Source organism: Crotalus tigris, unplaced genomic scaffold (genome assembly GCF_016545835.1).
Source record: "Crotalus tigris isolate CLP2741 ecotype Arizona unplaced genomic scaffold, ASM1654583v1 scf7180000023720.1715460, whole genome shotgun sequence".
NCBI lineage: Eukaryota > Metazoa > Chordata > Lepidosauria > Squamata > Viperidae > Crotalus > Crotalus tigris.
In genome coordinates this window covers 249,365-371,947 of record NW_024100139.1, presented here as the reverse complement: position 1 = coordinate 371,947, position 122,583 = coordinate 249,365, and the positions used below count along the sequence as shown (strand labels likewise).

The 122,583-nt window shown below is 48.3% G+C and overlaps 4 protein-coding genes and 1 long non-coding RNA gene across 13 annotated transcripts; all 5 read right to left on the bottom strand.

Annotated features, from left to right (window-relative positions):
* Positions 1-3,331: 3,331 nt before the first annotated feature.
* ACADS (acyl-CoA dehydrogenase short chain) lies at positions 3,332-9,541 on the bottom strand. Its single transcript, XM_039321111.1, has 10 exons — positions 9,451-9,541; positions 9,209-9,339; positions 7,879-8,028; positions 7,667-7,778; positions 6,794-6,945; positions 6,236-6,406; positions 6,011-6,148; positions 4,795-4,890; positions 4,188-4,244; positions 3,332-4,028 (listed from the first exon to the last, which is right to left on the bottom strand). The coding sequence occupies exons 1-10, from the start codon at positions 9,506-9,508 to the stop codon at positions 3,876-3,878; spliced, it is 1,218 nt and encodes a 405-aa protein (XP_039177045.1). The 5' UTR covers positions 9,509-9,541; the 3' UTR covers positions 3,332-3,875.
* Positions 9,542-11,373: 1,832 nt separating this feature from the next.
* Positions 11,374-20,138, bottom strand: UNC119B (unc-119 lipid binding chaperone B). Of its 2 annotated transcripts, XR_005553922.1 has the most exons (6): positions 19,870-20,138; positions 15,583-15,696; positions 14,954-15,062; positions 14,288-14,460; positions 11,940-13,872; positions 11,374-11,807 (listed from the first exon to the last, which is right to left on the bottom strand). XR_005553922.1 is itself a non-coding variant. In XM_039321112.1 (5 exons), the coding sequence occupies exons 1-5, from the start codon at positions 20,072-20,074 to the stop codon at positions 13,760-13,762; spliced, it is 714 nt and encodes a 237-aa protein (XP_039177046.1). In that variant the 5' UTR covers positions 20,075-20,138; the 3' UTR covers positions 11,915-13,759. The 2 variants fall into 2 exon arrangements, 1 of the variants encoding a protein (XP_039177046.1); XM_039321112.1 differs by lacking the exon at positions 11,374-11,807 and having other exon boundaries at positions 11,915-13,872.
* A 2,327-nt stretch (positions 20,139-22,465) lies between these two features.
* Positions 22,466-25,875, bottom strand: LOC120297953. The gene is made up of 2 exons (XR_005553933.1): positions 23,921-25,875; positions 22,466-23,823 (listed from the first exon to the last, which is right to left on the bottom strand). It is a non-coding gene; the product is annotated as an uncharacterized LOC120297953 (long non-coding RNA).
* A 1,088-nt stretch (positions 25,876-26,963) lies between these two features.
* Positions 26,964-47,482, bottom strand: MLEC (malectin). Its single transcript, XM_039321219.1, has 5 exons — positions 47,178-47,482; positions 34,168-34,346; positions 33,340-33,516; positions 29,339-29,396; positions 26,964-27,330 (listed from the first exon to the last, which is right to left on the bottom strand). Exons 1-5 carry the CDS (start codon positions 47,386-47,388, stop codon positions 27,101-27,103), a joined length of 855 nt encoding a protein of 284 aa, XP_039177153.1. The 5' UTR covers positions 47,389-47,482; the 3' UTR covers positions 26,964-27,100.
* Positions 47,483-64,717: 17,235 nt separating this feature from the next.
* Positions 64,718-110,948, bottom strand: CABP1 (calcium binding protein 1). Of its 8 annotated transcripts, none has more exons than XM_039321179.1 (7): positions 110,320-110,948; positions 79,685-79,840; positions 77,339-77,369; positions 73,923-74,066; positions 70,198-70,307; positions 67,981-68,128; positions 64,718-65,305 (listed from the first exon to the last, which is right to left on the bottom strand). In XM_039321179.1, exons 1-7 carry the CDS (start codon positions 110,827-110,829, stop codon positions 65,280-65,282), a joined length of 1,125 nt encoding a protein of 374 aa, XP_039177113.1. In that variant the 5' UTR covers positions 110,830-110,948; the 3' UTR covers positions 64,718-65,279. The 8 variants fall into 8 exon arrangements, with proteins under 8 accessions (XP_039177113.1, XP_039177114.1, XP_039177119.1 ...); XM_039321180.1 differs by having other exon boundaries at positions 79,685-79,837; XM_039321185.1 differs by lacking the exon at positions 110,320-110,948 and adding an exon at positions 106,184-106,484.
* Between the last annotated feature and the right edge of the window lie 11,635 nt (positions 110,949-122,583).

The window sequence follows — 122,583 nt, the reverse complement described above, 5'->3', positions numbered from 1 at the left end:
CCAAGGCCACGTGCAGATGCCAGCTGGGGTGAGCCGCTGGAGATGGCTCTGCTAAGCCCTGCCAGTCGGAGGCATCTTAGTAGCCAGAAACCTCAGTCTGGATTGAGTCTCCGTTTGTTGGCTCTTTCCCAATCCGTCGCCCTGCCCAAGCACGGCTTCAGATGCCCGCTCTGGCAACCTCCGCGGAAGGTTTCTGTGGCGGCTGGACCGATGGCCACCGAGAGGCCCACACGGTCCTCTCCCAGTCTCCCTTTTTCCCCCAGCACGAGTTGTCCCCCAAGACTTTGTGGCATAGCTGGGCCTCCCAAAAACCAGGGAGAGTTTTAAGTTCAGCAGCTCTCCCAACTCTTGGTAACCCCACCCTTGTGTGTTCTAAGACTGGCTGTACAAGGTAAGGTGATATATCTGGGCGCTGATATATCAGGAACCCAGGAAGCAGCTGGCAGAGTCTAAAGAGGATCCAGGCAGCCACACCTGAAAAGCTTCTGAGGAGCAGCAGATGCACCTTCTGTTGACTTGCTTCAGCATTTTAAAATAAAATAGTTTTGTTAAAATAGTTTTGATTCAGAAGCACAAACACTTTTTTTCCCTGTGCCGTAACTGTACGGGTGGCCCTCAACTGAATTTGGGTTGCTAAGCCATGCAGTCATTGAGCAATCATTGTGTGACCAGACCCAGTTTTATGACCATTTTTACCAGTTAAGTGAATCACCGTGGCCATTAAGCAAATCAAGTGGCCGTTAAGTGGATCACATGGTTGTTAAGCGAATCCACCTTCCCCAGTTGACTGCTTCCCAGAAGCCGCCTGGGAAGGTCACAGCCTGAAGTCATCTGACTGCAAGACGCTGCAACTGTCATAATGCGAGCCGACTACCCAGCGCCCAAGCTGTGATCACGAGACCGCAGAGTTGATGTAACAGTTGTAACTTCAAAGTAAGTCACTTTTCTGAGGCGTTGTAACTGTGAATCATTGTTAAGTGAACAGTCATAAGTTGAGGACTAGCTGTAGCTGTACAGTTATGTTCTTGGTGTGAAAGGGCAGACACAGATATGACGAGACCGGAAGAGAGGTGATCCTCAACTGCCTGAGAGACCCTGTAGGACAGTGGTTCTCAACCTTTTTAATGCCGCGACCCCCAACCAGTCGTTAATTGAGGACTACTCAACCGGTTGTAAGTAGAGGACTACTCAACTGGTGCAGCACCGTTTGCAGAATGGGACTTTTGGCGGGCTCAGCAGGGCAGAGACAGCCTGGACAATTCCTATTGGCTTTTGAAAGCCAATAGAACTAGACTCTATACAAGAGAGTCTATTCTATTGGTTTTCAAAAGCCAATAGAATAAGAGGGAGTCGCACAGCTAAGGAAAAGGGGGAAAAAATGGCGGACTGCGTTGTTTGGCGACCCCCGTGAAATGGTCGTTTGACCCCAAATGGGATCCCGACCCACAGGTTGAGAACCACTGCTGTAGGATCACCTCCACCTGCTGTCTTCAACTTGCGGTGGGCAAAAAGGAGATCACACACTTGTTCTACTTCTCTAGTTATTCATCCTGGAACGGTGCATTTTTAAACTTTCTTTTTATCCCTACCTTAAAGACTAATTTTATACCTGGAATATCTTCATCATGTTTTAAACAGTTGTTATGTGAGTTGAATACTGCTTCAGTGGCAACCTTTTCCAAGAAATATATAGTTAACAAAAGTTAAAAGACTAATCTTACTGCACCGAGGAAGCACTCTAAAAACATCCAGACCTATTTAAGCCATTTGCATTCAGAACCGCCTTCAGCTTCTGGATGGCCTTCTAGGGCAGCCCCATATAGGGTGTATTGCAGTAACCCAACCAAGGGAGAATTAAGGCATGATGACAGAGCACCAGGTTTCCTGGTGCAGAAACAGGATGCAGTTGTGCAAGAGCCCTCTTAGCTGCCGTTGGCACCTCTCCCTCGTGCAGCAGAAGCCGTGAGTCCAAGGAGATTCTCCTTCACCAGTTCCGAATGAAGGCATGCGGCCTTTCCATGATCAAGGATGGACTCTCCCTGGACTCAGTCTTGGGATCCAAAGCAATTCCATCTTGCTGGATTCTGACTTCCGGTCACTCCTTTGTGGCTTGATGCAAGCTGAATATTGGCATACTGATAACTAATCCTGGGTCAAGAAATAACCTACCATCTGAATCCAATATTCATATGGACATTAAACAGTAGTGGAAAGGAGTCAAACATTGCAGCCACCCACAACTAAAAGACCTTGCAACCCCACTTCTCCCACTACCGTTTGCTGGAGTCAGCTTAGAGGAAGGACAAGCACACTAAAAATGTACCACCAATTCCCAAACACAGCAGACGGCCCAGACCGAGCCTGTGATTTGATCAACCACTTGAAAATCTATTTCCTCCAGGGCCCTCCAGAGTTACAGACCTACTTGAGAACTTTCACCATGAATGAAGCATTAGAGACTGGTTGGTAATTCTCCAAATCAGACTGAGTGATGTCTAATTAAGGAGAGCACTTCCACTAATCAGAAAAGGCAGGGATCCAACCCACAAGAGGCGGTGGAGTTGGTGTCCCAGAGGATGGAGATCCACTTCCTCAGACCAACAGTTGCAGGCTCATCCCAGGTAGCTTCACAAGAGTCTTTCTTCACCACAACTGGTGTCTCAGATGGCATCTTAATTCTGAATGCCAGATGCACAACAGATGTTCCTCATGACCATCTTTCTCCTTTGGAAAATGAAATGAACTGACCAACTTTAATCAGACTATGATATCAGACTTCTTAACATTCCCCAAATTCAAACCACGCTGCCTCTGCTGCAAGAACACGGGCGGTCAAGGCTCCCGAGTTGGGGGCCTGTGACAAGCCCATGATTATCATGGTGACTATAAAACCTTGAAACTGAATCCAACCCTGGAAAAGGCAAACTGAAGTTGTCCAAGTCACCAGCCTGGGAAGGACCTGTGCTGACTTGGAGATGAGGTAGAGCATGTTTGTCAGCCTTGGCAACTACCCTGTGGACTTCAACTTCCAGAACGTGGTGGGGAAGCAAATTTAAAATTAAAAAAATGAAAGCACTCCAAGCTGGAGACGAGACTGAGTTCTCGTCCTGCCTTAGGCATGAAAGCCAGCTGGGTGAGTCTGGGCCACTTAAATTTCAGTTAAATGTTCAGACAAAAATACCTGACTTTGAGGGGGGCGCCAAGGCCCAGCTAAGTCTCCCCTTTCTCTGGGAAGCTGCAAGGGACCCTCTTCCAGCTCCAGGGTTTTAGCACGCAGAAGGCCGGACCCTTGAACATGTATTCAAAAAAGGACGGCAATTAAACCCAAAGCTGTCAGTGCTCAAATTTAATCGCCGATTCTGATTGCATCAAGGCGGGCATCTGCCTCTGGGGTGGAGGAAACTTGGCTTTGGGGCACAAACAAGGCACTTGGGAGTCTTACGGCTACGGTTTGCTCTCTGCCACCAACACCAGCAGCTTTTCAGGGTTTGTTGATTTGGGTCGCTTCCCAATCCCCGGTTAATGTCTCACTGATCTGTTTCCCGACAACCTGCTTTCTTGCAGCTGTCACTGAAGACAAAGAGAAACTGCACCTGGACAGATCTCGCCCCACTGGAATCCGCGTGGTCCATGATGGAGTAGATCTTAGCTAGAGACTAGAGAACTTTGCCAAGGCTGGGATAGGAGGCACTTGTGCACCCATGTCCAAGGTCCTTGTTCCCGATGATTCAAGGTGCCTCTTCTCTACCTCCATCGGCGACGTGGTCATCAAAGGAGTCGGGTGCCTGGCCTGCCAAGGGGTGGATGCCCGCCATTTAAGCCAGCTCCTGACCTAAGGGGGGCCCCGTGACCCTCATCTTCCATAGCAGTCCTCTTCAGCTTCGATAGGCCTTCAGCAGCTGCCCGGCAATCACCAGCCTCTGGATTTCGCTGGTTCCCTCGTAGATCTCCGTGATGCGGGCATCTCGGTAGTGGCGCTCGGCCGGCATCTCCGTCACATAGCCCATCCCGCCCAGGATCTGGATCGCCTGAAGGAAAAGCAGCGGTTCTGGCACGGGTGGAATGGAGGCAGCCCTCCGCAAACTGGGCCAGCCTCCCGGCCATCTAATCCTCAAGCTTTGCAAGGATCGTCTGTCCTTACAAGACGAAGCGCAACTCACCTGCGGCCTTTCCCTGGTGAAGCTTACCTGGTGGGAGATGAAAGTCGCTGCCTCGGACGCCGAGAGCTTGGCCATGGCTGCCTCCTGGGGGGGGGGGAAGCAGAGAAGCTACCTGGCACGGTCCTCTCTCAGAGGCTCAGGTTACACCTATGGCACGCGTGTCGCCAGTAACATGCCAGGCCCCAGACCCTCTGGAGGTCATGCGAGAGGGCCTTGCTCTCGCAGCACCTCCGGGGCTTCCAAAAATCCTGCAACGTCCTCTTTTTTCCAGGGAGGGGAAATGGGGAAATGTCTGTGTGTGTGTGTGTGAGAGAGATGCCAAGAGATGCCAGAGCCAAGGTAGGCATTTTTCTGAATTTTCAACAAGTCAAGCTCAAAGGATATCAGTAGCCAAGGAGGGTTTGCTGCTTATCCCACTTATTCCTTTGTATATAACCTTGTAAAATGCTGGCATTCTCATGAGATGCTTTTTTTTTTTTTTTTTTAAGAAATGAACTTTAATTCTGAAGTCTGCCCCAGCAAGGATGGCCAGGGAATCCTGGGAATTGAAGTCCACAAGTCTTCAATTCTGCCAAGTTACGGCACTCCTGCTAAAGAGGCTAATTAGGCCCTAGTTGGTAGAGAGGGAGATTACCTTTGTGTAGGGCTTTCCGTGGTCAGTCAACGTGGCTGCTCTCCAGGTGAGCAGGCGAGCCCCCTCCAGCGCCACTGCCATGTCAGCCAGCTTGAACTAGACACAGAACACCCCCAGGGCGGATCGTCAGCACCCCTAAACTACGGGAGGAGTCTAAACCAGCATTATTGCCGGTTAGCAGACGACCCTGGCTTAGCCGAAGGGAAGAGGGTGCCCGAGGGCTGCAGACTGGATGCCACAAAGGAAAGCCAAGCAGCCCTTGCAAGGCCCAGGGGTGGAGCAGGCCATTCCCCATGAAGTGTGTGTGTGGGGGGGGGAAGGTCACATGTGAATGGTACAGGGCAGAGGGGGCAACTATGGCAATTTTATGATCTGTGGACTTCAACTCCCAGAATTCCTGAACTGAGGTCCAGAGGTCATAAGATTGCCATAGTTGCTCCCCAGCCCCATACTTATAAGCTTTGGTTTAGTGACCATCACTGAAAACAGTGACTTGTGACCAGGTTTCACAGTTATGACCGCTGCCGCCTCCCCTTGGCCACTTGGCAGCTGGCCTGCATTTAGGAAGACTGCAGTGTCCTGGGGTCACGTGATCCCTTTTTGCGATCTTTTGGCAAGCCACTTAACTCAGTGGCTCTCAACCTTTCTAATGCCGTGACCCCATAATACAGTTCCCCATGTTGTGGTGACCCCCCAAGTGGGTGTGGCCACCAATAAGAGGGAGTAGGACAGCTAGGGAAAAGGGAAAAAAATGGTGGGCAGCGTGGTTTGGCGACCCCCGTGAAATGGTCATTCGACCCCAAATGGGGTCCCGACCCACAGGTTGAGAACCACTGCCTTAACTGCTGTGTTACTGTGTTCATTTAACAACTGCGGGGACAAAACTCATTTAACAGCTGTCTCGCTTAGCAACAGAAGTTTTGGGGTCAATTGTGGTCACAGATCGAGGACTTACCCATATAAGCGTCTCCTGCTTGAGCAGGGGGTTGGACTAGAGAGCCTCCAAGGTCCCTCCCTCCCTCCTCTGCTGTTCTGCATTCCAGGGGGACCTGGGCTGGAGCACCCAATGGGGCAGGGGGAGGCCTGTCTTTTTGTCATTTGGGCCCCAGAAGTGCTCTTAATGCCCACCCTGACCTGGGCAGTATCTGGGGCTCAGAAAGAGGCCCTTGAAGCAGAGCAGCAGCAGGGAAAGCGGGGGGAGGGCTGCCCCCCCTACCTGAATGGCCTGCAGCTGGGTGAGGGGGTGCCCAAATGCCAGCCTCTTCTCGGCGTAACCCACGGCGCAATCCAGAGCGGCCTGGCCAATCCCCAAGGCCTGGGAAGCAATTCCAATCCGGCCGGAGTCCAAGGTTTGCTGCAGAGAGGACAAGGAGGCACTGGGGGAGGGCCTCGTGGGGGGCAGGGGGTCCAGGCAAGGGGCCCCCTTCCCTCCACCACTCACCATGGCGATCTTGAAGCCCATCCCCTGCGCGCCCAGCAGGTTCTCCTTGGGGATGCGGCAGTCTTCGAAAATGAGGTTGGCGGTGGAGGAAGCCCTGATGCCCAGCTTGTCCTCCTTCTTGCCCAATGAAAGGCCCGGGCACGGCATGGGCACCAGGAAGGCGCTGATGCCCTGCAAGGAACAGCAGCCTTTCCCAGCGGCTCTCCAGAAGCCCCGAAGCCCCAGCTGACTTCTTCTGCCCAGCAGGACTTGGGGAACAGGGGAGGACGCAGCTTCCCCTCCTCCCATGGGAGCCAAGCAGGTGGAGCAGCCCTCAAAGAAGGGCGCCCGCTCGGTTTCTGGAGCCAGGGCCCCCCCGTTCTGGAGGGGGACGCGTCCCAGAGATCAGGATGTGCACCGTCTCTCCTTCCTTTGGATGCCCGATGGCCACTGTGGTCTTCTCTTCAGCTTCTGGGCCAGACTCGGCTGTCCCAGGCCCCCCTGGAGACGGTTCCCAGGACCCTTTCTCCTCCTGCAGAGACCACCCGCTTGCCCGGCACAGCCGAGGTCAGAGCCTACCTTGTGCTTCAGGGCTTTGTCTGTGGTGGCGAAGACCACGGCGGCCGAGGCCTCCCAGGCGTTGGTGATCCAGGCCTTGGTTCCATTCAGCACCCACTCGTCCCCAGCCAGCTGAGCCACGGTGGATGCCGCTCCGGCGTCGCTGCCGTTTCCTTGGCGAGAGAAAGACCGTGCATGCAGCCAAGAGGTGCTGCAGCTGCTGCCGGGGCACGTGCATCAGGTGGCCGGAGGAGAATGTTGCCTTTTGCTCTTTTCCAGCAGCGCTGCCTGGCTGGCTGGCTGCAGCAGGTGTCAGACCTACCCCAATCTGATCCCTTAGGAAAGAAAGACCCTCGACTCCACTTGGTTACAGCAAGGGCTTCTTTTGCTAAAGGTGTTGGCTGCAGTGACGTCAGGCTAGCTCTGATACAAGAGATCTCTTGCTCAAGAGATACAAAAAAGGTTTGCCCCCCCATCCCATCCCCCCCCCCCGGTGTCCAGTCTCTTTCCAAACAACCGGAGCTCACCAAATTGTTTTGAGAATTCTTGAGATGTTTGGGGGTGGCAGCCTCCCCCATGGTTATCTGGTCACCACTGGGATGCTTGGTCAACCGGCAGGTGTTTTTGATGGTTGCCGTGTCCTGGGGGGGGGTCACAAGATCCCCTTTTGTGACCTTCTGACAAGCAATGTCAATGGGGAAGGTAGATTCACTTAACAACTCTGCAGTGATTCGCAATTGCGGCACGAAAAGTTGTAAAAATGGGGCAAAACCCGCTCAACCGTCTCGCTTAGCGATGGAAATTTTGGGCTCAGTCGTGGTCCTAAGTTGAGGACGGCTTGTAGAATCTAAAAGGAATGGACCGCCGGGGGAAAATCCCAAGCGCCCAAGTTACCTGGCTCGCTCAGGGCAAAGCACCCCACTTTCTCCCCACTGGTGAAAGGAGGGATCCACTCCTGTTTCTGCTCTTCAGACCCAAACTTCAAAACTGGTCCTAGATAGAGCGACTGAAGGAGGAAAAAAAAAGGGTCCCTGTAAATCTGCTTTTGGGACTGTGCCACAGGGGGTGAGGTGGGCTGTCGGAGAAGGACCATCCGTGGTACCCACGTTGTTGACGCTCATGATGACGCCGGTGGACGCGCAGCCGCGGCTGATCTCCTCCAGGGCGACGGTGTAGGCCAAGCAATCCAAGCCAGCTCCTGCGTATTTTTCGGGCACAGCCATCGCTAGGAGCCCCAGGGCCCCCATTTTCTTAATCTAGAAACAGGAGAAATGAGGTTACAAAAGGTAAAAGGTCATTAGTCCCCCGTGGTGGAAACCCAGCAAAGCTTTGTTGATCACATTAGTGGCAGTTGCTGGTGGCACCAATCCAGGATCTACCCTCCAGCTAGAACAGTGTTTCTCAACCTTGACCATTTTAAGGCATGTGGACTTCAATGCTGGCTGTGGAATTCTGGGAGTTGAAGTCCACATGCCTTAAAATTGTCAAGGTTGAGAAACACTGAGCTAGAACATTTATGTCAGGGATGGGCAACTATGGCAACTTTAGGACCTGTGGACTACAACTCCCAGAATTCCTGAGCCAGCCATGCTGGGAGTTGAAGTCCACAGGTCGTAAAATTGCCATAGTCGGCCCAGTTCTGATTTATGCCCTTCCTCGCTTCTCAGAAAGGCTTAGCTCAGATCAAGGACATGCCATGCCAACAAAAATCAGTGCAAAGGGGACACACCTACACCAGCTTCAGAGACAGAAAACAGCCAGTGGCGGCTGGAGAGTTGAGTTCTTCTGTGTAGTTGGGTTTTTCACTTTTAGAAATAAAATGCCTACAGCTCTCAAGGTTAATCGATTAGAAATGTGGAGGGGGGGAAGTGGGGGGGGGGCGGCGGAAAGAGCAGTTAGTCCAGGTGGGGCTCCTGTACCGGAGGGGCCAAGATGCCCAAAGTGTGTTGCAAAATGGAAGGAAGTTTGTCCACAGGAAGCAAATAGAGCTGAAACAAGGGGGAGTCCTCAACTTAACAATCCAAAAGGTCCACTGCTGTGTGAGACGGTTGCTGAGTGTTTGGGCCCCGTTTCACCACCTTCCTTGCCACGATCGTTCAGTGCAATCACTGCAGTTGTTAAGTTGGGTCACAGGGCTTGGAAGGTTGGAAGGTCACAAGAGGGGATCGCGTGACCCCCCACACACCACCCCCACCCCCGGGACGCCGCAGCCCTCCTAAATCTGAACGAAGCCCCTGGACTTGGGGACAAACTCCCCATAACTCCCCTTTTTTTTCCAGTGCCCTTCGACTGGTCACTAAACGAACGGTCGTAAGTCGAGGATTCCAGTCCCTCCGGGCCGAATCCGCACCCGCCCTCCGGAAGCCCCTCGGGGGCGCCGAGAGCGGCCCCCGCGGAGGGTCTGCAGCCGCCCCTTCCCCGCCCGCCCCGCCTGACCTGCTGGTCGGGGAAGCGGTGCTCGCGGTCGAGGCGGGCGGCGAGCGGCGCCAGCTCCTTCGCGGCGAAGTCCCGGCAGGTCTCCCGCAGCATCCGGTGCGTCTCCGGCAGCCCCGCGTGCAGCAGCCGCGCTGGAGGGGAGAGAACGGGAGGAGAGGGGCTCAGAGGCCGCCCGCCGCCCCTGCCAGGTGGGCCGCCCCGGAGCGGAGCAGCGGAGGGCCCCTCCCCGAAGCCCCGCCGACCTCCGCGGGCGGCAAGGACGCCCCGCCGCCCCGCCGAAGCCACCGCCGCCGCCGCCATCGCCGCCTCCGTCGCCGCCCACGGGAGGGCGGGGCCACGGGGACGCGGGGCGGGGCGCTTCCCTAGCCCGGGGCAGGAGGGGCGGGGCCACGGGGGGCTCCTCCTCCGCCTCCCGCGGGGGAGGATTTGCTTCTGTTCCCCCTCCCCTCGGCCTTGAGGGCCGGCTGCTTCTCTCGCTCCAGGGACGGCCTGGAAGGGACCTTGGAGGTCTTCTAGTCCAGCCCCTGCCCTGCCCTAGTAGGAGAATCTACCATCTCAGACAGTGATTGTCTAGCCCAGGGGTAGGCAATCTCGGCTCTTTTAGGACTCGTGGACTTCAACTCCCAGAATTCCCAAGTCAGCACAGCTGACTCGGGAATTCTGGGAGTTGAAGTCCATGAGTCCTAAAAGAGCCGAGGTTGCCTATCCCTGGGCTAGCCTCTTGTTAAAAGCCTCCAGTGACGGAGCGCCTGCAACTTCTGTTCCACTGGTTGATTGTCTTCACTGTCAGGAAGTTTCTCCTTAATTCCAGGTTGCTTCTCTCCTTGATTAGTTTCCAACCATTGTTTCTTCTCCTGCCTTCTGGTGCTTTGGAGAATAGCTTGACCCCTCTTCTTTGTGGCAGCCCCTCAAATACTGGAACACTGCTCTCATGTCTCCCCTGTTTCTTCTTTTCTCTAGAGCAGTGTTTCTCAACCTTGACCATTTTAAGGCATGTGGACTTCAACTCCCAGAATTCCACAGCCAGCAATGCTGGCTGTGGAATTCTGGGAGTTGAAGTCCACATGCCTTAAAATGGTCAAGGTTGAGAAACACTGCGTCTAGAGTCTAGGCTAAGCCAAAACTAATTCCTGCAACCGTTCTTCATATAATGTTGTCTCCAGACCCTTAATCATAGTCGCTCTTCTGCACTCTTTCCAGAATTTCCACATCTTGTTTTATATTGTGGTGACCAAACCTAGATGCAGTGTTCCCAGTGTGGTCTTACTCAGGGTTTATAATGCAGTACTAATACTTCACGTGATTTTGATTCGATGCCTCTGTTACTGCAGCCTAGGATTGTGTTGATGTTTTGGGCTGCCGCCACCCACGGCTGACTCATATTTAACTGATTGTCCACTAGGACCAAAGTCCCTCTCACAGTTACTGTTTTTAAGCCAGGCCTCACCCAATCTGTACTTGTACCTTGAACTTTTCCTGCCTAAATGTAAAACTTTGCTTTTCTCCACATTAAAGTTCATTTTGTTGGATAAGGCCCATTGTTCACGTTTGTCAAGATCTTTTTCAATCCTAAACTTGTCTTCTGGGGTGATGACTATTCCTGCCAATTTGGTATCATCTGCAAACTTGATGAGCTCTCCTTCTATTCCATCTAAGTCATTGATGAAGATGTTGAAGAGTCCTGGGCCTAAGACGGAACCTTGTGGTACCCCACTGCTTACTTCTCTCCATGTGGATGTGGTTTCATTGAGGACTACTCGTTGAGTAGTTTGCCAGCCAGCTACAAATCCATCAGGTGGTGATGCTGTCTATCACACATTTTTTCTAGCCAAGGAATAGGTTGTGGTCTACTTTGTCCAATGCCTTGCTGAAGTCTAAGTACACTACGTCCACAGCATTTCACTGGTCTGCTAATTTAGTCACTTGGCCAAAGAATGAAATAGGATTGGTTTGGCACGATCTGTTTTTAACAGCCCTGTGCTGGCTACTAGTTATGACTTAGTTTCTATTTATAGGAGCATTATTAACTGCTTATTGAGAAAGGCTCCTCTCCCAAGTGATGTGGGATGCTGACATCCTTAGGCTGCATTTCAAAACGCCCCCCTTTCTAGGCTGACAATCCGAATTTACTAAATTCACACCCACTTTATGACACAACACCAGAGTGGAATGTAGGTTTCTTTTTTAATTACTATTGCTTGAGACAAAATAACACTTTATACAAACAAGTCGGCTAGATTACTGCAGATCAAGGAGATATAAAAATGATAGCATGATGGAGCCGATAGTTAAGGAAACCACATGGGGGGGGGCGGGGAAGGGGACTTTCGGAACTTCTGCCATTCTCTGTGGAAAAATACCTCGGCAGAAAATTAGAAAAACTAGGAACCGTTTCCTGTGCATTTCACATTTGCCACACCACGATTCTGTGGGACGGAAGAGCCCCTTTCATGGACACTCTCATGAAGTTTCCATGGCCACAAGATAGGGGTGTGTGTGTGTGCATGTGTGCGTGTGGGGCTTTTGGCCACAGTGCTCAATCCTCTTCCTCCCTTGGAAAATTCATTGCACTGTTGCTCTAAAACCAGTGTTTCTCAACCTTGACCATTTTAAGGCATGTGGACTTCAACTCCCAGAATTCCACAGCCAGCATTGCTGGCTGTGGAATTCTGGGAGTTGAAGTCCACATGCCTTAAAATGGTCAAGGTTGAGAAACACTGCGAGTCTAAACACCCATCTCGTAAGATCATTGCATGCAGAATTCCAGACCCTCCGTGCTGTGGGGAATGCAATTCCCAGACCCTGAATCTGAGGATCAGTCCACATAACTGGAAACTGCCAGCTGTGTGTTGGCCACGAAGGTGGCCGAGGCCACTGCTGAGGGCTGAACGCAGGCAGGTCTCCCCAGAGCTGCTCTTCGCTTTCAAGGGCGGGAGGTGTCGAAAGGGGAGGGGGGCCCCCTTTGGCTTTTCTCCTGAGCTGAAAAAGGAGGAAACGGCCCCACCTCAATTTCATGCCCGTTTTTCCAGCCAGGGGGCAGGTTTAGAAGCCACCCGCTTTCCCACGTCTCCAGTCCCTTTGCAGGGCTCCCGCCTGGATTTCTGATCACGTCCTGCTTTCCCCACTCTTTGCACGCCCCCTTAGTCAGCGTGGCAGAAACACCCACACCCACCCACCCACACTGACCCCTGCATGCCCAACGAGAGTGGCAGAAACATGGCCATGGCACAGCAGAACAGCTCGAGAACTGCAGGGAGGCGCAGAGGCAGCTCCTGTAGGAGCCGAGGGCACGAGAGGGTGACTTTGGATCCTGCACTTTGGCGGCTGGCAATTGCCCAGTGAAGCGCCCCATTTTTCCCCCCACGCCGTTTCCCGCTTATTGCTGGGCAGTCAGTGGCAAGGAAGGCACAGCGGAAAAGTTGCTGGGAGGATGGCAGGGGGAACCGGTTATTGCAAACGGCCCCTGCTTCGGGGCCAGCCCTTCCGAGGCTTCCAGGGCAGAGGAGCTGCCTGGGGACTCCGTGCAGCAGAGGGTAGTTCCAAAGGCACCTGGATTTGACCGTGAGGGATCGGGAAAAGAAAGCCCTTGGAGAAAGGCACTTTGCCAGAGACAGCCCGGGAAGCGTCAACCCACCATTCCCACCACCAGCCCTTCCCCAGACGGCCACGAGAATCTACCCTTTCAAAAAAAAAAAAAAACGGAACTGAATCCTGCACCTGAAGCTCCTCCCAACTAGGAGGTTTAAGCATTGCTCTTTTGGGACTATTCCGTTGCCCCCTGGAGCCCCCCCTTTGGAGACGGACTGCCGTGGGGGGACCCAGGTCCCTCCAGAGAGGCTCCAGCCCTTCTGCCAAAGCAGCATCTAGAGCTGCTTGCCAGAGAAGCCAGCCAGATGTAGCGGAGTCAATTCTCACCTGCAGCCTATTAACCAGAAGCAGGCAATGTTGAGAGGTGGGGCAGGGAAGAGAAAGACTAGGATGGCCCCCACTCCCCAGGGAGAGCTGCTAGGAGAAGCCAGGGGGGCCCCCTTCTGCTCCTCTGGCTGGAGGGCACCACTAATTTTCACCCTACAGATCAGACCTTTAGGGGTTGCGGTTGCTCTAACAGGCCCAGAATAAAACACACTGCGAAGTCCTGCCCTCCCCCCTCCCTCCCCCAGGAGCCTTCTGCAGGCACCTCCCACCTCAGAGATAGAGAAGCAACCTCGATGAACAGGAACATCAGCTCAGGTGCAAAGCAGACCCGGAGGCAGCAGAAGGAGCAGCCGGCACTTGCACAGCTCTCTGGGCTGCAGGATGTGTTAGGGAGGGGATGCTAGCCAAGCTTCATCCATTGGAAGGGCCGCTGCTGGGCTCGTCACCAGACCAGGATGCCAATGGAAGCCAATCACGATGGAGCAAGGAATCGGCGGCCCAGAGAATTCCTTTACTGTCCCAGGAGAGACCCCCCCCCTCCCGCTTTGCATGCCGCTTCCTGAGTCTCGTGGGAAGGAGGAGCAGGACTAGGGCTGCCTCTGGCCTGTGCAACGTCCGCAGGCGGTCATGGAATGGCTACTGCCCGCCATTGTAGGCGTAATCGGCCTTGTTGTGCATGATCAGCTTGTTGTCCACAAAGTAGAAGCTGTCTGAGCGAGTCTCGTAGGGGTTCTCGACCATCAAGTGTACTGCATGGGCAAAAGAGGGGGCAGATGGTCAGCCACAGCCCAGAAACAGCCTGCAGAGGCCACTGACGCCGCCTCTGCAGTGCACACAGCGACCACTCCACACAGCAGCCTGAAAAACTCTGGGGGGTGAGAAACAGTGAGAGGATCTGGGGGTTTCAGGGAAATTAAAGTACGACCGTTTATCTCCCTCAAAACACTGACAGTGGGGTCAATAATGACACCGAAGCAGAGTGCTGTGGAAGAACCATCCAAAGGGCAGAATTTTCTAACTGCTGCTGAGGAATCCGGTGCTCACAGGGAGTCTGTTAGGGAAGGCTGAAGATAGCCCTGCCTCCCTGGGCTGTGGGATTCACCACCTGGTTCAAAGCCTCCCATCCGTGGACGGTCCACCCGACCAGGCCCAAGCGGTACTCACTGAGATCCTCTGAAAGCTGAGGGAACTCGTATATGTGCTCACAGGTGTTCCTGCTGCAGGGGATGCAGAAGCCAAAGTCAAAGTCAAAGTTCTTCAGAAGACGGTCTCTGAAGTAATGCCTCTCGATCATACGGAAGTTGGATACGGGCTTGTCTCCCACGGTGAACTCCACCCTGCGGGGAGGGAAAAGGGCAGGATAAATCCAGCTGGCCTCCTCTAACGTGTCCGGGACAGGAAGGGCCGCTCCAGAGGTCTATCCTGAAGCTATTGAGGCAGCACAAGCCCCCTCAAAGGGCCCAGCTGTCAGCTGACAGGAACACGCAGGCATCGTAACTAGGGTTTCTCTCCTGGTTGTAAAGAAATGTTGGCCTAGGGAAGAGAGACCAAGCATTCCGGTGCAGTTCAACTAAGAATTCAAATTAGTGGAATGATTTTAAAAAAAAAAAAGAATAAACACAGCAGACCTGCATCAAGCAACAGATTTTTTGTCTTTTGATTTTTACAAACTGCAAAATTACAGACTTGGATTTTGAAAGTGTCTTTCATTTTTCAAATACTCGTTTAACATGCTTTTCACCGAGCCTGACTGCGCTTCTGTGACTGGTGCTGAGCAGCCACAGCAGCACCGGGGTCCCTCCCGTCCCCCGAGCTTCTGCCCAGACTCACGTTGCCCCAACAGTCCGTAGGCGCAGGAAGGCCGGCGTGAACTGATAGCGCACAAAACGCCCGGCGCTGCTGTCCATCTCCCCAAGGTCACATTCGTAGTCCTCTTGCTCTGCAGGAATTAACAGTTAAAGAATTCAGCAGGTCAGCTGTGTGGGGCCTCTCACTGGCCTGCCCTTCTGGAAGTGGGGCCACTCCAGGAAGCCCTGCAGCCACAGCCTGCACTTCCAGGTCTCAGCTTTTGCGGCTGCGTCTGCAATACGGCCAGAACCCAGGTCAGGAGCAGGAACCGCAGAACGAGCAACCGAGACAGAATTTCTGAGGCAGCCTATCTGGACCGAGCCAACAAACCATACTTGACTTAGCTTAGGTGGGTGAAGTGTTCGGACCGATGCCTTGGTGGCACCTGGAATAACGGATGGAACCCCTGTTGAAACAGAAGGGACTCCCAGAGAAACCCACTCAAGGAAAAAGATCGTCCCAAGAAGGGTGACAGAGTAAGAGGAAGCACAGATTTGGGGGTTCCACCTTCTAAGTGCAGTTGGAAGCAAAACATCCTTCCTGGAGTTTTTAACTGGTCGTTGGGTCCTGCGTTTCAGAACAGACCCCGTCACTTTACTCCAAAAGCTTACCTAACGTTGAAGGTTTGGCGATTTCAAACAGCACCGTCCCAGTTTCCAGGTCCCGGATTTTAAACTTGGTGAAGTCGATATTGTAGATGTTGTCTTCCGGTCGGCAAAGGTAATCTGGAACAGAGGAAGACAGAAGTGATGCTGAAATGCAATCCTAAAGATTCGGCTAGCAATGCGGAGGCAGCCTGGCCCTGCCCACCAAAAGGGCCTTGGCACACAGGGCAAGCAGGCGCGTTCCCAGCCGCAGCAGACAATAGTAGGAAGTCTCTCCCCAAGACGCCTGGCAAACTCCGTGGCCAAGAGAGGCACCCGATTAAAGGAGAAGAATCCGTGGAAGCATGTAAGACACGGAGACACGCAAGCACTGCAGCAGGAATTCCACTTCCCCCCCCCCAAAAAAATGGATTTAGAACTGAGCAATGTAATTATCAAGCTTGTTAATGGCACCAAATGATTTAGCTAAGACGGGAGAAATTACAACCGGTTGCAACTGGTCAAGAGGGAATTAACCCAAGCAGTCTACCTAAATCTAAGTAAGTGAAACCTAGCTCATGTCAGGACAAAAAAGGCCTGATTTTAAGTACAAAGAATTGTAGATCATAATCTACTTTATCTGACTTTTTTTTTTAGCAGCCTTGTAGTGGAAGAAAAAAAGAGGGAAATAGTAAAACAGAGGACATGTAAGCCAAACTCATTACATAAAAGTCAGGACAAGTATTTTTATGCCTTGTGCCTTTGTAAAGATCAGGAGCCCTTTGTACCAGATAAATCTATCTACTATTCAGATTTACGATCCTTGCTTTAAAGACCATTCGACTTGCAATAGATCTGGAAAAAAGTGAGCTACGACTGCTCCTTGCACCTATGACTGAAGTGTCCCCATGATCATAACCACTTAATGACCATGGCAAAGAAAGGTCATACAATCAGGGACAGCCCACTTAGCAACTGACGTCCTAGTTCCAATTGTGGTCTTGAACATGCAGGCTCTGCCTTCACGATACCACAAAAAGCCTAGTCAGCAGCCTCCCGGCGGGTCTTGTCAACTGACATTCATCGGATCCTTCCTAAACAATAACTACTATTTAGGAAGGATCCAATGAATATCTTTCTTTTCCAATTTTATTTTTATTTATTTATTTACAGGGCTTGTATGGCCACCTACCTTATGCAATGTTTTTAGGCAATCCATAAAACCAAACGTAAAAACACAAGTCTCTTCCCACCCCCCTCCAGCATCTGACCAAACAATCCCCCAGCTCAACCCCAATCGTAGCCTAATGCTGGGACAAGAGCCAGGCCTTCAAAAACTAAAAGGCTTAGGGTGTCTCAGATTGGAGACTATTCAAAAGAGCCACAATGATTAACAGTGAAACTGCGTTGTGGCAGTTGTCACAAAGGTGCTTCCAAAGTCTCTCGTGCACTTGAAACGGTTGGAGTGGCTGAGCTCAGCTCTGTAGCTGCTGGATGGGTGACACCCGATACAAATAATCATATCATGGAATTGAATTTAAAACACTGTTCCAGCAGGGGAGGCAAGAGAAATGGCTACTCAGCCAAACTGTCCATTTAATAACATTTCCGTTCTGGGCACAATCCTGTAGGGGTCCCCCTAGTAATTCAACCAGGCTCTTTGCTGGTGACATCACATTGCAAGATGATATTATGATGGTTACCGTAGGAAGTAATATCGGTATGTTAGATATTGCTGGGGTGGTGGTAGTCAGAACCTCGTTGCCATCAACACCAGCAAGACAGAACAACAGAATAAAGGAGTTGGAAGGACTTTGGAGGTCTTCTAGTCCAACCCCCTGCTTAAGCAGGAGACTCTATCCCATTTCAGACAAATGGTTGTCCAGGGTCTTCTTAACAACCTCCAGTGATGGAGTACCCAGAGCTTCTGGAGGCAAGCCGTTCCATTGATTGTTCTCGCTGTTAGGAAATTTCTCTCCTTGATTAGTTTCCACCCATTCCTTCTTGTCTTGCCTTCAGGTGCTCTGGAGAATAGACTGACGTCCTCTTCTTTGTGGTAGCCCTTCCAATGCTGGCAATCCAGACTGACATGCAAAACCAGGAAGTCTTCATGCAGCTGTCTACCTGCTTGTTTTACGTCAACCAGCAACGAAGCATTATGCAGCAGCAACGGTTGCCGGGGCTCATTAAGAACCCCATCCCTTTCGTGTTCAATCTTGTGAATAAAGCTGAGATCAAGAATATTACAAATCTCAAAGAGGCCACAGTGATGAAACACAGACCTATGGCAATGACTTCTTAAAGGTGTAAGGTTTCAACATGTGCCAGAAAAAAGGTACAGTTGCTGTGGCCAGGCTGCACACTTCTTCAAAGCCTGAAGACAGCTGGTTATCACATTGTCTTCCATGGCCTCGTTGAGACACCTTTTCAGCTTCTGCAAACACTACACAAAGGTTGTGTACAGAATCAAGCGGTCCCTCCTGCTAAGTCGAAAGGCTGATGCAGATGCCACTTCCAGTGCACTAGAAGCGGCATCACAGGTGATGAATGGCTGAGTTATGCTCACTCAGCCATCTTGGTTTCAGGGCGCAGGTTATACCACCCCTGGTATACCTCAAGATCCTTCTGATGAAGCAGACTGAAAGCAAGATGGAGATGCCACTAGCATCTCGTGCCATGTAGTGCAACACCTATGCCATACCATTAATTGCCTCTCTCTCATGGAATTTGAAAACCTTTGTTTTGGATGTGCACAAGGAGTCCAAATGTTTCAAGATGATGACTATTGGCAAGGCAGACTTTGATGCCATTGTGTTGGCGAACAGAACTACATATGGCCCCCCAATTAGCGGCAGGTCATGTACCTTGAATCTGATGGGAACAAATGCAACAGTGTATTGACTGAAGGGAGTTTTACCCCCTCCCCCTTTTAGAGCTCAACTATTTTTGGCTCATTATGATTGCCAAAATAGATCCAGGAAACGGAAAGAGCAGCAAAATGAAAAAAAAAAAAATACAATGCCTTTGGTGTAACACTAAGCAATGGGAAAAAAGAGATACTAGCCAAAGCTGCAATGGATGTCCTATGATCAATTCCCTGGAATTGACAAGTTTGTGCTAATGCAACAGCAGATTGCCTATTGAGACCTTGGAAAAAGTTCAGAGAAGAGCAACTAAGATGATCAAAGGCCTGGAAACGGCTGTAGGACTTGGGTTTAGCTAGTTTAAAGAAAATAAGAAATAGGGGTGACATGATAGCAGTGTTCTAGTATTTGAGCGGCTGCCACAAAGAAGAGGGGGTCAAACTATTCTCCAAAGCACCAGAAGGCAGGATAAGAAACAATGATTGGAAACTGATCAAAGAGAGAAGCAACCTGGAATTAAGGAGAAACTTCCTGACAGTGAGGACAATTTACCAGTGGAACAGATTACCCCCAGAAATCGTGGGCGCTCCATCACTGGAGATTTTAAAAAAGAGACTGGACAGCCATCTGTCTGAGATGATATAGGTTCTCCTGCTTGAGCAGGGGGCTGGACTAGAAGACCTCCAAGGTCCCTTCCAGCTCTGCTCTATTCCCATTTACATCAGGAAAAGGCCAGGAGAGCTGGAACAGACCTGAAGTCGAGCAAGATCCAGCTGAAGCGGATGACCATGGCGGGCAGCATCCTTCGGTTACTAGCCTTAGTGCGGTGGCTGCCCTGACTGGTGGGTGCTGCTGGCATTGCCCCCGTTGTGCAGGACTAGCAAGCAAGGAATGCCGCCAAACTCAATCTTAAATGACACCACTGTGAGTCTGAAGCACAACTGTGCGGGACCCTCAGTCTCCGGGCTGTGGCTAGAGCAGGGAGTCTCCAACCTGGGCCCCCTTTAAGGCTTGTGGACTTCCAACTCCCAGAATTCCCAGACCAGGTCAGGGGTCAAAGGGAACTCACCCTGGTCGAAACCACCTTTCCCTGAAAGATGTGGGGCAGAAGTACCCAACCTGGGCCCCCTTTAAGGCTTGTGGACTTCAACTCCCAGAATTCCCCAGCCAGCGTTGCTGGCTGGGGAATTCTGGGAGTTGAAGTCCACAAGCCTTAAAGGGGCCAAGGCCGGGGAGAGCGCTGGGCCTGAGTGCGAGCCTCGGGGCGGCCTCCATCTTTCCCCACAGAGCGCGAAGGGAAGAAGGGACCCTCCCCCCGTTTCTCGGCGGAGACCACCGCCCGAAGGCCCCGCCCGCCTTCAGGCCCGGAGGGCGCCCCGACGGACTCTAACGCCGACCCTTCGTCGCCCCCAGGGCCCCGGGACGCTCCGGGCGGAGGGCGGCTACTCACGCTCCGTGACGCGGCCGAGTCCCAGGACGTGCTCGGGCCGCACCGCCTCCAGCGCCAGCAGCTCCGCCTCCGTCCGCGGCGGGGCGGCCCGGGACAGCGGTGGCGCCGCGGCGGGAGAGGCCGTCCCGGAGCTCCTCTGCCCGCGCAGGCGGCTCAGCGCCCCGCCGGGCCCGGCCGCCGCCAACCTGGGCTTGGAGCCGCTCATCGCCGGCCCGGCCCCGCCGCCGCCGCTAAGATGGCCGCCGCCTCCTCCTCTCGCTCGGCCCCGCCGGTCGCCATGGCAGCCGAGGGGCGGGGCGCGCGGCCTAGCAACGAGAGGGCGCCGCCCCCAGAAACGGGAGGGCGGGCACGTGGACACGCGCTGTCGCGGTTTGCGGCCACGCCCCCTTTCTCGCGCGGAGCCCGGCCGTCCCGCGCCCGTTGCGTCTCCCGCGTGAGGAAGGGGCGTGGCCGAGGAGCGCCTCGGGCGGGCAACATGCCGCTTGGACAGGGGTAGGCAACCTTGGCTCTTTTGTGACTGGTGGACTTCAACTCCCAGAATTCCTGAGCCAGCATGGCTCAGCTTGAAAACCTCTCCCTTTCCCCTCAGCATGGCTGGCTTAGGAATTCTGGGTATTGAAGTCCATAAGTCCTAAAATTGCCAAGGTCGCCTACCCCAGGTCTACACCTAGGCCGCTTTCTAACTCGTGGACTTCAACTCCCAGAATTCCTGAGCCAGCATGGCTCAGCTTGGAAACCTCTTTCCCCTCAACTGTGGCTGGCTCAGGAATTCTGGGAGTTGAAGTCCACAAGTCATAAAAGAGCCAAGGTTGCCTACCCTTGATCTAAACTCATCAAATCATGATCTAGATCAGGGGTAAGCAACCTTGGCTCTTTTGTGACTCGTGAACTTCAACTCCCAGAATTCCTGAGCCAGCTTGGAAACCTCAGCATGGCTGGCTCAGGAATTCTGGGAGTTGAAGTCCATGAGTCATAAAAGAACCAAGGTTGCCTACCCCTGTGCTTGGAGCCATTTTCTTTGGAGCAGAGTTGCTCTGAAGCGCCTCCCGGAGAAACCAGCCCGGCTGCCTCCGGGGACCGCTGCAACTTGGGCGACCGAGAGCCTCCAGGGACCTTCTGAGCGGCCTCCGACTCCCCGGGTTCCCGACCCGCACGGTGGCTGGGGCATTCTGGGAGTTGAAGTCTGCACAGGTTAAAAGTTGACGAGCCCGAGACTGTGCTAAGTGGGTCCGAGAAGAGAATTTCGCAGAAGGCAGAGCTGCGTGAGTTAAAACACGCCTTGCCAGAAGAGTTTTTTTTAATCCAGGGGTCTTTAAACCTGGCCCTTTTATGACTTGTGGACTTCAATTCCCAGAATTCCTCAGCCAGCATGCCTGCTGAGGAATTCTGGGAGTTGAAGTCCACAAGTCATCAAAGGGCCAAGTTCGAAGACCCCAGTTTTAAACCATTCACCCTGATTTTTGCACTTGGAGGCAACACTATAACTGCCCGCGTGGGAAGGATTCTTTGTTGTTTGTTCCAGGATTTTCACTTAGGTATGAGTTAAAGAGTTTCAAACTGGGACCTTCATCTTTCCACTTTAAAAATAAATACACGGGTTCGTTTAAGTGACAATATAATTTTTATTTTTTTTTAACACACTGCTGGTTAAAACTGCCAGGCAGTAGATTTCAGAATATTTCCCTCAACCAGACATCCTGAGAGAAAAAAAAAAAGAAAAACCAACAAAATTTAAAACAAAAAACAAGTAAATGTACCAAAAATGGGGTGGAGGGAATAATTAATGCAGAACTCATTCATACCTATTTCACTTCCCCAGGGGAAAAAAAATCTTTTGCAAAGCCAATGTAGTTAGACGAAAGTCCTATGTGCTTTTTACCCTTTGCCCAAGCTCAATATTAAGTGCACACCTACACACATCCCAATAACAAAAAGAACCAATGCAAAATATTAAAGACACAGAAGTAAAGGACTTGCACACACCACCCTGCTTCAGAATTATGTATTGAGTTTTAAAGTTATGAATGGCAAACCAGCGTTAAGGACAGATTCCACCCAGCCCTGGAAGCTTGTAACCTGGCAGCATAGGCTGTCGTAGGAGGCCACGTCAATGCCTCTCTAGCAAGCAGGGACACAAACAGAAAAGATAAACATACACAACAGTACAATAAAGGGTGGGGCCTCAATCTTCCGATAGCTGAGACTGCAGCCCTCAAAACCTGCATCTGCCTTGTTAAGTAATAACAAGGATTGTCTCCACTTAAACTTTGATCGTGATTGGGTGACTCCTATTTGCTTAGGACAGTGTTTCTCAACCTTGACCATTTTAAGGCAGGTGGACTTCAACTCCCAGAATTCCACAGCCAGCGATGCTGGCTGTGGAATTCTGGGAGTTGAAGTCCACCTGCCTTAAAATGGTCAAGGTTGAGAAACACTGGCTTAGGAAGTGAAGTTTAAGAGAGGGAGGAAAAAAGTCAGGCCCTTTCCCTGGGGGAATTCAAACATCTCTCAAGGCACTCCCAAAGGCACGCCAAATAATTTCCCACATCTTTAACCAGAGAGTGATCTCTTGGTTCAAGAAACCAACCCAGCCCTGGTCAAATAACAACTTGGAAGCTAAGCACCATTCTCAGATCCCCATCGAGCACAGCTTTGGCGGGGGGGAGGGGGGCAGCCCAAAGGAACACTTCCCTCCTACCTTCCTGGGCTCTTCTGCTTGGAAGAAAGAGGCATTAGGGGCTAGCAGGCGTGGGGTGCCACCAGCTAAGCTCCTGAAGGAAGACGGCATTCCAAGGCCCAGCAGAGATTTTTACCGTTGTGTTGTCTTTGGGGCTTTTCAAAAGCAAGCTACAGTCTAGTGGTGGCAGGGGTAGGCAACCTCGGCTCTTTTATGACTCGTGGCTCAGGAATTCTGGGAGTTGAAGTCCACTTTGAGTCATGAAAGAGCCGAGGTTGCCTACGCCTAGTCTGTTCTAGCGACCTGAAGGTGTTTAGGATAAACACAGTTCTGCACAGCAACAGCCCCAACTCAACAGCCCAACCGTATCAGTTTACTTAGGCTTTCTTTTGGGCAAATTCCAACACCTGATCTTTCCAACTTATACGGGACACGTCGTTCGCGGGTCTTGGCTACCATCCAACGGAATTTTCACCCAATTCATTCCAAGCAGAGCTTTTACCTTTGGAATTCATTGATGAGCCCCCGCCCAACTGTCCAGCCAAAGACCTTTCCCAAGGGTGCTCAAATGGCCTTTTCAAGCTCTTCAAGGTATTTAATCGATGATATCTGATTCATGGGCTTCCTCTTCTAAAGGGCTGCAGTGAAATAGGAGCATTTCTCAACACTGTGTATCTGATGGGACCTCAGGAATTATGAAGCAGCCATTTATTCCCCCTACTGGCTAAGGGAGAGGGCATTATATTTGTGCAAGCAAGATGTAAATGTAGTTCAAAAAAAAAAAAAAAAAAAGGCAGCCGGATACCACTGTGCCCAACCACATAACTAAAGCATGCATCAGCATAAATGAACCCAGAACACTGACCCTTCTCACAACAGGCAGTGGTGGGAACCTTCAGCACCTTTTGGCATCTGGCAGGCAAAGCTTAAACTGCCATTCACTTGCAAGAGATCTCCAGCTTAGGCAGAAGAGCCTCAAGGACCACAGTCCCTAAATGAAGTTGCCACGTTGACCCCAACCCTCTGAATCAAACTGGGCAGCTCACAGCAGTCTTAATATTTTTATAGATCCTAAAAGGGGTAGATGCCCCTCACAAACACAACCAGAGAGCTGTAAAAGCAAAATCTGTGGAAGAGGAGGAGGAGGAAGAAGAAGAGAACAGCTTCTGTTCTGATGTCGAGATGTGCTTTGTGGAAGGCAACTCTGCAAGGATCTTGACAGATCACCTGTTTTTGTTTTTTTTTAATTTTCAGAGTATAGAGGAGGGGTAGGCAACCTCGGCTCTTTTATGACTCGTGGACTTCAACTCCCAGAATTCCTGAGCCAGCTGGGAGTTGAAGTCCATGAGTCACAAAAGAGCCGAGGTTGCCTACCCCTGGTATAGAGGAATGAAAGACCGAACCCTGGCACATGCTCATAGTGTTAAGGGTATCTCAGAGCAGGAAGTGAAGTGTAAAGGGTGACCTTTTCCACTTGCTGCAAGGACTCCAAGGGCCTTCCTCGTGCAAGGTTTCCACAAAACAAAGTCACATTAAAAAAAAAAAGACCTCTTGACACACAAAGCCTGCCAACTCATATCTGAAAAAGTTTAAAAGGCAGAAGCAACAAATACAGATTCAAATGCTGACTTGCCTGCAGTTTCCTTTAAGAAAGAAAATACTAAAATGTCTTGTCACACTCAACATATTCAAATTCTAAGGGAAAACTAGGGCCATGTTCTCTCTGTATAAAAAACCAGGGATAAAGCTGCTCTTATTAGTGAATGACTGGAGCCAAACATTCTTATGATAAAGTAAATTGCCCTTTTTACACTCCAAGACCCAGAAATGCAGAATTTCAGTCATGTTAACCCTATCCACCCATAGCAGAAACAAACCATCTCTTCCTTTAGGAATTTTGAGCTTTCTGAATTGGACAAGATAACCGTAGCAAGTACAATTGTTCAGGAAGGTAATCAGTAACCGTTAGCTTCCTCTGGCCCTGGAGAAAAAAGGGGAATGGGAATGAGGTTGCAATAGCTCACTTGGTCTTCCTCCATCTTCAATTTGTTTGTGGAGGAAACAACACAGTTTTACAATCAAGTGGGACAAATTAGGATATGGGTGAGGCAAGCAGCCTATATGCTGTTCACTTGCAAAATATAAATAAACAGCTACAAGGGCTTTCATTTGAAGATTAAGGATTCAAAAAATGAACAAGATAAAAGCAGCCCCTTGCCCTCATGGCTACGTACCTGAGCTCACGACATCTGCCTGCTTTGAAAAACGGATTCATCTGTCTGGACCTGCAACATCAATAGCTTCCGAATCGAATTCTTCCAAGTTGAAATTCGAAGAATATAAAACTTGGTGATATTACTTCTGGGTAATGTGTGTGAGATAACACAGGTGTGAAATTTCCCTAGCTGTTGCCTTTGCCATATTCTGACAGTGTTTCTCAACCTTGACAATTTTAAGGCATGTGGACTTCAACTCCCAGAATTCCACAGCCAGCATTGCTGGCTGTGGAATTCTGGGAGTTGAAGTCCACATGCCTTAAAATTGTCAAGGTTGAGAAACACTGTGCTAGCAGGTATCAACCATCTCACAGGGCATAACTCAGAAGTCACTTCACCAACGGCAGCCGTGAAAATGGGGACTTTCATCAAACAAAGTTTAGAGCCACGATGAGGAAGAGCAAAGGGGAGCTTTCAGACAGGACTCTTGCAAATCCCTGCCAGCGTTTTCAGCCAAATGGGGTTTATTCTTAATAATAAATTGGGGGGGGGGCATATTACTGTCTAGTAGAAATATATATAAATAAATAAAAAGAATTTACTTTGGGGTGAGATGTCCAAAAAGAAGCCAAATCTGGTCAGGAAGACGATTTTCTGAGCCAGCTGGAGAAAGAGAGCAGCTGACTAAGTTTAATATGTTTACTTGCAGTATGAAAAGAAAAAGCAAACAGTCATTTCCCTGTTGAGATTATAGCTGGAAGGAAACTGGGCAAGTGCCTTAAAATTAAGCACACGGACTGGGAAAACGGGACAGATGACAGGAACACAAACATTAAATATGGCGGCACATCCTGGGCGCAGCGGGGCTCAAGCTGAATATATCAACTGACTGGTTGACAAGTGCAGCCATCTTGCTCTGTGTGCAAAGGCCACTGAGGAAAAATGTCTTCGGCTCTGCCTTTGTTTTGCCCTGATTCCACGATGTAATTATAGCAATGGACAACCAGAAAGCCACATCAAAAGAGACAGAGAGAAATATTCCTTAGAAAGCAGTAAATACTTAGGGAAGATAACAACAGCAGTTTCTGAAGGTTATAGAACAGGGGTTCTCAACCTGGGCAACTTTAAGACTTGTGTGGACTTCAACTCCCAGAATTCCTCAGCCAGCTGTGCTGGCTGAGGAATTCTGGGAGTTGAAGTCCACAAGTCTTAAAGTTGCCCAGGTTGAGAACCCCTGTTATAGATACTCAAGCAACCCTCCTGCCTTCGCTGCAATACAATCTGTGCTCCACGGCAGGAAGCACCGTTTGAGGTCCAGACTGTGCCCACAACAAGAACTGAGAAAGGAATGGCCAGCAGGATCCCTTCGCAGGGCACGCGCCTCTTTCAAAAGTGGCCTTGAAGCTGAGCCTGACAGAACGTTAATGACCGAAGAAGCTCAAAGACAAAACCCCTTTTGAGATTTCCTAGCTCTGGACCTCTTAAGCAGAAAAAAGGAGACGCCACCTTGGACTGTGGGAAGTCTCCAGGCACAAGAAAAATGGAAGGCCAACAAGGAAGCTTCCGACATGCCTATTGGGAGTGCCAGCTTCTACCAGTCAGATTTTAGCCACCTAACGTGGAATGGGAAGAGGAGTTAAGAGTGGAATCATAGCATTTGGGAGGATGGGATGGGGGAGAGAAACTAGATTAAAGTTACACCGGGGGTGGGGGGGGGATGAGAGGGAATGCTCCAAAGACAACTCAACACTTGCCAGAATTGTCACGACCAGGGGAAGCACTTGCCTGAAAGTAAAATCTTCTCAGAACGCCTGGCAGAGCAGGTGACCTAGGTTACCTGCTCAACCTGTCCCATAACCAAAAAGCAGGTTGACCAAAGATCAATCCGTAAAGGTGAGTCTCCTCATTCAGGGGAGAAAAGAAGTACCGTGTGTTCAGCTACAAATGTTCTAGCGGATGTCTACCCAACCCCCACCTCCACACCCGTGAATCCTTCCAGCAAGGTTGCTCAGTGGCCGCTTTCCTTTCCAGGCAACCTTTGGATCGCGTGTCTCTCCTCCCGCCCCTTTGGACTCCATCTTGCTCGTCACAGGAATCACTGCCCCCAAGATCCAGGTTCTGCTTCAAGACCTTCTGGACAGGAAAGGTGCCTGTTGCTGGCCCACAGCTGGCCAAGACCCAAAGTTCTGCTGAGGGGGATGCAAACTCTCCCTTAATTGTACCTGCTGCTCCTTAAGAAGCCATTATTTTCCTTAAATACGGAGAAGCCAGGACTGACTCCACATTCGGCCCAACTCCTCGTCCCTGGCTTGCAGGCCACTGTGCTTGCTGTCTTTTTTCACAACCTGCAAAGGCAGAATAGGGTTGGAATGAAGACGCCAAAGGCCACTAAGATTGGGAACATGAGGCTGCTGTTGTCCGAGGCATAGGGGTTTGGTGTGCGGGGGCCTGACTGGACCCGGTTCTTATTGGCCTGCTTTTTAGGGCTGGACCCGTCTTCGTACTCCTCTTCATCTTCCTCCTCCTCTTTCTTCTCCAGGCCTGGGTGAGGCTGAAGCTTTGGAACATCTGTAGAAAGAAGAAAAACAATGTCTACACCATGGTGTAAAGTAGAGAGACTGCAGGGAGGCAAGGAGCATTTTCCTAAATCCTAAAACCAGGAATAGGCATCCTTGGCTCTTTTATGACTCGTGGACTTCAACTCCCAGAATTCCTGAGCCAGCCACGCTGAGGGGAAAGGGAGAGGTTTCCAAGGTGAGCCATGCTGGCTCAGGAATTCTGGGAGTTGAAGTCCACGAGTCATAAAAGAGCCAAGGTTGTCTACCCCTGCCCTAAACCATTACGATTCAAAGCTGTAGGTAAGATGCTTAATGCACATACAAAACCTTATCCAGGCCAATGTAGAATCACACCAAGGCTACACATGAACATGTTGGCCTCTCCATAAGATGCAACAGGTTAGCATTTTCAGCCCATTACAAACTCCCCATTTTTTTTTTTCCCTGGAGGGCAAGACTGGGGCAGCAGCCCAGGGCATAGAGAAACCTGACCCCATGTGGCCCTATTCCCTCCCATTTCCTGTGGATGTTCCCAACAGTCAAGTGGGCTGACACAGGTCAGAACAGTCAGAGTACTGCAGCCAGACCCCTGCCCACGCGATCTCCTCTACAATCCAAAATAGATCAGCCAATTGGGAATGACACCACGACCCCCAGATGGCAACCCCCAACTTCCCTGCTCCAGAAGTTCTCTGGCTCAGCATGGCGACACATTCAGTTTGTCTACAGACTGTTGTCTCCTGCAGCCGGGCTTGACCGCAGCTGGAGAAACTTAGTAAAACTGTTGCAGGTAAGGTAAGAGGAGTTCCTTTCTGCTCAACTGGACTGAGAATACGGGGTTACATCCACCTCTTCAGCCAGAAGGCTTGAGACATTTTCCTTACTCCTGTGGGAAAACCCTTCCTTAGGTTTTCAGCACTGGCTGAGCCTAGTTTACTAAACAGTTACTAAGAAGAAGAAAAAAACCTTTCCACTGGCCGGAAACACAGGCAAAAGGAAGAACAACACGTAGCACCTACAAAGGAAAAGTTAATGTTTAAACCCTTAAAACCTCCTAGAACCATTTCTGATGCTATTTTTTTGTTTAGCAGTGCGGGACTCTGTCAATGCTGCTAACATCGGATGTTCTTGCTTGACAATATCTAAAGATGCAGACATTTCCTATTTAACCTGTGTATTACTTTTAGAGTTAAAAGAGATGGTGTTGGAGGGGAAGAATGTGCTGGGGACTAGTTAGCCATAACAATATCTCAGTAGGGTATTCTTCAAGGTTAGTTGTAATAAGAGGAGGTAACCAGAGGGAAAGTTCACACTTCAAACTAATTGGAGAATGTGATTAATGACTGTTAAATGAAGGAGTGAGTTATGCTTTGGTTCTGTGTGTTAGGGGAGGAGAATTCAGATTTTGGCTTCTCTATGTACGTGCTGAAGCTTCGCTGCAAATTAAAGGTTCTTTGAGGTAAAACAATGCCTCAAGGTTCTTTGAACAGCTTCTTCTTTCGGAACCATGACAGACTAATTCCTACCTTCTGGGGACCCTGAAGGTATTGAAAGATAACTCCAGTTACTGTTATCAGAATTGTATTGTCACTCAGCCCACACTTGGGCCCGCTTTGCTCTCTAGGGGGTGGGGGTGGAGGGGAGAGACCAATAATTACTATTGGTAGCAATATGAAAATAATTCAATCCTTAAGTTTTAATCACCATATGAAGACATTACTTCATCTTTTCTTTTTCAGAACAGAGACTCTCAAAAACAAGTAACAATGACCAACCTGTCTCTTAAAATCAGGTTTTCCATTTAGACAATATTATTTCTCTGCTGCGCTCCAGGCTTGACAGAACTAAAAGCCCTTCCTGAGGTGACAAATCCTACGTTTTAACCAACTGAGTTCAATATCACCTTCAGCTCCTTAAATTATGATAGTGCTGGGTGATCTAAGCTGCCCTTTGGACAGGATCGCTGTCCTTCGCCTGGGTGTTCAAAGAGGAAAAGGGGAGACAAAGGAATTACTCACCATCCGCTGTTCCTGCCAGGACATACAGCGCACAGATTTTTGGATTATCATAGTACCCCTGTGGGAAGCAACAGAGAGTTGAATTCCTTCGTTATCATTTGCTTCTTTGGAAGAGCCCATTTCTAACAACTGTTCAGGTTCGGGGTTGCCCCTTATGGCAGCTCTGGAGAAAAAGTCCCCAGCTTAGGCTCTCAGTGGTTGTTGCCAGCCCACACAGTTGCCCAGAAGTGAGCAACTGTGGAAGAAAGTGAATTGGGATTCCCACCCAGCTGCCTGTTGCACTTTTTTAAGTACATGCTGCTGGACTGCAAGACGATCCAACCGGTCAATCCTGGAGGAGATCAACCCCGACTGCTCTTTAGAAGGCCAGATCCTGAAGTTGAAACTCAAGTCCTTTGGCCACCTAATGAGAAGGAAGGACTCCCTGGAGAAGAGCCTGATGTTGGGAAAGATGGAGGGCAAGAGAAGAAGGGGACGAGAGAGAAGGAGGGGGCTGGATGGAATCACGGAAGCAGTAGGCATGAGCTTCTATGGACTCCAGAAGATGGTAGAGGACAGGAAGGCCTGGAGGAACGTTGTCCATGGGGTCGCGATGGGTCGGACACGACTTCGCAATAAATAACAAGTCCTTGACTTACAACCATTTGTTTAGTGACCATTTGAAGTTACAATGGCACCAATGGTGGGATTCAGCCGGTTCGCACCAGTTTGGCAGAACCGGTAGCTAATTCTTTGGTGCCCAGGCCCAGAATGGACTTCCTGAAGCGGCATCCACACAGAGAACCGGTTGTTCACATATTTGATGGCAGTGAAAAAAGTAACTTATGACCGGTATATGCACGCTGAGAACGTCTGCACCAGAGACAACTTCCTTGTGTGTCCAACCGCTTTTGGCCAACAAAGAACCCTATTCTGTTGTATTCTATTTTCACACTTACCACAACTGCGGCATCCCCGTGGCCAGGTGGTCAAAATCCAGGCGCTTGGCAATTGGCATGCATCCATGGCAGCCACACAGTCCCAGGGTCATATGATCATCACTTCCAACCTTCCCATCCAAGAAAGTCAATGGGGGGGGGGAAGCCTGATTTGCTTAATGACCAAATGATTCACTTAACAACTCTGGCAAAAAGTTTGTAAAATGGGACAAAACACACTTTCTGTTGCTTCGCCACAGAAACTTTGGGCTCAGCTGTGGCCATAAACCGAGGAACACCTGTACTAAACTGACCTCCCAGGCTTCCCTCAGGCCAAGCCCGCAAATATTTCACCCTCCATGGAGTGAGATTCAGGCTGGATGTGCGTTTAGCTGTCCCGTTAGTGCAAAATAAATAAGTAAAATTGATGCACCCAAGCAAACCCCACTGTTTTATTAAAAGAGCTGCAGTCTGCTTTTCAACTGGATGATTATCAAGAAAACTGACAATATATCATGACCTTCATGTGTGCGTGTGCTCGTCCACGTTCATCCACATACCCAGGAGACCATAATGTCTTGGCCATCCCAGGAACAAAGTTAGTCTTAATGCAGCTTTGCCATCTCAGTAGACTTAACAGAGATGGGTGTTCTTTGGGCCAACAGACGAAGGCCAACGGTAGCCTTTGTATGGGACAGAGGGTGCAACTTCTCGTCTGATGTCACTGGCCAAAACATGCTGCCCTTGGCTCGGCAGTTCCAAGGCAAGCCTTGGAAGGTGTAATTCTGTCAGACCTGGTTGAAGGTTCTTTTACTAAAGGATACTGGTTGCAGCAAAGTCAGGCTAGAACCAAGTTTCCCGTGCGTCTCCCCCCCCCCATGACCAGTCCGTCTTCAGCCTGGGTGTTTTGAGAAGTCTGAGATGTTCGGGTTAATCCACATTCTTTCTCAGAGTGCCTGGCCTTGGGTGCCAACACAAACTGGTCTGAGCTTTTCTGTTCTTCGTCAAGCTGTCATCCCCCACTTCCTAATTCCACATACACGTACCTGTTTATTGCCCATTTGTTCCCCCCCCCCCCCATGGCCTGCCTCCTTCCTAGCCTTTGAAGGTAGGATGAATCTGTGAAGACACACATCAGGGCTGCCATTCTGCTTCTAGTTTTGCATCACATCTTGCCAGCCTGACATTAGTGTGTGTGTGTGTGGGGGGAGAGATTGGAATGCGGGTGGACAAAGACAAGGGGGGGTTGGGATGAAGCCACGCCAGCCCTGACAGTGAGTTGCACCCATCCAGCACAAGGTTAGCCAAAAGAATTTGGAGATGGAGAAGGCTGAACACAGGATCCATTTCCTAAACAATCTGAGAACTTCTAATTGGACACGGATTGATAACAGGGAGTGGCCAGGGAAAAATGGAACTTAACTGCATCTTTTTTGTGCCAAGCCTCTGCCTTGCTAGGTCTGTAATCGCAAAGAAATACTCCTGGCTCATTGTTTTTCCAAGAATATACTTTACTAAGAATAAAGTTGGCATGGCTTCATTCAACCCCCCCTTGTCTTGTCCACCCACATTCCAATCTCTCCCCCCCTCCCACCAATGTCAGGCTGGCAAGAGGTGATGCAAAGCTAGAAGCAGAATGGCAGCCCTGATGTGTGTCTTCACAGATTTTGTCAAGTCCGCCATTTTTGGTTGGTGCCTCACTGGCATCCTACCTTCAAAGGCTAGGAGGGAGGTGGGCCATGGGAGGGGGGGAAACAAGTGGGCAATAAACAGGTATGTTTATAGGAATTAACTTAAATGGGATGGATGACAACACCATATTTTGGAAGTGGAGTGCCCAAAATATTTTGGAAGCACAAGTGATGGGTCACCATCAAACCTGCCTAGAGATGATTATATTAGGACCACATATCTTATATTATTTGATTAGGAGAGAGAAGACGCTTGAGACTTTGAATCTGAATTTGGAAGAATCGCTGATAAAACATTCAACCTCCAAAAAGTTTTGAATTATTTTAAAAACCGAGTATGAATGGTCTGAAAAATCCCAGTCCTGACACAGCCGAGGAGCAGGACGACCAGTGACAGCAGACGCGCATCATTAAGGCACCCATGTCTACAAAGACGCTTGTTCCGCCCTTCCCAAAAGGAACAGTAGCAGCTCATGGCTGAAGAAAACCCTGTACAGGTAGTCCTTGACTTACGACCACAATTGAGCCAAAATTTATGTTGCTAAGTGAGAAATTTGTTAAGTGAGTTTCACCCCATTCATTTTACAACTTTTCTTGCCACATTTGTTAAGTGAATCGCTGCAGTTGTTATGTCAGCACCACGGTGGTTAAGCGAACCTGCCTTTGCTTGTCAGAAGGTGATCACGTGACCCCAGGACACTGCAACCATCATAGATAGGAGTCAACTGTGAGGCATCCGAATGTACATCATGTGACCCACGTGGGGTCATAAGTACGAAAAATGGTCCCAAGTTACTTTTTTCGGTGCTTTTAAAATTTCAAGCAGTCACTAAGCCAGTGGTTCTCAACCTGTGGGTTGGGACCCCATTTGTGGTCGAACGACCATTTCACAGGGGTTGCCAAACAACGTAGTCCACCATTTCCCCCCCCCTTTTCCTTAGCTGTGCTACTCTCTTTTGTTCTATTGGCTTTTGAAAGCCAATAGAATAGACTCTCTTGAATTCTTTCAAAAGCCAATAAGAATTGTCCAGGCTGTCTCTGCCCTGTTGAGTCTGCCAAAAGTCCCAGTCTGCAAACGGTGCTGCTGCACCAGTTGAGCAGTCCTTGACTTATGACCGGTTGAGTAGTCCTCGACTTACGACCGGTTGGGGGTCGCGGCATTAAAAAGGTTGAGAACCACTGCACTAAGCGAATCGTAAGTGGAGGACTCCCTGCACCGCTTTCCTGCTCTAAGCACCCCTCCTTCTTGAGGCAAGGCTGGCCCCTGAGTGAAACAGACAGGCAGTTCCTTAGGCTCCTCTGCCTGCCCAGGAGAGTGGCACGGCCCATCTCCCAAAGGGGGAAAAAGCGCTTAGCACATTTTGCTTCACGGCAGCTGGTTTTCTTTTTTTACCTTGACAAACTCAATGTTCAGCTTTCCTGTGAAGGTAGAAACCTCTCCTTGTACACTCAGCTTCCCCTTCTTGATGCTGATGGGGATAATCTCATCGTGGGCAGTGCTGTGTCCCACTCTGTCAAAGATGTCCAAGTCCTTCACCACCATGTGGCCGTTCAAACGCACGTCAAAAACCTGCGAGTTGAAAAGAAGACAGAATTGCTGTCAGCATGTAGGAAAACAGGCCCGGCCCGGCCCAGGCAAGTTTTCAAGCTACTCAAAATTCTCCTTGTGAAGAACAGAACAGCCACCCATCTACACTCCTTGAGGAGGAATCCTGCGTAACTCGGTTGTTTTCAATAAATGTTGCACCAATAGAAATATTATTTTATTAATGCTGTGCCTCATCTTGAGATGATGCCAACATCTGGAGCGGCTTATTGGACAAAACGGTATACCCAATCACTGGTAAAATAAAGCAGACAAATTACCTTTAGATAGACGGTCAAAACTAATGTTTAAGGTTGTTCCCCCTCCACAGTCCTGGGGAAAACGTCAAGGATGGTAGCCCAATTCACACCCCTTGGGATGCACCCTTCAGCTCCACCAACCTTTAGCTCAGGGATGTCAAACTGCTGGCCCGGGGGCCAGATGCGTCATGCTGAAACCACGCCAACCCCAGCTCCGTCAACGGGGGAAAAGTCGCCATACGTCATGACATGTCACGTGACATTGCCAAGTTTGACACCCGTTTTAGCTGATGCCTTTCATGTGGCGCTTTTGTTCATTCACAAAAAGGCCCAACTGCTGCTAGGAACCCCTCCCAGGAGCACTTTTTCTTTTTACCTTCTGCTGCGATTGTGCAAAATAGACTTCAGCAAACTTCAGCACAAGGACGTAGTCGCCCTCTTCCTTGATTGGGACCTCGTAGCCAAAGGTTTCCTCATTGTAGCGTTCCGTTTGGTAGAGAATCTGATCCTCGGGGTTGGATCGCAAGATTGGCAATTTCATGCCATAGTCGGAAGCTGTATTGCAATAAATAAATATTTTTTTCTCAGCATAATGTCGTTTACCTTTGCCCCTGTGGATGCGGCGCCTACATTTAAGGGTTTAGCTTCCCCTTCCCTCCATTTCTTCTTCTCCTAGACCAGGGGTAGGCAACCTTGGCTCTTTTATGACTGGTGGACTTCAACTCCCAGAATTCCTGAGCTAGCCATGCTGAGGGGGAAGGGAGAGGTTTCCAAGCTGAGCCATGCTGGCTCAGGAATTCTGGGAGTTGAAGTCCACGAGTCATAAAAGAGCCAGGGTTGCCTACCCTTGGTCTAGGAGGCTCACAGCTTAGAACAGGAGGATTTAGGTCAGGGGTAGGCAACCTTGGCTCTTTTATGACTTGTGGACTTCAACTCCCAGAATTCCTGAGCCAGCATGGCTCAGCTTGGAAACCTCTCCCTTTCCCCTCAGCATGGCTGGCTCAGGAATTCTGGGACTTGAAGTCCACCAGTCATAAAAGAGCCAAGGTTGCCTACCCCTGTCCTAGACCTCAAGGCATGGATGTTGAACCTTTCGGCTTGCCTGGGCCGCATTAAGCCTCTTAGGCTGCATACAGTGTAAACTATACAGTACAGTTAATGTATATAAACAGCAAACTTCCTTTTTACTTTTTTTATACAATCTCACGGAGCCGCATTACTAGCTGTTCAGGGCTTCATGCGACCTGTAGGCTGCACTCCTCTGCAAAGCTTAAGGAAACGATACACGCACAGAGGCTACCAATACACAGAGCGAACCTGAAAGCCCTCTGCAGGCTCAAACTAAGCGGGCCACAAGGTATCCCGAGAGTTCTGCCAGCGACATTTGGTTTACGTTGGCTCAGAATCTACTGGCCTATTTCCCAGTGCTATGTGGCAGATCAACAACAAGGACTTTTGGTAGCTTAACAAAAACAGAGGAGCCGTTTTCTTCCCCCCTAAATTAAGCTGCTAAATCAAGAACTCTTTGACAAGGCCAGGAAGTGATTGGTGGGGAGGGAGCTTCAGACTCTGGTGCAGTACTGAAAACACAATCCCGTGCTGAGTACATCTTCAGCTGCATCTTTCTCAGGGACGCTATGTCCACGTTTGTGAGCTACCACTTTCCCCCAGAATTCAGCTGGTGAATCTTGGAATGGTAACCAAGAAATAAGAAGCTTTCGGCTTCATCTCTGGATGTAAGGACCCACCCCACTTTGCATCTTAAGAAGACAGAACTCTTGGAATAATTCTTCCAACAGGCATCCTTTATTAAGAGAAAATGGTTGCAGGCGTTCTAGACAGGATTTGGGGTCCAAGCTCTCTCATCCAAGGTTTTAAGGGGTTCCCCAGTAGCCTCACCCAATCACCCCCCTCTTCCAGCGACAGTCTCAGGCATTACACTCCCACCCCCTTTTCCTTACTGCCGGCTGGGTGGAGACTTCAGAGAGAACTACATGAAGGTAATAGCCCCTTTGTTATGGTTAGTCCTTTGGCGATATCCACATCCAGTCCCTTTGAAGTATACTGAAGGAAGTGAGGGCCATAAAGCCCCTTTGTTCACCCCCTTCCCTTCATCGTATGGCAGAATCCAGAGAAGGCAGAAATGGGGTTTTCTATAGTTGATAACTAGAGATGAAATATAATTGGATTCTGACACTGGATAAGAGGCAGCTACACTTCTCTCTGCAATGCAAAGCATTCTGCTTACAAAACTAAGATCCTGAATTAGTAATACAGGCAGTCTTTGAGTTACGACCAATCACTGTTCAAAGTTATGACGGGCATCCCTAGAGATACTTACAAGCCAGATTTGAAGTTCCGACACCTGCAGTCACATAACGCTATTCTGGGTGCTCAGCCACCCCCACCCCCCCGCATTCACAGCCCTCCCGTGGTCACCTCACTGCGATTTAGGTTTTATGCTGATACTCAGCATTATTTCTGGCTTCCGGCAAACAAAGTCCATGGCAGACAATGGATTTGCTTAATGTCCATAGGTCTGCTTAATGAATGCAATGATTCTCTTAATGACCGCTGCAAAAAAGATCGTAAAATCGGGCAGTCACATAGTGACCCACTAATGATTGGCAAGATTTATGACTGTCATTCATATGGTCATTAAGTCAAGTACTACCTGTACATTAGTAGCAGACTATATATTTTCAAACCACTTTGATACTGTAATTCCCTTCATTAGGTTATTTTCATGGTGTTTATGTTATGTTTTCTTATGGTTTATGCCAGTGATGGCGAACCTTTTAGAGACCGAGTGCCCAAAACCCACTTATGCATCGTCGGGTGCTGGGTGGGTGTGGCCCATTGGGTGGGTGTGGCTGCGGTGGTAACGGCAGACTGGGTGGGACTAAAAAGTTCAATCAATCCCAACTTTGCAAGATTTTTTTTTTCCCGCGAGAAGTTGAAATTGATTGATTGAACCTTTTTTTTTTTTGCACACCGCGGCGGAGACCTAAAGTGAAAAGGTTTTATAAAATCCAGCTGAAGGCCTAGGATTGGGGCAATGGCACATGTGCTCACAGAGAGGGCTCTGAGTGCCGCCTCTGGCACCCGCGCCATAGGTTCGCCACCACTGGTTTATGCATTCCATGGTTTAAATTCTAAGATGAGAACTTCTCAAGAGTTCTTTTGGCAGATGGACAGAGCAGATCTGCAAGGAAGCCTAAGTGCCATTTTACACAGCTGATTTCTGCTGTGTCCTTGGGTAGCTCTCCTCCCTCTTTTGTTCTGCATGTGGGAGGGAGGAGAAAGGAGCCACAAAATAAACAAAAGGAACTTCAGCCACCCATAGCCCAGAAGACAATGCTTGAAGAAATAATATTAAGACTGTGTAAAGGTTATGACTTTTATGACAAAATGTCTAACCTCAGCCTTATTACAGCCAAGCAGAAGCCTTCCATTAGCTATTTTTGGCATAAAAACCGTGGCAACTCCTGTGAGAAATGATAAGTACATTCAGTGACTCAATGACAGAAGTTGTGTCTCCTTTCCATGGACTCCTGCTAAAGGCAAATCATTCCATGTAGGCCCCCATTTGGGAATGCTTAGCCCTCCTCCCTGAAAGAGCCCAGAATAAAGTCAAGGCAAAATTCAAGAAGGCACTAAGCAAAAGTGGAGTTCCTCTGTGTAAACTCTTAAGCAAGCCCTTTCCAGACACAGGGCTTTTTCCATGTAAGCGCGGGGGAGTTTCCTTCCATTTTCCAACTTTTTTTTTTTAAAAAAGTCTACAATTTAGCCATTCAAAGTTTAGAAACACAGCAAGGAGTTTTTTTCCCAGTAAGAACCAGCTGAAAAGAGAACCGGACAATCACAAGCCACAAACCAGCCAGAAGCCCTGAAGCTAAATACTTCCTCAAAGCAGCCAAAGAGAAGGCATGCAGGGAAAGATATCTCCCTGTACCCCAGCACCCCCTCCTGCTCTTACAGACAGCAAAGGGTGAAAGACTCCGCGCTCAGAGGAGGCACAAAACCTTATTCTCCTTCTTTCAGAAGCAAATGTGGATTAACTTGAAGACCACAAGCGAAAAAGAACTCCACTAAAACACACACCGAAGATTAAAGAAAAAGGAGACGCAGGATATTTACAAATATGGGATGTATTTCGTCAAAGGCTGGAAAAACGGGGTAGGAGTTTAATGTGCATTGTCAAGTAAAATAAATGGACCCAGACAACGCGTTGTTTACCAAGCATTTATGAATTGTAAATGTAAAAAGCTAATAAAATGTTATATAAAAAAGAGTAGCCACACCCTATAATCCAGTGGTTCTCAACCTTTTTAATGCCGCGACCCCCAACTGGTTGTAAGTCGAGGACTACTCAACTGGTGCAGCACCGTTTGCAGAATGGGACTTTTGGCGGGCTCAGCAGGGCAGAGACAGCCTGGACAATTCCTATTGGCTTTGAAAGCCAATAGAATAAAAGGGAGTAGCACAGCTAAGGAAAAGGGGAAAAAATGGCGGACTGCGTTGTTTGGCGACCCCCGTGAAATGGTCGTTCGACCCCAAATGGGGTCCCGACCCACAGGTTGAGAACCACTGCTATAATCCATCTAGCAACTTAGAAGGTTATAACTTTAGCTGGGCAAGATTCTGTCTATGAGGCATAGGCAAATAAAGGATTAGATTCAATTGGGAAAGAAAAAAAAAACTCTGCTGAAACAGCCGTTCCATCATTGGGCTACCTATGTTGATTGTGTTTATACTCCTCTCAAAATACTGTGGCGCTCACAAGGGAGCTAGAGTTGTGTTGTGTTGTATTTGACTGCGCAAATGTCTGAAACTATATCATGTAGTCCTTGACTCGCAATCATTGGAAGTTACAACGGCACTGAGAAAAGTGACTTACAACTCGGTCCTCGCACTTACAACCGTTGCGGCATCCCTGTGGTCGCAAAATTCAGGCACCTGGCGACTGTCCTGTATTTAGGCTGGCTGCCGTGTCCCAGGGCCCCGTGAATGACACCTGTGACTTTTCCAGCTAGCAAAGAGGGAAGCCAGTTTTGCTTAACAATCTGCGTGGTTCACTTATCCAGCGATCTGCATAACCTGGGCAAAACAGAAAGGTTGAAAAATCAGACCTGGCTCACTTAACAACCTTTCGGCTTAACCATGGAAATACTGGTCCCCATTTTGTGGCCGTCAGCTGAGGACCAGCCGTAGGGCTAGATCGTGGGGGTGTCATTTGGAGAGGCCCTGTCAGAGCTGCCACCCGAGGCTTGAACTTGGCATTTGCTGTCAGCCAGCCATGAACTAGGGGAGGGAGGCAGCCGGACCGGGGTGTGTGTGTGTGTGTTACTGACTCATCATACCTTCCAGAGACAAAGATCTAAGGCAGAGGTCTGCAACCTTGACAACTTTAAGACTTGTGGACTTCAGCTCCCAGAATTCGTCAGCCAGCTATGCTGGCTGAGGAATTCTGGGAACTGAAGTCCACAAGTCTTAAAGAGTTGCAGACCCCTGGTCTGAGCCTGGGCATGGGATGCAGCAGCTCACCAACCAGCCCGCCATTGAAGAGACAATTATTTCAAATATAACTGGACAATCAGGACCAGGGGAGGGGAGGAGCTGGTCAGGGGAAGTTAACTGAGAAATTTTAGCCCATGAAGTTCAGTTCTGGCTTTGCTATACCGTAATCCAGTTGGCTTTTAGGTAGGTATACCTTTCACTACAAATGGAGTTTCTTAGCTAAAGGGCCAAGTCAGGGCAGGTCTGACAGACACCTGCTTCAATTTAGTTGTAGAACCTGGATATCCTTATTCAGGGCAAAGTCATTCCGATTCCAGGAAAGAAAACGTCACTCCTAGGCACCAATAAGAGAAGTTATTTAGCACTGAAGTCAGTGCACTCCCGGCCTGCTCGAGCAACACAATCCCAGACTGCAATGGAAGTGCAAATGGCTGATGAGCACCTTTGTTTGAAGGACGGCTACGGGACTTTCATCTCATTACAATATCAGTTGATAACAGAGCATTTCCCATTAACCATGAAGCAGAGCTCTGCTTTGATCTACAAAGCCACTCTTCCTTCTCACACACGTATCATGAGAACATCTCTTCAAAGACAATGCAGCTTTTATAAGACACGGAGGTCCGTCAGCCAAAAGCAATAGCTGGTTTATATTTATATTTAAGCATCCATCATTGGAAGATCAACAGCTTTAGCAACTCATCACCGAAGGTTCTCTCGCCCACTGTAGAGCACGCAACACTCTCTATTCAAGAAGTTGCACAACTGGATCTGAAGAATAGATAATTACTAGGAGTTAAGCTTGCCTGGACCTTCCTGGAGCCAAAAATTCTCAGTACTGCAGCACGCTACAGATTAAAAACAAAGTGTACTGCAAGCATAAAGTCCCCAGTTAAGAGAAAGGGTTATTCTACTCGTTTGGCAGATTCAGCCCTGGGATCCTCCTATGATCCTGAGGGTCCTCTGTCTGCCTGGCTTTTGCCATGAGAGGAATTGCAGATTCTCAGTGCGCTTGCCAAGACTCAGAAAAATCTGCCTAGAAACTCTTGCAAATAAATGGCTCTGGAAATATCTGAAAGCAGGGAACCCTCTCATCTGTGATTCTGAATGCCTACATCTCTACCCACAAGGCAGAAAGACATCCAATCTAATGGAGGAGGAAGCTGATGTAAATCATTATGAAGTGTGATGACTCTCCCTGAAGGCTTCCCCAGATACCTCTTCAGATGTAAAGTCGGGGGAGGATGAATCAGTTCCTGGCACATCAGGAGGGGAGTTGGTCAAGGGCTCTGAGCAATTGTCTGAGAGTGATTTGGCTGAAGCACAGCTGCAGCAAGACAGCCCTGAGGCTTCAGGTGGGGAAAGCATGCAGCTGCATCCGGTCAGGGATGAGAAAGAGGAACTGCCTTCTGCACCTGATCCAAGAAACATAGGGCAGAGAAAAGCCAGGCGCAGAGAAGGTCAGTCAGATTACTCACGGGGAGAAAGCCTCGCCCTTCTTGATGGGCTGCTTCAGAAGCTGGCTATTTAGCCCAGCAGACAGATAGAGGCGATGCTGGGAATGTGTTCACCTCCTAGCTGTGTGTTTCCTGGTGGTTGTGATTCCTGCCTTGCTTTGGAATGGACACTGTGCCTTGACTCAGATCGTGCCTTGTGAACTCTGGACTTCTCTTGCCTCATGAACCCTCTTTTATTGTGGATTTAATTTTGCCTGGTGGGTTTATCTTGCTTGGGAAATTTTCAAGTGCCTTGTGGACTCATTGGCCATTTCTCTGTGGACTAGCACAGGCCTGCTTGTGGCTGGACTTAATTGGGACAGTTCTGGGTTTTTGGTGAAAGGAATTGCTGGGGAATATCAATAAACCCAGTAAACCACCATTATATGTGTGTGTGAGTGAGCGGAACAGCCCATGAAGTAATAAAAACTACCTGCATGGTTGAAGATGACCTCTTTATCCAATAGCTTATAGCTAAAATATTAAAACAATTTATAACAACAAAGATTAAACAACTTTTGTTGATCGTTTAGATTTGAATTGTAGAGTTCTTAACGTAAGACCTATACTTACTTTTAAAACAAGGGAAGGAAGGAAGACTGTTTACCAGTGCACAGAGTGCAGGGCATGGGAAGCAACTGTCTCCCTCCCTCTGACATGCTCAAACCTCCCCCCCCCCAAATTGTGTGTCCAGTTCTGGCACCACCACCCAAGCAGGAGGTTGACAAACTGCAGTGTGCTCGGAGGACAGCTACCAATGCGGTGAAGGCTCTGGAAACCAAACCTGGCAAAGACTGGATGAAGGGTATATTTAGCGTGCGGCATAGAAGGCTGGGGAGAGTTACAATAGCGCTGTTCAGAGATCCAAGACCAGAACCAACAGATTGAAGCGGGCAGATTCGGGTTAGATAGGATGGTAAAAGAGGTAACAGAGGAATGAGCTGCCTCATGAAATGGTGTATTCCTTTCAGTGAAAGATGTTCAAACCGCAAAACTGTATTGAATCTGTGTCAAATGCAAATAGCAGATAGCAGACTCCTATATTTGCATTTGACACAGATTCCATTTGTTTTGCCAAGAGTATACTTTACTGAAGCTTAAGTGGTTACCAAGTAGAGAAGCTGAATCTGAGGTTTTCCCGTGTAAACAATACAAAGTACATTTTCTTCTCTCCCCCCCCCATCTGAAAATGTCCAATCGGGGGGCTTGTATATTGTTCAAGAAACAGGTTCTTGGTTCCCAGCTCTGCATATCGATAGTTGACCTTGGCTGGCTGAAGCTTCTCACAAGGAGCAGCTGGGCTTCCATCGCCCCCTTCTTCCTTACAGTCCAATCCCCCCCCCTGCTAATGTCAGGCTGTCAACTCATGAAGCTTAGACAGCAGAGATACGGTCATACCATGACACACACATATAAAATAAATTTATATGACTGCCAACTCCCATAATGATATTAAAAACGAACAGTATAAAAACCCAACCCAACCAACCCCACTATATATTATTTTAGATTTAGAGTGTAATAGACACAATCATTGGCTGGTCAGGATACAATTTTAAAGCCCTCTTCCTTTCCCAACTAAACGGTGTTCTGAAATAGGCTGAGAAGACTTTTCTGGGTTTTCATTTGGAATCCAATGCAGAATGCCAACCACAAGTCCCTACTTGGCGTGTGTGCATAGCTCCAGCCTCAGACTGCAGCTTTGTCTGGGCTTCCTCTCAGAAAAGCCTTGGCCAGCCCCACAGTCAATACTGTCTCCAGTTGAGGAGTATCTGAAAGAGGAAGGGAGCTGCAAAGCTCTGCTGACAGACCTGAAGGGCCCCAAAGCCATCTCTTTATTGGCACCGAGATGGCACTGCCACAAGGAGCCTTCCCACCTGGGGGCATCTGAGGAAACATGGCCAACTCTTGGCCTGAGCACAACCCCTTCCGCACCTCCTGGTCTATCCCTGCTCTCTCCAGGGTACTTTGCACGGTCATTGCATAACAGCGCTGAAGAGTTGCCATTTCCCCCCCAATTTTACTTTCTCGCTTTCACTACTCCAGATTACAAACCAAAGAAAAGTAGCACAGAAACGCAGGAAACAAAGCAACTGAAAATTCCCTTTTCTCACACCTAGAATCCCAGAAAACACACTGGACTTCCAAACCTTGATGCTAAAATGAAGCAGAGAGTGAGAAGCAAACTAAGGGCCTGCATGGAGCTGCAGCAGTCACCTGGGAAGAGGCAACTGGTATGGACTGTAGAGTACACAACCAGATCTTCTCCCACAGCCTCCCTTTGCAAAAGCCAAACTCCTTGAGGGTTTGACTGAGACGAGACACAGACCACAGGCACAAGATGGCAGAATATTGCAGCAAGCTTGAGCCTGAAATATTTTTTATAGACTTGTGGCAAAGTCCAGATTTTGCAAGCCAAAGTTTCCCAACCTGGTAACTTTCAAATGTGCTGATGATACCTTAGAGCAGTGGTTCTTAACCTGGGCGATATTGCCCCCCAGGAGGCGATTTCATTTTTCTGGGGGGCGATGGAGTGAAAAGGGGCAACGCGGGGGCGAAGGAACAAAAAGGGAGCTATATGGGGGCGATGGAGCGAGACGTTTTGGGGACACTTTTGAGACTTTTTTTGTACAGTGAATTGCTGCATATCTGTCGTACAAAAACATCAGATTGCTCACTATTAGTGGATCGAATTGTGTTTTCAAATGTTCTTCTAGCTAGCTTCAGTACAGAATGCTGTACATATGTGAATACGCATCGCTTATCTTCGTGCTCATTACAGTTTGTTCTTATGCCCTTTTTATATTTCTTTTTGCGTCTTAAATTTCACTTGTAATTCAATCATTAAATGTTACTGTTTTTCTTTTCGGGCATTTCAATTTCTTGCAACTGAATTTTGTTTTCAGTGGTCATTACATTGAAGTGTCTTGAATAAATAAGATAATAATGAAATAAAGGTATCACAAAGTTTGGGAATAAAGTGACAGGTGGCACCAAAATTTTTCACACAGTTGAGATATGGGAAAAAGACTGGAAATAAATTATTTGCACCGATATGTCCAGATGACAATTTTAAAGAAAACAAAAAAAGTGTCTGCATAAATTGAAGAATTATTTCTTATGTTGTGACTGAGAGGGGGGGCGATGACAACTTCCTCATTGGCTCAAGGGGGTGATTCGTTCAAAAAGGTTAAGGAGTACAGCTAACATAGAGAAGACAATCTAAATACTTGTGTGAGAGCTGAACACCGGAAGAATCTTTGTTTTGACATCAAAGTGCAATTTGGGAATATGATGGCAATACAGAAAATGTGAGAAATGGAGGTTTGGTTTAATATATCTCACATATTGATTCTGAATGAGAAATCTGGGATTTGTTTAGTATAATTAAGTCTGATGATAGCTCAGTTACATGGTCAGAAAATGTCTGCAGCATGATCACAGGGGCAAGATCAGAGAATCGAAATGTTAAAGGAGCCTAAGACCACCGAATCCAACTTCCTATTCAGGACAGGAACCCAAATTAATACATCCCCAAAGACTAATGTTTGTTTCAATACAGCCAGAGAAAGGAAGCCCATCACCTTTCTTGGGCTTAACTTTACTGTCAAACTGTTACTTTTTTTCTAACATAATTCTTCCACATTCTTCCTATCATTTAAATCCATTATTTCACATCCCAGACCCTAATAAGACAAGATTGTGCTTGGTCTAGAGATGAAGGCTTCAGGCTACAAAGCAGGAGACCCTGAGTTTAAGCCCCTCCTTAGCCATGAAAGCCAACTGGGTGACTTTGGGCCAGTCCCCATCTCAGTCCAACCCACTTCACAGGGCTGTTGTTGTGGGGAAAATAGGGGAGGAAGGAATGTTGGATATATTTGCCACCTTGAGTTATCAGTAAAAATATTAAAAGCAGGATACCAACTAACCAACATGACATGATTACAGGTATTTGAAGAGGGCTCGGTCTTCTGTCTTCCCTTCTGAAAGTTAATCCTCCAAGTTCCTTCAATCTCTCATTATGGGAATTATTTATTTTCATACTATTTCTCTAATGTACCATGATAATTTTAAATTTTGCTTTTACCTTTTGGGATATCAACAATCCCAACTACGTCTGTCAACCGCAAATCTGTTAAGCGTTTGTCTTCTCTATGCAAATGGTTAATAAACTATAGTTTTTACAAACTACAGAGTCCTGGGCTGAAACTTCCAACAACCACTGAATCTACAGTGCTTCAGTTTATGCAGCAAAATCACATTCCATATCTGTAAACACCCCGGAAGACAACAGGCATCACTAAAGATTATGATCTGTTTTGCAAAACCACACAATCATACTAAGGTTTTACTCATCAAGCCTTCTTCTCCTAGCAGTGAAAGTACTACCGGACATGTGCAAGCAGGAACTGCAGCATTGTGTCAAAGTGTTGTCTCCTTCCAATATAACCCTCTAGAATTCCGTCAAACTGCTTAACAATTAACAGGCCTGGAAATGAGAATTGGGAAGACGCCGAGAGAGTTGAGCTAAACTTAGGAAGAAAACGATTGGAAGGAACCACTGGAGCACAAAGTGATGAAACTGTCAAGCAACTGTGCAATGGCTTAACATTTTCCACTTTTCCCCAGCCCAGCACAGCACAGAAAGAAAAAAAACAAAACACAATGTTCTTTCTACACAATGTAGAAACAATAAGCAGCAAAAATTATTGTAGCATTTTATAAGCAAAGAAGGTAGAAAAGAGGCAGTTTCTGGTTTACTAAAACCGCAAAGAAGTTCCTTAAAGAGGCACCTGGAACTGGTGTGGTTATTTTTTTGAGCAGAAACCACAGCTATCTCCATCAGACCTACACATATGACAGGCTGTCCCCACCCCATCCGATGTGAATCAAAAGAAGAACAGACCATATGCTCAACCTTTGCAGTTTATCATTCATAAAAGGAGAGCAGATTATGATGACTTGTCAAAAGAATTCAGAAATTCTGGTTTGTCACTGAAGCCACAAAATCCAGCCACAATAAGCCAATATTGAAAGGGAGAGAGAAAGAGATCACAAGGAGAAGTGTGGAAACCAAGATGTTGGGAAATGGTGAAAAAAACGAGAAGCGGATCAGGGAGGGCAACTCTGAAGAAAGAGGACAGGCCACTGCAGTGAGGAGAAGGGGAAGCCCAGCAAAGTCAGAACTGGGTCTATCCCCCCCCCCACATACCTTCTGTATCTCAGCTGCAAAGAATATTTCCCTGCTTAAATTGCTGCCTGCATGCAGAGGATGCATTGAAATACACACCAAGGCAGCAAGACAGAAGCCTCACGTGAGATCAAGCCATGATTTCCCTACAGCAGAAGCAGGGATAAGGAGGACAGAATCCACAAAAGGAAGGAAGAGGGCTGGGACCTACCCTATGCATAGGAGTTGTGGTCCGACACATCTGGGAGCCCCAGAGCCTAGGAATGGATGTTCTGGGTAATGAGATCTGCCTTACTCCTGGCCAATAACATCCACCTAATGCAGTGGTTCTCAACCTGTGGGTTGGGACCCCATTTGGGGTTGAACGACCATTTCACGGGGGTCGCCAAACAACGCAGTCTGCCATTTTTTTCCCCTTTTCTTTGGCCATGCCCCTGGCATCCGGTGATGTATAAGTGGTTGGGGGTCACCACAACATGGGGAACTGTATTATGGGGTCGCAGCATTAGAAAGGTTGAGAACCACTGACCTAATGCCTTGGACTCATCTACCCACGTGGGCGACCCATGCTCTTCCACACCAGCTCAGCATCCACAGCTCCAAGATCTGCAGTCGGGGCGAGGGGCTAATCCTTCACCTGAGGCGCCTCTGCCATGCATTGCTCTGGGTGCAGGCCCACCCAAAACCCAGCCTGGACCCTGGGACAGCAACAGTGCAGAGCCGGGGGGGGGGGTCCTTCTGGAGCAGCGAAGGGGGAGTGACGGGCTTCCCAGTCTACTTCCTCGGCCCCAGCTGTGGCACCTGTCACTGTGCCACAATATGGGACGCCGCCGCCCCTGCCGCCCCCTCGCCCCTCTTCCCCCAGCTTGGGGAAAGGAGGGCAGCTGCTCCCGGCTGAGCCCCTGGCAAGCAGCGCTGTCCAACTCGGAGCCCGACCCAAGGCCTCCCGGGGCCCCCGTCTCCTCTCCCCACAAAACGCGCCTCCGCAGTCCGCAGGCCCAGATAGGCTGCCTCGACACATGGCGGCTCCATCGCGGGGGCCCACGTCGCCCGGCCAGCCGCCACGACTTCCGAGGCCGACGCAGCCTCCCCCGCGCCCCCCCTCAGGTAGACCCTCCACCTGGGGCTGGGGGGCGGCCGGGGAAGGGGGGGGGGTCTCCGGCGGGGAGGCGCGCTCACCTCTTCCCACCCGTCCCTCGAGGGGGTCCTTTCGGAAGTGGATGCCGTGGACGTCCACATGGGCCTCCCCGCCCGCGTTCACGGCCCAGATCACGCTCTCGGCCAGGCTGGCCCCGGCCACGCTGCCCGGCGGCGGCAGCAGCAGCGCCAGCAGCGCCGCGGCCAAGAGCGAGGCGACGCGGAGCTGCGGCCCCCCGCCCGCGGCCCCCATCTCCGGCTCCTTCCGCGCTGCCGCCTCAGCTCGGCAACGGCTCCGCCCCGCCGTTGCCGCCGCCGCCGCCGCTGCCCCTCTCGCACATGCCTCCCGCCGCCTCAGCCGCAAGGGGGCATCCCACCGTGCTGGCCGTGCCGGCTACCCAGACGCCGGCCAATCGCCGCGCGGCTTGGCGGGGTCGCGCCGCCTCGTTGGCTGCTGGAGTCCCGCTATTTGCATATCGGCACGGCCGCCGGCCCATAGGTGCGCGGCGACGGGAGGGCAGCAAGGTACGTTGAGAGCGCAAGTAGACGAAGCCGATTGGGGGACCGTTTCGCCTATTGGCAAACGCTTCCCGCCTTTTTGGGGGCAGAGCGTGGCCGTGGACCACACCACCTGATGGGGGTGCGAATATTCCACGGCCACCTGATGGGGGTGCGAATATTCGCTTCTGTTTGGGCAGCCTCTGCTCTCTGCGGCTTATTACCACAGAGAGAAGGGAAACGGAGGAACTGCGCTGTCTCTATTTTCCCCGGCAAACGTTTCCCTACATTTCCCCCGCCGGGATATCCCCCGACCTAGTGGTAGAGCCCAAACATGGCTGTCCAATTAGAAAGCTACAGCGCGGCTCCCGAGCGCGGTGGATTATGGAGTCGTGCTGGCAGGAAACCGGAAGTTGATCCACGGGTGCTCAAAGGCCTGCTGTTGCCATGGCAACGCACGCCTGTCCTCGAGTAGCGGTCCCCTCGTGGGAACAGCACTGAGTTCGCGCTCCTGACTGAACCCGGGTTAACGGGGCATTCAAGCGAAGCATCTTATTGCTTCCCGTGACGAAGTAGCGGCTGTTTAGCCACATGGTTTATTCGCAACCATTGCCATTAAGTCTTAAATGCCCGTGGAGTTGATTTCAAATAGCTATAATTAATGTGTAAAGCAGGGGTAGTCAACCTTGGCTCTTTTATGACTCGTGGACTTCAACTCCCAGAATTCCTGAGCCAGCTAAGCTGGCTCAGGAATTCTGGGAGTTGAAGTCCACAAGTCATAAAAGAGCCAAGGTTGACTACCCCTGGTGTAAAGCAATGTTTTTTCCAACTTGGTAACTTTAGGATGTGGGGACGTCAATGTTTTGCTGTTGTAATAAGTTACTATTCATTGTGTGTCTGCACTTTGCCTAGAAATAAGAGCGTAATAAACAGAATCGCTATTGCCGCTGGCATTTGCACATGTGCAGAGTGCATTTTCTTCGCTCCTGCTCGCAGGCTCTTGGCTCCCTGCTTTTCCCCGCGTCTGGACTTCAGCGGCTGCAGCTCACAACCAGCAGCCCCGGGGATCATGGGGGAATCCAGCCCTGGTGCTTGAAGGGGTCGTTGAAAGACCATCTATTCGGGCTCATCAGGAATCCAAATTGAAGCATCCCTGAGGATTGTCATCAAACTATTCTTGCTTATTGGAGCAATGTCTTTTTTTATGGTTCAAAATCAGAATCCCTGGTTTTGTCCTTGCAATCGGCCCCCCCCGCACAGCATCCTTCAAGCATCCTTTGAAGAGGGTCGCTAAGTTGTGCTCAGAAGTTGAGGGGGATTTCATCAAAGCAGGACGGTGCCTAATGCTTGCCCTCTGTGGTTCGAAAATTACACTTTTGATGAGGCAGCTCGAAACTGCATCTGACTTTATTTTACAGCCACATCACCCTGCTGGCACAAATTGTTTACTGTTCCAAAGTCCTTTTCCTGTGGGCTGTTATCAAGCCTGGGATCTCCCATCCCATCATTATAAATTTGAACTGTTTCCTCTTTAAAGAGTGTGTTGCCTTTGCCAAATTGATTCTATTATTTCCAGTCTAAATCTCTCTTCTATCCTTTCTGACTTCTTCTTCCAAAGTGGAGCTCTCCATACTGGGCAACTTTTAAGACTTGGGGGCTTCAGTGACCAGCCATGGGACCTGAGCATTGAAGTCCAAAAGTTGCCAAGTTTGGAGATCCCTCTTAAAGAATATGTTAACCTACTGATCTGCATTTTTGATAAACTTTCTTTCCTTCCTCTTACTCTGGCTCCTCCTCTTCCTCGTCTTCAAAACATTGGATTGCTGGCTCTGCACATTTGTTACTTCCTATCAATTGCCCTTGATGTCAAGTCATACATGTCCAGCTGGAAAAATTGTCTGGCATTCCGAGCTCTATCCTGCAGCAAGAATCAACCATCAGAAAGTTTGTGGTGATCACCCTTTCTTTGCTTTCAGCCCAGCTTTTTTTCTGTGTGACAGATTTCAATACATTTGTGAAGATTTTTTGGTATAGTTTTTCTATGATAAGATACTTTCAAGTGGGTGGGAAACTATACATCAGGGGTGTCAAACTGCTGGCCCACGGGCCGGATGCGTCACACAGAAGCCATGCCCACCCCAGCTCCAGCAAGGGGAAAAAAGTCTCAATATGTTGTGACACGTCACATGACGTGGCCATTACAACCACCAATTGGAACCAGAATTTCTGCTGCAAAGCAAGGCAGTTGTTAAGTGGGCCATGCCCAATTTTACAACCTTTTTTGTGAAGGATGTTAGGCAATACCTGCAGTTGTTAAGTGAATCATGCAGTCTTTAAGCAAATTCGGCTTCCCCCATTGACTCTGCTTGTAGGAAGCTGGGACACTGCAACTGTTATAAACACAGACCAATTGCCAAGTGGCATAATTTTGATCACCTTGACCAGTGGGGATGCTGAGAGAGTTGTAAGTACAAGGAGTCATCATAAATCTCTTTTTTCGGTGCTGTTGTAATTTACAATGGTCATAAAAATGAATGGCTATAAATTGAGAACTTCATGTAGTAACCATGTTAACTTGGTTAAAGTCTGTTCTATGTCCTGCTGGCATGACTTGATTTTGAACTATTGTTTATTTAGCATTTGGTCATGCAATCACTGGTATAAAATGTACAAACACAAATGTTAAGTTTAAGCAGAACATCAGCAAACGTGTGTGTATGTGTGTGTGTGCGTGTGTGCATTCAGAAAGAATTCAGACTCCCTTCACTTTTGTCAGTTTTGTTTTGCTGCAGCCTGATTCTACAGTTGTTGAAATTCATTTTTTTTCTCATTAATCTACACTCTAATGACAAAGTGAAAACAGAATTTTACAAATGTCTATAAATTTATTAAAAAGAAAAAAAAACAAAATATCACATTGGCACAAGTATTCAGACCCTTTGCAACAATACTTGTAATTTAGCTCAGCTGCCTCCCATTTCTCTTGATCATTGCTGACATGTTTTTATACCTTGATTAGAGTTGACCTGTGGTAAATTAAATTGATGGGACGTAATTTGGAAAGGCACACACCTCTCTATAGAAGGCCTCACAGCTGACAATGCATACTGTAGCAGAGCAAAAGCCATGAGGTCAAAGGAACTGCCTGCAGAGCTCAGAGACAGGCTTATTACAAGACACAGATCTGGGGAAGACTACAATAAAATTTCTGCTGCACTGAAGGTTCCTAAGAGCACAGTGGCCTCCATAATTCTCAAATAAAAGAATTTTTGCACAACCAGGACTCTTCCAAGAGCTGGTCGCCTGGTCAAACTGAACAATCAGGGGAGAAGGGCCTTAGTAAGAGAGGTGACCAAGAATCTGATGGTCACTCTGACTGAGCTCCAGAGATCCTGTGTGGAGATGGGACAGAGTTCCAGAAGATCAACCATCACTGCAGCTCTCCACTGATCTGGGCTTTATGGCCAAGTGGCTAGATGGAAGCCTGAGTGCAAAACACATGAAAGCCAGCTTGGAGTTTGCAAAAAAAGCACCTGAAGGACTCTCAAACTGTGAGGAACAAGGTTCTCTGATTGGATGAAACCAAGATTGAACTGTTTGGCCTCAATTCTAAACGTTATGTCTGGAGGAAACTAGGCACCACTCATCACCTGCTCAGTATCATCCCAGCATGGTGATAACAGTATCATGCTGTAGGGGTGTTTTTCAGCAGCACGGACTGGGAGACTGGACAGGTTTGAGGGAAAGCTGAATGGAACAAAGTACAGGGATGTCCTCAATGAAAACCTGTTCCATAGGGCTCAGGATCTCGGACTGGGCTAAAGGTTCACTTTCCAAGGGGACAACAATCCTAAGTTCACAGCCAAGACAACACAGGAATGGCTTAGGGACAACTCTGAATGTCCTAGTGTGGCCCAACCAGAGCCCTGAGTTGAATCCTGTTAAACATCTCTGGAGAGACCTGAAAATGGTTGTCCATCAACGGTTACCCTCATCGACGGTCAACCTGACTGAGCTTGAGAGGATTTGCAAAGAAGAAGGGCAGAAAATCCCCCAATCCAGGTGTCCAAAGCTTGCCGCGTCACACCCAAAAAGACTCGAGGCTGTAATTGCTGCCAAAGGTGCTTCAGCAAAGTACTAAGTGAAGGGTCTGAATACTTATGCCAATGTGATATTTTAGTTTCTTTCCTTTTAATACATTTACAGACATTTCTAAAATTCTGTTTTCACTTTGTCATTATGAGGTACTGTGTAGATCACAGGTGTCAAACTCACCACATCAAGTGACATGTCACGGCGTATCGTGTCTTTTTTTGCATTACCGAAGCTGGGGTGGGCGCAGCCGCCGTATGACGCAACTGGCCCACGGGCTAGCAGTTTGATACCCCTGGTGTAGATTAATAAAAAAAATAATGAATTTCAACAACTGTAGAATCGGGCTGCAGTGTAACTAAATTGACAACAGTGAAGGGGGTCTGAATACTTTCTTAATGCACATATATAAATATGTGGACGTTACAATATATGAGATAAAATTACATTAAGATAAAACCTTGATACTGTCACCATAATATAGCGCCATAGAGTCACAATAGGATAGATGCTATAATTTGCCATCCCTTGGACTGCAAGGCATTCAAACCAGTCAGTCCTAGAAGAGATCAACCCCGACTGCTTTTTAGAAGGCCAGATCCTGAAGTTGAAACTCAAGTACTTTGGCCACCTAATGAGAAGGAAGGACTCACTGGAGAAGAGCCTGATGCTGGGAAAGATTGAGGGCAATAGGGACGACAGAGAATGAGATGGCTGGATGGAGTCACTGAACCAGTAGGTGTGAACTTAAATGGACTCCAGAAGATGGGAGAGGACAGGAAGACCTGGAGGAACATTGTCCATGGGGTCGCGATGGGTCGGACACGACTTCGCAATTAACAACAACAACAAAGGAAGCTAACCATTTAGCTGCTTCTGGTGTGGCTGCAAAGAGATCATCCAAGATGCCTCGAAATTTCCTGAGGGGACATTCTCAAACTATATATGTTATTGATTATTCCAATGCACCAGCCCAATGTGGGCTTTGGGCCATTCCCCACTTAAAGAGTTTTGTCTTAGTCCTGGCATTGCCTGGCCTGATTCTATTCAAGTAGCTCCATATTTTTCAGGGCAGCTGCATTCCTGGAAGTGGTTTTGTTGAACCTGCATGATCTGTTGGGTTATAGTTATTAAAGGTTACCCATTTTAATCGCCCTTCTTCATCTAGATCAGGGCTTTCCAAACTTGGCAACTTTAAGATTTGTTGACATGCTGGCTGAGGAATTCTGGGAGTTAGTCCACAAATCTTAAAAGTTACCAAGTTTTGGAAAGCCCTGACCTAGATCATAACACGGTGGTTCTGTATATTATCCCAAATTGGTTTCTTAGACTTAAGCCTGGTGGAAAGTAGAGAGTCTTAATATTTTATGTATCAGTAGATCTCTAGGATAGGATGGCCTGTTGATCTTATTCTTCTTTCCAGCTGTCTGTTTGTGTCACCTGAGATCCGGAGGGGCCGTGTTAGAAAGAACACGGAGCCAGAGTGGTGTGGATTTGGGGATTCAGATATTAGCCTCATTGTGTCATTAAGATGAACATCAGTCTTTTGAATTAACAGATCCTGAAGAGGATGACAGTGTCAAAGAAGAACCATCTTCAGAGCTGAGTCAAAGCTTTGGCATCTTTCTCTCAAGTTTTTGGCATCTTTCTGCAAGTTTTTCATTGGGGGAGATGGTAGCAGAGGGCTCCTTCCACAACAGGAAAGCATTGCCTCCTTTCCATTTTTGTTCCTGCTGGCTCTCATTCTTTCATGGTTCCTTCAAAAAAGAAGAAGCTTCTGGATACTTCCAAGAACATCTCAGACAGCTGCAGCTGGACTCTCTGAAGAGGTGACCCTCTTACACGAGGGCTCTCCCTCTGTGCTCTTTCAGGAGACCTCAACAACTTGGCCAAAGCTGAGACAGGTCTTTGGTCTCTGGCAGGTTTTCTTTGGCATTTACACAGCATCTTTAAAAGCCGAGTTTCCCCCGTTGAACTGCTCTGAGCAGTCAGACGTATTCATGAAAGCAGTTCCAGTGTTTCTCAACCTTGACAATTTTAAGGCATGTGGACTTCAACTCCCAGAATTCCACAGCCAGCATTGCTGAGTTAGGCAGTTAGATGGAGGCACTAGGTGGAGCTGTTCACCTGCAAGAATCGTGCTCAGAATTCCTCCCGTGACAGTTTTTAAACCAGCCTCATCATCAGATTACAGAAGTAGAAGGGATTTGGGACGCCACCGCTACCTAGCCCCAGCCCAGTGCTTGGTGCAAGGCCTGCAAATTCGGACAGTGGTACAATATAGCATCCCACTTTAGAAGATCTACCATAGAAGATCTCCTTCCACCAAAGGAGAGCCTCCGAATCGTCTGCCAAAGAGATCTTTCTCTTGGGGAGTTTGCTGACATTCAGGCACCTTCCGTCTCCTCTCTCTCTAGTTTGGAGCAGCAGAGCAAGCTTGTTCCGACTTCGGCAAGACGACATTTCTTGAAGGCTACTTGTATGTCTCTCCAATTTAAGGATAACCATTTGACTGGGGTGGTATAAAGCTCCTGCCTTGAGCAGAAGGCTGCAGTACAAGATCTCCAAGGTCTCTTTCTTCCTATGAAGCTATGTTCTACATTGCTTCAGCTTTTTTCCCACTGATTGCAAGGGGACTTGGTTTACATACTCTTTACTATCATTGCTTTCTTCGGTGCACACTCTAGCCTAGAGCCAGATCTGGACAGAGTCCAGATGCAACGCAAGCAGTGCAAATATTGGGAAACCGTTCTGATGATCTTTAACTCGTGGGTTTCAACATAGCCACGAAGGCTGGAAACAACATCAGTACAGCCCATCTATAAGGCACCAGGAGGGAAAGGAAGACTACACTAACCAGTAGGCTTCACTGTGGTTGCACAGTAAAACAAAGAAACAAAACCAAAGGGCTGAAAGGGACTGTGTGGGTCTTCCAATCCAGTGGTTCTTAACCTGGGCGATATTGCCCCCCAGGGGGCGATTTTGTTTTTCAGGGGGGCGATGCAACGAAAAGGGGCGATGCGGGGGCGATGGAGCGAGAAGTTTTGGGGACACTTTTGAGACTTTTTCGTACAGTGAATCGCTGTATATCTGATGGAGGGGGGAGTGCTTCTTTCGAAACATCGCATGCTGAGTGGCTCTGTAAAACATTTTGTATTGTACTTTTTTAGCATGCACTCCAGTTCGATATTATATTTTCTTCGTGTCTTTTTAATCCTTTTTACAGTGTGCGTGACTATATATACTTTCCTCGAATCTTAATTTAGTTTCAGAGTTTTCGTCTCGAAATTCTTAGTTCCTCCCTTGCGGTTTGTTCTTATACCCTTTTTATATTTCTTTTTGCGTCTTAAATTTCACCTGTAATTCAATCATTAAATGTTACTGTTTTTCTTTTGGGGCATTTCACTTTCTTGCAATTGAATTTTGTTTTCAGTGGTCATTACATTTAAGTGTCTTGAATAAATAAGATAATAATGAAATACATATATCACGAAGTTTGGGAATAAAGTGGCGGGTGGGACCAAAATTTTTCACACAGTTGAGATATGGAAAAAAGACTGGAAATAAATTATTTGCATCGCTATGTCCTGATGACAATTTTAAAGAAAACAAAACAAGGGTTTGCATAAATTGAGGAATTATTTCCTACGTTGTGATTGAGAGGTTGTGTTGGGGGAGGGGGGCGATGACAACTTCCTCATTGGCTCAAGGGGGCAATTCGTTCAAAAAGGTTAAGAACCACTGTTCCAATCCACCCCCTGTCCAAGTCTCTGGACTCAGCTCCCAGCTTTGTCAGCCCCTTCCTCATGTACACGTAGCACCACGCGATACTCATTTTTTAAAAAGATCTGCACCTGCTTAAAACCAATTAACCCATTATTTACTGGAGGTTTGGACTTCGGAAATATTTGAGTGAAGCACAAGAGCCGAATATAATTTCAGTGCTCTGATTGCCCTTTAAAAAAATTACTCTCAAAAATCAAGGAGAAAGATTATGACTAAGATTATTTCTGTATCAAAATCCTTCTAATTCCACTTCTTAGAAATTGGAACATTATGAGGATGTAGTATTTAAATTTGGGGAACTGTCATCCAGGCACCATCTGCTGTTAGTCAGAAGTGTTGCCCCATCCTGGTTCATCCAGTTTTGGTCACCATATCACAAAAAAAGATGTTGGGAGTTGGGAAAAGAATTCAGAGAAGAGCAACTAAGATGATCAAAGGCCTGGAGGCTAAAACATACGAAGAACGGCTGCGGGACTTGGGTTTGGCTAATCTAAAGAAAAGAAGAAATAGGGGGGTACATGATAGCAGCATTCCAGTATTTGAGGGGCTGCCACAATGAAGAAGGGGTCACATTATTCACCAGAGCACCAGAGGGAAGGATGAGAAACAACGGATGGAAACTACTCAAGGAGAGAACCAACCTGGAATTAAGGAGAAACTTCCTGACAGTGAGGACAATTAACCAGTGGAACAACCTGCTTCCAGAAATCGTGGGCGCTCCATCACTGGAGATTTTTAAGAAGAGACTGGACAGTCACTTGTCTGAAATGATATAGGGATTCCTGCTTGAGCGTGGGGCTGGACTAGAAGACCTCCAAGGTCCCTTCCAGCTCTATTCTATTCTAATCCTGAAATCTATTCTCCTTTCGCCTTTTTCAAAAAAAAGGAAACATATTTTCTTTTATATAGCACTGTACAATTTTCTGCTTTGTACCCCTCTGAGGTTCGCTTTAGTTCTTGACTAAGGCCAGAAGCTGCTGTTGGGACCTGAGTGGCCTGCAGGACATTACAGCCGCTCCACACCCCATCCTGAAGCAGTAGGCGTGAACTTAAATGGACTCCAGAAGATGGTAGAGGACAGGAAGTCCTGGAGGAACATTATCCATGGGGTCACGATGGGTCTGACACGACCTCGCAATTAACAACAACAACAACAACACCCCATCCAGAGAAAGGAAGAGCACTTTGAGGAAATGTTGTCAAGATTGTTCTGAGAAGAAGGAAATGAGAAGGAGTTGTTTATGCAAAATGCCAGTAACGATGCCATCTCCTGGGGGTGGCGAGAGGTTGAAATCGTGGCTGCCAGGCCCAGCCCTCATCTGGAAGGGCCCTCAGTCTCAACAGGCTCCTGGCTGGTGATTTTCGTCTTGCAGAGGAATTGAACTCTCTGCTGTCAGCTTTCCTACTGGACCCTTGCAGGAAAAAGGAAGACACAGGAACACCTTCATCCAATCAACTCCGGTTTACTTGAGGTAAAGCGATGATGTTCACACAGACCTTAGAACTCAGGCTCTATGCTTTACAAAGTTTGCGCTGGGAGCAATCGCCTCCCAGCGCTGTTTAAATACATTTGCCAAAACCGTCCCCACCCTTCACCTAATTAGTTACCAACCATACCCCTGCCCAACAAACCACAATCCCACCCATCCATCATCCTACGACCCCACCCTCCTAACACCCAACCAGCACCAGTCACCAATCAGGGAAAACAGCAAATCTGTCTGAAGCTTTTCTGCGATGCCCTGCCCGGCAATGCAATCTTTGGGCTACTGCCCATCAGCTGTTCGTCGGCACGCCACTCATCAGCTGTTTGGTGGCTTAACTGTATTCTGCGCAGGCATGGCAGCCTATCTGCGCAGGCGTGGCGTCCCATACTCTCTGGAACCACCCGTTGCTCGCCGGAGGATCCGCGGCTCGTGCTTCTTTCTCAGGATGGTGAGCTGCTTTGTGCTGGTTCTCCTTCTCTGTCACCAGGCTGTCCCCCCCCCCTTCTTTGTGTGTCGAGCCCGGGAGGGCTGGACATCTGCATTCTGCAGAAACGGCTTCTTCAGGCTGACACGGCCAACCTTCTCAGCTCCTCGTTCTGCCACAGGAACACTGCGCTTCTCCGATTGTCTGCTAAAGAGTAAGTCCACTCCACAGGGCATCGAGAGGTAAGTGGAGACAGGAAGCAAAAACAGCTCACCTTCCGTTGGCCGAGAATCCATTCTGGCACACGTGTCCGTGGGAAGCCATGCCTTCACACAAAGGATGTCAATTGCCTAACATGCATCACTCGTGTGAGTGGTGCAGTCTGCCTCTTGCACAAGGACATCAGGACACGGGTCACTTTTTTGGCTCTTTGCCTGGCAGGATCCAGGGATGGGGAGGGGTTGTGTCTGTTACCTTGTTCTCTGTTCTGCCCTATCATGAGTTAAAATGGAACACTGGCATAGAAATGTTTAAAATAAACATATCTTCCCTGAATTCTTCCACGTTTCAGTTCCTTTTTCTGGCAAAATGCTGCTGGCAGCAGGAAAAATGTATGAAGGTTGAACGAAAGGCCACAAGAATATACTGTTGGAGCCCAACCTCAACATCACCAGCTGGGCCTTTCTGTGCCTGTGTCCATCCTTGACAGAGAGTTCTGGCCAGTTTCATACATCCCTCTAAGGCAGTGGTTCTCAACCTGTGGGTCAGGACCCCATTTGGGGTCGAACGACCATTTCACGGGGGTCGCCAAACAATGCAGTCCGCCATTTTTTTCCCCCTTTTCCTTAGCTGTGCTACTCCCTTTTATTCTCTTGGCTTTTGAAAGCCAATAGAATATTTATTTATTTTATTTATTTATGAGACTTATATACCGCTTTAAGTGTAAGCACTCTCCAAGCGGTGTACACCAGTAAGCAATGTATATATATATATATATATTTACATTGCCCCCAACAATCTGGGTCCTCATTTTACCTACCCCGGAAGGATGGAAGGCTGAGTCAACCTTGAGCCGGTGAGATTTGAACCGCTGACCTGCTGAACACAGTCAGCTAAAGTGGCCTGCAGTACTGCACTCTAACTGCTGCGCCACCTCGGCTCATAATGAATAGACTCTTGAATAGGGTCTAATTCTATTGGCTTTCAAAAGCCAATAGGAATTGTCCAGGCTGTCTCTGCCCTGCTGAGCCCGCCAAAAGTCCCCTTCTGCAAAAGGTGCTGCACCAGTTGAGTAGTCCTCGACTTACGACCGGTTGAGTAGTCCTCGACTTACAACCGGTTGGGGGTCGCAGCATTAAAAAGGTTGAGAACCACTGCTCTAAGTCCTCAACACTGATTACCAAAACACAACCGCCATGATTACAGAACATGTTACGTTCAACCCAATAAACCAGTGGAACATCCAGATCAGGGGGTCTCCCAACTTGGCAACTTTAAGACTTGTGGACTTCAACTCCCAGAATACCCCAGCTGGCATGGCTGCCTACGGAATTCTGGGAATTGAGGTCCACAGTCTTAAAGTTGCCAAGTTGGGAGACCCCTGATCTAGGCGGAAGGGATCTTACACATCGTTGTTTATCATGGTTTGAAGAGATGGCCCACCCAATATGCAGGAACAACGAGCAAGCTTATCACAAACTGCCTGTTTAGTCCCGACAAGCAGGTTGGGCAAATCCAGGCTGAGAATGGATGGGCATAACTACAGTTATCCATACAGAAATGTCTGCTACACTTCACCAGTGTGCTGGGTTTGCTCTGCTCCTACTTTGGAAGGGCAGAAAAATCCTGGTTTAGGCTGCAAAGTGATGCAGCCCTTTGTTTCCAGTTCATATCCAACAATGTGCTCTCAGTTGCATTTAAATACTTTGAAGAAGGATTGCTGATCTGGACAAATCAGATCTTAAGCTAAGTGCCGAATCATAGGAGATTAATGAGCATCATCTGTCATCATTGTAAATGAGCTTCAACTAGGTTTGGCCTACCCAGTGGAGAGGAATAGAATTGCCATGTTTCAATTTATGAAGCAAAGGAGACTGGAAGGGGGCGGGTTTATGTGGCACACAGTGCAGTGTGTGGGACGCAAAATCTAGTTCATTCTTTGGCAACTGGGCAACTGCAAATGGCTCCTAACTTCAGCTCTTTGTGGCAGTTTCCATCAACGCTAATAGTGTTCAAAATCAAAAGTTTATGCTGCTTAAAAATCTCTCCCCGTGGCAGATATATCATTTTATGTCCATGACCATGTTCCCTCCTGGGGACGCCCTGGCCCCTTGTCTTTCTGAATGCTGCATTCTGGAGATGGCTGCCTGCAGCTGCTCCATCTTGGAAGGTCTGGAATTGGGGTTCTAATCCCAAACATTTCAGGGTACTTTCTCTTCCCGAGCAAAGCAAGGGCAAATGAGGACCAGCTGAGAGACCCGGCTGTTTGGTGATGCTGCTGTCTAAGAGCAGTTTGGCCAGTGGGAGGGTCTTTGTTGCTGTGGGAAGTCAGCCCCCCCAGAGAAGGAAATATTAAAAGGGCAGAATATTATATTTCCTCAAAGGATCTTAAAGAGGCAGAAAATCATGCCCAGTTTTTCTTAATAGCCCCAAGTCTCCCTCCCCCAAGCAGAAACCAGCTCTGTAGAAATGCAGATGTAATAATCCATTCAGGAAGGTGGAGCCCTCCAGCTAGAAGCTTAGGAAGACAAAGACCCTTAAAATCTACATACCCCACCCAAATTCTAGGACAGATGCCAAAAGGGCACACTCAGACACTGGTCAGAGTACATGACACAGGAAATACAAAGCCTCAAACAGGAACAGGAAACAACTCCAAACAAAAGCCCAAGAGGGTATAAAACCCACCCCCTACTACATGTGGTCACTTTTTTCTTCCAGAGCCATCTTTCTGTCTGGCTCTCCTCTTCAATAAACTGCAACCTTCTTTCTAAAGCAGTCACCATGTTGTTTATTCCCGACTTGGACTGAACCCTGATGAAGACTTTCCCTTCTACATTGCTTTCTAAGTTTGGATGTTTTCTTGCAAAAGTTTCATTACCAACTAGGTGACATAATCGGTGCTAATGATGTTACCTAGTTGGGTAATGAAAAGTCTGCAAGAAAACAGCCATGAAGGACCCCTCATTTCAACCCTGAGCTACCAATATTCTCCTTTATTGGTAGAGAGGAGTGAGCTGCACTTCAACCTTGCATGGAGTCTTTCCAAGCACCATCTGCCCTCCGCCTCCTCTTTGAGGCTTCCTAACCAGAAAGGCTTCAAGACGGTTCCTAGACTCCCGGAGTACATGAGGCTGGAAAGGCTTCTGCAGAGAGAGGGAGGTCCAGTTCCTCTCTCAGATGTCTCATGCGAGAAAAACAGCTGCCCAAAAGAGCGGCGATGCTGACCAACAAAGCTGCTCTGTTGGGAGCCCCCTCTGGGCTGGCTGGGAGATGAAAGGAGTAATCTCTTCAATGAGATTATTAGATTGAAGACTTAATCCCCAAATCCGTCTGTACATGAAAACTACTCCCCCAATCCTCCCCCTGCCTCCATGAGTGTTGTTTGGCAGAGAACGAGAGAAGCAGGAGAGCCCCTCTTACGGGAGGAGCAGGAGGGTGGAAGGACTGGATCCTGACACCCCCCCACCCCTCCAAGATTTCATGAGAAGTGCTGAGGGACAAGGCCAAGCCACCAGAGCTGAGAGCGGGACTAATTTTTGTTAGGGCAAGTGCGGTCCACACAATGTGGGAGAAGAAGCCAATGGTTTATGCATCCTTGCGGTTCAGCCTGTTGTGGAAACCAGAGCTTCCCGTGAAACTATAATCCGCTTATTGATGGGTCTAGCACAGGGGTCCTCAACCTTGGCAACTTTAAGGCTTGTGGACTTCAACTCCCAGAATTCCTCAGCAAGCTGGCTGAGGAATTCTGGGAGTTGAAGTCCACAAGTCTTAAAGTTGCCAAGATTGAGGACCCCTGGTCTAGCATACGACCTGAATGCAGCCATGTTCTCTTAGCCTGCAATTACGACTCCAGTTTAGCATGTGTGCAAGGACTACCAGGTTTCTTTACAGCCACCTCTCTATAAGCTGTGATTTTCCTTCTGTAGGCACGTGAGACCTGAATGGTAGTCACCCCCTTGGCTGAGCCTCCCAGAGGCCTATTCAATGGCAACGCCATGAAAGCCTCCCATCCCCCCCCTTACTTCTCAGCCAACAGTCACCAAATTCTGCCATGGAATGTCCTTCTCTTCTAAGCAGCCTCAGTGTTTATCTAACACTGTTTCTCAAACTGGGCCTCTTTTAAGTAAGGTGCACCTACTCCCAGAATCCCTCAGCTGGCATGTGTTGGCTAGGGAATTCTGGGAACTGAAATCTGCGCATCCGAAAGTTGCTGAGGTTGATCTAAATTAATCATGTTGTGTTGTACTGAGTGATTTCAGTGTTTAGTTTTGTATTTAGTCATCCAGAGGAAGGATATTCCTGCTGATTGCCTTGTGAACCTCTATTCATATTTCACTTAATGTGCTTGGTCTATGCTGAAGGGCATATGCAGGCAATATAGTGAAACATCCACGAACACTTAATAGGGTTGTGTGTGTTTGTGCATGTGCAAGCTTTTTATAAAGACACAGTCTCCCGTGCTCCTTCATAGATGCATGACCCACCATGTTTTCTTAGCACCAATGTGGATTTCCTTGTATACCTATCCTCGCTAGATATCAGCCTGGTTGGCTGTTTAAGATACTGCCCCTCACTGAATTTAATTTTGCCTGTCGGTAAAAGCCTGTTTTGATTCTTTAATGCACTAGGTGTATTGCCTGCCATTCTGAGCACAAGGGCACAAAAGCGCCCGGTTGCTGCAGCCACATTGGCTGACCGTGTCCCATCTGCATAAAAGGCTCCATTTTGGAGCCTCCAAAAGGGCTCCATTTCAGGACGTCTGCAGTGTTTGGTCGAAAAGGTCAAGATGGTGGTCACAGCAGTGTGATCCAAGCTCTGCCTGCTTTCCCGTGCACTGCATGTGCCTCGGGGACTTGGCACCCGGCTGGCTCAGATTAATGGCCAGCCCAGTCAGGTGAGAGATTGACCTTCCTCCTTCAGCAGCTGGCATCTCTGGATTCAGGTCAAAATGGCAGCACTGCACATAAGAAATAGACAGCTTCAACTGCTGGGCTGCAGCCGCCATCGTGACCTTTTCGACCTTAACCTGCAGACGTTCCATTTGTGTAGAATAAAAGGCCACACAAAATTCAAGCAAGAGCCTTAGACTTGGACGACCAGAGGGTGAGTGTGGGGTGTTGATAGGGCGTTGACTCACAATGTGGCTTCTTGAATGAGATTGTTTGTTTGCAGACCGGCTGGCGTAATACATGTGACCAGATGCAAATTGGCAAGGTGCGTCTAAACTGCAGACTGGAGTCTCCTCAGCAATCCAGGAGGCCAACCTAGCTGACATCCAGAGACCAGGCTGGGCTGAGCCTCCTGCCAGCTTCACCTCCCCCCACTTTGACTTCTTGCAAAAGAAGGAAGAGGAAGGCCATGTGGTTGGGCAGAACCAGGGGCGCCCCTGGACCTGTGGGCAAGGGGATGCCTTCTATTGTTTCCTCTGAGCCAGTGGTGGGATTCAGCCAGTTTGCACCCCTTCGGCAGAACCGGTAGCTAATTTTTCATGGCCCAGGCCCAGAATGGACTTCCGGAAGTGGCATCCACACAGAGAACCAGTTGTACACCTATTTGAATCCCACCCCTGCTCTGAGCCATTGGGGGGGGGGGAATGGAGAAAAGCAGCAAGTTTGGAGCTTAAAGAAGACACCATAGCAGCTGAGACTGGACACTGGTGGACAGTCAGGCCCAAAGAGCCATTCTTTCTTGCTAGTGAAGTGTAGGGTGGTCTAGAACAGGGTTTCTCAGCCTTGGTAATTTTAATTTCAACTCCCAATATTCCACAGCCAGTATGATGGCTAGGGAATTCTGGGAATTGGATGTCCACAGATTAAGTTGCCAAGGTTGAATAACACTAGGCTAGAGTAAACCAGGCAAACATTACTTGTCTCCAAAGGCAAGGGCAGTCTGCAGCGTTGTGCCAGCATAAAATGTGGGATGTCTCCAACGGTATCAAGAGGAGAAAATGGACAATGCCTTGCCTATTCACTGAAGAGCAAGGGAAAAGGAAGGGAAGCCGGGCTCCTGGGTATATCCATGCTGCACAGCTGCAATGTTTACAGGCCTCTGGTGGTGGACCCCAGTGCTGGCCCCTTCCCCTTGAAAAGGGCTTGCCTTCGTTATGGCAAGGTGGCCGTGACAATGGACAATGATTGCCAGCTCCAGCTTTGAGGGGTCCTTGGTGCTCTCTGAGCTTGGTTGTTTTCTTGCAGATGTTTCATTACCCAAAGTAGATAATGTCATCAGTGTAGGTCAGTGCTAGGCCAGCCCTGATGATGTTACCTAGTTTAGGTCATAAAACATTTGCAAGAAATCGATCAAGTTCAGAGAACACCAAGGACCCCTCAGTTCAACCCTGCTACAACTGTCCTTGTTTATTATTGAATATTATCCTATTATGTTTTCCTATTATATAGACCAGTGATGGCAAACCTTTTAGAGACCGAGTGCCCAAACTGCAACCCAAAACCCACTTATGTATTGTCAGGTGCTGGGTGGGCGTGGCCCATTGGGTGGGTGTGGCCCATTGGGTGGGCGTGGCTGTGGTGGTAACGGCAGACTGGGTGGGACTAAAAAGTTCAATCAATCAATTCCGACTCTGCAAGATCTTTTTTTTTTCCCCTGAGAAGTTGAAATTGATTGATTGAATGAACCTTTTTTTTTTTTTTGCAAATGGCGGTGGAGGCCTAAAGTGAAAAGGTTTTATAAAACCCAGCTGAAGGCCTAGGACTGGGGCGATGGTGCGCGTGCCCACAGAGAGGGCTCTGTGTGCCATAGGTTCGCCACCACGGATATAGACTACCACTGTGTTGTATCTTATGATTTATGATTATTGTATTTTATGATTATGATTGTGATTCATCCCTTCTTGCTTGTATGTACACTGAGAGGTTATGCACTGGAGATAAATTCCTTGTGTGTCCAATCACACTTGGACAATAAAAATTCTATTCTATTCTAAGCTCCAGTCTTTTAGGGGCTCTTAGTAGCCTCTCATAACAGAGTTGTGGGCCTTAATCCCCAGTTGCCCCACAACAGCCCCCTCCTCCCCTGGCCAATAAGAGCCAGCCTCACCGAGAGTATTTGCTCAATATTATTTCTTTGTTTTTCTGCACAAACATATATCGGCATCCCTTAACATGACCATAGAGAGACAGAAGAAAAATTTCCAGAGGCAAAAATCAAGGCGACACATAGGAGACGGAAGGAGGCATTCGTACAAGGCGCCTTGGCCAAGGAACAGAAGTGCAGAGCACAGTCTATGTCAGGCACTGGTCCCGGGGACCCCCCACATCCAGGAGCCCCCCTCTTTCTCATTGCTTTGCAGGGTTGGCCGGAAGAACAAAAGCAGGCAAGGCGTTGGAAAAGGAGACCTCTATGACGTCCAGCCCTCCGTGGCTGCTTCGGGCACGGGCACCGCTGCCCCCCCCATGAGGTTGCCTCCCCCCAGCAGCGCTTCCGATGCAGGAGACCCCAAGTCGTTCACAGTGTGGAGAGGGAAGAAGTGTCAGGCCAGGTGGAGTAGGAGGCAGGTCACCGCAGCACACCGTCGATGGGGCAGCCGGCATTGCATAGGAGCTCAGGGCATGGCACGCCACACAGGCCCTTTTGCACTCTCTGGGGCTGGGTCACTGCTCAGCTCGAGAGCCGTCTTCAGCGAGACATCATCCTGACAAACTCTGTAGAAAAGGGATGGAGGCAGTGAGACGGTGCTGCACAGGGCCTTCCCCCACCGGGCCAGGCTCCTTCTAGACCCGTGTTTTTCATAGTTGGCAATGTTACGATGTGTGGACTCCCAACTCCCAGAATTTCCCAGCCAGCTTCGAAGTTTTAACGTTGCCAGCTTTGAAAAAACACCGATTTAAATCTCATTGCCGATTCGGTTTTACACAGTTTTCCGGAAACAGAGAGTGTTTCTGTAAAGGAATTTAGGGAAAGGCGTGACAAAAGACATCCAAGGAAGACCTGGAAAAGCGTTTATGTGCTCAGAGATAGAAGGAAGCAAGGAAAAGAAACTCAAACTAGTTCACCTTGACTTTGCTTAGTATAAGAAGGGACAGACAGAAACCTGGGCAGGCCTTCAAGATGGATGTCAGGTCAGGTCAAGAAATTGACTGGGGGGAGGGGGGAATCCCAGGAATTCATGCATTTATTGCATTGATTTGATTCTAGCTGCCCAACAAAAATGGACTCTGGATGGCCAACATAACTGCAAAATAATTGAAAAAAGAGATTATACCAATAAATGGATGCTTCTGTACTATTGTGGGATATGGGATTAAATAACATAATCTTGGAAGCCTGTTCAGCTATCTGGTTGTTCTTTCTTGTAGTAACTTGAGCTTCTCCTTTCTTCTGTCCATCCTAAACAGTCCTTCCCTCCTCTGCCCTCCCCTTCCTTTCCCTCCCTCCCTCCCCTCCCCTCCCCTTTCCTTCCTTCTTCTCTCTTTAATAGCTCTTTCCTAACTTCCCCATGTTCAGTTCAGAATTTCTTCACTTTCTCAGCCCCAATTTCCTAACACTGAGAACAATTAACCAGAGGAACGACTTGCTCCCAGAAGTTGGGACTGCTCCATCACTGCAGGCTTTTAAGAAGAGACTGGACAGCCACCTGTCTTGAAATGGTCTAGGGCAGAGGTAGGCCACCTGGGCTCTTTTATGACTCGTGGACTTCAACTCCCAGAATTCCTGAGCCAGACATGATGAGAGGAAAGGGAGAGGTTTCCAAGCTGAGCCATGCTGGCTCAGGAATTCTGGGAGTTGAAGTCCACAAGTCATGAAGGGGCCAAAGTTTCCCCCTTGCTGGCTCAGGAATTCTGGGAGTTGAAGTCCACAAGTCATGAAGGGGCCAAAGTTTCCCCCTTGCTGGCTCAGGAATTCTGGGAGTTGAAGTCCACGAGTCATAAAAGAGCCAAGGTTGCCTACCCCTGATCTAAGGTCTCCTGCTTGAGCAGGGGGGTGGACTAAAAGTCCCTTCCAACTCTGACATTCTGTATTCTATATAATTGGAGATGGTGCTGGGGGATGGGAAATCTGCCATTTTTTTTTTTTTTGCTTTCTAAATAAAAAATCCATCTTAAATTTAAGAATTTTATTATGTTCGTGATTAAGGATTCTAGGAGTTATTTCAGGCTGGGCTGGAAATGCTGCAAGTAACTGTATTAGCAGGTCAGAAGGCATCTTGAGAGCATTTCCCGGGGGGGGGGTAGCAGTCCTTCTGATCCCCCACATTGGCCAGGAAAGCCTATTTTCTTTTCGCTTGGCTGCCCCAAACCAGAAATGGTAGAACATCCAGGTTTGTGTCTGGAGACCCGTTTGAGTCGGGGGGTGAGAAGAATCCCCCCCCCAGCACCTGGCTCTGAGTCTCCCGAACTCTTGGCTGCAATAGGTGCAGAGGCCTCTTACAGCCAGGGCAGTTTCCCTTTTGTAACCTACTAAAGTCGGGAGGTGAGGGGTGGGAGCTGACCAGAGGCCCCTTTCTGCTTCAGAGGCGTGTGTGTGTGTGTGTGTGTGTGTGTGTGTGCGCGTGTGCAGATCATCCCTGCCATTTTCACAATAGCTGGCTGAAGTTAGTCATGAGAGGAGTTGTGAGATCCGTAGACTCATGGTGAGCCTTTATTAAGCGCCTCTTAAGAGTCTCTACATGCTGCAGTAAACAAGACACAGGGAAGAGACCCTTGGTCAGAATCCATTTATATTTCCTTTCTATCTATCTCCTCTGATCTAAAACCAAATCTCACCTTTCCCTGGATTCTGCCATACTCCTAAGGGGGAGGGGGGATATGCCTGTGGGTTTATGACTTTCACTTCCTCTATTGGCTACAATGTAACCTTTTATTTATTGCTGCTGGGTCTGCTGTCCATTACAATGTAACAAACTGCCCCCTGCCCCATGCATCTCTCTCTGAACTTTCTTCTCCCTAATCTGGCAGCTAGGAAAAGTGGGGGAGAAAGAAATACAAACCTCCGGGACCTGGCTTATTTCTCCGGTCTCAAAAGGAGGTGTGAATCTTACTACAATCTTACTACAAACGGAGAAGGATCTTCCCTTTGCCACGATGAACTTAACACCTGGGGATTGGCCGGTCTGAACTGTCCGGATGAATTGTGGGGTGGGGTTTGCTTAGGGACCCTTTAAAGTATCGATCTGTAAAGAATCCCTCAGATCCTGTATATTATGCCTGCTATCAACTACTCTTAATAAAAGTTCCTGTTGGAAGAAATTGTTTCCAAGAGTTCTGCTTTCTTAAGATATGGGGTTGAAGTGGGTCCTTACACCCTTCCCCAAACAGCCACATCTCCCAGCCAGCTCTGTGGCTGCTTCCCTCCCTGGACAGGCCATCCCTCTGCTCACCTTCAAAGTCTACTCGCCCATCTCCGTTCAGATCAACATCCCGTATGATGTCCTCAATGTCTCGATGTCCCACCTGCTGTCCGAGGAGCTTCTTCATAGCTTCTCGCAGTTCATTGGTGCTGATTTCCCCGTCTCCATTGGTATCAAACTGCACAAAGCACACCAGGAGGAACCACAGAGTTGGTGGCTTTCCAAAGGCTTTCCATGGACCTCTCAAAGCTGCACCTTGAGCCAACCTAGCTCGTTGCGTGGCAACACTTTGGTTTTACATCTCAACGCTTTGAGAGTTTCCCTTGAAAGCCCTTGGCAAATAGCAGCATCAAGTGCAATTAAATGCACAGGAAAATATTCTACAGTCATGGTTTCAATATTTACAAATAGTGGACAGATGGACTGTAGATAAGAAAGAGGGAATAACATTAGAAGATAGACAATTGGTTATTCAGATTAAAAATCAAAGTCCGGCTCATATAAAAAGAATATACAATGTCTTATTAGAGTTAGACTCGGAAACAGAATTGGTTAAAGATTGTATGATTAAATGGGCTCAGAATATACGGGAACCGATCTCATTGGATTTATGGGAGACAATTTGGACAAGAAATGTTAAATTTACACAAGCTCAAAATTTGAGAGAAAATTTCTATAAAATGTTTTATAGATGGCATTTAGATCCTAAAAAATTATCTTGTATGTACTCCAACATACAGCCCAAATGTTGGAGATGTGGCAATAATGATGCGACATACTTTCATATTTGGTGGAATTGTAAAAAAGTAAAGGCTTTTTGGCGCAGCAGTCAGAGTGCAGTATTGCAGGCCACTTTAGCTGACTGTGTTCAGCAGGTCAGCGGTTCAAATCTCACCGGCTCAAGGTTGACTCAGCCTTCCATCCTTCCGGGGTAGGTAAAATGAGGACCCAGATTGTTGGGGGCAATGTAAATATATATATACATTGCTTACTGGTGTACACCTCTTAGAGAGTGCTTGCACTTAAAGTGGTATATAAGTCTCATAAATAAATAAATAAATAAATAAATTTTTAGAAGAAAGATAAAGTTTACTCCTCAACTATTTTTACTTGGTATTTTCGTTGACTTAAATGAAAAAGAAACTACTTTGATGTTGAATTTATTAACTGCAGCAAGGTTATTAGTAGGTTTATACTGGAAGAAAGATTCTTTGCCTACTTTAGAAGAATGGATATTTAAAGTATCTAGTTTTGCAGAAATGGCAAAAATTTCTGCTTATTTAAAGGATCATACACAAGAAAGATATATTATTGTATGGAGAAGGTGGATAGATTATATTCAGAAAAAGTATGGAATTAAAAAGTTTCATTTATTTTATGAATGAATATTAAATATTATAGAGAATTGTTTTATAGGTTATGGAGTTAAAGGTTAATTATGACATTTTTTTTCTTTTCTTTTCTTTTTTCTTTTCTTTTTTTTCTTTTTTTTATTATTATAAATTTTGTTATTATTAACCCTGTATTCTGCTCTGGGAAGTGAAGGGAGGGGGGTTGGGGATGGGAGGGAGGGTAAGGGGGGGGGCAAAGGTAGTATAGACAATGGTTGCTTATGAATTTATTTTACTTTAAAATTTTATTGTATTTTTATAATGTTTGTATGTTAAAAAATAAAAAAATTTCAATAAAAATAATAATAATAATAATAAAGTGCAATTAAATGCAAGTGTGAAGAAGAATCAAGATGAAGCCATTCCCAATGGGAGGATTAGGAGGGAATTCTCCTTATCTTCAGAGCCACAACTTTGGCAGCTAGAACGCAGGACTGCGTAGCTCTTCAGCTGTGGCCTCCAGAAAGTGTTTTGGCGTGTGCAGGAAAGTGAACCTGACACCTGTCTCCAGCAATTTCTATCAACCCCCTGTTCTCAAGAGCTGCAGACAGGTGTGACTTGCATATTCCACGTGCCACAAAGCACTTTTGGAGACTCAGTCTGAAGCACACCTACTCCAAGTAGGGAGGAAGCAGCGATGGAAAAGAAAACAAGGAGAACAGCAGCAGCAGCACCATCACATCCAACCATCAAGTAAGGGGGGAAAAAACCACCAAGAGAATCGGGAAAGAGACTTTTGAGCCCCCCCCCCCAAGAAGAAGGCAGAACAACACAAGCCTCCCTCTGGGAGGAAGGCAAAAAAACAACAACCACAAGGCAGATTTTGGAACGGGTGACAGCGCAACTGGTTTCTCACCTCCCTGAAGGCATCCCGCAGCTCCTTCACCCCAATCATGTCGGCCGTCTCTGCCAGCAGCTTGGGCCCCATCAGTTCCACAAAGTCGTCAAAGTCTACATGGCCGCCCACTGAGGACACAAGGAGGGAGAATGTGCAGAAGGTGGTTACAGCCGAGCACCCCCATCCGAGCCCAGACTCCGGCCACACCGTCTGGACGCCAGGGAATGAGCCCAGGTGGCCCCACACCGGGTTGAGAAGGCAGCATGCGCTGGGGGACTCCATGCAGCTGGGTCTGTGCCTAAAAGGGCACAGAAACAATGGACATCTCAAAAGGAGAAGAACCCCCCATGCCAGCCAGGGATGCCACCCACTGCCTCCCCCTCACCCAGTTTTGCAACTGCTGGAGGAGGCAATGGAGTCTGCACGTACAGAAGAAAAATAAGTATTTTCAAATGCAAACTTCCTACTGAAACAAAATGTATAAAGGCTTATTATGAGTTCATGGCAGAATGTCACAGCACAAATGTGCACTTAAAATAAACTCATGAGCTGTAGACCTGAAATTGCAAGGATCTGAAATTGCAAGGATTATATTTTCAGTCTGAATTTCCTAATTTAAATAGACTTGGCATCCTTTTTTCTATCTGACACTGCACACTTTTATGCAACCGACATTCTCGGCACACCAGTTCAGTGGGATAAATCGAGGCTGATGTATGTTCACAGCTTGGCATGGAATAAAAGCAAGCAGCTCTGTGTTCAGACTGACTCCTGACCCAAAATATTCCCAGGACGGGGATTTACAGCACATTTGTGGCTGTTACAGACACGGGGAACCCTGGCGTGGCCTCCCTTAACAAAGTGTGGAAAACACTTTTCTCCAGTGAGACTGGAAATATCCTCATAAATACTTGACAAACAGGCAGAACAATGTTTCTCAACCGTGGCCACTTTAAGATGTCTGGACTTTAACTCCCAGAATTTCCCAGTCTCCCATGAATTCTGGGAGCTGAAGTCCAAAGTTGCCAAAGTTGAGAAACACTGAGAAAGTCTGTCTACAGCACTGGTTGCCTTTTTTTTTATAGCTGATCGCTAAGGTTTTCAAAACAAGATTGGACAACTATTAGTCCAAGAAGGTATGGAGAGGGCTGTCCTGAGCAGGGGTTGGATTAGAAGACCTCCAAGTTCCCTTCCAGTCCTTTAACTCTATGCTTGGTGTAAAAAGAGCTGCTAACAGGACAGAGTGCAGGGCTTGGTGACCAAGAGGGCGTAAATGGGGCAGGAGTAGATCGGCTCAGCCTTGATATTCAGGTTTATACATGCATGCATGTGCATACATGCAAAAACACACACACACACACACACAGACATACAGGCAAGCACAGCCACTGCCTGGGGACCGCTGCAGCTCTTGGCACAGGATTTTTTTTTCTCTTACATTTCAAGATGGCAGCCTGACTGGACACACACACAAGGATGTCATTTTCTTCTTTTTCATAACTTCCAAAGAGTCGCTTATTTCCCAAAACAAAGTGATGCTTCGTCTTGAATGAGGCATCCGGTGGTTCAAGGCAACAGCAAGTCCCCTGATTAAGTCAGCCTCCAACTCTCTAGCTGCCCGGCTGCTGCTAATTCACCGCAACATAATTGCTGCCGCCCTTCTCGGAGGAAAGGGCAAGACCAGAACCGAACAGTCTTGCCAGGCCAGCTGGAACTGATTTAAACCAACAGGGACTGGTTTCTGTGCCCCCAGCAAGGCTGGTCTCCAGCAGCTGGGGGCACGGATGCAGCAACCCTGGAGGGAACGGATGCAGCAAAGCGAGAAGGGGATTGTGCATCTGGGAGTCACGTTCCCATCTCCATCTGGCCTTGCGATGGGAACTGTGCTTGAGGGACAGTCCTTCTGCTTGCCTTGTTCTGAGCGAGTGGGAGGATGTGCGAGTGGGAGGATGTGCAAGCCGCTGAGCAGAACCCTTCCCCACCTTCATCCCCCTAGACCAGGGGTAGGCAACCTTGGCTCTTTTATGATTCGTGGACTTCAACTCCCAGAATTCCTGAGCCAGCATAGCTGGCTCAGGAATTCTGGGAGTTGAAGTCCACGAGTCATAAAAGAGCCAAGGTTGCCTACCCCTGCCCTAGACTGCAAGGGAATCCTCAGTCTGACCCCCCTCAGGGTGTGGGCCAAGGAGAAGCCCCTGGGCGTCCAGCCTTTGCTCAAGCAGATTGCGTGAGGGGAGCCAGCCCCTCTCCAGGTCAGCTCTTCAAGGTCTTGTGGGAAGTCAGCCCCAGAGAAGGAAATATTGAAAAGGGCAGAAAAATATATTTCCTCAGAGGATCTTAAAGAGGCAGAAAAGCATGCCCAGTTTTTCTTAATAGCCCCAGGTCTGCCTCCCCCAAGCAGAAACCAGCCCTGGTTGGAACCAGAAGCTGAAGAAGACAAAGACCTAAAATCTGCATACCCCACCTGGGACAGGACATGGTAGGATTAACTCACAAAGGCCAAAGGGCACACCCAGACTTAGGTCAGAATACGTGACACAGGAAATAGCCTCAAAGTTCATGGAAACTATTCCAAACAAAAGGCTAGAGAGGGTATAAAAACCTACTACCCATGTGCTCACCCCTTCTTTTCTCTGGCCTTTCCTGCATCTTTCCATCTTTCTGGCTCTTCAATAAACTGCAACCTTCTTCCCAAAGCAGTTGCTGTGTTGTTTATTTATTCCCGGCTTGAATGAACCAGGATGAAGACTTTTCTTTCCACAGTCTTAAACCCATTTTTCTGCTTTCTCTTCTCTAAAGCAGTGTTTCCCAGCGCTGAAGAGGTGTGGACTTCATTTCCCAGAATTCCCCATTCAGCATGCTTTAAGACCTGTGGACTTCAACTCCCAGAATAAGCTTGCTGTTGCTCTTTCGGTTGTGCTACATTCTCCTTAAAATGTAGGATAAAATAATAATAACAACAGATACTACACCATTATGGCCTCCCAGGTTCTTGAGAACTATAGTGTGTGAAGGCCAGCACCAGCTGAAGAACCAGCAGCTGTGACCTCACATTTTAATGTATATAATAATAATAATAATAATAATATGGTTCCAGAAATTGAACACAGAACTTGTGGCAAGTCTACCAGTGCAGTAAAATGCAAATGCTCCCTTCCCATGACTTCAAAATGATGCTTTGAGGGATGCCATCAAAAATTCGCAGTCTGTGATTATAACTAAACAGGAACTGGGTACTTTGGGGCTTCTGTGCACTGCAGGAATTGAATTATTTTAATGTGCCTCACACAAACCCGTCCGCCTCCTTAAAGCTGCATGCAAGTTTTGGAACGATATTCTGCTAACTTGGCTTTAGGTTGAGTGTATTGTGTGAACCAAGCCAGGGAGTCCTCCTATCCTTGCAGCAGCAGCTGAGCTGGCCGAGGAAAGAACTGTGAAGATGCACAACAAGGGACCCTCTGAGGCAGCCATACAGGGGAATGGAGGGCGGCGGACCCTCGGAAAGGAAACGTGGTCTCTTGTGGAGTAGCAGGCTGCCCCTCCTCCACATGATGGCTGAGCATTCAGGTGTGCAGATCTCACCTGTGGCCATGCAGGGATCATGCTTGGTGCAAGGCTGGGGCAATGGGGGAGCAGGAGGACTGGGACAGAGAGAGAACAGCATCAGGAGAGGCGGTGGCTGGGGGGAGGGCCAGCACACACCCCCCACCGCGGCAGCAGGCGGGTGGGTGGCTGCCACTCACAGTTCATGTTGATCTGCTGTGACAGCTCGATCAGCTCCATCTCGGTGGGCATGTAACCCATGGTCCGCATGCAGTTCCCCAGGTCTCGGCAGTTGATGTAGCCGTCTCGGTCTCGGTCAAACTCTCTGAAGGCTTCTCGCAGCTCTGTGGGGGCAAATCCAGGTGAGGGAAGGGGGACAGGGCTTTCGCCCTCGCCTCCTGCAAAGCCTGGCCCTGGAGGGTCTTTCCTCTAGGGCGGGGGTCCCCAACCTTGGCCACTTTAAGACTTGTGGACTTCAACTCCCAGAATTCCTCAGCAAAGCTGGCTGAGGAATTCTGGGAGTTGAAGTCCACAAGTCTTAAAGTGGCCAAGGTTGAGGACCCCTGCTCTAGGGTCTGGGAGGGGCTCTTTGCCTCCCACTGCTGGCCGGCGCTCAGAGAGTGCCTGGGAAGCCAACACGGCAACACGCGTGTTCCTGCAGACCCCGCTTCCTGCCATCTCTGAGATCTCACATCAGCTTGCAGTGAAGCCAAGACCTTCCCCCGGATCTTCCAAGGGGGAGCAATTCCCCAAAAGGACAAATTTGGTGCTTAGCAGCAGCCCAGGAGTGTCATGCAGAGCAAGTGCAAAAACTGCCAGTGGATTCTGCAAGGTGGACAGAGGTCCTGAAAAGAAGGTGATAGGAAAGGCAGTCCCAGGACTCTCGGCCTTGGAGCAAGACGCCCACCACGTATCGTCCACCCCAGCAGGGTAAAGAAGCTCACGATTTAGCTGTAGGCGCCTTTTGGGGACCAGAGAAGGAGGGGCTGAGTGACAAACTCCCCCCCACACCTCAAATGTCTTTTCAGTCATTCCCAGTGTCCCCCAAAAGAGCTACAGGCATGAATGTCTGTGGAGATTCTCCATCATCCAGGTCACGGTTGTCCCAAAGATGTTTTTCCAAAACGCAACTGGCCTTCCTTGTTTGTTCTTTGAAAAGGTTTTGCTTCTCTATGAGTAATGATTTTGTTTATAAACTTATGCTGTCAAAGTTTAAAGAGAGTTAAGGGTTTTTATGATTTTGTTCATTGTATAATTAGTAAACTTAAATAGATTATGTTTAATATGTTTGCATAATCCTGTATTTTGCTCTGGGAAGTTGGAGGGGAGGGGAGCGGGGGGCGGGGGTTGATGGGTTGAAGTTTAAGTAGTTCAGATAAAGTAGAAATAGTCTTATTGTATATAATATTAATGTTTTAATTTTGAGAGAGGAACTGCTCGGGCATTTTCCCTGGACCGCATCAAGAGGGAGGAGAAGAAGGTGAGAAGTATGTAGGAAGGTGGAGGTGAAGGAGGAGAGAGGGTGAGTGAAGAAAAAGAGGGAAAGAAGTAAGTTGGTTTGAGGTGGGATGCGGTTTGGGGAGAAATGGGCAGGCAAGACTGAATGTGGCGTGTATCAATTTGTTTTATTTTTTATCTGAAGTATTTGTAAGATTGTTATGTATTGTAAAGTTGAAAATAAAAATTTTTACAAAAAAAAAGAAAAGGTTTTGCTTCTCCTCCATTTCTTCATTTCTAACCGACTGGTGGAGGATGGAAGGATTTATATTCTTTGCACTTTTCTCGTTGTTAGCCCAATGAGGCTCAGTCAGAACAAAACATTTTTCAAAGAAAAAAGAACCAAGAAAGTCCAGTTGCCTTTTGGGAAAAGCACCTTTTGGGGTAAAGCCACGTCTGATTCCACTCAAAGCATCTCAGAGGATCATGGTTTAAACCAGGGGTCCCCAACCCCAAGGCCGTGGCCCACTACCGGCCTGCAGCCTGTTTGGAACCGGGCCATGCAAGCGGCAGGCAGACACATGTGAAAAGGTCCACGTGTGAGTGCGGCGGGCACTCACGTTTGCATGCGCGCCTGCCACTCATACAGAACCATTCCCTCTCCCCCACCCTCTCCCCCAGATCAGCAAGCCGGAAAGGTTGGGGGGGAGCGCTGGTTTAAACGAAGAACCTCTCCCCCAGCCAGGGACTGAAAGCTTCTTGGACCACAGACCATCTTTGGTGAATCCAAAGTCCAAGACCCTCATTCTGGCACCTCAGGCAGATGCTTCTCTGCTGCCAGTTCAAATCCCCACTTCCAAATCCATCTGCCACCCAAAGCTATTTCTCCAGTTTTCACACTTGTCAGCATGTATGTAAGGATGCAAGTTTTCACACAAAGTATAATCTAATCTGTGTACATTTGTGGGTGGGAAGTACAGAATAACCGCTTGCAAAGATAGATTGGTCGACAGATGAAAAAGAGAGAGACAGAGAACATGTATAAATAAGGTGACCAACTGTCCTCCTTTAGGGAGGACAGTCCTCCTTTTGTAAGTTCTGTCCTCCCTCGAAAAGTGTCCTTCTACATGTCCTCCTTTTCGATATTTGAAGACTAATCTGCAGGGCTTTTTTTTTCTCGTAGAACGCTCAGAACGGTGTTCCGGCACCTTTTTTTGATGGTTTTTTTTTCAACTTTTGCATGAGCTGTGCTACTCCCACTATTGGTTTTCGAAAGCCAATAGGAATTGCTGCTGAGTGTATGAAAAAACCCAGCCGGCAAACTTTGCACATATAAGTTGTCTGCAGTGAAGGCGAATTGGCAGGAACTTTGCACCCCTCCCGACTACCCAACTACACCATCTCCTAGTTAGTCCCGAAGATACCTGGAGGAAACTGGAGTGGCGACGCCACGGTAACTTTCTCTTGATCTTCGGCCCTGCTAGGGCAATAATGGCCGCGGGCGCAAGAGGCAGGGGTGACAGGGCTGCTGCAGGTGGGGGTGTAAGGGCAGCGGTGGCCGGCTGCCCCCTGTGTTGTGGGAGCCGTGGGGCCTGCTCTACACGGGGCTGCGCAGGGTGGGCAGTGGTGCTGGAGAGGTGGCTGCAGGCGGGGTGTGTTGATGGCGGGCTGTATCCTGGGGCCGGAGCCGGCACAGCTGGTGCTTTGGGAGCCGTGGGGCCTGCTCTACACATGCAGGCGGGGGCGCGGCATGTAAGCATAATTACAATATAAAATGTTATTGTTACAAATGTTTTTTATTATGCATTTATCATATTATAATGTATTGTGTATTATTGTTGCAATGAATAACATGTTTCTTTTATTTATGATATTTTTTTCTTCAATTTATTTGTGTCCTCCTTTTTATTGTAAAAAAAAGTTGGTCACCTTAGCATAAATGCAGATGAATTTTCATGATTTTTTTTTTTTTGTTTGTTTAAGTTGCCAGTTGCTGGAGAAGTGGGAAAGAACTAAAGACTGGAAAAAATGAGAACTGGAGACTCCCTTTCCCCTTCACAGCCCTCTCTAAACTTTAAGACTTGTGGTTGGGGAATTCTGGGAGCTGATCCACAAGTCTTCAAGTTGCCCAATGTGGAGATCTCCACTCTAAACAGTAGAAAAGAAAAAAATATCTCACCGTCAATTTCTTCTGGACGCAGCTGTCTGTCCTGCAGGAGAAAAGTTATGTTAAAGTTAAAGTTCCTGGCTCTTCCTCAGAGCATACACTGAGTGCACTGACATGGGAAGCAAAGAGAAGGAATGACGGGCCATGGGGTGGGGTGTCATCAGGCCCAGCAGGCAATCCGGCCAAGAGCGCTTTCAGCGAGACCCTCCCTCCCTCCTGTGGCTCAGCCATGTAATTCAAGTGGACCCACAGAAAAAGCATCCCTGCCAAGGACAGAGCATAGCAGGGGTGGGGAGGAAGGGCCCCTATCTTGGGGGGGGGGGGTTGGACTGGAGGACCTCTGTTATTCTGTTCTGTTACTCTTCTTTCTATGATCACGTGTAACCATCCCAAGAAGCCCAAAGAAAATTTGGAATGCTCTAGGCCAGGGATAGGCAACCTTGGCTCTTTTATGACTCATGGACTTCAACTCCCAGAATTCCTGAGCCAGCCATGCTGAGGGGAAAGGGAGAGGTTTCCAAGCTGAGCCAGACTGGCTCAGGAATTCTGGGAGTTGAAGTCCACGAGTTAGAAAGCGGCCTAGGTGTAGACCTGGGGTAGGCGACCTTGGCAATTTTAGGACTTATGGACTTCAATACCCAGAATTCCTGAGCCAGCCATGCTGAGGGGAAAGGGAGAGGTTTCCAAGCTGAGCCAGGCTGGCTCAGGAATTCTGGGAGTTGAAGTCCACCAGTCATGAAGGGGCCATAATTCCCCCATGCTGGCTCAGGAATTCTGGGAGTTGAAGTCCATCAATCATGAAAGAGCCAAGGTTGCCTACCCCTGGAGGCTCACTGCTTAGAACAGGAGGATTTAGGACAGGGGTAGGCAACCTTGGCTCTTTTATGACTCGTGGACCAACTCCCAGAATTCCCGAGCCAGCCAAGCTGAGGGGAAAGGGAGAGGTTTCCAAGCTGAGCCATGCTGGCTCAGGAATTCTGGGAGTTGAAGTCCACCAGTCATGAAAGAGCCAAGGTTGCCTACCTCTGGTCTAGGGTTTCCTGCCTGAGCAGGGGGTTGGACTAGAAGACCTCCAAGCCCCCCCCCAGCCCTATTATTGTATGTTCTATGTTCCTTCCGCCCTGTTTCAGCTGCAGCCTCCCTCCTCCTGCTGTTTAGGGCAGCAACAATGGCCCAGCCTTAGCCCGGATTCTGGTGCCCAACATTAAGGGGTACTGGTGGGGGGGAGGAAGGAGGAGGGGGTCAACCAAGCTGTGAAGCAGCCAAGATGGGCCTTGCGGTTCAGAGGTGGACGATGGGGAGGGAAGGAAGCTTGTCTGGAGCAGTCTGGAAAACTCTGTGGCTGCCATGAATGGAAGCAAGCCCAGGTGGAAATGCGCTGCTTAAGGGGGGGGGGGGAATCTCTTGTTCCATAGGATGCTGCTGGCTCCCAGGCAGTAGGTCCTTCCCAGCCACCACCCCCCTTCCCCACCCCAATCTCCTTGTCTGACAAAGCCAGGGCACTGCCCCCAAATGTAGGCCTGCTACTCCACCTACCATGCTTCTGCGCAGAGCCTGGGGTGGTTCCAAAAGGCTGAACTAGACAGTAAATCCCTTTCAGATGCCCCCTGCCTGTCTTCCCACCTTCTTTCCAGAAGCCCCCCCCCTTTCTTTTGCCAGGCTGGGGGGTGGGTGGGTGAGTGGGAGGCTGCGAAGGAGAGAAGGCAGCTTCCTTGCTTATGGGCAATACCTGTGGGAGATCAGTTGCAGCCATTGGCTAGTTTGGGGCAAGGATCAACGATGCTGAGAGCAATAAGGCAACAACAGGAATAATCACCCAGAGAGCTGGAGCTGAACAGAGCAAGATGCCCTGGCAGAGCAGCACCGTGTGTGTGTGTGTGTGTGTGTGTGTGTGTGTGTGTGTGTGTGTGAGAGAGAGAGAGAGAGAGAGAGAGAGAGAGAGAGAGAGAGAGAGAGAGAAATATCTTTTAGGGTACCCTGAAGAGAGCTCTGGGGAAGGATGATCCCCTAACAGGCATCCTGGTGCAACTGTGGGCTTGCCATGTTCCCTGGTGGGGTGGGGGGGAGAGGCACACATAGGAGATGGCTCAAGCGTCAGCTGTTTCTCTCCTCTGCCATTCCATCAGCCCCCGTGCCCCCCACGACATGAGCTTAGCGGAGCATCGCTTTTCACGCCCCCCTCCTTGCTGCAGTTCAGGTCTCCGTGTTGTGTTCCTGCAACTAAGTGGGTGTTCAGGGCATGGGACTCTCCCGAGCACGGCAAGGGCCAGGGAGGGGAGGAGGAGAGGTCTGTGGGGTCTTGGAGCAGCCCTGGGCACAGGTGATTCCTGTGCCAAGAGGGTGCTGTAACGTACATACCGGCTGCCTGTTCTCCGCGAATCCCTTCCTCAGGAAGATGCAGGCTGGCCCCAGCAGGTTGTGCATCACGGCGCAGTTCTGGGCCAGCGCCATGAGGGAGCCCTCCTCACTCAGTTGGACCGCCTTATAGCAGGCCTTCTCCTCCTGGTGGATCTTCTTGGCCAGTCCATCAGCAAGCAAACAACACAACAGAGGAAGTTACCTCTCTGCGCCTCCCGGCTCATGTGGGCACCCTGAGAATCACTCCTGCCTCTGGGACTCCCCCCCCGACCCCCACCCCACAATCTCAGTCTCAGCTGAGGTTGGTTTCAGAGGACCGGCGGTGAGATTCTAGGAGACAAGCTCTGCCTTCAGCCACGTCTTTCAGGCACAGAACGTTCTACCTCCAAGAAATTTCATAACCATCATGTTTTCCTGAAAATAAGACCTACCCTGATTTTTTTGGGGGGTGGGTGGGCCTAATATAAGCCCTATCCCCAAAATAAGCCCTGGTTAGGACCCCACCCACTCCGTCCCACCTTGCTGCCACAATGGGGCAGGAGAGCACGGCCCCAGGAGGTGTCACAAAAAATATAAGACACCCCCCGAAAATCAGACCTAATGCCTCTTTTGGAGGCAAAAATAATATAAGACCGGGTCTTATTTTGGGGGAAACACGGGAGCTATCATTCCACAATCTTTCCCGTCCCCCTGCAGTTTGGCCTCACTGTGAGCAGACAAAACACAAGTTCACTTCGAAGAGGAGGTGCAAGTTTACATGATTCTGTGAACCGCTTAGATGACTCTGTAAACCGCTTAGAGCAGGGGTAGACAACCTTGGCTCTTTTATGAGTCCTGGACTTCAACTCCCAGAATTCCAAGGTTGCCTACCCCTGATGTAGAGAGTGCTGTAAAGCACTATGAAGCGGTATATAAGTCTAAGTCAGTGATTCTCAACCTGTGGGTCGGGACCCCATTCGGGGTTGAACAACCATTTCACAGGGGTCGCCAAACAACGCAGTCCACCATTTTTCCCCCCTTTTCCTTAGCTGTGCTACTCCCTTTTATTCTATTGGCTTTTGAAAGCCAATAGAATAGACTCTCTTGAATAGAGTCTAATTCTATTGGCTTTCAAAAGCCAATAGGAATTGTCCAGGCTGTCTCTGCCCTGCTGAGCCGCCAAAAGTCCCATTCTGCAAACGGTGCTGCACCAGTTGAGTAGTCCTCGACTTACGACCGGTTGAATAGTCCTCGACTTACGACAGGTTGGGGGTCACAGCATTAAAAAGGTTGAGAACCACTGGTCTAGGTGCTATTGCAAGTCAAGCAGCCCCCCCTCCCCTCCCTGGACTTTATTTTTGTGATGACATCAAAAGCCCACACAGTCCTTCCAACAGACAACAGACACAGCATGGAAGAAGGGCTGCTGCATCCACTTTGTCCCTGGCCCTAAGCAAGAAGGCTTGGAGAAGCCAGGACAATCCAGCGAGAAGGCAACTGGCAACTGCTTGGTCCCAACAAATTGCTATCCACAAGGACAGGACCCAAGAAACCAGCATGTCTCAACCCCGATAACTATTGAGGTGGGATATAGATAAGAATGTTCACATCTCCAGATGTCTGGGGCCCAGCAGCTCCCAGCAAGCCAGATGTGGAGAGGTAATGGACTGTGTGGATGACCTTGGGGGACGTGGGGAAGAGACGCTGCCTAAGAAACAATCAGAGAAGAGAGGAGAAGCCCCCAGTTGCTTAATGGTCAGAGGGAAGAAACATAGGAAGGACCTGCCTTAATTGGACTACTGCAACCCGCTCTACATGGGGCTACCCTTGAAAAGTATTCGGAGACTACAGTTGGTCCAGAATGCAGCCGCGCGAGTGATAGTGGGTGCTCCTCGGTACACCCACGTTACACCTATCCTCCGTGAGCTGCACTGGTTGCCTATTGGTCTCCGGGTCCAATTCAAGGTGTCGGTCATTACCTTTAAAGCCCTATATGGCTCAGGGCCAGGCTATTTGCGAGACCACCTACTACCTCATAGTTCCCTACGTCCGGTTAGATCCCACAGGCTGGGCCTCCTTCAGGCCCCATCGGCCAAGCAGTGCCATTTGGTGGGGCTGCGGAGGAGAGCCTTCTCTGTGATGGCACCCACGCTTTGGAACCAGCTCCCCCCGGAAATTAGGACCGCTCCCACCCTGTTGGTCTTCCGTAAGCTACTTAAGACCTGGCTTTTCCGGCAGGCCTGGGGTTTATAAAACCTGACCCCTGGATGATTGTTTTTGTATTGTTGTTTTGTTATGTTTCATGTGTTTTTTATTGTTAGCCGCCCAGAGTCCTTCGGGAATGGGGCGGCTTATAAATTTTAAAAATAAATAATAAATAAATAATAAATTGATCAAGGATTTCAAAGGGGTGGCAGGAAGTTTGTACCTGCAAGATTCTTTTAATGCAACCTTACAATAAAGTAGATTTATCTCATCTGGTCTTATCTCCTGTCTGGTTCATGTGGCATGGCTGACATGAGGGGGATCCCCCTTCCCAAGAGTGTACATTGCTATTTTTAAGGCCAAGACAGTAGCAAAAATAATAAAGGAGGGATAAAAAAATCTAAAAATATGAATAAAAAATCTTTCAGAGAAGGTAAAGCTGCAGTCCCTCTAGCACAAGGCTTTTCAACCAGTGGTATGGGTACCACCTGTGGTACATTGGCACCTGGCAGGTGGTACGTGACCATCCTAGAAAAGTGGTAGCGGGGGAGGGGAATGAGCTGAACTGGTGGCAACACCGCATAAGCCTGAGCGAGGGACGGCTGGAGCTGCAGGGCTGTCAGGGCTCAGCGGAAGCGCCAGGATCAGTGCCGCTTTCCAGCTGATCGGCACTTCTTCGGGGCTGTCAGGGCTCAGTGGAAGCACCAGGATCAGCGCCAGGCTCCAGCTGGAGCTCAATGCTGATCCTGGTGCTTCTGCTGAGCCCAGAAGAAGCGCCGATCAGCTGGAATGTTGCAGCATCTCTAGGGTTTTGTGATTTACATTCAGATGCTTGGCAACTGATTCATATTTATAATGGTCACAGTGTCCCAGGGTCATGTGAAGTGACCAAAATCTGCTGCAACCACAATCAACAGAAATGCTCACAGCAATGAAAATTTCGAACAGGAGGAAGAGCGCCGCTGGGTGGGCAGGCAGGTGTCTTGCTCAGCTGTGGCTTGGGGGGCACTTTTTTCAGTGCCATTGTAACTACGAACAGTCACTAAGCGAACTCTTGTAAGTCGAGGACTACTTGTACTTTACCCCTTTTTTCCTTTTCTTTTTTGGTCATCAAGTTTTTGACATCTTGCTAGGCGACTGGTGGTACTCGGATGTTGCCATAGCCTAAAAGTGGTACAAGGGGTGAAAAGGTTGAAAAGCCTTGCTCTAGCAGACGCTCACCTTTAGGGCAAAGCCTGCTTTCAGTGTTCGGGGATGGTTCCTTCTCTGCCTCGGATAGCATTGGCTAAAATCTCCCACGAGGTTTTTGAAGAAGGATGGAGCCATAGTTGCTTGCCTTCCTTTAGAGCAGTGTTTTTCAACCATGGCTGCTTTAAGATGTGTGGACTTCAACTCCCAGAATTCCCCAAGCAGCATGGCTGGCTGGGGCATTCTGGGAATTGAAGTCCACACATCTTAAAGCGGTCACAGTTGAGAAACACAGCTCTAGAGCAGAGCTCTCCAACCTTTCTCAGTTGGCGGCCTGGAGGGAAAAGGACTGGGAAGCATTTTACGCACGCGCATGTGCGCACACACAAATGGGGCTGCAAGCACGTGTGACGCAAGTGAGGTGGTGCTAGCACCCGCATGACACTCGCCAGCGGTGCCCCATTTTCGGCTCGCAGCGCTCCGTTTTCACCATGCGGTGCCATTTTTGCCACACGGTGTTTTATTTTTGCCGCACGCCATGCGCGGCGCCCCATTTGCATAGCAGCAGCACTAGCATGAGTGGGTGTGAGTGCGCAGAGTGGCCAGCCAGTCCCGTGGCCCACTGGCCAGCAGGCCATGGCCCAATAGTTGGCAACCCCTGCTCTAGAGTCTTCACCTGCCCCCTCTCTGCAAATAGGGGAGACTGCCCCTTTGATTCTCCTCAGAAAAGCAGACTGAACCCCTGTGGGGACAGACGTCTGCACCAAGCCAAAAAAACGCAAACCGCTTTTGGGTCTGCTCCCTCCCCCACTTCCATAAAAGCCCCCCCCCCGAATCTGTTCTCCGACCCACCTACTGAGTTCTTTCATTAGGGCTGCATTCCGTGCATGCACAGAAAACCTTGCACAGATTGACCAACCATTCAGAATCCCTCAAATTTCTGCTGTGGAGGTTTTATTTCAAGGCGAGCAGCTTGTGCAAAGGAGAAACGGGAGTCCTGTCCCGCTGAAAATTCCAGAGCTTTCCTTTGCAACAAGGGAGCCTTGCATTCTACGTATAGAGCTGACCACTGGTGCCAATGTGTGTCAATCATGGGCATGACACAGAGGGAAACAGAAGAAAAATTCAGCAGCAGCAGCAGCCAGCTTTGACCTGATATAGCTCCACAGGAATCAGTTGCAGCCCGGGCTTTAACCCACTGGATGCAGCACAGCTCCTATCTGACTTTCTCTCTGGGGGCGAGACCCATTCCCCCTGCCCCCCCCCCCGGGATCCAGCTGGAATCCTGTCTGAGAGCTTCCAGGCCCAAGGGAGAGTCAGTGGCTCACCTTATATAGCCATGCGCCTCCCCCGCCCCAAGCTCTGGCGGAAACGCTCCTTCCTGACATTCCCATGCAGCTATAAAAAGCAGCGGTGCTCAAAAGGACCTCTGCATTTGATGCAATAAACCTTCACAATCCGATTCATGAGAAGCCGAGAGCGTTTTTTCCCTCAAAGTTCCATTTGAGAGCTGCTGTGAAGACGCTGCCACCCCATCACGCCGCACGGCAGAATGCTTTCTGGCAGGGCTGAGAATATGGACGCAAGGAGTGCCTGCACCGCCACGTGGAATGGCCACGGAGGTTTATGGCAGGACACACACCCTGCCTGGTGTGGCTGCCTTTTTAGCTGTTTGGCATGCAGCCTGAATGGACCTGCTTCGGTCAGATGCCGCTGGCACTGGGGGTGGGGCCAGGAGCAGCATCACAACCAAGAGGCCCCCATGAAATAAGGTGGGCACTGTTCCCCAATAATCGGGCATCCTATTGGCCCAAGGTGAGCGACTGGAGGGGATTTCTGGCATGGGCAGAGGTCCACATCCAGCTGGACAACACCCTTTGGAAGAGGAGGAAGAAAGCCTGGACCGAGAAGGTCTCAATACTATGAAGGGGCTACTTGGGTCTGAAGGCCGAGGGCAGATATCGGCTACTTGGTCATGGGAAGGGGCAGCTAGGAGCATGGCTGGCCGGGGAATTCAGGGAGGTGAAACCCACAAGTTGCCAAGTTTGGAGAACCCTGCTCTAAGCTGGGGCCTTCAACTCAAGATAAGTTTTTTCTAAGGACCCACAACACCATCGTCTTATCCTGCTAATGGGAAAGCAGGGAGGGTGGGACATAGCCCCCAAATCACCATCCACTCCCATTTCAGGTCACCTACTGGTTTCTCAGCCTCCCCACCCCCCAACCACCAAAAAAAGTCTGTCACTGGGTTGTAGACTTGACGCTGCAGACAAAACACAATACATTAACCAGTTCTGGTGGCCACAATACAAAAAGATTGCAGAGAAACCAGAAATAGAGCAAAGAAAAGCAACAAAGATGGTGAGGGGCCAGGGAGATAAACCTTACGGAAGATGGGTAAAGGAATACAGTATAACAGATTTGGAAGGGATCCTGGAGGTCATCTAGTCCAACCCCCTGCTCAAGCAGGAAACCCTATGCCATTCCAGACAAACGGTTGTCCAATCTCTTCTTTAAAAAATCTCCAGTGTTGGAGCACCCACAATTGGGTGAGTTTAGCCTCAAGAAAAGTAGGCCAAGGGGAGACAGGCTAGCTATCTTTCAAGAGATGAAGGGATGTCACAGAGAAGAGAGGGTGGATTTATTCTGGAGAGGGTGAAGGCATGGATGGAGGATGGGTGGAAGAGGATCCATATTTAGAATAAGGAGGAACTTCCTAACTGGGAGAACTTTGGAGTAGTGGAAGAGCCAGTCTCCTTGAGCAAGGGTAGGCAACCTTGGCTCTTTTATGACTCATGGACTTCAACTCCCAGAATTCCTGAGCCATCTTGGCTGGCTCATGAATTCTGGGAGTTGAAGTCCACAAGTCATAAAAGAGCCAAAGTTGTCCTAGAGTTATGGAGGCTCCATCACTGGAAGCTTTCAAATACAGGCATTTCTCTGGAGGAGTTTAAGACTTTCTGCCCAAGGCAGGGGTGAAACTGCAGGACTGCCAAGGTCCCCTTCAAACTCCCGATGTTCTACGGTCCTATCGTTTGGTCCGTTGAATTCACTCCGAACTCACAGGTGGGCCATCTGGATTTGCTTATAGCTCTCATAACATTAGAGAGCCAGTATGGTGTAGTAGTTGAGGCAGCAGTCTGGAAGCTGGGAGATGGTGAGTTCTAGTCCCACTCTGGGCATGGTCAGTTGGGTGACCTTGGGCCGGTCGCTCTCTCTCTCAGCCCTAGAAAGCAGGCAATGAAAACCACTTCTGAAAACTTGCTAAGAAAAGTGTCCAGGCAATCACCAGGAGCCAAAACTCACCCACACACAAACACACACACACATCTATCAATGTGCCTTCTTCCCTTTCTTTCCCATTCAGTGCTCTGCTGGTCTACTCCGTAAAGCCAAAGCATCAGGAGCTTCTCTGGCCCCTGCCAAGCAAGATTGCCAAAACTGCAGTGGGGCAGATGGTGCCTGGGGTTGGGCATTTTGAAGACCTGGGTGCCATCAAACACAGGCTTACCTCTCGTGAACGGGGCCCCCAATGAGACCTAGCTCCCTGATCAGTGTGCCAAGATGAGGCACATGGCTGTATGTTTGCACAGACGTCCTTGTGGTGGTGGGGGGGTGTCCTTAAGGCTTCTCTGGGAGGGATGTGGAGGAAGAGACAATTAGAGTTTATGTGAGGTTTAGAGTCCTAAATTATATTTATCCTCTTTTGGAGCATAATCTCTCAAGCTAATTCTTTCTGAAACTTTATCTTGGGTGACTCAGAAGGTGGACAGAGAGATCAAAAGCCCTGCAATTGAGCGGAAGCCCCAGCCAATAAACCTAGTTAAGGTGCTGCATCAGCAGAGCTGAATGTTACAGTGTACCAGCATAATTACAGGACAGATACTTCAGCCTCCTTCAAATGGTGCCTGTCTTGGCACTGGAGCCAACTCTTCCCATCATCTCTCTTGATCCGAGATTCACCTGAGTGAACAATGAAGTCTCTGTGGCTGGAGGTCCTAGGTGATGCTCTGGCCCAGTGGTTCTCAACCTGTGGGTTGGGACCCCATTTGGGGTCGAACGACCATTTCACGGGGGTCGCCAAACAACGCAGTCCACCATTTTCCCCCCCTTTTCCTTAGCTGTGCTCCTCCCTTTTATTCTATTGGCTTTTGAAAGCCAATAGAATAGACTCTCTTGAATAGAGTCTAATTCTATTGGCTTTCAAAAGCCAATAGGAATTGTCCAGGCTGTCTCTGCCCTGCTGAGCCGGCCAAAGGTCCCATTCTGCAAACGGTGCTGCACCAGTTGAGTAGTCCTCGACTTACGACCGGTTGAGTAGTCCTCGACTTAAGACCAGTTGGGGGGTCGTGGCATTAAAAAGGTTGAGAACCACTGCTCTGGCCCATCGGCCCAGCTGGGGATGGGCCAGAGCATTGCCCAAAAAGACCTCCAGCCACCCCACGCTGCCTCCATCCCCCAGCAACACCCCCACTATAGACACCTCATTGTTGGGATCAAAGAGACCTCATCTAAGTCCTTCTCCTGAAGGCACATTGGGCCTTTGGTAGCCACATTCTCTCCTCCTCACTGCTGGGATGTGTCCCTTCCCACACTGCGTTGACATCCACCCTTGGAGCCACTTTCTCTTACGATGGCGCCCTTGGTTGGCCACGATGGAGAAACCAACTCAATATCAAAACCATCTTAGCATTTCTGTCTCACACCCAGATACAAACACACACACCCCTGCATGGGCACAGATACTTAGAGCAATATTCTGCCTGAGGGCTTGCACACACAATAACCAGTGGTTTCAGAGTCTCAGCTTCTGCTAGTTCAGACAAGTAGAACCTCAAAACACACAGGAAAAGTGAGTCTCTGATCAGCCTATGTCCACAGTGGGAAACGCCCCACTGGGCATTGGGGTGCCTAGGAACATTGGTCAATACCTTGCTATTACACACACAGACATACACACTCATTAGCATCACACACATTTGCATTAACATGTTCACTTTCCTCTAGAATTCTTGCCTGTAAATTCATACCTTGCCAGCCTTCCCCAGTTCAAGCCCCAGTTCCTCCAAAGATCAGGCTCCCCAGGCCCAAAGTAAGCCCCTATCTCTGCCCACCTTGAGGGCCACCAGCTAAGGCAAGAACAAGGGATTATTTCTCCTTGCAGGGGACAACCCAATTCCGGGTTCCACTGAAAGATACCAGAATAACAAGTTTCTAGGAAAGCTCTGATGACTCATGATCATTAATCAATTATCTTTAGCTTTGGACTGGACTGGATAGTTTTTCTTTTCTTGATGCTCATTGCATAGATTGATGTTCACCAATGTAGGGCAAGAAAGCAACTTGGGAAGCTGTTTGCCTGCACAACAGCCTAGATTTAAAAAAAGAAAAAGTGCCCAAACAAAAGATTTAATCTACAGGGACCAGGGACCCCCAAGCCTGTGGCCAAAAAGTTGAGATGTTGGTTTAGGAAAGAGCAATGGAAGCCGAGTGGCAGACGTTCAGTCACATTGTTCTGATTGTTCTAATCCAGTGGTTCTCAACCTTTTTAATGCCACGACCCCCAACCGGTCGTAAGTAGAGGACTACTCAACCGGTCGTAAGTCGAGGACTACTCAACTGGTGCAGCACCGTTTGCAGACTGGGACTTTTGGCGGGCTCAGCAGGGCAGAGACAGCCTGGACCATTCCTATTGGCTTTTGAAAGCCAATAGAATAGACTCTCTTGAATAGAGTCTAATTCTATTGGCTTTCAAAAGCCAATAGAATAAAAGGGAGTAGCCCAGCTAAGGAAAAGGGGGTTAAAAATGGCGGACTGCGTTGTTTGGCGACCCCCGTGAAATGGTCGTTCGACCCCAAATGGGGTCCCGACCCACAGGTTGAGAACCGCTGTTCTAATCACTCTGGGGAGTCATAACCAAGACCCTTCCACTGCTGAGCCACAGACTGAACAGGTCCACTTGTTTCAGAAATTACCTCCGTTCAAAGCTTTGACTCTTTTCAGAAAAAAAAAGGGCCTTTGGTGAAAACCAGTAAACATCGTAGCGTTCCTTTACATGGCCGAGTTTCTTGGTTAAACTTCTCTGTAGCTAAAATGATTTCTTGCAAAGAAGGTGCCAGGAAAAGTGAAGCAATTATCAAGCTCCATAAAGCAGCTAAAAGTTCTCAAGTGCCACTTTGGCTGGGAATTCTGGAGCTGCCCTCCTAAAGGATCACCGAATGACAGCCTAGCAAAAACTTCCGTAAAGCCCTTTTATAAATCTGCAAGATAAGACCTGTTGGTTCAATACAAATAATTTAGAAACAGTTTGGAGCATGAATCTACCAAGGAAGCTGCATTGAACACGGAGCAAAAATATTGATCTCCTGTGGAAAATTCTCCCTCAGCAGACTTTTGGAGTTGAAGATGTTTACACACATACACACAGACATACCCTCACACAAACTGTCTCACCTGGAACTCTCCCAAAAAAAGGGGGGGCAGGGACGAAGGAAAGGGGAGTTCCTTCAGGTACTTCCTTCTTTACATCACTTTTCACACACATACACTTCTAGCAGCGGATTGTGAGAAAACAAACGCACATCTTGGGGGGGGGGAACTAAATAGCGATGCAACTGTGTGCCAAAAGCCTGGCACGGTGGCCCCGTAGTATTATTTCCAACGGTGCCTAACCCTAGAGGAGCTACCCACCCCTGCAAAAGTCATGCTTTACGGCCCTCGGAGGTTGGTGTTGCAGAAACTACGGCCAACTACGGCCAGAAGGGAGAGGGCGACCCCCGACGCCCTCCTTAGCGGCCGCCTGCCCACTTGCGGAGGCCCCAAGAGACCCGCAATTCCAGCGGAGCTCATTGGAACGCGCATCCGCTACCCACCGATTGCAAACGCTCACACGTAGCGCGACCCCCTGCCCCGGATACGAGTCTGCGTGGCCGGAGCCCTCCCGCCTGCGACCCCCCCCCGCCACCCGGCGCCAGAGGCTCCTTTGCCCGCTGCCCGAGATCCACCTGCGCCCCCTCCCCGCTTTGGGGAAGGGTCCCCGCCGCCCTGGGGGGGGGGTCCTACCTTCCGCGAGAGGCTTCTCAGCGGAGACTTCACGCAGTTGCCCATCCCGGAGGCAGCCTGCCCGGCTCAGGAGGGGCAGCCGGCAGCCGAGCCCATCGAAGCAGAGGGCGCCCCCCCCGGTTGCCCCCGAGCCCTCTGGCTGCCGCGGGCGGGGCCTCCCCCTCCGTCCCCCTCCCTCCCTCCGTCCCTTCTGCCTTTCTCCCAACTTTGAGCCCGCTTTCTCCACCCAGAAGGAAAGGCGAGGTGGGGGGGGGGGAGAACGAGATGAATTATCTAATCTACCTCGGCTTAAAGCCCGATCCCTCCCTCCCCCCTCTCCCCCCCCCGCCTGACAGGCAGGGAGCCGCTCCGGCGCTGAAAGGGAGCGGAGATTAAGGGCAGAGCCCCCCCCCCATTCTCCTGCTCAGGATCGGGCTTCTCTCTGCCTCCCCGTTCGCCGCCAGCTGAAGGGGGGGGGGCTCCCGGCTTGAAGGAAAGCCGCCCCCCCCAATGGGGAGCCGCCGTGCCTGGAGGCAGGTGGGCTCCTGCGGGCAGCGAGTCGGGTCGCCGCCGAGCATTCCGACGTTCGGGTCTGCACTGAGAGGGAAGCAACGGCTAAAGAGCGGGCAGAGCAAACGACTCTGAACGAAGAGGAGGGCAGGTTGCCGGGAGAAGGAGCCGGACAGCAAGGAAAAGACGCCCCCGGAGCCCCGGTGGAGGTCCCGCTTCCTCCCCCGCCCATTGGACGTCTTCACCTGGAACATATTAAACTGCCTCGGGGTTGAAATCCGGGGTGCTGAAGACTTCCGAGGGAGACCTGTGCTTCAGAGGCTCCCAGCTCCCCCCCCCCAAGTCAAGTCAGCCCCACAGCACCGCCGAGATGCCCCCCCCCAGAAGCCCCCCAGGAGAGGCTGAGTGTCAGAATCCAATTATATTTCATCTCTAGTGATGGACTATGGCAAACCCCATTTCTGCCCTCTCTGGATTCTGTCATAGATGAAGAGGAAGGGGGGTGAACAAAGGGGTTTTATGGCCCTCACTTCCTTTGGTAGAACTTCAAAGGACTTGAACATGGATACCACCAAAAGGACTAACCATAACAATGGGACCATCAGCTTTCATCTACTCCTCTCTGAAGTCTCCCTTCCACCCGCAGTGAGGAAAAAGGGGGTGGAAATGTAACGCCTGGGATTGTCGCTGGAAAGATGGTGGGGTGGGGCTGCTGGGGACCCCTTAAAACCTTGAACCGTAGGGCTTGGGCCCCAGGTCCTGTCTAGCACACCTGCAACCATTTTCTCTTAATAAAGGATGTCTGTTAGAAGAAATATTCCAAGAGTTCTGTCTCCTTAAGATGCAAAGTGGGGTGGGTCCTTACACTGAGCTTTCCAGGCAGCAGCTGAAGGGAGAGAACAGAATAACAAGAGTTGGAAGGGACCTTGGAGGTCTTCTAGTCCAACCCCTTGCTCAGGCAGGAGACCCTATACCATTCCAGGCAAATGGCAGTCCACTCTCTAGTTAAAAGCCTCCCGTGATGGAGCTTTTGTTCTTGTCCTCCACTTGAAAACAGGCGTTTGTGGGCAGCTGAGGCCCCCTTGGCTCCCACAGGGACGTTGTCTGAAATGAGAGGAGGCAGCTCGGCTGAGTTTTCTTGCAGCTGGAGCCCTTCCCGTCCTCGGGCACTTCGAAAAGGAATGGAGGAGAGGAAACTCAAGGAGCAGACATTCCGGGGTCAGGTAGCTCATCCTTCAGAGCACAGACCCAGGTTTATGAAGCTGAGCGTCCAGCATATACAAAGTGGAGGAAAAGAGAAAGGAATGGGCCGTGGACCATGGTGGGGCCTCACATTGTTTGGCCAGAGGCAGAGGTATCCGGGCACAACATAGCTGGCTGCGGAATTCTGAGAGCTGAAGTCCACACATCTTGAAGTTGCCACAGTTGAGTAACATGGGTCTAAGGAGATGCAAGCAGATTTTCTCTCCACACCCAGTTTGGGGCAGCTCCAAAATCAGCCCTTCTACAATATTGCACCGCTGTCATTACTGAGAGTCAGCTTGGTGTGGCAATGAAGGTGCTGGTCTACAAACCAGGCACAGTGAATTCTAGGCAAGGAAAGGCTGCTGGAATTGGGTCTGTCTAGTTTAATGAAGAGAAGGACGAGGGGGGACATGATAGCAGTCTTCCGATGTCTCGGGGGCTGCCCCAAAGAAGAGGGAGTCAAGCTATTCTCCAAAGCGCCTGAAGGTAGGACAAGAAGCAACGGATGGAAACTAATCAAGGAGAGAAGCAATCTAGAACTAAGGAAAAACTTCCTGACAGTGAGAACAATTAACCAGCGGAACAACCTGCCCCCAGAAGCTGTGAATGCTCCAACACTGGAAGTTTTAAAGAAGAGACTGGACAGCCATTTGTTTGAAATGGTATAGGGTTTCCTGCCTGAGCAGGGGGTTGGACTAGATGACCTCCAAGGTCCCTTCCAATCTTATTATTATTATTATTACATGATTTGGGGGCAGTTTCGCTGTCTCAGCCCAATTCACCTCACAGGTTGTTGTAGAAGACAAGCAGGGGTATTAGGTATGTTTGCCGCCTTGAGTTGATCATAAAAGGATGGATAAACCCTCAATAATTATTATCAGTGTTTGTAGTTAGGCTGTTTTAATTTAAGGCTGAATTGTGGTGTATCTACCATAAAAGCATTTTATGACGGGGAGATTTTTCAGATTTTGGTGAAGTGGGGCCTTCCCCCCACTGGGCCTGGCTCCTGAGTTCAAGCATCTTTCTTCATCCTTTCCGTGTTCCTCCTCCCAAACTGTCCTCTTTTGGAAATGACTGAGCAAGTGCATGTAGAGAGCTTGAACTGAAGGGACACCAGTTGGGTGCCCATTCTTTGCCTCTTGCCGAAGAACTGGAGAGAAGAATGGATGGTTTCATGCCAGTCTTCCCTGTTTTGAAAATCCCCACAGCTCAATTCAACCCCTCTTTGAGGACGGGGAGGGGGTCACTGCGTAGTATTTGCTAGAGCAGCGGTTCTCAACCTGTGGGTCGGGACCCCATTTGGGGTCGAACGACCATTTCACGGGGGTCGCCAAACAACGCAGTCCGCCATTTCCCCCCCCCTTTTCCTTAGCTGTGCTCCTCCCTTTTATTCTATTGGCTTTTGAAAGCAAATAGAATAGACTCTCTTGAATAGAGTCTAATTCTATTGGCTTTCAAAAGCCAATAGGAATTGTCCAGGCTGTCTCTGCCCTGCTGAGCCCGCCAAAAGTCCCATTCTGCAAACGGTGCTGCACCAGTTGAGTAGTCCTCGACTTATGACCAGTTGAGTAGTCCTCGACTTACGACCGGTTGGGGGTCGCGGCATTAAAAAGGTTGAGAACCACTGTGCTAGAGGCTGAGCAGGGACCAAGGCTGCTGCTTTTTTTTTTCATTTTTAAAGAGGGCCTCTCCTGCCTCTCTGCCCTGCATAGTGCGGTAGGGGAGCCTTCGCTCCTGACTCACAGGGCATCAATTTCAGGCCGCAGACTGAGCTGTCCCCGAGCCAAGATGGATCCATGTCATCTTGAGTGCTGCTGGGAGTTGAAGTCCACACATCTTAAAGTTGCCAAGGTTGACAAACGCACTTCTCTTCCAGGGGAACAGGAACACAGTGGGAGATGAGATGAGAGCGCTTGCTCTCATTTAGTGGTCTAAGACAGTGTTTCTCAACCTTGACCATTTTAAGGCATGTGGACTTCAACTCCCAGAATTCCACAGCCAGCAACGCTGGCTGTGGAATTCTGGGAGTTGAAGTCCACATGCCTTAAAATTGTCAAGTTTGGGAAACACTGGTCTAAGAGAAGACTGTTTATCGTGGGGAGGTCATGCGTCATCGCCCACTTTCCACAGTGCTTCTTTTCTAAGCACGGATGTCCTGATCAGACCCACAGGACTGTTTTTCGGATGGCCGCTTAGCCCGTTTTGGGCTTCGCAATATCCTTTCACCCAAAGCAGGTTTCTTCCAGCCAACGGCTTATTGGAAGCAAATAACTCTAATTCAAAACACCTTTTGCCCCCACTGAGGATGAGTCTCCTACTCGAAATTGCCTCATAGGAATCTCAGTTATTCGGCAGAGAACGGCATCGCCGCCTGGCTGCTAGAGAGCTCGTGGCTGACGGGGCAAGCCATATGTCAGAATCCAATTATACTTCATCTCCAGTTATCAAATATAGAAAACCCCAATTCTGCCTTCTCTGGATTCTGCCATAAGAGGGAGAGAAGGGGGAGAACAAAGGGGCTTTATGGCCCTCACTTCCTTCAGTACACTTCAAAGAGACTGGATGTGTGTATCACCAAAAGGACTAACCATAACAATGGGGCTATTACCTTTCATGTAATTCTCTCTGAAGTCTCCATCCAGCCGGGCAGTAAGGAAAAGGGGGTGGGAGTGTAATGCCTGAGACTGTCGCTGGAAGAAGGGGGTGATTGGGTGGGGCTACTGGGGAACCCCTTAAAACCTTGAATGGGAGAGCTTGGACCCCAAGTCTGTCTAGAACGCCTGCAACCATTTTCTCTTAATAAAGGATGCCTGTTGGAAGAATTATTCCAAGAGTTCTGTTTTCTTAAGATGCAAAGTGGGGTGGGTCCTTACACCATATGTGCTGCCACTGTGTCACCTCCTCCTCCTCCTCCTCCTCCTCCTCCTCCTCCTCCTCCTCCATCCACCACAGAGGCCGGATGGAGCTTCCTTCCCTGAAGTGGCTCCTTATCTTATCAAGGCAGTGACAAGGCTGAGCCTGCTGGGAAGCAGAGGGAAGATGCCAGGGTCCCGTGGCTGGGTCAACCTGCAGCCTGGCTGAGAATGCCTTCTTCAAGGATCCCCAAAGAAACAGCTGCTCAGATCCACCTCAGATCTTCCTCGCTGTGTTAAAGGGTCTTTGGAGCGATGTGCAAGTAGGTGTGGTTGCCGGACACCCAGGAGGCTGCAGGGAGGGCCTTTCCGGCCTTGCAGGATCTCCAGGGCAAACGAGCAGAGGAGGAGCTCAAGGCCTGCCCCAAGAGTCAGCTGCTGGTCTACTATCTTCTTTCTTTGCCAACCAACAGCTTGACTCTGCCCCCTGGCCCCCCAGCTTGGAGTTTTGCTCCACCTGACAGACTTCTGTGAACAGGAAAAAAGGTTCCAAAGTGGAGTTGGCTGAAGAGCAAAGTTTCAGTGGAACAGCTTGCCTTCAGAGATCATGGATGCTCCATCACTGGAGGTTTTTAAGAAGAGACTAGACAGTCACCTGAGATGGTATAGTTCTCCTGCTTGAGCCGGGGGGGGGGGCTGGACTAGAAGATCTCCACGCTCCCTTCCAGCTCTCTATTCTATTCTATTCTATTCTATTCTATTCTATTCTATTCTGTTCTGTTCTGTTCTGTTCTGTTCTGTTCTGTTCTGTTCTGCTCTGCTCTGCTCTGCTCTACTCCATTCTACAATCTGTCTCTTCTCTTCTCTTCTCTTCTCTTCTCCAATCTCTTCTCTTCTTTTCTACAATCTCTTCTCTTCTACAATCTCTTCTCTTCTACAATCTCTTCTCTTCTACAGTCTCTTCTCTTCTACTGTCTCTTCTCTTCTCTTCTACAGTCTCTTCTCTTCTCTTCTACAGTCTCTTCTCTTCTACAATCTCTTCTCTTCTACAATCTCTTCTCTTCTCTTCTACAGTCTCTTCTCTTCTCTTCTACAATCTCTTCTCTTCTCTTCTACAGTCTCTTCTCTTCTCTTCTACAATCTCTTCTCTTCTACAATCTCTTCTCTTCTACAGTCTCTTCTCTTCTACAATCTCTTCTCTTCTACAGTCTCTTCTCTTCTACAGTCTCTTCTCTTCTACTGTCTCTTCTCTTCTACAATCTCTTCTCTTCTCTTCTACAGTCTCTTCTCTTCTCTTCTACAATCTCTTCTCTTCTACAGTCTCTTCTCTTCTACAGTCTCTTCTCTTCTACAGTCTCTTCTCTTCTACAATCTCTTCTCTTCTCTTCTACAGTCTCTTCTCTTCTCTTCTACAATCTCTTCTCTTCTACAGTCTCTTCTCTTCTACAGTCTCTTCTCTTCTACAGTCTTCTCTTCTCTTCTCTTCTACAATCTCTTCTCTTCTACAATCTCTTCTCTTCTCTTCTACAGTCTCTTATCTTCTCTTCTACAATCTCTTCTCTTCTACAGTCTCTTCTCTTCTCTTCTACAATCTCTTCTCTTCTACAGTCTCTTCTCTTCTCTTCTACAATCTCTTCTCTTCTACAATCTCTTCTCTTCTCTTCTACAGTCTCTTCTCTTCTCTTCTCTTCTCTTCTACAGTCTCTTCTCTTCTACAGTCTCTTCTCTTCTACAGTCTCTTCTCTTCTCTTCTCTTCTACAATCTCTTCTCTTCTACAATCTCTTCTCTTCTCTTCTACAGTCTCTTCTCTTCTCTTCTCTTCTACAGTCTCTTCTCTTCTACAGTCTCTTCTCTTCTACAGTCTCTTCTCTTCTACTGTCTCTTCTCTTCTACAGTCTCTTCTCTTCTACAGTCTCTTCTCGTCTCTTCTCTTCTACAATCTCTTCTCTTCTACAATCTCTTCTCTTCTCTTCTACAGTCTCTTCTCTTCTCTTCTACAATCTCTTCTCTTCTACAGTCTCTTCTCTTCTACAGTCTCTTCTCTTCTACAGTCTCTTCTCTTCTCTTCTCTTCTCTTCTCTTCTCTTCTCCAATCTCTTCCCTTCTCTTCTACAGTCTCTTCTCTTCTCTTCTCTTCTCTTATGGCAAGAGCTGCAGTGTCGAACACTGGGTTTGAAGGCTCGCCTTTCCTGCCACTAGGTGGGGCTGCGTCCTCAGTTCTCAGCCGGTCCTCTGATTTGACCAGTTTTGCTGAGGGAGGATGCCCACAGCTGGCAGCAAGAGACAGGCAGGTGTTTCTGCTGCCACCCTTAGCAAAGCTTTCTTGTGTGATCTCACTGCCACTGTCCGACAACCACCTCACGCAGCCCTTGCCTCCAAAAGTCCAGACTGTTGACAATCCCCCCCCCCCCGTTCTTAAAGGAGTCCTATGGCTCGGGTGGGTTTTCACTGCAAAGGGCCACCATGGGGGTCTCCAAGCTTGTCAACTTTACGACTTGAGGACTTCTATTCCCAAACTTCTGGGAATTGAGTTCTATGTTGGCTGAGGAATTCTGGGAATTGAAGTCCACTTAAAAGTTGCCAAGTTTAAAGACCGCTGGGCTAAGACAACGTCATTTCAGAGGAGATGTCGGTGCTTTGACATATATTCAGCCACAACTTCAGCTACAAACAAGTATGCTTAAGATCTGGTTTCAGTCCAAACAGAAACACTAATCACGGTCTAAGTACTGTGGTTGTCATCGAAATGCTGGCTATGCCTTTCACTGAATTAAAATAATTAGAATTATTAGTTTCATATTATAAGCAGATGCATATTGTTCTTTCATCATTAACAAACTCTATTTTTGTTTGGGGGTTTGCACTGTAGTGTGTTCAGTAGTGTTTGGAGAAGCCTCAGAAGCATATAAAATATTCTTTCCCAGTAAGAATATCTTAGCTACTTCTTTTTTTTTATTTTATTAAAAAATTTTAAGCTACTTCTTAACAATGTAAATATAAAGTTACCATTTTGCTTCTTTTTAAGGTTTTAAGGGGAGGAAAGCTATGGCAAATCTAGACAGCATACTAAAAAGCAGAGACATCACCCTGCCAACAAAAGTCCGTATAGCCAAGGCCATGGTTTTCCCAGTTGGAATGTATGGCTGTGAAAGCTGGACCATAAGAAAGGCTGAGTGCCAAAGAATGGAGGCCTTTGAACTCTGGTGCTGGAGAAGACTCCTGTGAGTGCCCTGGACTGCAAGGCGTTCAAACCGGTCAGTCCTAGAGGAGATCAACCCCGACTGCTCTTTAGAAGGCCAGATCCTGAAGTTGAAACTCAAGTACTTTGGCCACCTAATGAGAAGGAAGGACTCCCTGGAGAAGAGCCTGACACTGGGAAAGATTGGGCTCAGTTGAGGACCACCCATGACGTATGTGAATTTCGGCTCCTGGACCGATGCCTGAGGGGAAGAGTCGTCTTTTATTTGGGCCAGGGTTGACTCACTGCTCCTCCCCGCAACTCCATCATGAAAGCTGCTCTTTGTTCTTGCTCCTTCTAAGCTGAGGAGAATGCAAAGGGCCCTTGTGGACCCCCCCAGTCAGAAAGGTCTTGGGGAACCCCAAAACTGGGGTTCGGTGCCCTTGTAACCCTTCACTGGCAGAAGTGCTGCTGGCAGACTGACAGGCCGATTGCAGCTGTCCAGTCACTGTCAGCTCTTAGCAGGATCCCATTGCCGTAAGGTGACCAACCGTCCTCCTTTAGGGAGGACAGTCCTCCTTTTGTAAGTTCTGTCCTCCCTCAAAAAGCGTCCTCCTACATGTCCTCCTTTTCGATATTTGAAGACTAATCTGCAAGGCTTTTTTTTTTCCTCATAGAACACTCAGAACGGCGTTCGGGCACCTTTTTTTTAATGTTTTTTTTCCCAACTTTTGCATGAGCTGTGCTACTCCCGCTATTGGCTTTCGAAAGCCAATAGGAATTGTTGCTGAGCGCACCAAAACACCCGGCTGGCAAGCTTTGCACGTGCAAGTTGTCTGTATTATTGTTGCAATGAATAAAATGTTTCTTTTATTTACGATATTTTTTTCTTCAATTTATTTGTGTCCTCCTTTTCATTGTTAAAAAGTTGGTCACCTTAATTGCCGGAAAGCTAGGCGAGGCCACCCAGGTCAACTCTGGCAGCGTATCAGGGGAACAAACATCTGCAGATACATATTTTTGATTGCAGCAGGGCAATCCAAACCTGGCAACGTTAAGACTTGTGGACTTCAACTCCTAGAATTCACTGGCTGAGGAATTCTGGGAGTTGAAGTCCAGAAGTCCTAAAGTTGCCAGGTAAGGGATGATAGACAACTTATTACAGTCCAACTAATAAATGATTGCGTGTCCCAGGAAATGAAGCTACTGAGAATCTGCGCCATCTCCTCCTCTCCCCCCATCAACCCATCTGGACGAAGGAAAAGAGAAATTTCAAGACAAGCATTTGCAAGGGCTCCGATACTCAGGCTAGTTACTAGTAGAATTCTTAAGATTTTTGATGGCTCCATATAAGACTCGTGTCTCTTATTTTATGAGCTATATTAATGGCTGAGATTTGGGTGGGACAAATACCATGCGAACGAAGGAAGGGAACTTTATTTATACCGAGGACTGGATTCCCTCTGAGGAATTGTTGGAGGAGTTGCAGGCTCACTGGGGGGAAGAGGGGAGCGAAGGGAAACTGTCAGATCAAAGTTTTGGTCCTGCTTTCTGCTCAGCGGCTCGTTTCCCACCATGTGGAGCTACTGTATAATGGGGTAGTTTGGTGTGGCTCACTGAGTGGTACAACTCAGCCGCAGGGGCTTGTAAACCATGGATGACGGCTCACCAACTTGTCTGAACCCAGCCAGTTGTAGTTAATTCACTGATGTGCAGTTAAACAGATCCCATTATGGGTTTATTGGCCATCTGCTTTCCTTTCTTGCTAAACAAGGGAGAAAGAAAGATGTGCTGGGTTATTTGGTTGCAGATGTTTCATCACCTCACTAGGTAACATCATCAGTGCTATTAGGTGTGGGGTTTTCTCCCTGTTTCTATGCAAAGCATAATATTTGTATATATAAAAGGAGTGTTAAACCCCACAATAAAATTTATAATGCTACCTAATAATAATAATAATAATAGTTGGAAGGGACATTGGAAGTCATCAAGTCCAACCCCCTGCTCAGGCAGGAAACCTTACACCTCTTTGGACAAATGGCTGTCCAGTTTCTTCTTAAAAACTTCCAGTGTTGGAGCATTCACCGCTTCTGGAGACAAGTTGTTCCATTGGTTAATTGTTCTCACTGTCAGGAAGTTTCTCCTTAGTTCTAGGTTGCTTCTCTCCCTGAGGAGTTTCCATCCGTTGCTTCTTGTCCTGCCTTCAGGTGCTTTGGAGAATAGCTTGACTCCCTCTTCTTTGGGGCAGCTCCTGAGATATTGGAACACTGCTATCATGTCCCCCCTCGTCCTTCTCTTCATTAAACTAGACATACTCAATTCCAGCAACTGTTCCTTATATGCTTTAGCCTCCAGTCCCCTAATCATCTTTGTTGCTCTTCTCTGTACTCTTTCTAGAGTCTTAGCATCAAACAACCAAGCTCAGAATGTATCAAGGACCCCAGAGTTATCCTTCTCCTCCTCCTCCTCCTCCTCCTCCTCCTCCTCCTCCACTTCTCACCCCCCCTTCTAGCACTGATGCTGTTCCCTAGTTGGATGATCAAACGACCAAGTTCAGAGAGCATCTGGTCCTACCCTGAGCTACAAATATTCTTTTCTAAGCAAAGGAGTGTCTGGGTGGCTAGATCCATACAGAGGAGACACAGCTGAGTAACTGGGGTAGACCATGAAGCCTAGCTGGGAGTAACCCCTTGCTTGAGGAAGGGAGGGGGAGTCTCCAGGCCGAATTGGCTTGAGGATCAACTCAACCACCCAAGAGTTCTCCCTTTGATGGGAATGGGGCCAGTGACATTTCCAAAGAGGCACCAGCAAGCAGATATTGCATCCCTCTTTCTTCGAGACAGACGGGGTTGGAATGATGCTAAGAGCGGCTGGAAAGAGCTGTCGTGCCAGGCTGGGGAAGAGCATCATTGCAAACAGAAAAGCAGACAAGCAGAGCACCAGGCGGCTCGCTTGGACTGGTCCAGGGGGACAAAGAGCAATAAATGTTCCCTGTCAAGGCCAAGAGAAGCAGCACGGAAGAAACAGGGCCCCAGGGAAGCCTTGCTGGGAATGAATCTGGAGCACTTTGCTGTTGCCATAGAACGCAGAAGTGGTCTTCCCGTTGCAGGGTCCAGATGCAGTTCTTAACTACATCCACTCGGTTGTTAATGCAGAGAAAGGAGTTTCATATCTTGGATGGCTTCAGAATTGGATCTCTTTACTGGTACATGCATGTATAAGCATGTAAGCCTCGGCATCTCATGTCTCCCTGAAATCTTGCATCCCCGGCCCATCTGTCTTTACGCCTCGCGTGCTGTGAGTGTCTTGAGAAAAACAAACTGTCAGTCTAGGCAGTACAATGGTACTAATGGAACTCCCCAGCTTATGCTCCATTGAAGGGTCCTGCTCGGCTGATCAAAGCTATTACCCGCCAATTGCAGAGCTGCAAAAGAAAACAGCGTGTTGTCTAACTCAAGGGGTAAACAAAGATAATTGTGTACCAGGATTCCTGAAGTATGTGGAAATGATGAAAATTTAAGTTTGGATTGGGTACAATTAAACCAAATTTGAACTCTGGTGCTGGAGAAGATTCCTGCGAGTCCCCTGGACTGCAAGGCTTTCAAACCGGTCAGTCCTGGGGGAGATCAACCCCGACTGCTCTTTAGAAGGCCAGATCCTGAAGTTGAAACTCAAGTACTTTGGCCATCTAATGAGAAGGAAGGTCTCACTGGAGAAGAGCCTGATGCTGGGAAAGATGGAGGGCAAGAGAAGAAGGGGATGACGGAGAATGAGGTGGCTGGATGGAGTCACTAAAGCAGGAGGCGTGAGCTTCAATGGACTCCAGAAGATGATAGAGGACAGGAAGGCCTGGAAGAACGTTGTCCATGGGGTCGTGATGGGTCGGACACGACTTTGCAATTAACAACAACAACAACAAACCAAATTATTTTGGTTCAGTCTGGGGAGATGCAAAGAGCTATGCAATAGCACGTGAAGATGCTTGACTCCTTCATTTCAGCAGGAAAAATCATAGTCAAGGCGGGGAAGACCTCCTTGGGAATCAGGCCACAGGGCTCCATGTGGATCACCCTCTAAAGATGAGCTGACAGAGTCAGGCAGCTGCAAAAACCCCAAATGCAATCCTAGATGACGTTCACAGAAGTATAGAGTCAAGATCGTTGGTCTTCTCCATTGGTCAGACCATACCTAGAATATTTTCTCACAATATCTACTCACATGTGCATGCTTTCAAACTGCCAGGTGGGCAGGAGCTGGGGCAAGTAATGGGAGCTCACCCTGTTGCGCAGAGCTGGGGTCTTGAACCTGGCCTGTCAGCTTTCCAGCTGACAAGTTCAGTGTCTTTAACTGCTGAGCCATCGCATCCCTTTTCTCTATCCCTATCCATAAATCTATATCTGTATCTATCTATCTACAGGTAGTCCTGGATTTACAATCAGGCCATAAAATGGGGCAAAACTCACTTAACAACTTGTTTAGCAATGGAAATTTTGAGCTCAATTGTGGTCATAAATCAAGGATTACCTGTGTGTGTATATATATGTTTGTGTGTGTGATAGATATAGATAGATAGATAGATAGATAGATAGATAGATAGATAGATAGATGGATGGATGGATGGATGGATGGATGGATGGATGGATGGATGGATGGATAGATAGATAGATAGATAGATAGATAGATAGATAGATAGATAGACACATACATATAGAGACTATTTTAGATAGATAGATGATAGATAGATAGATAGATAGATAGATAGATAGATAGATAGATAGATGGATGGATGGATGGATGGATGGATGGATGGATGGATGGATGGATAGATAGATAGACAGATGAGAGAGAGAGAGAGAGAGAGAGAGAGAGAGAGAGAGAGAGAGAGAGAGAGAGAGAGAGAGAGAGAGAGAGAGAGAGAGAGCTGCACATGGATTAGAGAACAAATGAAAGAATCAAAGAATTGAAATGGAAATGAGTGGGTCACATAGCAAGAAGAACTGAGGGCAGATGGATCAAGGTGATCCTAGAATGGATCCCACTTGATAAAAAGCATCCAGGAAAGAGACCCAAAACAAGATGGAGTGACGACATCAGCAAGTATTGTGGGCCCAACTGGCAAAAGGAAGCTTAGGATCATATAGGTTGGAAACAGGCAGGAGAAGACTTCATCCTGCACTGGATGGACAATGACTAGAATGATTATGATGATGGTGATGTTTGTGTGTGTGTGTGTAAAATACATATATAAAAAATAAAACCAGAGTAAAATATATATCACAAAAGCAGGGTGAAAGTCTAAAACAGACATGTCAAACACAAGGCCCGGGGGCCAGATGTGACCCGTGAAGTGGTTTCATGTGGCCCACGAAACCATCCTGGAAGCAGTGAGGGAATGGCCCCCGCTGCCTTGGCCCTGGCTGGCTGGGAGCCAATGTACAATTTTGTGGTGACCATCTATGCTGAAACGCATTCAGTCTTAGCTCCACAAGGCCGTCTGGAAACAGCGAGGAACCGGCCCCTGTAGGTTGGAGGCTGGGCGGCATTGAGCAGGTAACGTTGACTCTCACGCTGCTCATGGCATCCCCTCCCCCAGAGCCCACCAAGCCAGATATGCGAAGTAGGTGAGGGCCATGTGCTGGCCACTTCCAGGCGATGGTGCATTTCTTCCTTCCTCACGAAGGGTGACACCTCCCCAGCTGCCTTTCTTGCCTGTTTTTCTCCCTCCCTCATCTCAAATATTTTCCCACCACTCTGTACTTAGGAAGGAAGGAAGGAAGGAAGGAAGGAAGGAAGGAAGGAAGGAAGGAAGGAAAGAAGGAGAGGGAGGGTCTGAGGGAAGCCCTGCCATAGTCCTGCCCTGCTGCCCTTTCACCATCCCCTTGCCCCCTCCTCCTGGCCTATCCTGGGGGTCTCCCATCCTATTGCTAAGGAAGCTTTGGATACAAAGCCGGGTCTCCTCCCATGGAGAGGGAATGGGCCTCCTCTGACTTTGCCCTCGTACCCATCATGAGCAACCTGGGTAAGGAGAGCAAGTACAGCAGCAGCAACCTTGAGGAGGAGGTAAGTGCAGCTGGGCACCCCCTTGGGGAAGTGGAGCTGGGCTTGGTGCCACAGGTGCTCGAGGGCCAGGCTGAGCGTTTGACCTCTGCTGCCCAGGGCTCCAGGCAGCCCACACCATCATCCAGTCCTCCCTGCATGGCCTGAGAGGAACAGTGAGGCTCCTCCAGTGGATCATGCCTTGGCACTTGCCCTAGTCCCACCCCCTTCTGCCAGACACCCTCAGATCTATCCCACTCCTGCCCAAGCCCCCACAGGCCCCCTTGATGCGAACGATGTAGACCTGGCCATGCCCACCCAGTAGGCCACACCCACTCCATCCACACCCACCCAGTAGGCCGCAACCACACTAGTCACACACACCCTCCCCCAGGGCAGCCGTAATGCTGATGCGGCCCTCAGTGAAATTGAGTTTGACACCCCTGGTCTAAAAGAAGAGAAAAGAAAGACATTGACTGCAGGATGTCCAGAAGTGATAATCAAGGTGATAAAAAAGCCTTGAAGAAAATCTTTGTGAAGAAAAGATTTACTCTGCAGAAGAGAAGACATAGTAGAGCAGTGGTTCTCAACCTGTGGGTCGGGACCCCATTTGGGGTTGAATGACCATTTCACGGGGGTCGCCAAACAACGCAGTCTGCCATTTTTTCCCCCTTTTCCTTAGCTGTGCTACTCCCTTTTATTCTATTGTCTTCTGAAAGCCAATAGAATAGACTCTCTTGAATAGAGTCTAATTCTATTGGCTTTCAAAAGCCAATAGGAATGGTCCAGGCTGTCTCTGCCCTGCTGAGCCTGCCAAAAGTCCCATTCTGCAAACGGTGCTGCACCAGTTGAGTAGTCCTCGACTTACGACCGGTTGAGTAGTCCTCGACTTACGACCGGTTGGGGGGTCACGGCATTAAAAAGGTTGAGAACCACTGTAGTAGAGGAAAGGCAATATGACGGTGTCTGGAGAGCTATTTGGAAGATAGGCAGAATTTTTCAGGAGACGGATTTTGGACAGCACCAGGAAAAAAAAAATCCCTAGCGCAGTGTTTCTCAACCTTGACCATTTTAAGGCATGTGAACTTCAACTCCCAGAATTCAACCTTGACCATTTTAAGGCATGTGAACTTCAACTCCCAGAACTTCAACTCCCAGAATTCCACAGCCAGCAATGCTGGCTGTGGAATTCTGGGAGTTGAAGTCCACATGCCTTAAAATGGTCAAGGTTGAAAAACACTGCGCCTAGCGAGACCTGCTCAGCAGTAAAGCTTCTTGCCAGAGGAGGCTGCGGTGGACTCTGCTTTCCTGGGGGTGTTTCACAGAGGCTGGATGGGCACCTGCTGCTGGGGTGGTGATGGATTTGAGTGGGAGGCAGAGCTCTGGGTTCCACATACACACCCCCAGCCCTCTTTATGCTGTACAATTCTCTTCAGTCTCGACTCTTTCGACATGCATTGCCTGCCCACTTCTGCAGCCAGAACATGGGACTTGGGAAAACAAGAAGATGGGATTCTGAAAAATCCAGTTCAAAGTTCTGGGCATCCACTCCCAGGGCTTGCTGGAGTTTAAGGGAATGTACAACAGCTGCACACAGAGGCTTTCCTTGCCTCGGCCTACTGTTTCTCGCATTTCTCATTGTCTAGACTCTAGACTGTAATCTCCTCGGAAGAGGAACTTGCTTGCACTTGATTTACAAAGTGACGCATTCTGGAATGTCGCGCTTCTAATAAATTAACCGCAGCCAAAGACTACTGCAATCTACCTCCTAAACGCCTCCAGCAAATTGTATTTAATAAGCCGCAGACACAAACACACACAAACACCCAATTCCCTTGGAGACTTCCTGGGCTATCGCAGGAGTGCTATTTAGGGGTGGGGGCTGACCTGACATGCTAGCCAAAGATGATCCTGTCTATATATCCTGGGCAGGCAGCCAGGGATGAACACTAACAAGAGCAACATTTTCACAGTCTCATTGAAACAGCTGTAAGGACCGAGGCCAGTCCCCATTGCCATCCGACAGGAAGGGTCCACTGGCGTGAAAAGCTGAGCATTGCAAACCTGCGCAGCTTCCTCAGCGTCATTGGAAATGCTGATCTTTTACAAGGAGACCAGCAAGTTTAAAGAGGGTCTCAGTCTCCTGAGAGGCTGCGTTTCAGATAGAGGAACCCCCCCCCCAAACAGGAGCTGATCTACTCCAAGCATCAGCAATGCTCTCATTGCAGGCAGAGTGCGTAATTCCGACTTGAGAGGAAGCATACCTGGTCTTGGGCTCACAACAGCCCTGGGGGACATTGCTGGCTGGAGGTGATGGAAGAGGAGGACAAGCAGCCTCCGTTGAAGGGGTGCTGGGGGTTCCACTTCTCCCGGTGCTCCAGCGGCTTCAGCTTTACCTTGGCTCCCACTGGCCAACTCAGCCAGCCGGCTGCACTTGGCTCTGGGCCCCGTTCCCGCAGAGAACTAAGCTTGGCTAAGATTTAGCAATTACTCCACCAGACACGTGCGCTAACCGGTCATTAGTCTAATGTGACACCTCAGCTTGAGCGCAGAGTCAGTGACACTGAACACCGAGCACACTGTGCCAGAAGCACCAGGAGCCCAAATGCCAAACCTGACTGTGCCTTTTCCGAGCAGGCTGCCTTTCCTTACATGCCCCGTTGCCCAGATGCAGAGCCAAAGTCACTCCTGCAGCCAGGAGGGGAGCATCCGACGGGAGAAAGTTGCCCGCTAGCGAAGAACAACTGATCATTCCCTGGAACCCCACAACCTGTCATAAAAACGGGAGGCTCAAGGCAACAGGCAGCTTCTCACCTTGAAACCACACAACCTGTAAAGAAGCGGCAACTTTGCCCCCGAAACTCTGCAGCCTGATCAACGAAGGCCTCCTTTGCAACACCTCCCAGAAAGGGTTTGCAGATTCCACAGACTCTCTCTCCCATGCAGAAGCCGAGGAAAGCGCTGACCCCCTTCTCTTCCAGCCTCCCGCAGTTTCTTGTAATCCAGGCAAGGAGAGCAGCCCCACATCGCTCCACGAGATTTCCTGCCTTCTGTGCCCTGCAATGCAAGCTGTCCGTGTGACTCCCCTTGACGCAAAACGAGAACAGGGGACTCTAGTTTTTGGCCCTTTCCCAACTGAGGATCCTACATTTCTTTCTCCCCCCCCCCCAAGATTCGGTATAACCAGATACCAGCCGCATTCAACCCTCAGAAGCAACGTGCAGATGCAGCCTTCTCCGACTTCAACACCTGCCCTAATTTCCAAAGGTGTTTTCAGATTTCTTGTCTGATGGAAAATCCTGAGAGATTTCTACTGCTCAGGCTTCTTCTGTCGTTTTGATTGAGTCTATAAAAATCTTGCCCAACCGTGGATTTTTAGGTGCCATTTTTTGATTAGCAATGCCAAACTGTTACTTTGAAATCTTCCTGGTCACCATGGCTACCTTTTTCAATTGGGTTCCCCCCCCCCAGATAATGTTAGAGTATAGCCACGTTATCTCTGGGCAAGTCCAGAAATGATGGCATTTGTAGTCCAATCCATTGGAAGGGCTACAGGGATGAAGAGAAACTACCCTTAACAGTTGGAAAATAATAAATAATCAAATAACATTTTCCAACTTCTGGATTAAGTTTTAAGCTGTCTTTTTATTAAGAAAGGAATAAAAAGAGATGAATTTGAGCAGAGCCCACATTCCTCCTGCAATGAAGTTGAAAGCAAACTTACGGGCTCTCCCTGGCTTTGGCGAATCTTTTGGGGCTTCTGGGAGCAGCCAAAACAGCCTCGCCTGGATCAGCTCTCGGTCTCCAGAGACTTTTGCTTCCTCTTCAGGAGCTCTCCTGGGAAAGAACTGCCTTCTGGATCACCTACTACTCCTTCCTTTTAATGTTAATTTAATTTTAATTTCTTTTTAATAATTAAATTTCCTTTTAATCAGAAATCATGATGAAGCATGCCTGGGACAACCTGTAGCAATTAGTTGAAGCATGCCTGAAGCATGCCTGTAGCAATCAGTTGTGTGCTTTGTTGCAACGCAACAAAGCACACAACTAATTGCTACAGGATTGCGACTTGCGCCCCATTCCTGCAAAATATGAATGAGAAACAAGAACTGCCTCCAGAAGCAGTAAATACTCCAACACTGGAAGTTTTTAAGAAGAGACTGGACAGCCATTTGTCCGAAATGGTGTAGGGTTTCCTGCCTGAGCAGGAGGTTGGACTAGATGACCTCCAAGATCCCTTCCAACTTTACTACTATTACTATTCTCGGCTCTTACACTCTGATGTCAGCGGTTGCCACTACATTATCCTGAAAGAGACTGGGATGTAAAAGAGAAACTTCAGAATTACGACTTGCAATTTACTTTGCTAGCTGGTGTATGGCAGAATTTTCAACTCCAGCACCTTTAAGATGTGCAGGCTTCAAACATGCTGAGGGATTCTGGGAGTTGAAGTCCACATGTTTCAAAGCTCATGTGATTGAGAAACATGGGTCTGTTGGACAGCCTTCCTTTGGGAAGCATCTTCTTGAAACCCTGCAAAGCACGGCTGTAGGTCTTAATGCGCCAGTGTAGGGAAAGAAACTGGGTTCTAGATCACAGGAGGACATTCTCTCCCACCCAGTTGTTTTTAGCCCATCCCACTTCATTTTTATAAACACTCCCCTGGGTGTCCAGAATCTTGCCCTATCATTACTCCTACCCTTTTAGCCAAAAAGGACCATGATATGCCAACTACCGGAATTTGTGCTTGAGCTTGCAGAGCCAATCTAGATATTCTAAAGAACTTTTGACTTTAAATGGCCTGCTTTATTTTATTACGTTTCTGCCGCTTTCTAAGTATGCCCCCTTTATGCGATGGTTGTGATTGTAAAAAGCAGATATATTATGCAGAGGCCACGATTCCTGAGGTTCATAGCCTCTCATCTCACTTTTCCCAGCTGTCTGGAAAAGGTATCGAGCAAAGTTGAGCCTTCCCCCAAGGATTTCAAGGGCCCCCCCCAGCCAGAGGACAGCAATGGTTGGGGACTATTTTGAACTCATGAGGGAGGAAATGGCCAGAGTTTTCTTTTGAGGACCCTTTTTTCCGACCTCTTTGGCTTCTATCACAATTTTAGTGTGTGCACAGCACCAGGAGTCTGTCTTTTTGCTTGTCCTCCATGTGGGAAATTTTAGCCAGCCCCTCTTCCTCGATCTCCTCTCCAAGCTGGGAGGGCAACCCCGTCTCTGCCTTCCCTTTTGCCCAGGCGTCTTCCAGCTCTCTTCCTCCTGCCTTTCAGAAGGCCTCAGAACTGGGTCAGAAAGACATTGGATGAAGCTTACACGCCATCAATCTCCCCCCGATTGTTCCCTCATCCACATTTTTGTGACTAATTGCATGCACAGAATTAGACCAAGGGCACAATTCAGGAAACGTAGCAAGGATGGCTAATGTCTCTCTTGCCCTCTGCCAAGTGGACACTGAACCTTCAGGAGACACAGCAGAACGAAAAAGAAAAACAATGTTGAAAGATATTCCCTCTTCTGCCACTGAGCAGCAGAGCAACGGGTGGCAGACTGGCACACTTGTTGGGATGAAGGCCTTGTGGGAATGGAGGTGCGCTGAGCAAGCAGCATCCCAGCAGCTGGGCAGGGATGGCAAGATTGCACATCTATGACTGTAGGCTGCATTTATACAATGTGATTAAGAGGATGACTTAATTAACCCACAGTCTGAAAGTCTAGCATAACAAATGGACTGGGTTCACGGGACAAACTTGCATAAAATTAGCCAAGCTTAAGTGTAACCACGTTTATCATGCCAGGCCAATGGTACTGTAAATGGTTTGTAACTGAGTAATTGATCTGAGTACTTGTGTGAATACCGACTCTGTGTGTGTGTGTGTGTGTGTGTGTGTGTGTGTGTGTGTGTGTGTGTATGAGTGGAGTCTCTACTTTCACAGGTAGCAGACCACACTGTCCCTAGGAGACACAAGAAGGCAACACCAAGACCAGCCCTGCAGGTACACAAAGCCTAGCCTGGCCAATCCCAGACAATGTGGTAGGTCAAACCTTTGTTGCACCAGGTGCGCAAGTTTCTAAATAGAAGGCGAGAAAGGAGCATGGAGTTCCAAGGCGGTGCCCACACTCAGTCAACGGGAACACCTAACATCCTACCTAGGTGCCCCTCCCCCTGCCATTTTGACTGGATGTAGACCTGGAGGACAAGTGTGCTTTTCCATTTCCACCCTCTGTCTTTTCCGCAGTTGAATTTCAGTCACCCCAGTACACAAACACTCCCCCAAGCTGGCCCAAGGCTGGCCCTGAGAACTCAGAGAAGTTTTATGCCCGTCAGCCCTGAAGCAGCGCATTTCCAGAACAGAGTTTTCGACCCCGGGGAGAAAGGCGAGGGGCGAGCGCCTACCTGGCCGAAGACGGCGCTCAGGACAGGGCGCAGCCGATGGACCAGCGGGTCGCCGTCGATGCCGGGCTTGGCCGCGGGGCTCTTGCCGTTAGCCGGCAGCAACGCTTCGGGCGTGGCCCGTGGACTGCCCGCGGAGGTTCCCCAGTCGGAGCGCCGCGCGGGCCAGTCCTGCTCCCCCTCCGGGCGGGGGGCCGCCTGCGCGGGCTCCTGGGGGCGTGGGCGCCCCCGCCGCGGCGCTGCCGGCTGCTGCTGCTGCTGCTGCTGTTGGCGCCGCCGCAGGCTCCCGTTGGCCGCGGCGTCGGGCTGGCAGAGGGGCCTCCTGGCGCTGGGCTCGGCGACGAGCGGCGGGCAGGGGCTGCTTTCTGCTTCTGCCGCGGCCGCGATGCGCCCGATCCGCCTCTGGCTCCGCGGCGGGGGCGGCGGCTGGCCGGGTGCCCGCCTGCCGCTCCCGCCGCGCGCCGCTCGCCGCAGGGGCGCCTTGGAGTCGCTCTGGTGCGGTGCTGAGCTCATGGTCGGCACGGCCGCGGAGCGGAGCGGCTCTTAAGGCGGGAAGGCGGAGGGCGGGGCGCTGTGGCCGCCGCCGAAGCGATCTCTCTTTTCCACCCCAGTACCCCGCGCGCGGGAAGCGGCTCCGGGGGCGCCGCGCTTCAGCACCGCGGCCGTGGACAGCGCCAACGGGCAGGCGGGCGCGCCGGGCAGCTGCGCGCCGCTCGAGCAGCTCAGAGCGGAGTCGCTGGGCTGCCTCGACGCGCAGCTGCCGCCTGGCCCGCTGGCGCTGTCCGCAGCCGTGGGTGCTGAAGCGCCGCGCCTCCGGAGCTCGGGACATCCGCGGGCGCCCCGCGCCGCGCTGCCCACTGAAAGGGTGCCGGCCAGGCGAACGGCCCGAGGCTGACGGGGGCGTTGACGCCTGGGGCTGTAGTCTGCCTGACCTGCCTGCCTGACCACCCGATTCGTCCTGGTGTTCCTCTTCTATCATCTGCTGAAGCCAGTAATTTCTAGGGGAGCTGGCTGGCAACATCAAGAACATCAAATTCAGTTATAGTCACGTAAGGATAAAATCTCGTCCCAATCAAGTTCAAGTCCTGATGCTAGTTCTCAACTACTCTCGGCATCAATGCAGGAGCGGCTGGTCATTGCCCTTTCCCAGGCTTTCTCGCAGTCATGGGATTTCCTGGGGGCCTCTCATCCAATTACTAACCAGAACTAATCCTACTTTATTTCTCAAGTTCCACTTGGTTAGCAGGTGGCTAGTCATCCTCCCTCCCTCCCTCTCTCCCTCCCTCCCTCCCTCTCCCTATCTACTATTAACACTGGCCAAAGTTTGGGGTCATCTGCTGTTGGATTTTGCAAGGTTTCAGATATTTTAAGAAATAATCTTATTAAAATCTGATGACTCCTTCAGAGGAATCCAATGATGTTGTAGTGCCTTTATTGGCCACCACTATTTAATTCATATGAGTTGTACAATGTGGCCATGCTGTCAAAACGCGGTTGACCCGATTTGCTGCTGCTGCAGTTAATGAAATCATCTTTGTGTGATGATCCTCAGCTCAGAGTCTCTATTGACTCTAATAACTGGTGAGTGGCCATTTTCACAAAAAAGCTGCATTACTGTCACTGTCAAATTTTCTCTCCTCTCGCCAGATAGAGGAAAGTTAATATTAAATGGGGTTGGTTTGGGAGAAGCCTACCCTCCCACACCCCTTTGGGGCCCACCCTCCAAGTGGTGGCAAGGGGGAGGAACTAAAAAGTAGGAGTCTCTATTGGACTTTGTTTCAGAAGTGAAAAGGGACCGTTAGCCCTCCCTGAAGCTCTTTGGATGGAGTAGCTACTCAGGAAAAATTTTTTTACCTCCAAACAGCCTAGAAGCCAAAAGGGGCTAAAACAAAGTTTTTCTGGGTTGCCTATTTGCATGCCTGTTATCTCCTTCATGACCTAGTTAAATTGGCAGGCAGATTGAGTTCTGCCTAGATTTGATGGAGAACTCGTGATCTACCAGTAAAGTGTTGGGTGCCAAGTTGAGTGCCAACTTTTTTCTGCACAAGGATGGTTGGCGCATCCTTCTGGGGTAGGTAAAATAAGGACCCAGATTGTTGGGGGCAATGTAAATATATATATATATATATATATATATATATATATATATATATATATATATATACACACACACACACACACACACACACACACACACACACACACACACACATTGCTTACTGGTGTACACCGCTTAGAGAGTGCTTGCACTTAAAGCGGTATATAAGTCTCATAAATAAATAAATAAATAAATAAATAAATAAAATTTGTCTTCATTTTGGACAGGCCCATGCCGGAGCCACAAAGACACAAAGGTTGTGTGAACTGATCTCACCATCTCAGGTTCTGAAGTGTAATCTATCTTGGGTTCATTATCCCTTAGAACTTGGCCATGGCACCAAATTCTCTCTTGCAAAGGTAACTAAGAGAATTACTTTCCTGGGCCAAAGAGACACAGTGAATCAGCAGCCAAACATTCTCTCCTCAGTTTTCTCAGGTGCCCACTTGACACCTGAGGTCACAGCAGGCTATTTTTATGCCCAGTAACCCTCTGCAATATATTTCCACAGGTAACCAGAGACCATCTTACAGTTGGATTGGAAAAGAAACATGCACGAGCACCAGATTGTCTGATAACAAGTAACCCAATAGACACTCTTTATGAAGTCTTAAAGCTTTACATTAAAAAAATGACATTAAATATAACACTTCCTTAATCACCAAACATTTTCAGTTATATTTTTCTTAGTTGTTTCAAGGCCTCCTACAGCACAAGCATAACATTTCCTTAATAAATTTTTTTGACAAAACACCATTTGACTCTTGCAATGTGTGAATAGTAGCTATTGTTTCATTCAACTGAACTCTGCAGAGCTAGTTTATGAATGGAGCAAAGCTGGTTAATGGAGGAAGCCCTAATTCTGGAGGAGCAATTGATTTGATGAAGAAAGTCAATTGTTCACGATTAGTTATGAAATGGTTTTTTCTACGGTCTGATTAAAATGGCCTAACCAGGCTAGGATTGTGGTTCCACATTAACTGAGAAAGAATGCCTATGTCTTGTGATGTGATAGTTCTTTCCCTATTTTCCCAAAGCTACTTTAATCAAAGTTTGGAGGTGCCTTTCTTGAGTCAACGGACCCTGGATTCTGCAATAATTTGATTGACTCCCTCCATAATGTATGTCTGTGCTTGTCTCAGGCCCTAAAAGCTAACAGTTGGAAGTGTTTGCATAATTGTGGATTGGGAGAAACCACCCATTTTGCACTGTCTAATCAGTGTTTCTCAACCTTGGCAACTTTAAGATGTGTGGACTTCATTCCCAGAATTTTCCAGCTAGCATTCCACTCACATAGTGACAGACAACCCTTCCCCACACATATGCATTACAGTTGGACTGCAATAACTAAAAGTCCTCTAACCATATAACAAAGTGCATTTTCTTCCACTGAAAGGAGACACTGTTATTTTAAAACCAGCCAAAGAACAAAGTATTCTTGGGAATGTGCAGAGTACGATTCTGGTCCAGGAAAGAGTTATAGAAACATCTCTTGGAAAGGAGGGAGGAAGGAAGGAAGGAAGGAAGGAAGGAAGGAAGGAAGGAAGGAAGGAAGGAAGGAAGGAAGGAGGGAAGGAGGGAATATTGTTGGACTGGAAGCTAGGAGGTTCAAGCAACAACTGACTTTGAGAAACGTTCATTCAGTCCATATTTGCTTGAGAAACTCCACATGTTCCTCCTGCTATGCCCAGCTCTTCATCCTGGGGCCATCTGCAGATGGGCACAAAAGACCTGTAAAGCTGCCCTGGGTAAAAAAAACACAAACCCATCCCAACAAAGATCTCTTGTGATTCAACTGTGAGCTACGTAAACAGCCTCTTGAGAGAGGGTGGATTATTTGCCATCTGGCAGTACTGAATTGTCAAGACACTTAATATTTTACATAATATGTTTATTCACTGCTTCTGAAGCAAGCCCAGCCTTGGCATCCACCTGTTTTTCAAGGCAAGAAAAGGCCTCTTAATACAGTAGTGCAGCAAGGTACCTGAAGCAACCACAATTGTGAACACTACATCTGAGGACTTGGACAAATTGGAGGTGCTCAGAGCCAGCAAGACAATAAATAGCCAGGAAGAAAAAAAAAATGAGTAGGAAGAATTAAAGGCATCCGTATTTTTTAGTCTGGAGATAAGAGAAGTTGTGATGCCGGAAGAAAGGCATGACAGTGCTCTTCAAGTATCTGAAGGGCTATCATGTACGAGATGGGCAAAATTGCTCAGAATGGTTTAGGTCAGTGGTTCTCAACCTTTCTAATGCCGTGACCCCATAATACAGTTCCCCATGTTGTGGTGACCCCCAAGTGGGTGTGGCCACCAATAAGAGGGAGTAGGACAGCTAGGGAAAAGGGAAAAAATGGCGGACAGCATGGTTTGGCGACCCCCATGAAATGGTCATTCGATCCCAAATGGGGTCCCGACCCACAGGTTGAGAACCACTGGTTTAGGTTACAAGGTGGTAGGCTTTGGATGGGCAGTAGGAATAATTTCTTAATGGAAAAAGCTTTTTAACAGTGGAAAGCTTTGAATCTGGGAGATGATGGACCCTCAAGGGAGGTGTTTACACAGGCTAGAGATGTCTCTGGAAATTGCTGTAGGAGTGGATTCTTGCACGGAACTCCTTGGTTCCTTCCAACTTTAGGTTCTACAATTCTGCAATTGATCTGGAAAGAGAACTTAAAACAATGTCAGCCAAAGGATGAGATGTGGATGGGGTGGTACCCAGATGCATCAACAGTCAAGCCTTTTGGTTCAGCAAACTGGAACAATTTTTTCTTGGCTTCAGAATCAGATTGTTCTCCCAGTGAGGAGCGGATTCTTCCATTGACGGTACCAGGAGACACAAGTCACATGAGTTTGTCTTTATCAGATGATTCTGTCCCCCAAACAAATGGTGCTTGCCTGAAGCACATCCATGCAACCTCCAAGACACACCAGTTGGCTTGCTTATAGAAATGCCTTAGGCAGGGGTGGGGAACCTTTTTTTCTTAATCAAAAACATTCATCATAACTTCCTCCTTTTTTCTATATCATGCAGTTTATAAAGGGATCCCTTACAGCAGGGGTGGGGGACCATGGCCCTTTTGTGACTTGTGGACTTTAACTCCCAGAATTTCTGAGTCAGCATGGCCCTTTTATAGCTGGCTCAGGAATTCTGGGAGTTGAAGTCCACATAAAAGGGCCATGGTCCCCCACCCCTGCTGTAAGGGATCCCTTTATAGACTGCATGATACAGAAAAAAAAGAGGAAGTTCTGATGAATGTTTTTAACAGGAAAAATAGTGTCAACGTTCCAACTGACAAACCCAACAAAGTAAGCATAGCTGGGACGATGCAATTTCTAATGCAAAACTTTATTGAGCAAATCATATCGGCACAGATGAAAGCAAAACCAGTTCTGATTTCTTGGTGCCAAAAATCAGTATATTAAAGTATAGAACCTCCCTCCCTCCCAAATGTGCAGGTCACATTGTCCAATAAGACGTTAGATAATTGTTAAGAGAAAGTTTATCAGTCTTTTTGGATGACTCAGATTCCCATGGCTTGGCAGTCCGATGACTGAAGCCTACATTCCATTCTTTCCTCCCCTTCCCAGTCTGTAAGAAGCTAAGAAGCAGAAAATGGCTTCAGCAGCGTAAGCATTCTTTGTAGCTTGACAAACAAATAATAGATAACAGAAAAAAAAGACAGTTTTTGTAACCATAGAGTAAGAGGTAGGTTTTTTATTTGTATTTATAATTGTGGTAAAGAAAATTGAAGCTACTTCTTTCTCTTTCTTTTTGTACTTTTTTCCTTTTGTTGTTTCCTTTATATTACTTCTTATTAGCTTTTATCTTTTTAAAAAAATTCTTAATAAAAAATAGATGACAAAAAGAAATGCTGAAGGGATGTTGTTCCATGTGAATAACCTTGAGAGAGAACAGGCCACGTGGGTTTTTTTCTGCCTCCAGGGAAACATCTGCCGTGAATCAAATGCTTCCTCACCCATTCACAAGTTCTTCTGCTCATTTGGGCTGAAAAGAGCTGGGGGAGGGAAGTGGAGAATTGGCCCAACTTCCATATATGAAGGGGGCTCAGTTCGAAGTTTTGAGGGATCAGATGGACAGATTTAAAGCAGTAAAAGTAATGAATACAGGCCCAATTCATCTGATAATGTTTTCTGGGTGGAACATCCAGTGTCTGGTGCCCAGTTTAGTCCCTATATTTGAAAAAGAATATAACAGAACTGCAAACATGCAGAAGACGGCAATGTCTCCTGAGGAGGGGAGGCTAGGCCAGATCAAAGGCATGTGCAGGTATGGTTAGAAAATCAAGATGATGACTGCACTAAAAATGGATGGAGCTTATATTGTTCCATTGTGGCTGCCATCTTGACTGTTTGGTCATATGCTGCAGATATACCTCGGCTACAAAATGTGGGACCCGTTTGCTTAGAAAAAAAGGAGACTGCGGGAGGCAGTATAAAATCATACACAGTGAATGGAGAGTAGCTTTTTTCCCTTTGCCAAAATACTAATTAGGGGTCACCCACTGAAGCCGATTGGAAAGAGATTTAGGGGAGATCAAAGAAGATACTTTTTAAAGCCAACACAGTGTTGGGCTGCATCAACAGAGGGATAGAACCAAGATCACGTGAAATATTAATACCACTTTATAATGCCTTGGATTGTAAATGCTTGGAATACAGCATCCAGTTTTGGTCACCACGATGTAAAAAAGATGCTGAGACTCTAGAAAGAGTGCAGAGAAGAGCAACAAAGATGATTAGGGGACTGGAGGCTAAAACATATAAGGAACGGTTGCTGGAATTGGGCATGTCTAGTTTAATGAAGAGAAGGATGAGGGAGGACATGGTAGCAGTTTTCCAATATCTCAGGGGCTGCCCCAAAGAAGAGGGAGTCAAGCTATTCTCCAAAGTGCCTGAAGGCAGGACAAGAAGCAATAGATGGAAACTAATCAAGGAGAGAAGCAACCTAGAACTAAGGAGAAACTTCCTGACAGGGAGAACAATTAACCAATGGAACAACCTGCCTCCAGAAGTGGTGAATGCTCCAACACTGGAAGTTTTTAAGAAGATATTGGACAGCCATTTGTCTGAAATGGTATAGGGTCTCCTGCCTGAGCAGGGGGTTGGAGTAGAAGATCTCCAAGATCCCTTCCAACTTCATTATTATTATTATTATTATTGTTGTTGTTGTTGATCATCGCACAGTCAGCCAGATGTTCAGACTGGATTTGGCATTTTGTCTACCTATCGAGTCCTTACCCAGGACCTGGGATAGGCAGATGTGGATGTTTGATGGTATTACAGATTATTATTATTATTATTATTATTATTATTATTATTATGCTGTGGAATCCATTATCATAAGGCACAGTGACTGTCACCAGCATGGATAGCTTCCAGTGGAGGAGATGTCTATTGAAGGCTTTTTGAAGCAATGCTCTTCTAGGTTGGGAGCACAGATAGAACTTCCATTTCTAGTTGAATCACATCTGATTTTGGGATCATTTTCCTCACAGTCATTAAGCAAATCTGGTATCCCCCATTATCTTTGTAGCAAATAGCAATCACATGATTGCGGGACATTGCAACTATGGGGGTTGCCAAATACCAGACTTTGGGTCACATGACTGTGGGGACACTGTGTTGGTCATAAGTTTGAAGACTAGTTTGAAGTTTGAAGACTTAGATTTCAGTAAGGCATTTGACAATGTGGACCACAACTACTCCTTGGTAAGCTAGGAAATGGTGGTATAGACAACATCACCACCAGATGGATCTGTAGCTGGCTGACAAATCGTACTCAGCGAGTAATCCTCAACAGCACTACATCCACATGGAGAGAAGTAAGCAGTGGGGTACCACAAGGTTCCGTCTTAGGCCCAGGACTCTTCAATATCTTCATCAATGACTTAGATGAGGGAATTGAAGGGGAACTCATCAAATTTGCAGATGACACCAAACTAGCAGGAGTAGCCAACACCCCAGAAGACAAACTCAGGATCCAAAAAGATCTTGACCAACTTGAACAATCAGCCCTGTCCAACAAAATGAGTTTCAATGTGGAGAAAAGCAAAGTCTTACATTTAGGCAGGAAAAACCAAAGGCACAAATATAGATTGGGTGAAACCTGGCTCAAAAACAGCAACTGTGAGAGGGACCTTGGAGTCCTAGTGGATGATCACTTGACCATGAGCCAGCAGTGTGCAGCAGCAACCAAAAAAGCTAATACAATCCTTGGTTGTACAAACAGAGGCATAGAATCAAGATCACGCAAAGTATTATTACAGCTTTATAAAACCCTAGTAAGACCACACCTCAAATACCGCAGCCAATTTTGGTCATCATATCACAAAAAAGATGTTGAGAGTTTGGAAAAAAATTCAGAGAAGAGCAACTAAGATGATCAAAGGCCTGGAGACTAAAACATACGAAGAACGGCTGCGGGACTTGGGTTTGGCTAGCCTAAAGAAAAGAAGAAATAGCAGAGACATGATAGCAGTGTTCCAGTATCTGAGGGGCTGCCACAAGGCAGAGGGGCCAGTTGTTTACCAGAGCACCAGAGGGCAGGAGGAGAAACAATGGTTGGAAACTGATCAAAGAGAGAGGCAACCTAGAATTAAGGAGAAACTTCCTGACAGTGAGGACAATCAATCAGTGAAACAGATTGCCCCCAAAATCACTGGAGATTTTAAAGAAGAGACTAGATGTTCATCTGCCTGAGATGGTATAGGTATAGGGGGCTGGACTAGAAGACCTCCAAGGTCCCTTCTAGCTCTATTCTATTCTAGTCTAGTCTAGTCTAGTCTAGTCTAGTCTAGTCTAGTCTAGTCTAGTCTAGTCATAATCTCTTTTTCCTGCACCACTGTACTTCAAACATTTTTAACATGCTTCCAGTTGCAGGAGAACATTTGTGGAAGAGACAAAGTCTTTTCTCCATCTTCTTCTTGTGAGAAGCTTAAAGAAATCTGGACATCTTGCCTAGGATTTGCCTGATCCAGCAGAGTTGAGGATAATTTTTATGTTCAGTGCCTGTATTGAAAGATCTATACTAATAGCTCACCAAACCATAATTCCGTGTGTTACTCATTTGCCAAGTGTTTGACTAAGAGTCAAGTTTGATTTGACTCAAGAACAATGCCACCTTTGCCCATTTTTAACTTCATATTCTACATTTAATTATTATTCAAAGTGTTGAATGTTTGAAAATAGAAAGCCAGCTAAAATAAAACAATGCAATGCATGCGTATTTAGCATATGTAAGGATGTCATTGGACTACAGCTGTTCAGCTCACTGTGTAATGCAACTGCTAAAAAAAGGCAAATAAGACCCAGTTCAATGCAACTGTTATGTGATGCTTTCCTGGATCTTGGATTGCTTTGCATGGAGCTTCTGCTTCTGAAGTGGCCTTTATTGTTTTTTCTGAGCTCTCATATTCCTATACCAGAATGCGCTCAATAGCTGCCATAAATCACTCTGATCTAAGTCTGATCTCTGTCAGGTGCAAGAAACCAGGAGCGCTGCAAATTCATTTCATGCAACCGATACACAAGAAGCTGAACTACTAATGGTCAATGCAAAATGGTGCCAAATAAAAGTCAACGGACTTGGGGGGGCTTATTTCAGAGACAGAGGGACTCCAGACTGATGGTGGGTTTGACCCCACCCTCAGGCTCAGCTTGGTCATCTCTTACAATCAATTATGATTGTGTACAATCAAAAATGTAAATTTCTGCACAGGAGAGCCAGCAGGATGGGAAAGCTGCAAAAAAAGGCAAATACTATCTTGAGATGCGTCTGTTCTGCCTTACTTGGACCACATTTGGAATCCTGTGCCCAGTTCTGAGTACCCTTGTTCAAAAGGAAAATGACAAACTGAAGCCAGTCCAGAGGAGGGCTGTCAACAATGGTGAAGTCCTAAGCAGAAAGGTTGAAAAAATTGGGTCCATGTAGTCTACAGAAGGGAAGACTGAGGTCAGACAAGAGAACTTTTGCTAAATAGAAGAGGAAGTGGAGCCATTCCATGTGGCTCAGAGGTTAGGATTGGACTCGGTGGGAGAAAATTGCAAGCAAAGGACTTCTGGAGTGGATGAACTTTTATGGGTGTCTTTCCAAGCCAGGTGCATCCGACAACCTGGAGTGACAAACAACAATGGTGTTCTTTTTCTACTGCAGAGTGAGAGATGGACAATGCTGGTTTTCTCTTGAGGGACAGGACTTCTTATCCCAGAATGCTGGGCAAAGCAACACTGGCCTCCATTCTCCCCTTCAAACTCAAGAACTGTGTTCGCTCTTTACTCAGAGCTCAGTATGAATTATATATGTAGAGTAACTTTGCATAATTTCTCACTTTGGGTGTAATTTACTCACCTCCTTAATCTTCAGAAGCTGTTAGAGTTGTAGCAAATCATGAGAACAGGATACCCTGTTCTCAGCACATGATAAAATTTTATGCAGGATCTCTTCTTCCGTTGGAGTTCCCTTATTCCTCCAATTTTGAAATGCAGTTATAACTAGATGAAAGGCAGTATGAAAAATTAATACAATTCATTACAGGTAGTTTTTGACTTACAACTGGCTGCTTGTTGACCGTTTGAAGTTACAACAGCCCCGTCCCCCAAAAAGTACTTAATTCCAAAGTTCTGATGGTTGCTCCCCTCTCCAATCACTGACCATATTTATAGCTCTTTGCAGCCTCCCACAATCGTTTGACCACAATTTACGATGTTTCTATTGAAAACCAGCATTTACTTCTGGTTTTCGGCAAACATGCCCCATAGTGAACAATGGGTTCGCTTAAGAACCTGCAGAATTCGCTTAACCATGTGAGTGACTTGTTTTATGATCATCCTGGCTTATGACCATAATAGGCAGGCTCCATTGCAGTCATAAGTCAAGGACTATGGTACCTTAGAATCCAATCTATCAGAATTAAAATTCCAAATGCCCCCTAGAATTTAAAACGGTATCTATTTTTTTATTAGTTATATCCCAGTTTTAGTATGGTAACTTATTGCAGAATGCATAATGTTCCCCCTTCCTCTTTGGCCCCACAACAACCCCCCCCCCATTGAGGTAGGATGAGCTGCAGGAGAGTGTCTGGCCCAAGTACACACAAACACACCCCGCGCAGGGTGTGCATCCCTGTGTGGAGACTGGTTCTAGCCTAGCCTGAGCCGGCCTGCCCAGCTCCTTCAGCCCCATTTGCGCTGCCTCTCCCTGGATCCAAATAACAATACATTTCTGCATAAGGAACATAGGCTTAACCTCTGAAGAAGACCCCTGAAAAAGTTAACCATTTTTAGTTTGGAACATTTAATTCCAAAATATTAATAAACCTGTTTTCCTTCCCTTCTGTGAAGGGAAACAGAAAAATGCTAAGAAGTTTGAATAAGGGAAGATTTTGGTTACCCAAAATATAACTTACTTTGAAATTATAAACAACAGAGACATTTTGAACACTGATGGGAAATTAAAATTTAAAAAAAAAGTGAAAACAGGATTGAACATTTGGATATTAAGTGCAAAGGCAATTAAGATATGTTTTGGTTAGAACAGTTATCTAAAACGGACATTATTGACATTATGAGAAAAATGTAACAAAGATGTTGATATTCAATGGTGTATTTATTAATAACAATAAGAATTGTATTTGCCTAGGATGGGAAAACAGGTTCTACTGGAAGGAGATGTTTGATGGTATAATATTGGATCTAGATTGAAGAAGTTAATATATACCACTGAATTACTAAAGGACTCAGACAACACGTTGTCTATTAAGTAGTTGACTGTAAAACTAGAAAATTAATAAAATATTTATATTAAAAAAATGTTAATAAACCAAGCGTAATTCTGGTGGAATTTCATTCCAGAGGAGCAGCCCTAGGTATGAAAAAGATCTTAACAGCAATGTGGCCATTTTAATAGGAGAAATACTAGTTGTCCTGGCTAGAAGAATAAACCAGTAGATCAGTGTTTCTCAAAGCTGGCAACTTTACGATGTGTGGACTTCAATTCCGATGCTGGCTGGGGAATTCTGGACATTGAAATCCACATGTCTTAAAGTTGCCAACTTTGAGAAGCTTGACAATTTGCCAAAGGACTGGTTTGTCCAGACAGTCTGGTGAATGAACCCAGCAACTTAAACCGGCATCTTTTTATGAATACCC

Coding starts and splice junctions, on each gene's coding strand:
- ACADS (XM_039321111.1), bottom strand. CDS start 9,508: ATGGCGGCGGCGGCGGTGGCTTCGGCGGGGCGGCGGGGCGTCCTTGCC. Junction 7,779..7,878: donor TCATCATGAGCGTCAACAAC/GTGGGTACCACG, acceptor TTCCTCCTTCAG/TCGCTCTATCTAGGACCAGT. Junction 4,029..4,187: donor CGACTTTCATCTCCCACCAG/GTAAGCTTCACC, acceptor CTTTTCCTTCAG/GCGATCCAGATCCTGGGCGG.
- UNC119B (XM_039321112.1), bottom strand. CDS start 20,074: ATGAGCGGCTCCAAGCCCAGGTTGGCGGCGGCCGGGCCCGGCGGGGCG. Junction 14,461..14,953: donor CTACGGACTGTTGGGGCAAC/GTGAGTCTGGGC, acceptor CCCTCCCCGCAG/GGTGGAGTTCACCGTGGGAG. Junction 13,873..14,287: donor TCAGCTTTCAGAGGATCTCA/GTGAGTACCGCT, acceptor TTGCCCATGCAG/TACACTTGATGGTCGAGAAC.
- MLEC (XM_039321219.1), bottom strand. CDS start 47,388: ATGGGGGCCGCGGGCGGGGGGCCGCAGCTCCGCGTCGCCTCGCTCTTG. Junction 33,517..34,167: donor TTGCACAATCGCAGCAGAAG/GTAAAAAGAAAA, acceptor TTCAACTCGCAG/GTTTTTGACGTGCGTTTGAA. Junction 29,397..33,339: donor TGAACATTGAGTTTGTCAAG/GTAAAAAAAGAA, acceptor TGCTTCCCACAG/GGGTACTATGATAATCCAAA.
- CABP1 (XM_039321179.1), bottom strand. CDS start 110,829: ATGAGCTCAGCACCGCACCAGAGCGACTCCAAGGCGCCCCTGCGGCGA. Junction 79,841..110,319: donor TGAGCGCCGTCTTCGGCCAG/GTAGGCGCTCGC, acceptor GGACTGGCCAAG/AAGATCCACCAGGAGGAGAA. Junction 70,308..73,922: donor ACAGCAGATCAACATGAACT/GTGAGTGGCAGC, acceptor TTGTGTCCTCAG/TGGGCGGCCATGTAGACTTT.